Below are 144,179 nucleotides of genomic sequence, written 5' to 3' on the forward strand. Positions count from 1 at the left end.
GGATCATTTGTCTGCACCTCCCAGGGCATTTGAACTGATTCCAGAGGCCGACCCAAAACAACGCCGCTGGAGGAGAGGGAGCCTGGGCGGTCTTCTAGTGAGGCTTCGGATGCACGCACACCACCCACCGCTCCTGAGTATATTACTCACTAATGTCCAGTCCCTAGTTAACAAAGTCGACGAAATCTAGGCAAGAGTTACTTTCCAAAGAGATATCCGGAATGGTAACATACTCTGATTCACGGAAACATGGCTAGCTAGAGACATGCTGTCGGAGTCCATACAGTCAACAGGATTTTCAGTGCATCGCGCCGACAGGAATAAACATCTCTCCGGTAAGAAGAAGGGTGGGTGTGTATGTTTCATGATTAATGACTCATGGTGTAATTGTAACAACATACAGGAACTCAAGTATTTTTGTTCACCTGACCTAGAATTCCTCACAATCAAATGCAGACCGTATTATCTTCCAAGAGAACTTTCCTCGGTTATCATCACAGCCGTTTATATCCCTCCACAGGTGGATACCAAGATGGCCATCAAGGAACTTCACTGGACTTTATGCAAACTGGAAACCATATATCCTAAGGCTGCATTTATTGTTGCTGGGGATTTTAACAAAGCTAATTTGAGAACAAAGCTACCTAAATTCTATCAGCATATCAAGTGCTGTACATGAGCGATTAACAAGCTCGACCATTGCTACTCTAACCTCCGCAATGCATACAAACAATGCATACAAGCCCAAATCTCATCACGGCTCCATCTTGTTGGACCCCGTGCTTAGGTCTATCCAACGCTGGTCTGACCAATCGGATTCCACGCTTCAAGATTGCTTCGATCACGTGGACTGGGATATGTTTCGGGTAACTTCAGATATGAACATTGACATATACGCTGACTCTGTGAGCGAGTTCATAAGGAAGTGTATAGGCGATGTTGTACCCGCTGTGACTATTAAAACCTTCCCTTACCAGAAACCGTGGATTGATGGTAGTATTCGCGCAAAGCTGAAAGCGCGTACCACTGCATTTAATCATGGCAAGGCGACTGGAAATATGACCGAATACAAACAGTTTAGTTATTCCCTCCGTAAGGCAATCAAACAAGCAAAGTGTCAGTATAGAGACAAAGTAGAGTCGCAATTCAACGGCTCAAACACGAGAAGTATGTGGCAGGGTCTACTTACAATCACGGATTACAAAAAGGAAAACCAGCCCTGTTGCAGACATCGACATCTTGCTTCCAGACAAATTTTTAAAGTTCTTTGCGTGCTTTGAGGACAATACAGTGCCACCGACACGGCCCGCTACCAAAGACTGTTTGCTCTCCTTCTCCGTTGCCGAAGTGAGTAAAACATTTAAACGTGTTTACCCTCGCAAGGCTGCCAGCCCAGTTGGCATCCCTAGCCGCGTCCTCAGAGCATGGGCAGTATTTTCGTTTTTGGCTAAAAAACGTACCCATTTGAAACGGCCTATTTCTCAGCCCCAGAAACTAGAATATGCATATAATTGTCAGATTAGGATAGAAAACACTCTAAAGTTTCCAAAACTGTAACAATATTGTCTGTGAGTATAACAGAACTGATATTGCAGGTGAAAACCTGAGGAAAATCCAATCAGGAAGTGCCTCTTATTTTGAAAGCTATCCTCCATTTAAAGGTATATCAACCAGATTCCTTTTTCTATGACTTCCCTAAGGTGTCAACAGTCTTTAGACATAGTTTCAGGCTTTTATTTAGAAAAATGAGCGTGAAAGATCACATTGCGTAAGTGGATAGGTGGGGGCTCTCAGAGTGAGTTTTGCGCTACAGAGTAAAGCGGCCATTGTTTCTCCCGGTGTTAAAAACCTACACACCCGGTTGATATATTATCAAATATATATTTTAAAAACAACCTGAGGATTGATTATAAAAAACGTTTGACATGTTTTTGTGGACATTATGGATATTATTTGGAATATACATCTGCGTTGTCGTGGATTTCTGAACATAACGCGACAAACAAACGGAGGTATTTTGGGTATAAAAATAATCTTTATGGAACAAAAGGAACATTTGTTGTGTAACTGGGAGTCTCGTGATTGAAAAGATCTGAAGATCATCAAAGGTAAACGATTAATTTGATTGCTTTTCTGATTTTCGTGACCTAGCTACTTAATGCTTAGTGTACATAATGTTTTGTTATGCTATCGGTAAACTTACAAAACGCTTGGATTGCTTTCACTGTAAAGCATAATTTCAAAATCTGAGAAGACAGGTGGATTAACAAAAGGCTAAGCTGTGTTTTGCAATATTGCACTTGTGATTTCATGAATATGAATATTTTTTTAGTAATGTTATTTGACTGTGGCGCTATGCTATTCAGCGGTTATCCCGCTAGCGGGATGGGTAGCATCAAGAAGTTAATGCAACCGCTGTGTCAGATTTTTTAAAAACTTCACGGAAAAAGCAAACCATGCAATAATCTGAGTACGGTGCTCAGATAACAAATCAAGCAAGATATCCGCCATGTTGGAGTCAACAGAAGTCAGAAATAGCGTTATAAATATGAACTTACCTTTGATGATCTTCATCAGAATGCACTCCCAGTAATCCCAGTTCCAAAATAAATGTTTCATTTGTTCAATAATGTCCATAATTTATGACCAAATACCTCCTTTTGTTAGCGTGTTTGGTAACACGGGCGCGCGGGCAGGTCCAGGCAAAAGTTCAGAAGAAAAGTCATATTACAGTTCGTAGAAACATGTCAAATGATGTATAGAATCAATCTTTAGGATGTTTTTAACATAAATCTTCAATAATGTTCCAACCGGAGAATTCCTTTGTCTGTAGAATTGCAATGGAACGCAAGCTAACTCTCACGTGAACGCGCGTGACCAGCTCTTGGCACTCTGACAGACCACTGACTCATTCAGCTCCCATTCCCCCCTCCTTTACAGTAGACGCGTGGAAGCCTTGGGAAGTGCAATTTAACCCCATAGACACTGTATATTCATACCTCAGATTTCCCACTTCCTGGTTGGATTTTTCTCAGGTTTTCGCCTGCCATATGAGTTCTGTTATACTCACAGACATCATTCAAACAGTTTTAGAAACTTCAGAGTGTTATCTATCCAAATCTACTAATGATATGCATATATTCGCAACTGGGACTGAGTAGCAGGCACGCTTTTCATCCAAACGTGAAAATGCTGTCCCCTATTCCAAACAGGTTAATAATGTTTACATATCTTGCATTACCCATCTCATATGTATATACTGTATTCTATACTATTCTACTGTGTCTTAGGCTGTGCCGCTCTGAAATTGCTTGTCCATATATTCATATATTCTTAATTCCATTCCTTTACTTAGATTTGTGTGTAAAAGGTATATGTGAAATTGTTAGATATTGCCTGTTAGATACAGTGGCTTGCGAAAGTATTCCCTTGGCATTTTTCCAAACTAAAATAGATTTTTGGGGTTTGTATAATTTTCTTTACACAACATGCCTACCACCTTGAAAATGCAAAATGTTTTTTTGTGTGTGAAATAAACAAGAAATAAGACAACAACAAAAAATTGAAAACTTGAGCATGCAGAACTATTCACCCCCCCCAAGACAATACTTTGTAGAGCCACCTTTGCAACAATTACAGCTGCAAGTCTCTTGGGGTATGTCTCTATAAGCTTGGCACATCTAGCCACTGGGATTTTTGCTCATTCTTCAAGGCAAAACTGCTCCTTGAAGATGGATGGGTTCTCCTGGTGTACAGCAATCTTTAGGTCAAACCACAGATTCTCAATTGGATTGAGGTCTGGGCTTTGTCTAGGCCATTCCAAGACATTTAAATGTTTCCCCTTAAAACTCGTCTAGTGTTGCTTTAGCAGAATGCTTAGGGTCATTGTCCTGCTGGAAGGTGAACCTCTGTCCCAGTCTCAAATCTTAGGAAGACTGAAACAGATTTCCCTCAAAATGTTCCCTGTATTTAGCTCCATCCATCATTCCTTAAATTCTGACCCGTTTCCCAGTCCCTGCCAATGAAAAACATCCCTACAGCATGATGCTGCCACCACCATGCTTCACTGTGGGGATGGTGTTCTCAAGGGTGATGTGAGGTGTTGGGTTTGCGCCAGACATAACGTTTCCTTGATGGCCATAAAGCTCAATTTTAGTCTTATATGACCAGAGTACTTCTTCCATATGTTTTTTGCTGTTTGGTGTTTGCTTTTTCTTTCTTTTTTCTTTAAGCAATGGCTTGCTTTCTGGCCACTCTTCCATAAAGCCCAGGTCTGTGGAGTTTACGGCTTGAAGTGGTCCTATGGACAGATACTCCAATCTCCGATTCAGGGTTATCTTTGGTCTCTTTGTTGCCTCTCTGATTAAGCTTTGGTGGGTGGCCAACTCTTGGCAGGTTTGTTGTGGTGCCATATTATTTCAATTTTTTTGAATAATGGATTTAATGGTGCTCCGTGAGATGTTCAAAGTTTCTGATATTTTTTCATAACCCAACCCTGATCTGTACTTCTCCACTTTGTCCCTGACCTGTTTGAAGAGCTCCTTGGTCTTCATGGTGCCCCTTGCTTGGTGGTGTTGCAGACTCTGGGGCTTTTCAAAACAGGTGTATATATACTGAGATCGTGTGACAGATCATGTGACACTTAGATTGCACACAGGTGGACTTCATTGAACTAATTATGTGACTTCTGAAGGTAATTGGTTGCACCAGATCTTATTTAGGGGCTTCATAGTAAAGGGGTTGAATACATATGCATGCACCACTTTCGTTTTTTATATATATATATATATAATCTTTTGAAACAATGCATTTTTTTCATTTCACTTCACCAATTTGGACTATTTTGAGTACGTTCATTACATGAAAACCAAATATAAATATATTTAAATTACAGGTTGACATGCAACAAAATAGGAAAAATGCCAAGGGGGATGAATACTTTTGCAAGGCACTGTATTACTGCACTACACCCACAATAACATCTACTAAGCATGTGTATGTGACCAATAACATTTAATTTGATTTGATCCTGGTACACCAGGTTTCTCCCTTCCCATATAGACTGATACCATTCAATTCAATAATAAAAGAATGACAATACAAATAAAAGTGCCAGATCTCTCTCCAGAGAGATTTATCTATGGGCTAAAAAACATAAATAAAAATGTTTGATGAAATGGAATTGTTTTACATGCAGTACCGTCACTTAGAAATGTCCTTGTTTTTGAAAGAAATGCACATTTCCTGTCCATTGAAATCAAATCAAAATCAAATCAAATCAAATGTATTTATATAGCCCTTCGTACATCAGCTGATATCTCAAAGTGCTGTACAGAAACCCAGCCTAAAACCCCAAACAGCAAGCAATGCAGATGTTGAAGCACGTTGGCTAGGAAAACCTCCCTAGAAAGGCCAAAACCTAGGAAGAAACCTAGAGAGGAACCAGGCTATGAGGGGTGGCCAGTCCTCTTCTGGCTGTGCCGGGTGGAGATTATTACAGAACATGGCCAAGATGTTCAAATGTTCATAAATGACCAGCATGGTCAAATAATAGGTCTGGGACAGGTAGCACGTCCGGTGAACAGGTCAGGATTCCATAGCCGCAGGCAGAACAGTTGAAACTTGAGCAGCAGCACGGCCAGGTGGACTGGGGACAGCAAGGAGCCATCATGCCAGGTAGTCCTGAGGCATGGTCCTAGGGCTCAGGTCCTCCGAGAGAGAGAAAGAAAGAGAGAATTAGAAAGAGCATACTTAAATTCACACAGGACACCGGACAAGACAGGAGAAGTACTCCAGATATAACAAACTGACCCTAGCCCCCCGACACAAACTACTGCAGCATAAATACTGGAGGCTGAGGCATGATGATACCCCCGGACCCAACCCACTTTGCCAAAGCACAGCCCCCACACCACTAGAGGGATATCTTCAACCACCAACTTACCATCCTGAGACAAGGCCGAGTATAGTCCACAAAGATCTCCGCCACGGCACAACCCAGTGAAATAACATCAAGTTGATCAGAAATACAGTGTAGATAGACATTGTTAATGTTGTAAATACATTATTTAGGGGAGTGATCAGGGCCCAGGGCAGCACCTGACTTGGCTGGTGTAGCGTCAGCCCTCCTCCTGGGGCAGGCATCCTAGCAACACCTAATGTGGAGGCAATTATATTATTACAGCTCCAGATGGCAGTTACACAGCCAGATAGCTATTCTGTGATAAGCTTACAAGACTCTGGTGTGCTACACTCACTTTCTCTGCCCTATTCAAATCTCTCTCTTAGCTTGATTAAAGTTTTTCTCTGTCTGAGCTCAATTTCTCTCTCTCTCTCTTTCTCTCGCTCGGATTCAAAGTTGCTTTCTTTCTCTCCTTCTACATTCGTCTCTCGCTTTCTTGTTTACCCTTCACTCAGTCTCTCTCGCTCACACTCTCTCTCTCTCTCATTCATCGTAAACATGAATGCCAAATGATCTTCTTTCATTTCTCTACCCTAATGATCGCATACAACCTGTAAGCCTGAACATAAACACCAGTGGGACTAGCAACTTGTGGCAAAGTTAAATTTATTATATTTTGTCACAGCACATTTATAAGTCACAGAGAAGAATGCTGAGCAGTTGTTTGATTGAGAGTTACATGGTGTGGTGTGGTGTTAGAGAGCAGTGTTTCTCAACCTTTTATGTGATCTCTGAGATTACGGCTGTTATTAAAGGCAATGTTACCGATTAAGTGAAGATCGCATCAAGGTAAACGCTGCAGATGTCGTCTCAATATAAATGACCTTTAAATGTAAAGTGAGCTAACACGGATCTAGCAAATCTAGGCCTAACACTAGCAATTGAGAACTGATTCAATCGTTGTTAGCTAACCATCTGAGGGACTGGTTAGAAACAGTAACAGTCCACATACTAGGGGTGTATCAATGTTCTATATCAATGGGAGAAACACTGGTATAGAGTGAACACCTTCCCTTTTCATGTAACAGAGACCACATTGGGGATGCTCTCAATAGTGCATCTTCATACGATTCATTTCAATAAATACTATACAAAAAATGTATCTAAGACCGAGATAAAAAACATGACATATGCTGAAAAAAGTACATACCCTTTACAATTAGCTATAAAAACGGAACAATTTACAAAGATGTTGGTACACTGCACTGTGTATTACATACAGTATATATTTCATTATGAGTTTGTATATACATGTATATTATTTACTTATGCTTTTAAATAAAGTGCCTTTCTTAAAAAAAAACATGTTTACAAAAATGATACCTTATCTTTTCAAAAGAAAATATTCCTGATAAAAAAAGGTTTGCAACGTAAACTTTAAAATGTAAGGCCAAGACGAGACAGCTCCAAAAAGACTAAAGTATTTTTTCCATGACAAAAACAACAAAGAATGTTTCGAATTGAGAAACAGCATTGAAGTTGGCCAATGATAAATAGCACAATGAAACACATTGCCAACTGCAGTGTACTAGGAACATTTCTCCCATAAACCCATGAACTTTAAAACAGATGGTTTTGCATCATCATCACCCCATTGGTTTGGAAGAAAAGTAAACACAATCATTGTATAATCGTTGCACTTTATTCCCTTCTCACAAGCTCTATCACCTTAACATTTCCCTTTGCTAAATAGGTAAAAGGTCCAACAATGAGACAGAATCTGTAAGGTACATGGAAAAGAGTCAAGCAATTCATACTGTGCTGAGTGGATTTAACAGTTGCCATTGAAAAATAGTCTGTTTCATACTGTACAGAAACACTGTACAGAGAAAGAGAGAGGGCAAGAGGGAGAGGTGGCCCTGGCTTGCTTTCAAAATAAAAGAACTTTGAGAATCAGGCCAATGTCAATACTTTCTAAGAAACAGTTCTGATAGCCAGCCTTCATTCCATCCCTCTCTCTTTTCCTCTTCTCTCTCCTTCTCTCCCTTTTCCTCTGTAGCCATACTTTACTCAGCACTCCTACAGAACACACATACACAGATATCTATCTACTACAGCGGAGGCTCCTCCTCAGAGGAGGGGAGGACCATCCTTCTCAGTCATTTCATGGAAAAGAGTGAAAAGTTCTAAAGGTTATCCTTTTAAGATGATACTATACTAAATATATTCACATGTCACCAAATAACTGATTAAAACACACTGTTTTGCAATGAAGGTCTACAGTAGCCTCAACAGCACTCTCTGGGGTAGCACCATGGTGTAGCCGGTGGACAGCTATTTTCCGTCCTCCTCTGGGTACATTGACTTCAATACAAAACCTAGAACAATGGATTAGAGTGATCTTTAAGAAATCATTCACTGCCTTTTTTTTGTTGAGTGCAAAAATTAAGGAGAAGCAGCAAAGAGAGCGAGAGCTAGCTCTATTTCTTATTTTTCATTTTCTTTTTACTTTCATTTACTTAGCTAGCTAATTCAGTTAGCTAATTTAGCCTGCTCAAACACCCGGCACAAACAGAAGCATGCTATTTATGTTAGCTATCTGGCTAAGTCAAGGTAAGCGGTTTAATTAATTTATTGCCACGAGGCCCGCCGGTGTAACTGCTAAACTGCTTGATGTACACTGTACTGCGTGATTGTAGAGGGTTTACTAACACGTTAGTTCTAGCAGCTATGTTGACTATGACGTTAGCTAATATGATGACAACGATGTAGGCTGTGTGTAGTGGTTAGCGATTATGGTATGAAGGTTTGGCTTGGAAAGTTTAATTTTGCATGGCCACAGACAGCTGTTGTGCACTGAAAGGGAAAAGGTGAGGGGAGGATAGCACGTAGATGCGAGAAGGAATTATACAATGAGCAAAGTGATGATTCTGTTTGTATGTGGCTGCTATGAAAGTGAACTGTGTGTGCGGGGGATCAGGGGTGTATTCATTCCGACGATTCTGTTGAAAAACGTTTCTTAAACGGAAATAAACGGAACGAAACGGGGATAAACCTACCTGAATTTGTCCAATAGAAATTCTCGTTTGCAGCTGTTTGGACTAATGATTACACCCTAGATTAGCTATATTCAGGCAAGAGTGTGCAAGGCGGTATTGAATGTGTCACTGTCTGTCACCTTGATTACTCCAATTTGTCTCTCGATCTGTTAGAAACTTTCATTCATAGACTAGGTTGTAGCAACCTCATGATAGATATATGGAAAATTCAAGTATCATGTAGCCTAAACCTATTCATGTTACATTGAATGGAATATGAATGACAGTCATCCAATATGCTTTAATAGAAATAAGTCTATGCGCATAAAAAAAAGGTCCTCCCTAATCTTAAATGGCACCAACCGCCACTGATCTACTGAATATAGACTAGGCCCCTCTAGCCCTTTAGAAATACACACACCGTGACTAGATAGCATTAGAAACACAATCATTCAGAACCTAGAGGTCCTCTGAAAAACATACACGCTTGCATGTGCATACACACCCCACAGAGTACATTCCTAGGACAGAGAGATATGCTGTGAGGGTCAGTGGAGGCTGCTGAGGGGAGGACAGCTCATAATAATGGCTGGAATGGAGTGTAATGGCTGGAATAGAGTGAATGGAATGGTATCAAACACATGAAAACCATTATTACTACGAGTAGTCCTCCCCTCAGCAGCCTCCACTGGGTGTAGTGGGTGTAGTGTAGTGTAATGTGATGGTGAAACCTGAGGCAGCAGCAGGCAGGCTAGAGAGCCATGCAGCAGTGTGAGTCTGAGCTGTTAATGCCATGAGGATTCAGGGGGTTTTCACAGCTGGGCCCCAATGGAAGATGAACCAAGTGTAGTGTGAAGGTATCCATTACTCCATGCCAAACACAGTCAGAATGGACTCAATTAAAGAGGGACTTCGTCCCAAGTAGTACCCTATTCCCTTTATAACGCACTACTTTTGACCAGGGCCCTGCCCATAGGGTTCTGGTCCAATACAGTGCACTATATAGGCATTAGGCTGCCATTTGGGACAAATTCCCTCTTTAATTGAGTCCATTCTGACTGTGTCTGGCATGAAGTAATGGATATCTTCCAGGGACTGTGGATGGTTAACTGGTCATATCCCAACGTACACTCCTCATATGAATCACTGCATTACTTTGTCTGTGTTCACTTGGCTGTGTGTTTGGTAGTGATATGAAGCAACAATGTGATGGTCAAGGCAGTTTGAGTCCATAGGAACACATCACATTCAATGACAAGGCTTTGGATACTATGTGATTAAAATCTTCAAAATCCATGTAAAACATCACAGCACAATTGAAAAATATATGGCACATGGAAACCAAACGAGGGTGGTCTGCGGTGATAGGTGGGATGGGCTGAGAGTGGCTGAGGGGTGGGATTAAAGAGCTCATGTTCGGTAATGTATTATTGTCATGTGATTGCTATATATAAAAGTACCATGTATGTAAAATCTATATGTGCAATGTATGTATATGTGCAATGTATGTACAGCAGAAATGCTGTAAAAAACAAAAAATATATTTGTGTCCTCCGAAGGGGGGGTTAAGGTGGAAAAAAGGGTGAAAAATGGCAAGGCTTTGATCAGAGAATGTGGACAAATGTTACCAGCACCGTGTCTCAACAGCTGAAGGAGAACGCATGTCATACTGCTGTTTCATCTGAGAGAATTTGATGGAAAAAAACGTTGTTCATACCAGAGGCTGTAACGCTCTTCTCATATTATGTTCGTCAGTGTGTCTGAGTCCAACTACTACAGCCCTCTGTGTTCTTATTGTGATTGGCATCTTGATGAATTGGGATCTCTGTGAAGTTTCTAAACGCTATTCGCTTAACTGGCTTCGATATGGCAGAGTGCAGGATGTTGAGGGAATTACTGGAGGGCTGCCTGACTCTGTGTGTGTGTGTGTCTGTGTTTGTCTTTAGTGACGGCCCGATGACAACCTACAGAGAATTCCCCTATGCCAACTTGAGTCAGCTATGAATGGGCATGGATGAGGGCGAGGGAGAGAGAGAGGGAGGGAAGGAGAAAAGGAGCAAGCAAGCTACCGGCTCCCACAGTCTCACGTCAAAATTAGACTTTCATCCATGTTTCTTAAACGTCAAATTTAGAAGTTGTTCCAAATGTCAAATTTCAAAGTGTTTAAGGTTAAGCTTAGGCATTAACTCCAAATTCTTAGGTTAGGCAGTAACTCTGAATGGTTAAGGTAAGTTTGAAGGTTTGGGATACCCTTCAAAACAAAAATACTTTCCATTGCTGGCTCTGAACTTGCAAACTTGCAACACCCAATCCCTGTCCACAACACAACACAACACAACACCATAGCAAAACCAAAAACCTACTTTGGTAACAGTGCTCACTATTGCTCCTAGTGGCCGGTTTACACATAATTTCCCGACATCGTCAGATGTGGATGGACATCGAACATGGACTTGTATCACGGGTGACCTGGCTGCAATATTAGAGTATAAAAAAAGGGAAGCAGAGGATAAGGCCTGTGTGGCTCAGTTGGTAGAGCATGGCTCTTGCAATGCCAGGGTTGTGGATTCATTTCCTACGGGGGACCAGTATGAAAAAGTATAACGATTGGATGCACTCACTACTGTAAGTTGCTCTGGATAAGAGCATCTGCTAAAAAAAATAAGAGAGAGTAACCGAGTGTGTAACACCAAAGGTTGTGTGTTGTTTCTGCTGTTGTCATTGCAGTGTGGAGCGGGAGACCTGTCCATCAACACTATTCTTTCAGGACGTGTTCAGCCTCAACATCTCTCAATGGCACTCAGTCTGATAACCAGGGTTAGGATTAAGACCTTAAAACAACACCAGGCATCAAGACAGGGTGGAGGGGGAGAGGCAGCAGGTCTTGGACACCAGTGAAGGGGAGAGCTCTTCAAAGGGTTCCACTGTTTACAGAGATGTCTCTCCACTTCCCCTCTGCTCAACTCCCACTCCTCTCTGGAGAAAGGACCTCCATGCATCAACTGAGCCCAGACACCCCTCCCCTCAGCCCTCTCCTGCACCTACCTCCAGCCTCACTCCATCTTCCCCCTCACCCCTGGAGAGTCCAAGTGTCTCTCTCCTTTCAAGGCCCCCTACCAAGGGTTTTCCTCTCTCCCTCTCCACCGGCAAATCTATGACTGTCTCTCCGGGTGTCTCGGATTGCGAGGAATGCAACACCGTGACTTGTTAACAGGCGATAAAAGGAAAACATCTCAATACGATTCAATTATGGATCAGATTAAACGATGGAGCAATCCTTAGGAGGAAAACAAGCAGTATGTCTGTCGATGAGAGAGAGAGAAAGAGAGAGAGAGCGACAGAGAGACCTTCAACAATGTATTTTCTATGTTTCCCCCAGGATTAGCTAACCATGACCCAATGCAACTTTATCTGACGGAGCATTACGGCTAAATGGCTCAGGAGGATGAGTATCTGGTCCTCTGATACTGGATATGACTGGATGAATAACACAATAGAGTTCTAGGGGTCAACATCTCCAAAGAAATGTGTGGCTTGACTTGAAATAAGAAAGTAAGAAAAGCACAATGCATCTTGGGCCTGTGCTTGATCAGTCTGTTTTTTTTCTTCCGACTGGAGTGGGGCCAGGAGAGAGAGAGAGCGTTTGGGAGAGAAATAGAGAGAGATTGAGAGAGAGAGAGAGAGAGAGAGAGAGAGAGAGAGAGAGAGAGAGAGAGAGAGAGAAGGGAGAGAGAGGTAGATAGAAAGAAGACAGAGATTGTGAGAGAGAGCTTCAAGTCTAAGACAAACAACAACTAACATTCTGTGTTGAATTCATCCCCATTTTAGCAGCTTGACAGGAATTCCTTTCATGAGACATCAGAGTATTTGAGTAAATACAATACAGGCCCAATATGAGTCCAATAAATACACTATCCATGTTCCTCCATGTTCCCTTAGGGGTTCTGGAACAGCTCATGGCAACCCCTGAGCCATCCCATCCCCCTGTACCCATCCCCCCCATCCATTTTCTCAATAGCAGCAGCACATGTGAGTCTATGGGGTGGTGGGTTGAGGGGTGTCAGAGAGAACTAGGACAATCTCATTGCAGTCTCTCCCTCTTTAAAATTTCCCAACGTTTACAAACCAGTGTTTTTTTCTTCTTGTTTTTTGAGTGTAGCCCAAAAAAAAAACGCTCTCCAAAATTCGGACTTTCACAAGCAATAAATTACCAGTTAGAAAATAGTTGTTTTTTCTCTTCCCGTAACACCACAGTAAGTCAGCCACAGGAAAGCATATTCCAATTGGCAGGTGGATTCTGATGAGTCATCCAATGAGGAAACGCTTGATGGTGATGATGTCATAACAACGCGCCATTAAGACGTGACGATCATAGAGTTTTCCCACGCACACCAGATAAGAGTATTCAACTTAAAAATAAATTAAAAAAATTGAAAAAATATTATTCAACTTGACTCAATTTTGGATGGGTCAAGCCTGACTAGAAAACTGTAGGTGTTCACTAAACTCTGTACCACAATGTGACCAAACATTGAATAAGGGGGAGGGGATGTCCAGGTCTCCTTTCACCCAAAGCAACTGATAGTTGACACAATATATTCAGTATGTGGCCCATGCCCAAATCCAAAAGAGCCATTTGAACCACGTGTGTCTCTCCCCAATCAGGATCTCAGTACTCCCCCTCTCCTCCCTCAGTACTCACGGGCCTCCTCTAGCTCAGCCTGGTACACGTCCTCTGTGGGGTTGTGGGCACACTGCAGCCCGTTGTTGGGCGGCCTCACAGAGTGGAAGCGGCTCCAGTCCCCTTTACACAGGATCCAGGGCAGCACATCCACTTTGTAATGCAGCTCGGGTGAGAACTCCGTACTGATGAGGTTTGGCGCGCCCGCCCCTTTCCCCCGTGTGATCAGCTTCATGTGGTCACCGTAGCAACAGTGCTGCGCGGCCAGCGTGGTGCTGTCGAAGGAGAGCATGGAGCGTGTGCAGAAGCGGGCGGAGGGCTTGTAGATGTCCAGCCGTTCTTTGGGGCCGGAGGCGTCACGCCAGCGGTAGGTCTTACGCAGAGTCTTGTCGAAGATGTTGACGGCGCTGTAGACGGCCTCGGACGGGTAGGAGCAGGGGCAGCTGGGTAGTTCGGTCAGCACCTGGTGGAGGTACTTCTGGAGAAAGTCGTTCTTACAGCTCAGCCACTTCTCACAGCTGTCCACGTCTGGGGAGGAGAGAAATGATACATGAGTCAACAGATGATGAATAATCTATCAATCAATATCACAACAGTCAATAGGCCATCGACAAGGATCAATCAAGGATCAGCAGAACTCAATTAACTATCAATAAGCACAGAAACATACACTGTAAGCACCTGCTACTGTAAGTGATGCACACATATAGAGTTGAATCGTAGCTTGAGGCACACACACAAAGCGTGAACTTTCGCACAAATCACCCATTGACATCTATGCATGATTTGTGTGAAAAATCACATTTTCAATGCGTATATAAATGAAAAATGGATTCGGACCATATTTAGTACATTTTCCACAACATAGAATATATACAGTATATATACCTATGAAATACTACAATGCATACTAATCACGGAAATCAACCGCTCTCTTTCAACAGCTCAGGTTTTGGCCTTAATAAAAAGATAACTTTCGGGAAGGATTATAAGGAAGACAGCATTGGTAACTCTGAGGAAACCAGAGAGACTTTCCAAGCATAAAGGAGTGATTTCAGCGCGTTAAAACCCATTACTTTGAACCGGGGGGCTGCAAAGCTCTCAAAGACCACGGAGAGCGAACGAGAATGAGTTCAAAAACAAAGCCATAGTCGGTGCTAGAGAATAAAATGTTGAAGGCTGCGGTCAAATTGGAACCTATTCATTATAAACATTTATGTTCCGTAGTGGATTGGGGAAAGAGCAAAAAAAAAAAACTTATGACACTTTATCTTGTTATGTTTTTGTTGAATATTCTTTGTTATTTTTGCCCAGAGTGAAAAGAGCTATCCCTTTCACTGGCCTGTGCCAGACGTAGGGAGAGCAATAAAAGACAAACGAAAAAGCCATTCAAACATTTCTTGGAGGAACAGTTGGGTTTTTCATGGGCTTTGTAACAATCTCGGTGGAGGGAGGGAGAATTCTGACTACCCCAACTGGACTCCTGCAGTCTCTCTATGATTGGAGCCCCAGTAGAACAGTTTAAACCTCCCTAAACGGAACAGACCATTAAGGCCCCCCAAATACTAGAATGGACCGTTGGCTACACACACACACACACACACACACACACACACACACACACACACACACACACACACACACACACACACACACACACACACACACACACACACACACACACACACACACACAAACACACAAACAAACTTGTCATATACACATTTCAACAAACATACTTGTGTCAAGGGAGTCAGTGCCATTTGTTGTCTCCAGAGGTATCAGCTCAGTCACTGCTAACAGGTCATCTACAGAGAGAGGGGACACAGACACTGGTTAAGAAACCTGCTGAATGGATAGCCTCATACTGTAGGCAAAGGAAAAAAATGGTTTCTGAGTAGCTGTTGATATGACTAGGGGGACTGTCTATGCCCAACACACACACACGCGCACGCACTCACACCCACACACACCTTCCTGGGTAGCAGTACGAGCCTTCATTGAGCGTTTTAAAACAGACATGGAGCTGTGTACACACCAGGACTCTGCAGGGGGGCAACAGAACAGGCAGCGCACTACTAAACACACTAACAGGGATCAACATCACGTTTGTCCAAGTCCAAACTGTACGGATATAAATAGCCCTGTTCTAGAAGCATCAGGCAGACATATTAGGAAAAGCCTAATGGTACGATCGCTGTAGAATTGATCACTAATATGTGAAAGGCGGGATACGTTTTAGCCTGTTGCTTTAACACGTCTAAAGTGCTTTGAAATCAGTGATCATGAAGGAAAGGCGGCACATAGAGGATGCTATTTGGAACTAATGGGACCCAACCAGAGACAGGCAAGGTCTGATGACATCACACAGCCACGAAACATGGCCATTGTTGATGACATTACATAAGTGTCTCTCTCACCTGGGCATCTGTCCAGGTCACAGGTCCGGGACTCGGTCGCCGTGCACGCGTAACCACATGAACGGATACGTTTCTGGTTGCCATGGCCACAGGTGACACTGCATGGTGACCAGGCGCTCCACTCCTCCTCCTCGTACTCTGAGATGGAGGGATGAGAAAGAGGGAGACGGAGAGATGAGAAAGGGGGAGAAAAGGGATGGTAAAAAAAACAAAGGGTTATACTAGAGGAGTGCGGTATGTCTTTGAAGTGAGCCAAGTGAATTCCTGACCCAGCTGGTGAGAGCGTTATGCAATAAAGCAGCAACGACCAAACATGTTTGGAGCTACAGTAGAGTGTTCATCTGTCAGCTCTAACATGCATACATAAACCTTCTTCAATGTGCTGGTTGTGGCAGGAACAACTGAGTATCTTAGCATCTCAGGAACAACATAGAACAAAGTAGACACCAGGAACAACCGTGTCTTGGAGCGGACCAAAAGACCACACTTCAAAAAGCTAAGGAGGCTTCAGAAAGGAGTGAGAGTCTTTTTCATGAGGCTGTAGCTGGTGGCTGTCATTAACTTCATTGGGGTCGTAGCTGGTGGCTGTCATTAACTTCACTAGGGCTGTAGCTAGTGGCTGCCATTGACTTCACTAGGCATGTAGCTAGTGGCTGTCGTTAAGTTCATTAGGGTCGTAGCTGGTGGCTGTCATTAACTTCACTAGGGCTGTAGCTAGTGGCTGCCATTGACTTCACTAGGCCTGTAGCTAGTGGCTGTCATTAACTTCACTAGGGCTGTAGCTAGTGGCTGTCGTTAACTTCACTAGGGCTGTAGCTAGTGGCTGCCATTAACTTCACCAGGGCTGTAGCTAGTGGCTGTCGTTAACTTCACTAGGGCTGTAGCTAGTGGCTGCCGTTAACTTCACTAGGGCTGTAGCTAGTGGCTGTCGTTAAGTTCATTAGGGTCGTAGCTGGTGGCTGTCATTAACTTCACTAGGGCTGTAGCTAGTGGCTGCCATTGACTTCACTAGGCCTGTAGCTAGTGGCTGTCATTAACTTCACTAGGGCTGTAGCTAGTGGCTGTCGTTAACTTCACTAGGGCTGTAGCTAGTGGCTGCCATTAACTTCACCAGGGCTGTAGCTAGTGGCTGTCGTTAACTTCACTAGGGCTGTAGCTAGTGGCTGCCGTTAACTTCACTAGGGCTGTAGCTAGTGGCTGTCGTTAACTTCACTAGGGCTATAGCTAGTGGCTGCCATTATCTTCACTAGGGCTGTAGCTAGTGGCTGCCATTAACTTCACTAGGGCTGTAGCTAGTGGCTGTCGTTAACTTCACTAGGGCTGTAGCTAGTGGCTGCCATTGACTTCACTAGTGGTGTAGCTAGTGGCTGTCGTTAACGTCATTAGGGTCGTAGCTGGTGGCTGTCATTAACTTCATTAGGGCTGTAGCTAGTGGCTGTCATTAACTTCACTAGTGGTGTAGCTAGTGGCTGTCATTATCTTCACTAGTGGTGTAGCTAGTGGCTGCCATTAACTTCACTAGGGCTGTAGCTAGTGGCTGTCATTATCTTCACTAGTGGTGTAGCTAGTGGTTGTCATTAACTTCACTAGGGCTGTAGCTAGTGGCTGTCATTAACTTCACTAGTGGTGTAGCTAATTGTTGTCATTAACTTCACTAGTGGTGTAGCTAGTGGTTGTCATTAACTTCACTTGTGGTGTAGCTAGTGGCTGCCATTAACTTCCCTTGTGGTATAGCTAGTGGCTGCCATTAACTTCACTTGTGGTGTAGCTAGTGGCTGCCATTAACTTCCCTTGTGGTGTAGCTAGTGGCTGCTATTAACTTCACTAGGGCTGTAGCTACTGGCTGTCATTAACTTCCCTTGTGGTGTAGCTAGTGGCTGCCATTAACTTCACTAGGGCTGTAGCTACTGGCTGTCATTGACTTCAGTAGTGGTGTAGCTTGTGGCTGCCATTAACTTCACTAGGGTTGTGGTATGGTGGTCTAGAACAGAGTTTCTCTATCCTGGTCCTGGGGACACAAAGGGGTGCACATTTTAGTTTTTGCCTTAGCATTAACACACCTGATTCTAATCAAAGGCTTGATAATGAGTTGCTTATTTGAATCAGGTGTATTAATGCTAGGGGGAAAAACTAGGGTCCCTAGGACCAGGATTGACAAACACTAATCCAGTACCTGCTTTAGCTCGTTCCACAGTATGATGTCTATAACAGAGAAAAACGTACCTGCTATAGACATACTTTTTTTCAATCTTTACTAATGACCTGCCACTGGCTCTGAGTAAAGCCTGTGTGTCTATGTATGCTGAGGACTCAATCGCCAAAAATAAAACAGACACTGTACCTCCTATATTCTGATCTACTGTAGAACCTGTCAAGCACAAGTGAATATCCTTAACAGACACAGGCACCAACCTGCTATATTCTGATCTAAGACCTGTCAGGTAAAATGAATCTCCTTAAAAGAGACAGATACTAACCTGCTGTAAACTGATCTGGAATCTGTTTCTCTCTGTCTCAGTGAGACTTCATCCATCCCACCACCAGAGACGCTTAACTGCTCCCTCAGTTTCCACACAGAAGTTAATGACGCGTGAATTAATATTGCATATTTTTCAGGAAAGTATAATCTCGCTAATGATCAGGATATGGGGCCAGTTGGCAGGCTAGGGTGTGTGTGTGTGTGTGTGTGTGTGTGTGTGTGTGTGTGTGTGTGTGTGAGCATGTCTATGTACCAGTGCGTGAGTATGCGCGTGTGGATGGTTGTGTATCCGCAAGTGTGTGTGCTTGCCTGCTCATGCATGTGCCATTGTGTATGTGTATGTGTGTGTGTGTTTCTCTTGGTTGTAATAAATATGTCAATGGCAAATTCAGCAGCATACAGCGGAGTGAACAAAGCCAAGACAAACAGTGCCCCAGGACAGCTAGCCCTGTACTAGGCTAGCTAATAGGTTTTCTGTTTCTCTAATGAACAATCAGTTCTTTCCCCCATGTTAAAAAGATTACAGACTCAGTGGAGGGATGGAGGAAGAGAGGAAGAAAGAAAAGATGGAGAGACGTAGGAAAGAGAGCGACAAAAAAGTGAGGGAGAGTAATGGAAAAGATGAAGAAATAGAGAGGGAGAGGGTGAAAATTGAAGAGAAAGGGCAAGTGGAAGAAGATGGACATGGGGACACATGCTAGGTAGGACAAAGGGAGAGGTCATGCAAAATGAGAGCCAGCAAGGAACATACTCATCGAAGTGATCAAGGGATGGAGGCGAGGGAGAAGAAAAGGAGATTAGTTCATCTAGCGTCCTGCTGCCTCTCCGGCAGTTAATATGTTTTTGGCTAGTTGCCGTTGGTTGCTAGTTTGGGGCTAATTGTGAGCTCTGGGCCTGGTGTTGAATGAGATGGAGCCTTCTCCTGTTGGCAGACTACAGTGTGTGTGTGTGTGTGTGTGTGTGTGTGTGTGTGTGTGTGTGTGTGTGTGTGTGTGTGTGTGTGTGTGTGTCTGTCTGTGTGTGTGTGTGTGTGTGTGTGTGTGTGTCTTGAAGGAGCATTCTCATGTTGGCTGGCCAAGTCAAACAACACAGAGGTGTGGGTGACATGCTGCACTCCTCCACTCACTAACACTAATCCTGGAATGCTCTGTAGTCTCTGTAGCCACACACACACACACACACCCACACACCCACCCACCCACCCACACACACACACACACACACACACACACACTGTCTCTCTTCCCGTCTTGTTCTTCCCTCCTCTGTTTCCTTCTCCCTCTTCCTCCTTGTCATCCCTCTCTCCATGTCTCTTTCTCTTAATAAACCCCACCTCCAACTCTCCCTTTCTTGCTCTCTTTCTTTTATGCATCCTCTGCTCAACACACAAGATGGATTTGTATACTAAGGGTGTGACAAAACTGAGCACATAACATTATACATTATGGGTTCCTTAAATGTACAGTGCCAAATATAAACAAATAAGGTCTCCCAATGATAATGAACATGCATTTGGAGGATAGAAATGATTAAATATTATAGCACTAAACCCATCAGTAAAGGGTTCAGTCATACAAAAGTCATACTTAAATCTCTAGCAAATTAATAACAATGTCTCACCCCATGTTCAAGAATGCCCTTTTTTCCCATAATTGAGATTATAATAAATAATCTCCCAAATATTGCTATTTTTAAAACAAGCCATAGGTTGGTTGCAATTTATATTTAATCCACCAGAAAAAAAACCCAGAACAAATAATACAACTAATATTGTGGTTAAACTCAAATATACTAATAGATAAAAAAAATTAAAAAAGATATATAAAATGTAAAAAAATAAAAAGGATAATCTTTGTAAATTATATCATAAATAGGACTGGTGGAGTTATGTCACACATGCAGCTAACAAAAATATATGGAAACGCAAAATTACAACCATCTAACTCCAGCATTATCGCAAAAATGGAAGAGGAAAACGGAAGGGGGAAAAAGTAGGGAATTTGTCTGCATTAAAGACAATAATTGGTTAAAGAAAATTGTGATAAATAAGTATACCAGTTTAATTTAAGGACCAAAAAATGACAGCTGTGCCATATAGATTGCAAAATAGTTGGGAAGAGATACCGATTTCAAAGTACTGATTCCATCGCACATGGTTTACGAACTGATACGAAAAACAACATCCGATTCAAAACAGAATTATTCAATCTAAATTATTACACAAAATTCTTGCAACCAATAGAATATTATATATATGGGGGATACAACCATCCCAGCTCTGCAGATTTAGCTGCGAAGAGACAAAAACATTAGATCATTTATTTTGGTACTGTCCATATGTAGCTTGTTTTTGGTCGCAGGTCCAGGAATGGCTGAATAATTGCAACATTTACCTGGAGCTAACTCTGCAGATAGCACTACTGGGTGACCTAAAAAGTCATAAACTGTGTTCGAATACTCGCACCAACCGCACTAACCATACACTAATTGGTCATGGTATGGATAAAGTTAGTATGCCAAAAGTTCCCGGATGTTTGTACTAAATTTGCCAAAATATGAAGTATTCGAACACAGCTATAGTCAATCGATGAATAAAATAATAATACTTTTATCAAAAATCTGTAGAAATGATGAGAATAGAAAGGTTCAAAACTTTTATGAAACATCACAGCCCAGTTGAAAAATACAGTATATGGCAAATAGAATAGAATAGAATAGAATCCAATATGGATGGTGTTAAGAGATAGACGGGAGGGGTTGAATGGAGCTGAAGGGTGGGACTATTAATAATAACTAATAACAACAAGATAACTAATGTAAAATATAATGTGTCCGTAAAACGTATATAGGGTCAGAACTTTTGTGAAAGAAACAGATGTGAGAGGTCGAGGTTAGAGGAAGGACAGGAGAATTATATATATATATTTTTTAACTATTGTAAAATAGACTGTGCCCGTAAAATGTATATAGTATGTATAAGCCGGAAGTTGTTGTATGTATAAGCCTTAGAGTTGATGTTCAGTAGTTTTTCTCCAATTAGGGGAGGGGTGGAAGGGTTAGAAAGTAAAAATGGAAAAACATTTACTTCATTACATTCATAAAGAAAATGAAATACTTTTAACTCCATCAATTTTTCTTGACACCCAAAAGTACTTGTTACATTTTGAATGCTAAGCAGGACTTGTTACATTTTGAATGCTAAGCAGGACTTGTTACATTTTGAATGCTAAGCAGGACTTGTTACATTTTGAATGCTAAGCAGGACTTGTTACATTTTGAATGCTAAGCAGGACTTGTTACATTTTGAATGCTAAGCAGGACTTGTTACATTTTGAATGCTAAGCAGGACTTGTTACATTTTGAATGCTAAGCAGGACTTGTTACATTTTGAATGCTAAGCAGGACTTGTTACATTTTGAATGCTAAGCAGGACAGAAAAATGAGCAAATTCACACACTTATCAAGAGAACATCCCTGGTTATTCCTACTGCCTCTGATGTGACTTACTCACTAAACACATGCTTCGTTTGTAAATGATGTCTGAGTGTTGGAGCGTGCCCCTGGCTGTCCGTAAATTAAAATAAACAAGAAAATTATGCTGTCTGGTTTGCTTAATATAAGGAATTTAAAATGATTTACACTTGTACTTTTACTTTTGATCCTTAAGTATATTTTAGCAATTACATTTACTTTTGATACTGAAGTATATTTCAAACCAAATACTTTTAGACTTTTACTCTAGTAGTATTTTACTGGGTAACTTTCACTTTTAGTCATTTTCTATTAAAGTATCTTGACTTTTACTCAAGTATGAGAATTGGGTACTTTTTCCACCACTGGCACTAAGTACTGTGTACGCATTTAGATGGCCATTTCATGACTTGCACAACATAAAGTAATTTAGGAGTCAGTTTGATGTGCAGCACTGAGTATCCAAATGTAACTGCTTATTAGCATAAGCAGAGCCCACATGAAGATGGTGGAAGTGGGTGTGATCTAACAGATCTAGAAGTGTGTGTGTGTGTTGACATCATTGCAGTGGTAAGACTGTAATCACTTGCTAAGGGCTAGTTGGAAGACCTGACCACACAACAATACCACAAGCACTCTCAAAGCATGCTGGGTTAACAGAGCGAGAGAGGAATATAATGTTTTTTTTGGGGGAGGAGGATACACATCAAATCAAATTGAATTGGTCACATGCGCCAAATACAAAAGGTATATATATAATTCACCTTACAGTGAAATACTTACTTACAAGCCCATAACCAACAATGCAGTTATAAGAAAAAACATGTTAAGTAAAAAAATAAATACAGGGGGTACAGGTACAGAGTCAATGTGCGGGGGCACCGGTTAGTTGAGGTATTTGATGTAATATGTGCATGTAGGTAGAGTTAAAGTGACTATGCATAGATAATAAACAGAGAATAGCAGCAGCGTAAAAGAGGGGGGGGCAACGGAAATAGTCTGGGTAGCCATTTGATTAGCTGTTCAGAAGTCTTTTGGACCTAGATTTGACGCTCTGGTACCGCTTGATGTGCGGTAGCAGAGAGAACAGTCTATGAGTAGGGTGGCTGGATTCTTTGACAATGGTTAGGGCCTTCCTCTGACACCGCCTGGTATACATGGCAGGGAGCTTGGCCCCGGTGATGTACTGGGCCGTACACACCACCCTCTGTAGTGCCTTGCAGTGGGAGGCCGAGCAGTTGCCATACCAGGCAGTGATGCAGCTGTAGAACCTTTTGAACATCTGAGGACCCATGCCGAATCTTTTCAGTCTCCTGAGGGGAAATAGGCTTTGTCGTGCACTCCTCATGACTGTCTTGGTGTGTTTGGACCATGATAGTTTTTTGGTGATGTGGACACCAAGGAATTGAACATCTCAACCTGCTCCACTACAGCCCCTGGTAAATGTCCTGGTAATCCATCTGGCCCTGCAGCCTTGTGAATGTTGACCTATTTAAAGGTCTTACTCACATTGGCTATGGAGAGTGTGATCACACAGTCGTCCGGAAAAGCTGATTCTCTTGTGCATGTTTCAGTGTTACTTGCATCGAAGCGAGCATAGAAGTAATTTAGCTCTGGTAGGCTACAAGGCCCAATCAGCACGCGGCTGTGCTTTCCTTAGTAGTCTGTAATAGTTTGCAAGCCCTGCCACATCCGATGAGTGTTGGAGCTGGTGTAGTACGATTTGATCTTGGTCATGTATTGATGCGTTGACTGTTTGATGTTTCGTTGGAGGGAATAGCGGGATTTCTTATAAGCTTCCGGGTTAGAGTCCCGCTCCTTGAAAGCAGCAGCTCTACCCTTTAGCTCAGTGGGGATGTTGCCTGTAATCCTTCTGGTTGGGGTATGTACATACAGTCACTGTGGGGACGACGTCATTGATGCACTTATTGATGAAGCCAGTGACTGATGTACTCAATACCATCGGTGGTGTACTCAATGCCATTGGAGGAATCCCTACAAGGCCCTCTGTGCTAGCAAAACAGTCCTGTAGCTTAAATTCTGACCACTTTTTATCGTCCGAGTCACCGGTACTTCCTACTTTAGTTTTTGCTTGTAAGCAAGAATCAGGAGTATAGAATTATGGTCATATTTGTGTGTGGAGTAAAGGTGGTCTAGAGTTTTTTGGGTTGCACATTTAACATGCCTGTAGAAATGCACATTTAACATGCTGCTAAATTTCCCTGCATTAAAGTCCCACTAGGAGTGCCGCCTCTGGATGAGCATTTTCCATACTCTAAAAACCTCTAGACTTCCTTAGATATCGTTCACCAGCTGTTGTTTACAAATATACATAGACCGTCACCCCTTGTTTTACCAGAGGCTGCTGTTCTATCCTGCTGATACAGTGTATAACCCGCCAGCTGTATGTTATTCATGTCGCCGTTCAACCACGACTTAGTGAAACATAAGATATTACAGTTTTTAATGTCCTGTTGGCAGGATATACGTGCTTGTTGTTAGTCTATTTTATTATCTAATAATTGTACGTTGGCTAATAGGACCGATGGTAAAGGCAAATTACCCACTCACCACCAGATCCTTACAAGGCACCCTGACCTTCGTCCTCGAAATCTCTGTCTCTTTCTCCTGCGAAAGATGGGGATGAGGGCCTTGTCGGGTGTCTGGAGCAAATCCCTCTCGCCCGACTCGTTAATGAAATTCAATACGAGGTGAGTAATCGCTGTCCTGATTTCTAGAAGCTCTTTTCGGTCATAAGAGACGGCCTCAGAAACATTAGGTACACAATCATTTAGAAATAACTCGACAAAACACACACAATAGCACAATTGATTAGGAGACTGTAAAACGGCAGCCATTCTCTCCTGTGCCATTGTCTAATCTCAGTGATTTTGGGGAAGGAAAGAGTAAATTAAGCTTGGCATTAAAAAGAGGGCCCCAATTGCCCCTCAACAAAACAGACATGGAATCACTGGTCACTTTAATAATGTTTACATACTGCTTTACTTATTTCATATGTACTGTATTCTAGTGTATTTTAGTCAATGCCATTCTGACATTGTTCATTGTAATATTTATTTATTTATTAATTCCATTCTTTTACTTTTAGATGAATGTGTATTGTTGTGAATTGTTAGATACTACTACACTGTTGGAGCTCGGAACACAAGAATTTCACTACACCCGCAATAACATCTGCTAAATATGTGTATGTGAACAATAAAATTGGATTTGATTTGACAACTCCTGCCCCCCCTCCTCCACCCCCGTAAATGCCTGTGCACACTCTCTTCAGTCTAAATGATCACAAATAAATATGAGTTGTTTGGCCAGGGGGTTGTGAGGAGACACCATGCCACCATTACCCTGAGACTCAGCCCAGCAGAGGTTCAAATGACTGCTCTATCCCAAGAACCAGTGTCAACTTCAAAGGACACACACTTCAAAGGACACACACAATGGACTGACGGTCGAGTGCTCGCTCTCTCAGTTCCTCCCTGAGCCTGCCCTCATGCTCTCTTTCTTTCTCCCCCTTTCAATTTGATCTCTCCAGCCCACTAGTTTTATCTTTCCCCCTGTTATTATCTGACCTGTACTCTACCATATCTTTAATCATGTCTTTAAATATTTTTTTGTGTGATATTTTCTGGTTTTATCGTTTTTTTCTTAGGGTACATTACTATACATTTCAAATTAGAAGTTTATAAAACCTGTACCCTTAGGCTACCACTCAAAATAACATTAAGAAATACATAGAGTTGAATAATAAATAACAGAAAACCAAAAAGATGTGGGCCTCCACCCCCACCCCCAACCTCCCATCCCATGTCCCCCCCCCCCCCCCCCCCTATGCGAATAGTAATAGTAATAATCTATCAGAGCTCTTTTGGCAGAGCGCTACAGACAAAGCATAGCCGTAGCACTGTGGGCTGACTGGTCTCACTTAGAGGTGACTGCCTACTGATCAGGTTAACAGCATTAGAGAGCTGTTAGCTAGTCTGGTGGCTAACTGCTACTGTCAGAGAGCGAGAGAGAACACTAAAACAACCAACCAAAAACCCGGAACACAGAGCCAGAGCCAAGAACTGAAGCTCTTTCCAGAGGGCTTAATGAATGAGCTTGAGGGTTGACAAGGAGAGTTCAAGGTTCAGACAGATTATAACTACCAGAGGCGAATTAAGGTCTTCCTGAAAATGTTCCTACCTTCTTCATTGAATACAGCCCTGTGACTTCACTACTGTAATCATTCTATTTTGGCCATTTTATTTCAGTATGAGCCACATATTAAAATAGTTAGATACAGTTATCCCTGGAAGGGAATGGAGAGGATAAGGAAAGACTATACAGAGTAGCAGACATCAAGTCTGTAAGAGCATGTCTTGGGCAGTTTTCACTATAAAGATCAACCTTCTTGGATGTCTTATAATGGGACATAATGACCATCAAAAGCAGCATTTCTAAAGAGGCTAACCTACAGGCCTTACAGTATACAATATCAAGTTTACAGTAAGTTATCTCTAAATCTTTTAAGTTCTTGGAATGTAAAGCTGAATCTCTAGGATGTCAACAAACACCTCTAATTGTCTCCCCAGTAGACAGTAGGCCTAAACATCCAACAATGCAAGCATCTTTTATGCCATGAACATGACTTTATCGAAGGTGAACACAGTACACCGAAACAGGCCAAGTCCTGTTCCTCCCTCTTCCTGGCTGGCTGTTTACAACTGATAGGCATCATAGTTGAGGGAGGGAGGGTTTGGAAGAGAGCCTCAGGGAGGGAGGGTTTGAAAGAGAGCCTCAAGGAGGGAGGGAGGGAGGGAGGGAGGGAGGGAGGGAGGGAGGGAGGGAGGGAGGGAGGGAGGGAGTTGACATGTTTATGTAGCGGACCTTGAGCGAACAGCCTCGAATCATAAATCATGTTGGAGGAACAGAGGGTAAGGCGGGGGGAGAAAAGGAGAGACAGTGGGGGACGGAGACAGTGGGGGACGGAGGCCCGTAGTATTGCTGTCTCTGAGCCTCGTGGAGGAAACTGTCAGGACAAAAACATCTCAGACAGCTCGCCACATACATGCCCTGACCACTGACCCCCGAACCATACACAAACACCAGCCCTCTCTCAGATCTGTGATCAGATCAGGGACACCAAACAAACATGAGGAACCCTCTTCTACAATAGAAAGGTACAGTAACAATACACAAGCCATACATTCTCTTAGAAACCTTATCTAATCATTGTCGAAGAAACTGAAGGGCCAAAACTTCTGCTTCCTGTGGGGCGTTTTAAAAAGGTGTCTTTTTAAGAGGATGTTATTTGCAGTGCATCGTCCAGGCAGGTGGTGGTGTTACACAATGGTACACATTGGATGTTCCGCAAATTGGAACACACACGGAGGGGTAGGAGTCCAAATCAATGTCAAATGGAGCTCGGAGGGCACTTCTCGGATGCATACTCTGTTTGTATAAATTTTGAAGCATACATTGATGCAAGCCGCAATAGAAAGTATGCACAGAATTATGATGCAACCATGTAAAAAATGATGCAACATTTATTGAAATCAATGGCCATTGTTTAAGCTGAAGTGAGAGAAAATAAACTCTGGCTTCAGAATGACATGTTTCCCATTCACATCTCATACGTATTTGATCTTGATACCTTAATAAATAGATTCTATGTTCATTTTGGCATGTTTACCTCCCTATAATACCCACTGTAGTGTGTGCAGATGCAAGCCCATATGGGTCCTTGGAGTTCGAGTGCTTGTCAAATGTAATGTTTTATGCGTTTTCCATACTCTCATCCTCAAAAGAACATACTCAAGGGAACGTCCTCGTAGAATGCATGAGAGCGTGGAGCACGGTAGTATGCATATTGAGAAACACCCATTGTAACTTGATTCTGCTGAATTGTTCCTTCTTTATCTATCATTTTGTGATAATTACAAGAACAAAAACATTTAATCATAAAAAACATACCGTAGTTCTCCTTGGAGTCCCATCCCTTGTTGCTGCTCCAGCGGCTGCCCCAGCCACCCCCCACCCCCACGCCTGTCCCCACCCCAGTCCCCCCAGTCCCACTAAGCACAGGTTCCTGCTCCTCAGGGTTGTAGTTATAGTCCTCTGTGGGCTGCTCCTGTTCCTCTAGGCTGGCCCTGCTGCCAGGCCCGCTCTCAGCCTGGTCTGGGTACTCCCAGAACAGAGGCCAGAACAGCTTCTTGTGGCCCAGCCACTCCTCCGATGACAGGGACCAGTCGTTGCGGCCCCCCTCCCCCCCCTCCTTGGCCAGGTCCATCTCCATCTCTGTCTGTGGGTCCTCCACCACCTCGATGGTCACCTGGAGGAGAGGGGGGAGGCGAGAGAGAACGAGAGACAGAGAGAGACATACAGAGAGAGAGAGAGAGAGAGAGAGAGAGAGGGAGAGAGAGAGAGAGAGAGAGAGAGAGAGCGAGAGAGCGAGCAAATACACTATGAAAGAGATCTTTTAGGTTTCAAATTAAATACTTTTTTTATTGCCTTGAACAACATGCCAATGCCAAACACACATGGTTTCTGCACCCTTCTCAACATGTGTGTACTAATTAAATACTAATTCAAGTGATAATAAGAGTAGCAAAATGTTTTCCAGGTCTCTAGTCCTCCTTTCATGTATAGAATATTGCATTCTGTGTAATCACAACTGAATAATGTGAAACCTTTATAAAAGTTAACCTTTCTACAACTGGGAATTGAGGGTGTGATTTCACACTTCATAATTATCCTCAGCAAATTGCAACAAAATCATAGAGTAAATTTCCTCTGGACCGAAGCTGTTGCCAAGAGTAACATTCAACACAATTGCTTGTGTAATCTTATGGAGTCTTACAGGCTGCATCCTAAATGGCACACTATTCCCTATATAGTGCACAACTTTTGACCAGGACTGATAATAATGCACTATATAGGGAGTAGGGTGCCATTTGGGTCACAGCCAGGGTGTCACAGACTCTGGTGCGATTGATGGCTAGCAATTATTGAACACACAGTACTTTCCCAGATGATAGTAAAACAGCCATGACTGTAGAGTAATACTGATAACACATACACTGGCCACAAAACTGCTTCTGTAACTGTAGTCACAGCAATCGAAGGCAGGCTAGTAACGGTAGGAAGAGAATGCAACAGAGGTTAAAGAAACTATGGGGATAGGGGAAAAACCCTTCCAGTACTGTATGTGATATGTACTTCCTGGTGAAAATATGACTAGGACCAGGTGTTTTTCCTGACATGACCTCACCGGGAAAAACTCTGGGTCCTAGTTATACCAGCAATAACAACTAGAGACCAGAGGTACTTCCCTGTAGCTCAGTTGGAAGAGCATGGCGCTTGCAACACCAGGGTTGTGGGTTTGATTCCCGCAGGGGACCCGTATGAAATGTATCCCCTCACTACTGTAAGTCGCTCTGGATAAGAGCGTCTGCTGAAATATAAATGTTTCCATAGTCAGGCTACGTGTTCAGGGAAAACTCCTTGCTCAACCACTGTCCATTACCATTCTATATACTAACATTACTGCTTCTACTGTAAACAACCTAACATTTACAGCATCAGGCTCAGCCCCAGACGTGCAACATTGGAAAGAAAAATAAACAACCCCCTTCCACCCCCGTCAAACAACATGGTCTGTTCTGTCCCAGCCCTGTTGTCTTGGTGCCAGTCTGATGTCCTATCTGAACCCACTAGATTCTTGGGATGAACCAACCAGGGTACTGAGGGTGTGTAGGTAGGTTTGTAGACAGTGTGTCCAGGCATGTGTGATGAAGGGAGAAGGTAAGGAAGGTGGTTGGGGTAGTATGTGATGAAGGGAGGTAGAGAACAGAGTGGAAGAGTGAAAAGGGATGACGGGAGAGATACTTAGAGTGGGGTTGTAAAGGGAGGTGTATATAGAGAAGCGAGGTGAAGTAGGGGAGGGATGGAAGGAGTGAGGTGTGGAAGGAGTGAGGTGTGGGATAAGGGTGTGTGGTGGTGGAGAGGGAGGGATAGCTAGAGATGGAGGGAGCAAGATAGAGGGATAGGGGATAGACTGATAGACTGCCACGAGCCTGCAGGTCCAGACAAAGGCATGGTTGTTTATGCTTCTGCTAGTAGTTACCATCTGATGGCTGCTACAAGTGTTTATAAAGACAACCCACTGGCTAAAGACACAGATTAGGTTGGTGAGTCATGGCTACTAGTCTTATGCCTGTCAGACCCTTACCACCATCTCATTCTCTCTCTGTCTCTCTCTGTGTCTCTCTGTCTCTACCTCACTCTCTGCTGACAATCATTGTCAGTAGACCAACAAGTCAAGGAAGATTCATATATCAAAATATGACAATGCTTGATTTAAAAACCAATAAGCGAAGTAGTAGGACATGACACACTGTGGCGTCATTACAAGCCTGCATGATTCCAAGGGGCAAAGAGAGGACATAATAGCCAGCTCACTGTATGGCTCTTGCTAGTTGTCAGCGGGGTGAAGTTGGACTGTAGTGTACTGTACTGTATAAGACCTCTGCACATTGAAGCTGAGCTCTATTTCCTTCTCCCTGTCTGAGCGGTAAGTGGAGGAAGTGTATTAGGCCTAACTATGACCCATTATAGGCTGTGACTCATACATAACCATGGATCTGAAGGACAGGCACTTCCAGTATTAATGCCCCAGACAAACCATAGGGAACTAAGCCACTCCAGTAAAATATTTCCTGTGTATTGTCAATCAGGAGATTGTACTATGCAGATTGTTGGTAATTTGTCAACGATGATAGCAAGAGGGATGAGTGTTTGTGCGCATGTGTATTGGAAGACTATTTGGAAAAATATTTTAAACACCATTATTTATATATCGGACGCATTTGGTTCTATTCAAATCTACTCTATTGTTGTATTCTATTCCCCATAGTGTGCCAGTACAGTTTGGTACGGTTCACTCAGTTCGTCACGCTATGACCCTCCACAGTCAAAACCAATGAATTCCAGCCGACGTGATAACAAGGTAAAAAGCCCACTAAAGCAACCAAGGATATTAGCGGCTGGCTCCCAAAGAAAGACTTATAAAACCAAATAGCTTTGTCTGGTTCCTATAGACTAAAGGATGGCCCAATCCCACTTGGATCAAGAACACATTTTCCTTGTTATAATAACGAGGCTCTTTCAATTTCTGGATACCTGGGCTTCTCTTGTGTCAGTTTTTCCCCAAAGTCTAACTTAATTTCCTTTCAAATCCACTTGCACACATAAACCCTCTGCAATAACACTAAAAATAAAATGAACGTTTTTTTCTTCATACTTCTGTATAAAAAAGCACTTTTGAGATAATCAAGATCTGCTGCGCTTGGAGAGCATGTTAAAAAGTGCTTGTTAAAATAATAAAATAATGCGGTGACCTCTCACCCCTTAGATTTGGCTGTTTTCTCTGCTCTCTCCCTAAACCCCATGCAGATGTTTGAGCATCATGGCAGACTTGAAGCACCCCACTGTAAAGGTCTCGCATGGAGAAATTTAAGAGGCCGCTCCGACTCAAAACAGCTGTGAAGAAAGATGGGAGGGGGAGTCAGTGTATGTGTGTGCGTGTGTGTGTGTGTGCGCGCGTGTGTGTGTGTGTGTGTGTGCATGCGTGTGTGTGTACATGCGTGTGTGTACATGCGTGTGTGTACATGCGTGTGTGTGCATTCACGTGTGTGTTGGGGTGATACAATAAGCTTTAGAGCAAACGCCCCACCTCCCTTCTTATTCTGGAGTCCCTGCAGCCTCTTACAATAATAGCAAGAAAGAAATTCAAGGGATAAATGATCAACTAAATGAAATGCAAGGAAAACAGAGAGTCTTGTAAACTCTACTGTTGGCCAGTGGTTCACAGTGTGTTTGGAACAGTAGCAGCGATCAGATTTGAAACACCACTAGAGGAATACAGTCTCTAAACCTATTAAATACTGCCTTTTACCCAGGCCTAACTAGGGAACTTTAATTTTGTGCAAATCCTCATAGACATCAATGCATGATGAGTGTCACGTTCTGACCATCGTTCGTATGTGTTTTCCTTGTTTTAGTGTTGGTCAGGATGTGAGCTGGGTGGGCATTCTATGTTGTGTGTCTGGTTTGTCTATTTCTATGTTTGGCCTGATATGGTTCTCAATTAGAGGCAGGGGTTAGTCATTGTCTCTGATTGGGAACCATATTTAGGTAGCCTGTTTTGTGTTGGGTTTTGTGGGTGATTGTTCCTGTCTCTGTGTTTGTACCAGATAGGACTGTTTAGGTTTTCACTTTTCTTGTTTTGTTTAGTCTGTTCATGTATAGTCGTCTTTATTAAAAACATGAATAACCACGCATTTTGGTCCGCCTCTCTTTCACCAGAAGAAAACCGTTACAGAATCACCCACCACAACAGGACCAAGCGGTGTGGTGACGAGCAAAAGCAGCAGCAGGAGAGGCAACAGAGGCAGCAGCAGCAGGAGCAGCAGCAGTGGGAGAGGCTGCACTACTTGGAGAAATGGACTTGGGAGGAGATTCTAGACGGGAGAGGACCCTGGGCAGAGCCAGGGGAATATTGCCGCCCCAAAGCCGAGCTGGAGGCAGCAAAAGCAGAGAGGCGGCATTATGAGGAGCTAGCACGGCAGAGCGGATGGAAGCCCGAGAGTCAGCCCCAAAAATGTCTTGGGGGGGGGGGGGGGGGCACAGGGGGAGTGTGGCAGAGTCAGGAGTCAGACCTGAGCCAACTCCCCCCGTTTATCGTAAGGAGGAAACCAGAACCAGAGCCGGTGTTGGAGGTGAGCGAAGCAGAGACGGTGAAGAGGTTAATGGGGAGATTGGAGGAGAGAGATATGAGGGAGTTGCTGTGTTGGTGCATGAGACACGGAATTCGCCCGACGGAGCGTGTCCGGGATTTGATGACACCTGGGTCAGCTCTACATACATGTCCTGAGGTGCGTGCTAGTTGCCTGGTGAAGACTGTGCCAGCCTCACGCACCAGGCCTCCTGTGCATCTCCCTAGCCTTGCACGTCCTGTGCCATCTCAGCACTACAGTGCTCCTAGCAGTGCTAACCGTGGCGAGCGCGGTGCTGGTCAGGCACCGTGTTATGCGGTGGTTCGCACGGTGTCCCCAGTACGCGTGCTTAGTCCGGTGCGCTACATCCCAGCTTCCCACATCTGCCGGGCTAGGGTGAAGATCCAGCCAGGGCGGTTAGTGCCAGCCCTGCTCTCAAGATCTCCAGTACGCCTTCACGGTCCGGTCCATCCAGTGCCACCTCCACACACCAGCCCTCCGGTGGCAGCTCCCCGCACCAGGCTTCCTGTGCGTGTCCTCGGCCCAGTACCACCAGTGCCAGCACCACGCATCAGGCCTACAGTTCGTCCCGCCTGTCCAGCGCTCCCGAAGCCTTCCTCCTCTCCAGCGCAGCCAGAGTCTCCCGCCTGTTCGGCGCTGCCAGAGCTCCCGCCCCTCAGTCCAGAGGCGCAAGAGCCCCTCATTCCAGAGGCGCCAGAGCTCCTTAGTCCAGCGCTGCCAGAGCCTTCCTCTCCAGCGTTGCCGGAGCTTCCCGTCTGCCCAGCGCCATCTGAGCCACCCGTCTGCCCACCGCCGCCAGTCTGCCAGGATCTGCCAGGATCCTGCCAGATCCGCCAGGATCTGCCAGTCAGCCAGGATCAGTTAGATCCGCCAGTCTGCCAGGATCCGCCAGTCTGCCAGGATCTGCCAAGATCTGCCAGTCTGCCAGGATCCGCCAGTCTGCCAGGATCCGCCAGGATCTGCCAGTCAGCCAGGATCTGCCGGAACCACCAGCCAGCCAGGATCTGGTAGATCCATCAACCTGCCTGAGCTTCCCCTCAGTCCCGAGCTTCCCCTCAGTCCCGAGCGTCCCCTCAGTCCCGAGCGTCCCCTCAGTCCCGAGCGTCCCCTCAGTCCCGAGCGTCCCCTCAGTCCCGAGCTACCTCAGTCCGGAGCTGCCCCTCAGTCCAGTGGGGCCCGTTGTTAGGTTTCCTAGGCCAAGGTTAGCGGCGAGGGTCGCCACTCAAGGGACGCTAAGGAGGTGGACTAAGACCATTATGGAGTGGGGTCCATGTCCAGCGCCAGAGCCGCCACCGCGGACAGATGCCCACCCAGACCCTCCCCTATAGGTTTAGGTTGTGCGTTCGGAGTCCGCACCTTGGGATTCTGTCATGTTCTTTCCATCGTTCGAATGTGTTTTCCTTGTTTTAGTGTTGGTCAGGACGTGAGCTGGGTGGGCATTTTATGTTGTGTGTCTGGTTTGTCTATTTCTATGTTTGGCCTGATATGGTTCTCAATCAGAGGCAGGTGTTAGTCATTGTCTCTGATTGGGAACCATATTTAGGTAGCCTGTTTTGTGTTGGGTTTTGTGGGTGATTGTTCCTGTCTCTGTGTTTGCACCAGATTGGACTGTTTAGGTTTTCACTTTTCTTGTTTTGTTTAGTCTGTTCATGTATAGTCGTCTTTATTAAAAACATGAATAACCACCACGCTGCATTTTGGTCCGCCTCTCTTTCACCAGAAAACCCTTACACTGAGTTCTGTGCATGGGTGTCTAGTCAGGATTCAGCCCACTTTAAAGAAATTAACTTCCTTGCCCCGCTCAGTAAATGTTTCCTTAACTTACTCGGTCACGAAGAACATGAGTTATTAAGTGTTTTTCATGCCGGATCAAAACATGGTACACTCTTAGAAAAAAAAGGTGCTATCTAGAACCTAAAAGGGTTCTTCGGCTGTCCCCATAGGAGAACCCTCTGAAGAACCCTTTTGAGTTACATGTATAACCCTTTCCAGAGAGGGTTCTACATTGAACCCAAAAGAGTTATAACTAACTGGAACCCCCCGAAAATTCTACCTGGAACCAAAAAGGGTTCTCCTATGGGGACTGCCAAAGAACCCTTTGGGAACCCTTTTTTTCTAAGAGTGTACCATCCCTTGGATACAATAATTTGATGAGCTACGTTCTGCTAGTTGCCTCCAGGGCAGGCACAGTTTGATACTATCAACACTTTTCCAACCATCCATTGTTACCCATCAGCTAACATTTACTGAAAGCACTCAATCCAGCAATCTGGTACCTCAGTCGTTTTCTGTTAATCTTAAGTCATTATGCTTCTAAATTACTCTAACACGCAGCCCCGTGAGAATTAGCTGTCAACCAGGCTTTGGCATGGCTCACACGTTATATAGACTGGATTGCAAAACCAGGTGCAAAAGTTTGTCGCTGAATAAATTGGCTGTCAACAATAATGATGCATATATGCAGCACTGTGTGTGTGTGTTAGGCTTACGGTAATCCTGTACATAGTATCATTAAAAACATCCTGAAATCTTTGCTGTGACAGTTGTCCTTCCCTACGCCAGAGCGATAGGGTACTATAAAGCTTTGGGGTCATTGAGACAACGGTTAGTAACATTATTACAATAAGCTTCCTTCCAATTGATCATGAATATAAAGATAGACTTCATTCCAATGCTCTTCAATAGCTTCCTTTTATTAAATTCTTCACTCTACACTAACAGTAGATCCGATAACACTACTGGTAGATCTGAAAGGAACGTTGGATGGATGTAAGCAATACTGGAAACTCTACTAAGCCCATACAACCATAACATGTGTGATATATTCTAATGTACTAAACAGAAGAGCTCCAGAGATACACTCTATATACAAAAGTATGTGGACACCCCTTCAACATAGTGGATTCAGCTATTCAGCCACACCCATTGTTGACGAATTGAGTGTATAAAATTGAGCACACAGTCATGCAATCTCCATAGACAAACATTGGCAGTAGAATGGCCTTACTGAAGAGCTCAGTGACTCAATGTGGCACCGTCATAGGATGCAACCTTTCCAAGAAGTCAGTTCGTAGAAATTCTGCCCTGCTAGAGTTGCCCCGGTCAACTGTAAGTGCTGCTATTGTGATATGGAATCATCTAGGTGAACCAACGGCTCAGCCACGATGTGGTAGGCCACACAAGCTCACAGAACAGGACCGCCGAGGGCTGAAGCACGTAGCGCGTAGAAAAATCATCTGTCCTCGGTTGCAACACTCACTACCGAGTTCCAAACTGCCTCTGAAAGCAACATCAGCACAATAACTGTTCGTTGGGAGCTTCATGAAAAGGGTTTCCATGGCCGAGCAGCCGCACACAAGCCTAAGATCACCATGCGCAATGCGAAGCGTTGGCTGGAGTGTTATAAAGCTTTCCGCCATTGGACTCCGGAGCAGTTTGGTGGAGGAGGAATAATTGTCTGGGGATGTATTTCATGGTTTAGGCTAGGCCCCTTAGCATGCAATGACATTCTAGACGATTCTATGCCTCCAACTTTTTGGCAACAGTTTGGGGAAGGCCCTTTCCGCTTTCAGCATGACAATGCCCCTGTGCACAAAGCAAGGTCCATACTGAAATGATTTGTCGAGATCGGTGTGGAAGAACTTGACTGGCCTGCTCAGAGCCCTGAACTCAACCCCATCAAACACCTTTGGGATGAATTGGAACGCCGAATGTGAGTCAGGCCTAATCGCCCAACATCAGTGCCCAACCTCACTAATGCTCTTGTGGCTGAATGGAAGCAAGTCCCCGCAGCAATGTTCCAACATTTAGTGGAAGGCCATCCCAGAAGAGTGGAGGCCGTTATAGCAGCAAAGGGGGGGACCATCTTCATATTAATGCCCATGATTTTAAAAATAGATGTTTGATGGGCAGGTGTCCACATACATTTGGTCATGTAGTGTACTATATAATACATAGTGTAATATTTCATTATGTGTCCTCCCCTACCTGTACGTGAGGGTTGTGTAAACCTGCCTATTCATTAGGGTTGTGAAAACCTACCTGTATATTAGGGTTGTGAGATCCCAGGTCTACGTTGGCCAGCTCAGGGAAGTTCCTGAGGTCCAGGATGAAGGGTTCTGGGTCCTCCTCTGGTTCTGGTTTGGGCAGAACCCCCTGGGACCAGCCACGGCGTCGGGGTCTCTGAGAGGATGGGTTGGATGATGCCAGGCTCTGGAGCTGGTTCTGCTGCTGGAGGTCCTCCAGAGTCTCACCCACATCGCCACCCGGGCTAGCCTGAGATATCACCAAAAGAAAAAAGAGATCAATTATTTCATTTTTTCATGCATCACCTCATACAGGTTGATAGTAGATGACAGATAATCCATCCATTGAGATGATCCCTGAGAGTAGGTATCTCTTTAACAAGTCCTGATGCAGGCCCATGCACCAGCTTTGTCCTATTGTTGCAACACTATATTTTGGATCAGAACATTTTCTCAGAATGTTTTTAAAATGTTGTGTAATGTTCAGAGACAATAATCTTATAAATGTTGATACAAGATGACATTTCTGTGGCATTACAGAACATTCCACACGTAGTTAGATAAGACTGAATGAACATGCTGAAGACTGACTGAATGAAGATAACAACAAATGAGCTAATTCAATTTCACATCATCATGACCTAACCGGAGGTGTATACTATGAAGTAAGCTAGATCTACTCAGGCTTTTCTAAAGACAGCCAGCTTCAGTTAGCTTCACATTCCAGCTCAGGCTTCATCCATACTACGATGGTCATGGCTCACATCAACAGCATCCTCCCGGATACCCTAGACTCACTCCAATTCACATACCACCCCAACTGACGCAATCTCAATCGCACTCCACACTGCCCTTTCCCACCTAGACAAAAGGAACACCTATGTGAGAATGCTGTTCATTGACTACAGCTCAGCGTTCAACACCATAGTGCCCACGAAGCTCATCATTAAGCTAAGGACCCTGGGACTAAATACCTCCCTCTGCAACTGGATCCTGGACTTCCTGACGGGCCACCCCCAGGTGGTAAGGGTAGGCAATAACTTGCTGATCCTCAACACTGGGGCCCCTCAGGGGTGTGTACTTAGTCCCATCCTGTACTCCCTGTTCACTCACGACTGCATGGCCAAACACGACTCCAACACCATCATTAAGTTTGCTGATGATACAAGTGGTATGCCTGATCACCGATAACGATGAGACAGCCTATAGGGAGGAGGTCAGAGAACTGGCAGTGGTGCCAGGACAACAACCTCTCCCTCAATGTGAGGAGCTGATCGTGGACTACAGAAAAAGGTGGGCCGAACATTGACAGGCTGTAGTGGAGCGGGCCGAGAGTTTTAAGATCCTTGGTGTCCACATCACCAACGAACTATCATGGTCAAAACCCACCAAGACAGTCGTGAAGAGGGCACGACAAAACATTTTCCCCCATAGACTGTTTTCTCTGCAACCGCACAGCAGGCGGTACTGGAGCACCAAGTCTAGGACCAAAAGGCTCCTTAGCAGCTTCTACCCCCAAGTCATAAGACTGCTGAACAATTAATCAAATGTCCACCGGACATTGACCCCTCCCACCACCATTTGTTTTGTACACTGCTGCTACTCGCTGTTTATTATCTATGCTATAATCACGTCACCATTACCTACATGTACAAATTACCTCAACTAGCCTGTACCCTCACACACTGACTTGTATGTAGCCTCGTTATTGTTATTTTATTGTGTTACTTTTTATAATTTTTACTTTAGTTTATTTGGTAAATATTTTCTTGAACTGCAATGTTGGTTAGGGGCTTGTAAGTAAGCATTTCACGGTAAGGTCTACACTTGTTGTATTCGGCGCATGTGACAAATAAAGTTTGATTTGATTTGATATCACTTGTCCACCTGGCAGTAATTCTAGGAGGCTTGTAACTGCGGGTGCATGTTGCACATGGCTAGTCGAACGCTGAACTCTTTATTGAAACAATGCTGAAACATCAATCCATGGGCGAGTCAGTGCCCCATTTTCATTTATGTCCAAATCAAAATGAAAAAAAGTTATCTTGCCATTTCAGCAGGCTATTGTGTCAAATACGCTTTTACAAGTGCTGTCTTCATGTTATTACTTATCCTTAATGTCGTCTTTGTTGTGCTTTGGTGTGCTTATCAATGCACAAGCACCTTTTTTCCCACTTCTTTCGATAAAATAATTGTATTAAGTCATTGTATACACAAGTTTTACTTTATGTGAAGTTTTAAATGCATTCTGTCATTGCTAAATGTGTAATGTGGTAGGTATTTTAACATGACTATTTTTAACACACAAAAAAACATTTGATTAATAAAATATTTAATCAGTCGTCCTCAAATGAAGGGGAAGGATGACACAATCTTTATGAGGGAGGAAATCTGATTTCATTGTTCCTCAACTCCCAGCTCAGACAGTTCATTCAGGATAAATGGAGTTAGCCTTGCGTTAGCCTGCCTGGGAGCAGATTAGTTCTGAAGGATTCATTCCCATAGAGATTAAACTGGCTAAAAGGTGAGTCACTTTCATGGTACCGGTTATCCCGAGTTGAACTCAAAGTTGACCAAAGTTACCTCTGTAAATGCTCAAACCTGATTCCTAGTATAGGGCTCTGAGACAAAGCAAAACACAACACTTAACAGTATGGATGTTTCTGCACCACGCACTTTAATAACCACAATGGGCTCCCGAGTGGCGCAGTGGTCTAAGGCACTGCATTTCAGTGCTAGAGGTGTCACTACAGACCCTGGTTCACTTCCAGGCTGTATCACAACCGGCCATGATTGGGAGTCCCATTGGACGATGCACAATTGTCCCAGTGTAAGAATGTGTTCTTAACTGACTTGCCGAGTTAAATAAATCAAATGGAAATAAGTATCTGACTTTATTGTGCTGTCATGTTTCAAATGTATGTACTGTTTATACAGTATGTATTATTCTTTATCAATCAGTCAATCAAAGTACATACAACACAACTCAAGTCAAAGCTGTTTTACTCCACAAGGTATGTAGGTATCTTCTTTACAGAGAAGAGATTTAGTCAGTCTGTCAGTCTACATCACAGCTGGTTGGCGTTAGCAGTAATACCATTTACAGGGATAGAGGTTTGGAGTGAAGCCTGGGATGGTACAAGCAGGTAGAATATCACACACACATACACACAAACACATTCACACACGCACGGACGTGTACACGCACACACACACACAAATCTCCATCATCTGGTTCACTTTAGTATGTAGTCCGTGAGTCTGGGCCGAGAGAGAGGCCTCTTGAGTCAACAACATCAAACCCAGCTGAGTCACTTGACACTGACTGTGCTTTGTCCGTCTGTCTAACCCATCTCTGTCTGTCTGTCTGTCTGTCTAACCCATCACTGTCTTTCTTCATGGTAGGATATCACACTGTACTGTTCTTATGGATATACAATGGGTATCAGAAATATTCACCCCACTTGGATTTCTTCACATTTTGTTACATTACAAGGGTTTTGAAATAGATTTAATTAATTGTGTTTTTTTTGTGTCATTGATCTACACAAAATAAAAATCAACGCATTTTTACAAATTAAAAACAATTATAGTACATTTTAAAAATAAATAAATAAAATATAGTTAAGTAATATAGCATAAGTATTCATCCCCTTTGATTAGGCAATCTTTAATAAGTTCAGGAGTGAAATGTGTCTTAACAAATCAAATAATAATTTACATGCACTCTGTGTGAAATAATAGTTTTTTTTGAATGAGTACCCCTTCCTCTGTCCCCAATTCATATAGCATCTGTAAAGTCCCCCAGTCAAGCATTGAATTTCAAGCACAGATTCAATTACAAAGACCTGGAAGCTTTTCGAAAGCCTCATAAAAAGGGCAGAGATTGATAGATGGGCAACAATAACAAATCAGACATTGAATATCTATTTGAGCATGGTCAAGTTAATATTATGTTAATATTATGCTGCGGATGACGTATTAAACCACCCAGACACATCAAAGATACAGTTTGATGATACATTCCAATCCTGAACTGGAATGAAACAGGACTGGAATGAAACTGCTCAGAGATGTCACCCCGAGGATATAGGGGATTTTAAAACAGCTACGGAGTTCAATGGCTGTGATGGGAGGAAACTGAGGATGGATCGACAAACATTGTAATGACCTAAGTGAGAGAGTGAAAAGAAGAATACAAATATACCAAAACATGCATCCTGTATGCAACAAGGCACTAAAGTAATACTGCAAAAAAAGCATGGCAAAGGTATACAATTTTTGCCCTCAATTACAAAGCCTTGTGTTCCAACACGTCACTGAGTAGTGGTGGCCGCATCTGTCACTGCTTGAAAATCTATGGCAAAGGCTTGCAAAGTTCTTAGAGACTTACCCAAGAAGAGGCACAACTGTCATCGCTGCCAAATGTGTTCCTAACATGTATTGACTCCGGGTTAATCAAATCAAATCTTATTTGCTTACTTACAAGCCTTAACCAACAACACAGTCTTAAGTAAAATAAGTGTTAAGAAAAAATAAGAAATAAAAGTTACAAATAATGAAATGGCAGCAATAAAATAACAGTAGTGAGGCTATACACAGGGGGTCCCGGTACAGGGTCAATGTGCGTGGACACAGGTTAGTAATTGAGGTAATATGTACATGTAGGTAGAGTTGAAGTGACTATGCCTAGATAATTAACAGAGAGTAGCAGCAGAATAAAAGGGGGGACAAGGCAAATAGTCTGGGTAGCCATTTGATTAGATGTTCAGGAGTCTTATGGCTTGGGGGTAGAAGCTGTTAAGAAGCCTTTTGGACCTAGATTTGGTGCTCCGGTACTGCTTGATGTGCGGTAGCAGATAGAACAGTCTATGACTAGGGTGGCTGGAGTCTTTGACAATATTTAGGGCCTTCCTCTGAAAGCTTGGCCCCAGTGATGTACTGGGCCGTACGCACTACCCTCTGAAGTGCCTTGCGGTCGGATGCCGAGCAGTTGCCATACCAGGCAGTGATGCAACATGCTCTCGATGGTGCAGCCGTAGAACCTTTTGAGGATCTGAGGACCCATGCCAAATCTTTTCAGTCTCTTGAGGGGGAATAGTCCACAATCATCTCCTTTGTTTTGATCGTTGAGGGAGAGGTTGTTATCCTGGCACCACACGGCCAGGTCTCTGACCTAATCCCTATAGGCTGTCTCATCGTTGTCGGTGATCAGGCCTACCACTGTTGTGTAATCGGCAAACATAATGATAGTGTTGGAGTCTAACTATCATTCCATGCAGTCATGAGTGAACAGGGGCTGAAGGAGCTGAGCACGCACCCCTGAGGGGCCCCTGTGTTGAGGATCAGTGTGGCGGATGTGGCGGATGTGTTGTTACCTACCCTTACTACCTGGAGGCGGCCCGTCAGGAAGTCCAGGATCCAGTTGCAGAGGGAGGTGTTTAGTCCCAGGGTCCTTAGCTTAGTGATGAGCGTTGAGGGCACTACAATGTTGAACACTGAGCTGTAGTCAATGAATAGCATTCTCACATAGGTGTTCCTTTTGTCTAGATGGGAAAGGGCAGTGTGGAGTGCTGTAAAGATTGCAACATCTGTGGATCTGTTTGGGCGGTGCGCAAATTGGAGTGGGTCTAGGATTTCTGGGATAATGGTGTTGATGTGAGCCATGAGCAGCCTTTCAAAGCACTTCATGGCTACAGATGTGAGTGCTACGGTCTGTAGTCATTTAGGCAGGTTATCTTAGTGTTCTTGTGCACAGGGTCTATTGTGGTCTGCTTGAAACATGTTGGTATTACAGACTCAGACAGGGAGAGGTTGAAAATGTCAGTGAAGACACTTGCCAGTTGGTCAGCGCACGCTCGGGAGTACACGTCTTGGTAATCCATCTGGCTCTGTGGCCTTGTGAATGTTGACCTGTTTAAAGGTCTTACTCACATTGACTACGGAGAGCGTGATTACATAGTCATCCGGAAAAGCTGATTCTCTCATGCATGTTTCAGTGTTACTTGCCTCGATGCGAGCATAGAAGTAATTTAGCTAATCTGGTAGACTTGTGTCACTGGGCAGCTCGCGGTTGTGTAGTCTGTAATAGTCCTTAGTAGTCTGTAACAGTTTGCAAGCTGTGCCACATCCGACGAGCGTCAGAATGGGTGTAGAATGATCTTAGTCCTGTATTGATGCTTTGCCTGTTTGATGGTTCGTCTGAGGGCATAGCGGGATCCCACTCCTTGAAAGCGGCAGCCTACCCTTTAACTCATGTTGGATGTGGATGTTGCCTGTAATCCACGGCTACTGGTTGGGGTATGTACGTACAGTCACTGTGGGGACGACGTCATCAATGCACTTATTGATGAAGCCAGTGACTGATGTGGTGTACTCCTCAATCCCATCAGAGGAATCCCGGAACATACTCCAGTCTGTGCTAGCAAAACAGTCCTGTAGCTTAGCATCTGCTTCATCTGACCACTTTTTTATTGACCGAGTCACTGGTGCTTCCTGCTTTAGTTTTTGCCTGTAAGCAGGAATCAGGCGGATAGAATTATGATAAAATTTGACAAATGGAGGGTGAGTGAGAGCTTTGTATGCCACTCTGTGTGTGGAGTAGAGGTGGTCTAGAGCTTGTTTCCCTCTAGTTGCACATTTAACATGCTGGTAGAAATTAGGTAAAGTGGATTTAAGTTTCCCTGCATTAAAGTCCCAGGCCACTAGGAGCGACGCCTCTGGATGAGCGTCTTCCTGTTTGCCTATGGCCGTATACAGCTCATTGAGTGCAGTCTTACTGCCAGCATCGGTTTGTGTTGGTAAATAGACAGCTACAAAGAATATAGATGAAACTCTCTTGGTAAATAGTGTGGTCTTCAGTTTATCATGAGAAACTCTACCTCAGGCGAGAAAAACCTCAAAACTTCCTTAGATATCGTGCACCAACTGTTGTTTACAAACACACAGACCACCACCCCTTGTCTTACCAGAGGCTGCTGTTCTATCCTGCCGCTACAGTGTATAACCTACCAGCTGTATGTCATTCATGTCGTCGCTCAGCCAAAACTCGGTGAAACATAAGATATTACAAGCTTATATCAAGGTATATTCGTTGCTGTTTTAAAAAATAAACATTTTTTTGGCTCAGAGCTGTGCTCAGCTCTGTGTTCTGCCTATGATCAAAGCCTTCTATCCACTGATCATGTGTATCCTGTCTTGACTCACATCTCTGGCTGTGTCTAACACACGCAAAACAGATGTCCTCTCCCCAATCCCCTCCACAAACCACCCATACATGCATTCCACTTCAAACCTTCAGCTAGATTTCAGCATGACCAAAAACCAGAGTTCTGCAGCAGAGAAGGCCATTCATGGAACAGGTTCAGGTTGGGGCTTTACTTTAGCTGAGGTTGGGTGTTAAAACAAATGTATCCCAGTAGTCATAACAGAGGAGCCTGCCTTTGAATGAGTCAAGAATGGAGTTGGATACCAGGAACGCAACGTTCTGTGCCAGGAAGAATAACTATTAGTGGTGCATGAGTGGGTCTAGATTCACCAGGCACACGATACAATGAAAGGAAAGTTATTCCAGTCTTAACAACTTCCATCCAGATACATGACACAGAGAGAGGGAGAGAATGAGGGAAAGGGGGGTTGGAGAAGACAAGATGAAAAAAGAGAAGATCTTTTTTTACAGATCCATACATTAAACCTCATTACCAAGAGGCTATGCTACACTGTAGTCTATCCCCAGTACTCCTTTCTCTCTTGATAACATCATGACAGGTCGCATAAGCTACGTTTACACAGGCAGCCCTTATTGGCAAAAAATCTGATCTGATTGGTCAAAAGGCCAATTAGTGGCAACAAGATAAATTGGGTTGCCTGTGTAATCGCAGCCATAATGTATGACTGACTGATGGTCCCCTTCATAACTTCCGCCACTCTCTTTGGACCATTCACCTATCCCAGGTTGGAAGGAAACAGAAGAGCTAAGTTAGAGCCAAAACAAAATTATCCTGCTCAACTGCACACGACAGAGCCATTGGGATGTGACTCTTCTAGCCCTCCTCCATATAAACATTAACATCACCAAAGCAACCTGTTCCACGGATAATAAAAAATATATATATTTCTCTCTGAGTGAAGGAGTGTAAATTGGGGAAAGGAGTTGGGAGAACAGAGCACAGGGTATTGATAGGGCTCTCTGAATTCATTGCTTTAACACACAAACACAGACACACATAGTAAAGAGAGCGAGAGAGAGAGAGAGAGGGAGCTCGACCAGAGAATTCTTGGAGATCCACAAGAGGCATGGAGAGTTGGCCAGGAGAAACATCCCCTGGAAACCAACGAAGGCAATCACCAGAACAGAGACACACTCTGGGGTAGGGAGGCCAGTGTGTGTGTGTGTGTGTGTGTGTGTGTGTGTGTGTGTGTGTGTGTGTGTGTGTGTGTGTGTGGGTGTGTGTGTGTGTGGGTGGGTGGGTGTGCGTATCTATGGCTGGACGCCTGCCCGGAATCTGGCAGAAACTCTGAGAAATCTCTCATTGTCGGACTTATTTGTTCTTCTTCTCTGGCACCACGTCGGCGTGTAACTATCTGATTTGGTTGGCATTCCCCGATAGTATCACTAGCATAGCCAAACGTGTTTTATCCTATCTCTTCAATAAAGCAGTCTTTGTGCATTCTCATTGCAGACACTCACTGTAGCTATGGGTAGCTCTGGAAAGATGGCTAACAAAGGCAGCCAGAGTCCAAAAATAACACCTTGAATTACCAAACAAACCCACAGCGGCCCAACAATAACATGTAGTGAAGCATGATACTTTACCAAACCACCGCTAGGGCTCTGCTGACCTAACGGTGTTCTAGAGAGACATGGTACCAAACCACCGCTAGTGCTCTGCTGACCTAACGGTGTTCTAGAGAGACACGGTACCAAACCACCGCTAGTGCTCTGCTGACCTAACGGTGTTCTAGAGAGACACGGTACCAAACCACCGCTAGTGCTCTGCTGACCTAACGGTGTTCTAGAGAGATACGGTACCAAACCACCGCTAGTGCTCTGCTGACCTAACAGTGTTCTAGAGAGATACGGTACCAAACCACCGCTAGTGCTCTGCTGACCTAACGGTGTTCTAGAGAGATATGGTACCAAACCACCGCTAGTGCTCTGCTGACCTAACAGTGTTCTAGAGAGACACGGTACCAAACCACCGCTAGTGCTCTGCTGACCTAACGGTGTTCTAGAGAGATATGGTACCAAACCACCGCTAGTGCTCTGCTGACCTAACAGTGTTCTAGAGAGATATGGTACCAAACAGGCACTAATTGGAGTTCCATGACTGGAGAATGTACAGTGCCCTAAGGAACTAGAGTTGACTGTTAGACTGTAAGTCTTGCTGTTATGCTTCATATGAATCTTTCAGATCTATGTATGTGTATTCATGGAATATGGGTGTGTGTGTGTGCGTGCGTGCGTGTCACACACTGTGTGTTCTTTAGCTCACCACACACTAACGCAGTTCAGTTGAAGCGTTAGTTTACGTTTCTTCTTCATTAAAACCTGAAGCTGAGATTGCAGTGTGTACCAACCAGCATACGCAACCAGGTTGTAGTTTCATACCTGGATTATGGTATACAGTTTCAGCTTAACCTCAATTAGGGCGTCGGACAATTGAGAACTTTCCACTCCACACTGTCACCCCCTGTCACCATATAGAACAGCAACTTGAACTTCTGTACGGGATAAAGAATTTGGCACTCTCCGTGAATGTGGCATGGGCATCAGCTCCCCTCTAAGAGGGGGAACTAGCCGATCATTCCAGGATTATTTGGTTTAACAATTACCAGAGCCTCTCAACCCAATTCTACCCCTCATCCCTGTTGCTCAGCCTCCACACACACATGCACATGAAAGCATACACGCACACACACACACACACACACACACACACACACACACACACACACACACACACACACACACACACACACACACACACACACACACACACACACACACACACACGCACGCGCCCACACAGACATATATACTGAGTATAAAAAACATTAAGAACACCTGCTCTTTCCATGACATAGACTGACCAGGTGAATCCAGGTGAATGAACAGGTTAAATAAATATTTTTAAGCCTTGAGACCACTGAGACATGGATTTTGTATGTGTGCCATTCAGGAGGTGAATGGGCAAGACAAAATATTTAAGTGCCTTTGAACGTGGTATGGTAGTAGGTGCCAGGCGCACCGATTTGTGTGAAGAACTGCTGGATTTTTCACGCTCAACAGTTTCCTGTGTCTATGACGAATGGTCCACCACCCAAAGGACATCCTGCCAACTTGTGACTACTGTACGAAGCATTGGTCCACATTGGCCAGCATTCCTTTGGAACACTTTCGACACCTTGTAGAAATGTCCATGCCCCAACAAATAGAAGCTGTTCTGAAGGCAAAAGGGGGTGATACTTGATATTAGGAACATGTTCCTAATATTTGGCATACTCAGTGTACATGTACACATGCATGCTCACACATACACACATAAGAGAGTCACATCCAATACTGTTGCATACATTCCAGGCCAGAGTTAGGATAAGTAAGTAGTTGTTTGTGTGTAAAACAGGTGGTTCATGTTGCGTCCCTCAAACATTTAGCCTCGCCGGCTCCCTCTGAGCAATGTCAACCCAACTGCTCGCTCACTTTAATAAAAATATCCCAGATACCCCAGCATGTCACAGAGAGAGATGGAGGGGGGAGAGAATGCAAAATCAGGATAGGGAGAGATTGTGTGAGAGAGGAAGTGAGCGTGAGAAAGCGAGTGAGAAAGAGCATGTTTTCACACTCCGCACAATTCCACCCTGCCATTGTTGCTTTCTAAACTGGCGCTGTGCTACTTTTCGCCAGATTGTCAAATTCTCCAGAACATTCTTTCACCTTCCAGGCAGTAAGCAAGGTATGTTCTGGCCCCCTGCCGGGCCAACGGTGAGAGAGACTTCCGCTGTATCTAGTGATCTATAGGCATCTTCTGTGAGGCTCAGTACATGGATGCCTGCATGGGGGAGTTCCACAGTTATACTGTTATAGAGCTTGGCCATCTAATCAAAAGTCTTCATCTTCCACAAGAAAACAGTGGAGACATAAAATCAGTTTTATAAGAGAAACAGGACCTTTGTGCAAAGGCGCTGCTTCCATAATCAGGAGGTGCTGGTTGTCGTGAGATCATCTAGAGATGGTTTCCTGGACCCAGATCGCACCTATTCCTGTACTAAGAATCATGTTCAATGGAGAATGTTCATTGAAAGTGCTTTTTAGTCTAGGGCTCAGGACTGGGACCCAGGAAACTGCATGGCCCCTTGTGACTGAGCCATTAACCAAAACTCTTGAGTTAACAGACAAAGAGACAGATAGAATGAAGTCAGTGCTAGGGTGAATGATATGGGGTTTCTGTGTTCTGGTAACACCCAATAAAATCCAGAGGTAGAAATATAAGAGGACCAATGAAATCAGATTCCCTCCCTCTCGCAACAATTGCATCATCATCCACTTCATTTGACGAAAACGACTGATTCAATATTTTATTAAGCAAATATTTGTGCGTGTTCAAAATTAGAGCAATATCCACCGTCGTAGTATGAATAAAGCATGAGCTGCAACGGAAAGCCACAGTAACTGAAGCTGGCTAGCTTTAGAAAACCCTCAGTAGATCTAGCGTCAATCGTAATGTCCCCCTCTGGTATTTACATCTCTCTAACTTAAGTCAAACCACATACACCACAGCTCAGCTAAGCTTCATACAGCAGATCTCCACCATGTTATTCATGTGTTATGAGGAATGGTGTATCAGAAAAAGAGAGGAGACGAAGGAAACTCAAAGCACCTGTGTGGATAGCGAAAGAGAGGGTAAAGAGGGTAAGTCCTTAAGAAACACCAATTACTTACATGGTCATTTATCATTTATTCACACGTAATTACTAAATCAATACCTTCAAGTCCTCCTCTTGTGTTGAAATTCTCTCCCGTTGTTTCTGTGTACTTTACCTTTAGTTAGCGTGTATGTTCGTAGTAACAGGGCTGTAAAATGAAGTGGTCTCTGTTTCAGCATTAAACAACGTAGGGCGGCAGGGTAGCCTAGTGGTTAGAGCATTGGACTAGTAACCGGAAGTTCAAACCCCCGAGCTGACAAGGTACAAATCTGTCGTTCTGCCCCTGAACAGGCAGTTAACCCACTGTTCCCAGGCCGTCATTGAAAATAAGAATGTGTTCTTAACTGACTTGCCTGGTTAAATAAAGGTAAAATAAAAAATAAAAAAAAGGTACCACTGCATTGGACGACTCCAACCAATAAGAATGTGTTCTTAACTGACTTGCCTGGTTAAATAAAGGTTAAAAAAAATGAGGCCATTGCTAATACCATATACACTGAGTAAACAAAACATGAAGAACACCTACTCTTTCCATGACATAGACTGACCAGGTGAATCCAGGTGAAAGATATGATCCCATATTGTTAAATCCACTTCAATCAGTGTAGATGAACAGGAGGAGGCAGGTTAAATAATACTTTTCTGAGACATGGATTGTGTATGCGTGCCATTCAGAGGGTGAATATTTGTATTTATTTTGTATTTATTTAACCTTTATTTAAATAGGCAGGTCAGTAAGGAACAAATTCTTATTTAGAATGACAGCCTACCCCGGCCAAAACGGACAACATTGGGCCAATTGTGCACTACCCTATGGAACTCTCAATCACGGCCGGATGTGATGCAGCCTGGATGGGCAAGACAACAGATTGAAGTGCCTTTAAACAGGAGGGACCCTGGGCATCTTTCTTTTGGTGTTTTTCAGAGTCAGTAAAAAGGCCTCTGCAGTGTCCTAAATTTTCATATTTGTGACCATAACTGCCTACCGTCTGTATGATGTTAGTGTCTTAACGACCTTTCCACAGGTGCATGTTCATTCATTGTTTATGGTTTATTGAACAAGCATGGAAAACAGTGTTTAAACCCTTTACAATTAAGATCTGTGAAGGGTCCTGAAAAAGGGACGTTTCTTTTTTTGCTGAGTTTACATACACAAGGATATAATAGTTTTTTGATTTTAATATTCGTTTTTTATTTCTATTCATTTTTAGATTTGAAAATAAATTTAGTTTCAGTTAGGTGTCAGATTTAATTTAGTTTCAGTTGGCAAAAACATTTCTATTTAATTTTTATATTATTTAGTTTTAGTTTTACTGTTAGGGACAGAAAGGATAGTACCCTATGCATGGGGGGGCAAGGAGCCATTTACAGTTGAAGTTTTTACAGTTTACACACACCTTAGTCAAATACATTTAAACTCAGTTTTTAACCACTTCTGACATTTAATCCTAGTAAAAATTCCCTGTATTAGGTCAGTTAGGATCACCACTTTATTTTAAGAATGTGAAATGTCAGAATAATAGTAGAGAATGATTTATTTCAGATTTTATTTTGTTCATCACATTCCCAGTGGGTCAGAAGTTTACATACACTCGATTAGTATTTGGTAGCTTTTCCTTTCATTTGTTTAATTTGGGTCAAACATTTGGGTGAAATTTGGGTGAGTTGGGTGAATTTTGGCCTATTCCTCCTGACAGAGCTGGTGTAACTGAGTCAGATTTGTAGGCCTCCTTGAGCGCACATGCTTTTTCAGTTCTGCCCACAAATTGTCTATAGGATTGAGGTCAGGGCTTTGTGATGGCAACTCCAATACCTTGACTTTGTTGTCCTTAAGCCATTTTGCCACAACTTTGGAAGTATGCTTGTGGTCATTGTCCATTTGGAAGACCCATTTTGCGACCAAGCTTTAACTTCCTGGCTGATGTCTTGAGATGTTGCTTCAATATATCCACATAATTTTCCTTTCTCATGATGCCATCTATTTTGTGAAGTGCACCAGTCTGTCCTGCAGCAAAGCACCCCCACAACATGATGCTGCCCCCCCAGTGCCTCACGGTTGGGGTGGTGTTCTTCGGCTTGCAAGCTTCCCCCTTTTTCCTCCAAACATAATGATGGTCATTATGGCCAAACAGTTCTATTTTTGTTTCATCAGACCAGAGGACATTGCTCCAAAAAATATGATCTTTGTCCCCATGTGCATTTGCAAACCGTAGTCTGGCTTTTTTATGGCGGTTTTGGAGCAGTGGCTTCTTCCTTGCTGAGCGGCCTTTCAGGTCATGTCGATATAGGACTTGTTTTACTGTGGATATAGATACTTTTGTACCCGTTTCCTCCAGCATCTTCACAAGGTCCTTTGCTGTTGTTCTGGGATTGATTTGCACTTTTTGCACCAAAGTATGTTCATCTCTAGGAGACAGAACGCCTCTCTTTCCTGAGCGATATGACGGCTGCGTGGTCCCATGGTGTTAATACTTGCGTACTATTGTTTGTACAGATGAACGTGGTACCTTCAGGCATTTGGAAATTGCTCTCATGGATGAACCAGACTTGTAGAGGTCTACAATTTATTTTCTGAGGTCTTGGCTGATTTCTTTTGATTTTCCCATGATGTCAAGCAAAGGGGCGGCAGTGTAGCCTAGTGGTTAGAGCATTGGACTAGTAACCAAAAGGTTCAAATCCCCGAGCTGACAAGGTACAAAATCTGTCGTTCTGCCCTTGAACAGGCAGTTAACCCACTGTTCCTAGGCCGTCATTGAAAATAAGAATTTGTTCTTAACTGACTTGCCTAGTAAAATAAAGGTAAAAAAAAAAAAGGGGCACTGAGTTTGAAGGTAGGCCTTGAAATACATCCACAGGCACACCTCCAATTGACTCAAATTATGTCAATTAGCCTATCAGAAGCTTCTAAAGCCATGACATACTTTTCTGGAATTTCCAAGCTGTTTAAAGGCACAGTCAACTAAGTGTATGTAAACTTCCGACTTCAACTGTATGTGTTGAAAGCCTATAGTTCGTTTTTTTTTTTGGGGGGGGGGGGGGGGGGGGATTTTTATATATGACCCTAAGCATGATGGGATGCTAATTGCTTAATTAATTCCTAAACCACACCTGTGTGAAAGCACCTGCTTTCAATACATTTTGTATCCCTCATTTATTCAAGTGTTTCCTTTATTTTGGCAGTAATCTGTATGTAGTAGTAACAGGGCTGTAAAATTAAGTGGTGTCTGTTTCCAGGTAAATACAATGTAGTACCAGCACGTTGGATGACTCCGTTCCATGAAGACAACAGCAAATCTGTCCGTGATCCTACCCTGTTCATGGTACCACCTCCACACTTACGGGGTAGATATGAGTTAAGAGGACTGTAAAATGAAGCTGTTGCTAATACCATGTAAATACCAGATACGGTCAAGTTTACTCCAGTACAATATAACAAAGTGATCCAGTTTGTCAGTGTTTTTTTTATACAACTGAGACAAGCACACAAAAGTTTGTTTAATGAATATCAACCAAACAAACCTAGCTAGCTAGCTAAGTAGCAACACATATGTGTATTCACAACCATATCAAAGACCTAGCATAACAACAAAAGTGAAATGCATAAAAAAATATATGTTTTTTTAAATGTCTATGTGAATATGTGTAAATCATTTTTACATTAGCTACTGTACATACAAAAATATTTTGTATCTACATGACATGAATATATATCATATACAAATATGATTAAACAGAATGACTGCATATATCCCTATCATGAGTTAACATAGATGACTTGCAGAAATTGCTAGCTATCTGACCATTTCACTTACCAGAAAAAGTGCCACGAATAAACTGTAACTATGCGTAAATGTAACTTTCCACAAGCATGTTATCAATTAAAGGGCATGTAGCAGCTATTTCTCAATGCCAAAAACGTGTATAATTGTAACTTAGAGCACCCCAAGAAAACATTCCCAAATTACAAACTCTTAAATACATTTTTATAATACTCTAATATTGTTCTAAATTGGGTTTGTTTGGTTTCCATGCTCACTCTTCATATACTTGTGGGTAAAAAACAACAACAACAACAACAACAAAAAGCGTGGGTCAGTGGTATGGAGCTAGCTAGCAATTGTATTTTTATTCATCAAGAAGATTTGTGTGGTAGCAGGGGGTAGCAACACTTGCTATGGAAATGTGAGTATGCCTCATGTAAATGCAACACTGTGTAAAGTGGGATACAGTTGTGAGAAGGAGGTCGGTGAATTGGGCATCTACTCGAAAATTTCGTCCTTGAGAACTTCCATGTCTATCAACAATAGAAGGAGGGCCCCAGCAAAATGTTGCTTTTCAAAATGGATGCTGTCCTTACCAACAATGTGGCCTATAAAGTATCACAAACAGCCAGCAGCACCAGCAGAGACAAAGCATTATCAGGACTTTACCGGGAAAGTGAAAGAGCTAACTTGCTACCTCTATGCTAACCTCAGCTAGCTCAGTATTTTAGCTCACATCTTCCATCTAAATAACACTGATTAATGCTAAAGTAGCCAAATTAACATGTCAACTGCCAACTGTTGCTAGCTAACTGCTGGTACTGTCATACTATAGATAGTACAAATCTATGGGAAAAGAGTAGTTTGGTCACAATGGAGGTCAATGTTTCTGTATAGAGCCTGTGGCTGGGACCCCAACTGTGTGTATGTCTATGTGTGTGGATAGCGAGCTAAACCGAAATGCAAAGCTTTGGCCATGTATTAGATCGTGGATCTGGTGGCATTTCAGAGAAAGGAGACAGATTTTCTTTAGAGGGGTGGATTTTGTTCAATTGGAACGCTTATTTCTAGAGCTTCCCGCATAAGTTGTGTTTTGGGAGCCGCTGGCTGTCTCGTTGGATGGTGTCTAGCATTGGGGGAGTTTTCTATAGAGTCTGCCTGCAGGCTAAATTGAAATGTGACACTTTGGTCATGGATCTGATTGCAGATCTGGGGTCATTGAGAAGTCCTGGAGACACGCTTTCTATGGAGGGGTGGTTGTGGATTTTGTTAAATGGGAAAGTAATCAATGTCACAGTTGCTTCTTGTTAAAGAGGCATCAGCTAACGTTAGCTTGCTATAGCTAGCTATCCTCTTCCTCTGTTTCTGAATAAATTTGTGTCTGTTTCTTTCTAGCAGGCAAAATAAGTGAGCTAGATATGTCGATAACATATCCAAGTTTGTCACTGGTATGGGGTAGTAAATATCCTAAAGCTAGCCAGTTAGACAGTGGCCATAGTGGAGTTTGGAGTGTGACTGTTTGAGGTTGTGGACAGGTGTCTTTTATACTGATAACAAGTTCAAACAGGTGCCATTAATACAGGTAACGAGTGGAGGACAGAGGAGCCTCTTAAAGAAGAAGGTATAGGTCTGTGAGAGCCAGAAATCTTGCTTGTTTGTAGGTGACCAAATACTTATTTTCCACCATAATTTGCAAATAAATTCATTAAAAATCCTACAATGTGATTTTCTGGAATTTCTTTTCTCATTTTGTCTGCCATAGTTGAATGTATGAAAATTACTCTCTCATCTTTTTAAGTGGGAGAACTTGCACAATTGGTGGCTGACTAAATACTTTTTTGCCCCACTGTACTTTAGTCTGAGACTGCCATCATCAAAGATTGTGGATATACTGACAAGTTACATGTCTCTCTGCCCTAACAATGGGAGTCGTTGTCCACAGAGCGGAACAGCGGGAAGTCTAGCTCCCTGCTATCCTTTCTTTGGATTGGTGTATAAATTGTTGTAATCCTTTTTTGAATATTCGATGAGTGTTGTTGATGTCAACTCTGGAGAGAGATGCTATGCTAATAGCTTCATACCATGGATATGCATAAACTCTTTGCACATTTTTTTCTATCTAGAACTAACTAACTGAAATGGTTCTTCGCCTGTCCCCATACGAGAACCCTTTTTGCTTCCAGGTAGAACACGTTTGGCTTCCATTTAGAACCCTTTCTACAGAGGGTTATACATGGAACACAAAAGGATTTACCTGTAATCAAAAAGGCTTCCCCTATGGGGACAGCTGAAGAACCCTTAGCTATCCCGAGGTAACTCCAATATGAAGCGGGGGGGGGGGTTTCGCAAAGTTGCTGGGATGTCACTCAGTACACTCGTAACAACTTAAGCATACGGGACTTCTATTAGATCAAATAAACCTTGTGTAGCAAATAAGGTATACGTTTTTTTGTTGACCAAACGACACTCTCTCATTGGAGTCCACACAAAAACTCCTTGCTTGCTGGGTGAAACAACGAAAAAGCGCTACCTGCTGGAGGGAGACAGATTTTCTGCCAAGTTGGGCCTCCCTTTTCTTCTTCCTCTCTGCCATCATGGAACTTGTGTGTGATGATGAGGAGCGTTGTACAAAACAAAGTCTTCAGCCATTGGATCGCCTCGAACCAATCAGAGTATCAAAGCCAAGAAGACATTTTCAAACCGCCGATGTGTTGGGCTCTGGCAACAATCAGATGGCTCCGAATGTGTTTACGGGAGGTACTCATTGCAGAGAAGAAACTAACGTCTGTGGGTGTGGTGTAGCAATTGGACGGAGCTAGCCCCTGCTGAGTCCCCAACAACCAGACATTCCGGTTTTCAGGGGAAATTGAAAAATAGCCTGTGACACGACTTCCAATTCTGGACACTAAGAAGGAGACACTCCATCTTAACTCCTCCTCTACATTTACTGGCTTGGTTGAATGGTGTAGAAGAGAACCTCCCCCTACAGTTTTTCTTCTTCTCATCAAGACTAGTATATAGGGGATCTAGTTTCAGGCATTTCTTTTACACCTGCTACGTTAGGTTACAACGGAGCAAGGAGTCTGGGTAGCCAGGCAAATAGACAGTGGCAAGTTTGAATATTGTGGGTGAGATTGAAAAGTAGCTACTAGTAACATTGAGTCACTTCCAGGTCACATATTTGAAAATAAAAGTGCCTCGTGTCATAGTAGAAAAGTGTCAAAAAATATATACTGTAGTTTTTCCCAATGTAGTTATAATGTTGCATCCTATAACATGCACTATGCAAAACTGCAAAAAATACTGAATTAATATCATACACAGCGTTTTACGGCATGCCGTCCCTGGACACAGGTTGCTGAAGTGACACTTCACATCACGTTCCTTCAAATAATGTATATAAACCCTGAATTTCGGATACTATGTATTGGCCAATGAGATGCTTTGAAGCCACCGGTCGCCTATTGGCACTCCCCGGATGAAGCAGTCCTAGTTTCAAGGACAATTCTTTTTTCTGTTGTAGTGAGGAAAATAGCATTAGAACTCATGGAAAATGTTTTAATATCATTTCATTTTTATGTTTAGCTCACATAATATAATTTAAAAGTATGTAATAAGGTTTACGTAATAGAATAAACACGTCAATAACAAATATAGCCATTCATAAATGCATTTCTATAGCTTCCAAAATATTTTGGGGGTACGGTGGGGGGGGGTGCCAAGATGGAGGCGTGGTGGCTTCAAAACACTGCCCCCTATAAGTCATCAAGTGTAAATATAAATAATTGATTCCTTACTGCGCTTTGGAAAGATTTGTCTGTGGGTAATATTGTGAAAATGCAGTTAAAGACTTGCTTTCGCAAGCAGTGTTTAATGTTGAAATTACATTTTTTGTATGTTTATTCTACATTCTACATTCTATTCTATATTACATTGTGTGTTAGAATGCTAGCTCCCGCTTGGGAAGTAATTTAGCTACATGTTGTACAGAATCTATGTATCTCTTTTGAGTGTTAAGATATTGTTTTCTTACGAGGCAATATGCTTGTGAGAACATTGCAAAGATGCTTAGTTTGTGTATACTCTGTTTACAGTTATTTTGTGCCACTTCTAGCTAATCCTGCAAGTCAATTTGCTTGGGCTAGCAATATTCTCTGTTAGCTTGTGGTTAGAATGTATGCAGTCATTCTTTTTTTTTGGGGGGGGGGGGGTAAGATTTATTTTATATTTTATACAAAACATACACATACAAATGTTTTATTTTATTGAACTTCTTATTCATAATGACGGCCTAACCCGGACGATGCTGGGCCAACTGTGCGCCGCCCTATGGGACTCTCAATCACGGCCGGATGTGATTCAGCCTGGATTCAAACCAAGGACTGTAGTGTCACCTCTTGCAATGCCTTAGACCGCTGTGCTACTCGGGTGCCTGAATGGGGCTCTCCAGTGGTGCAAATGACAACATCATACAAACAACAACTACATCACACCTACCCGAAACGACTAGCACACACCCCCATATCCAGCACCCACATCACTTTCCGCCACATGGCCTGAAACTGCAACATTTAGTTTCTCTCTGTAGCCCACTAAATATTTCAAAAATAAACCTTTAGATTTTTCCATTGTATTATTTGATTGTTTTATTTCCACTTTTTTAGTATACGTTTTTTCGAGATAGGGTATCTCACTACACCCCAATATGCCATGTCTTGAAATACACAGACAGGCGGAATAAAGTATGTTTACATTGTAATACTTCTGACAGCCAACTTTCTAGTTCCGCCCACAACTTCTGGACTTTAGCGTTCTCTATTGAGTCATTATTAGTTTTGCACTCTAGACATGAGTCTAGAGTGGCGGCAGGGTAGCCTAGTGGTTAGAGCGTTGGACTAGTCGTTGCAAGTTCAAACCCCTGAGCTGACAAGGTACAAATCTGTCGTTCTGCCCCTGAACAGGCAGTTAAACCACTGTTCCTAGGCCGTCATTGAAAATAAGAATTTGTTCTTAACTGACTTGCCTAGTTAAATAAAGGTACAATTTTAATAAAAATGACTCTGCCATTGTGCTGTATAATTTGTGAATTTTGTCTCTTGTATAATAAATTCTGTATGCAGTGATTATATTCAATCATATTTGTATGCTTTATATTCATGTCATGTACTGTAGATACAACTTGTATGTAGCTAATGTTAAAATTATTTTCACATTCACATAGAAATGTATGCAATTACTTTTGTTGTTAAGCTAGCTAGCAATTTGATATGATTGTGAAAACAAATGTGTTTCTACTTAGGTTTGTTTGGTTGATTTTCATTAAATTAACTTTGCTCTGAATTGCTTGCTTGTCTATATTGTGAAAAATCACTTTGTTATATCGTACTGGAGTAAACTTGAAAGTATATTGTATTAACGTGGAATTAGCAACAGCGTCATTTTACAGCCCTCTTACCTCGTATCTATGCTGTAAGTGTGAAGGTGGTACTTGTAAGATCACGGACAGATTTGCTTTTGTCTTCATGGAATGGAGTCATCCAATGTGGTGGTACTGCACAAATAACTACATTGTATCTATGTGGTAATAGACACCACTTCATTTTACAGCCCTCTTACATCCTACAGTACCGAATCTGTAAGTCTGAAGTTGGTGGTACCATGTAACAACAGGTTAAGATCAGACAGATTTGCTGTTGTTCAGGTCATGGATGGGATGGGATGGAGTCGTCCAATGTAATTGTAGCTCACAAGTAACTCTATTGTATATATGTGGAAACAGACACCACTTAATTTTACCTACCCAGTAAGTATGAAGGTGGTACCTTGTAAGAACAGGGTAAGATCACGGGCAGATTTGTTGTATTCGTGTGATGGAGTCGACAGACAGACAGACTGATAGAGGGAGAGTTCTCCATTAATATTTTATCAGAAAGGGTATAAGCCTGAGGCTACATTTGCTTAATAACCCTTTGAGACTTCTGATATCTGACCCTTTACCTCTGACCTGAACCCTGGAAAATGATGACTAGTAACTGGGTCATTACTGTATTATAGCCATGTGAAAGGGCAATGTCTTCATCTTTATTAAGATTTAAATACAGCCCATCATGATAAGCTGTAGAAAGTCTATGCAGTATAGCATACATACACACTGACAGACATGAACTGCCAGATGCTCCAATGATACCTGAGGGGGATATTTGAGGTGTTATCAGGTATGAGTGTCATCACAACTGGAAAAGGACCATTTCCTCTCCAGCCAAAGAGGGCTCTCTACTCCTCTCAGCCTAAGGACTGCCTGTTGTACATTATTTAATGTTTTTTTAGATTGTCTACACATGTTAAGGGGATTAAGGGGAGACAATCAAACGTTTCACATGATCTGGTGCCTATTGCCCTCCCCAGCTTTGGACCACGGCCATTGTTGCTCACTGTCTCTGGCCCATTGAGCTTTCAGAATAAAGAGTTTAACCAAATAGATTAATTTCATGATGCCAATTCCTAAACAATAATGTTGTAATTTCGGACAACATACATGTTACGTTCAGCCAGGTGTTAAATGTAACATTACGCATCAATTCATAAATGCGCTCTGTCAAGTTTCAGCAGAGTGAAACATATTTCCCAATCATATGACATTGAGTGAAAATTAGCAAATGGCCTATCCCCCTAACTGTGAGTAGAAAATAAAAGTTAGTAGGCTTTTACCTCCGTGGTCGCAGTGCTTCTGTCCTGAGGGACTGCACTTTTGTGACTGTTGGTGGGGAAGCTCTTTATTGACACCTGAGTCATCGTCAAGAAGACTACCCACAGCAGGTTAACCTTCCTGTGCATCTTTTGCATGTCTTTTCCAAGTTGGGACAACAGCTGTTGGTTTCGTCGGTGTTTGCTGGTGTTGCGATGCTGTGGTCGGTGTGGAAAGCAACAGCAGATATTTAGAAGCCGCTCGGCGTGCTGGACACGTTTTCAGAACCCTCGCCTCTGATCCATAGCCTAAATATAATCACTATAAATCCGAAATCAATATGTAAGACTTTCCGATATACGATTCTTAATCCAATGTTGTTTGAACGTGAACTCAGCTTTCAGAGCTGGAGCTGAATTTTGAACCAATTTGATGCGTCTCATCTGTGCTCTTTGCTCCCCAAATGCGCCATTAGGTAACTTCCAACGTTGACGCTCAAAGGTTACTTAAAATATTTTGCACTGTGATCATTAATTCCCGTTGGCTCTTCTCCCGCCAATATCCAGTCTTAGTTAGTCTTGTAACAAAACCGTTCAGAACTAGATCAGGCTATCGGCTGGTAACTATGTTGCCTACCTATCCTCCCTTGACTTTACACTGTCCAGACGCTTCGTCTCCTTACTTGCTCGCTTTCCGTACACGCTTCTTCGGTCCTGCTATTACACCCTTATAGTATACTCCTTTGAAATAAATGGATTTGAGTTTATCCCGAATTTTAATAAGTAACTTTCTCTAACCTTAAATGCTGCTAACTCAAATATGCTCGCATGCGCTCTGCTGTGCCTGTTGTAAGGAACCTCTTCTATGACTGCTTGAGAATAATCGTTTGTCATCTACATTCGTCGCTGCTTCTCTCTCTCTGTCACCATCTGTTCAGGTCCAGTCACCTTCGCAGACACCACTCGTAGTATAGTGGCCTCATTGGCTGAGGGCTCGATCCGCATCTCCCCTTTACGGGTGACGTTCCGAGGGAGGGTCTTAGGAAAGAGCGCACAATAAAAGAGCGAAATCATGGAATGAATGAGAGACCGAAATGAATGAAGGTTTGTGAAGGGGGTGATTTTAAATATGAGCAAAATGAAAGGATAACTTTATGAAAGAGAGGAAGCATAAGGCCGAAGATGGTGGCTAAACAGAGAATTCTCCCTTTTGAATAAATCTGAAGTTTAGACACTCCCCGTTGGATTAGAGGGGCGTGTGGTTTAATAATGCAAATTAATATGGAGTAATTCATTTTCTTTGTTCGGGGATGAGCTTAATTAAATGACTTTCCCCACAGAGTTCCCATTTATCTCGCTATCATCTTGTCCATGTGTCAGAATTCCCCGTTTTGACTCCAAAGGTTGCAGAAGCCAGGGACTAGAGTGTTGGGTTTTCTCCCAGACTGAAGACACATATGAAGTGAAGCTGATAACGGGGGTGACCTTGTGAACTAAAGAGGGAGAACTGATTAACTTCTCTCCACAGAGGGAATCAGAGATAGCGAAAGACACAAGACAAAGACATGGCATGATTTCCATCGATTTCCAGTATGAGTTTATTCGGTGATAAACATGTTGAATTAAAACCACACCTGATTTTATGTTAGCCCTCAGACCGAACTCTCCCTTTGATAACCGATGAACCAGCTCTGAATTATGACACACGAGAAGGGTAACATTATCTGGAAATCTCCCACTTCTTCAGGAGTATACTGTGTGTGACCGAGAGCGAGCATGAGAGTGAGTTAGTGAGAGATTCTGCGTGTTATCTAGGACTTCCGTCAGGCTGTCTTGCTAAGAAAAAGGTGGTGTTTTAAGAGAGCAAGTGATGAAGGAGCTGTTGTTCAGCTCAAGGTATAAGATGTGCTGGAAACAGAGAGACAGTATTCAAAGTGATCCTGTTAACAGCTCTCAACACCTATTACAAATTTGATCTTAGCTCGTTTCTTTTCTGCACCACTCTGTTCAATTCCATACAGTGCATTCAGAAAGTATTCACAAACCTGACCTACACACAAACCCCAATAATGTCAAAGTGGAATTGTTTTATTTATTTTACAAATTTAATACAAAATAATAAGCTGAAATGTCTTAAGTATTCAAACTCTTTGTTATGGCAAGCCTAAATAAGTTCAGGAGTAAAAATTTACTTAAGTCACATAAGTCACATGGACTCACTCTGTGTGCCATAATAGTGTTTAACATGACTCTCTCATCTCTGTACCCCACACATACAATTATCTGGAAGGTCCCTCAGTCGAGCAGGGATTTTCCAGGGACGCTTTCCAATGCCTCACAAAGAGGGCACCTATTGGTAAATGGATAAAAATAAAAAAGCAGACATTTAATATCCCTTTGAGCATGAAGTTATTAACTACACTTTCGATGGTGCATCAATAAACCCAGTTACTACAAAGAAACAGGTGTCCTTCCTAGCTCAGTTGCCGGAGAGGAAGGAAACCGCTCAGGGTCTTCATGAGGCCAAAGGTGACTTTAAAACAGTTACAGGAGAAAACTGAGGATGGATCAACAACATTGTAGTTATTCCACAATACTAACCTAATTGACAGAGCGAAAAGAAACCTGTACATAATAAAAAATATTCCAAAACATGCATTCTGTTTGCAACAAGGCACTAAAGTAATACTGCTAAGAAAGTAGCAAAGAAATTAACTTTATGTCCTGAATACAAAGTGTTGAATTTTGGGCCAAACCAATACAACACATTACTGAGCACCACTATCCATATTTTCAAGCATAGTGGTGGCTGCATCATGTTATGGGTATGCTTGTAATTGTTGAGGACTGGGGAGTTTTTCCAGGATAAAAATAAATGTAATGGATCTAAGCACAGGCAATATCCTAGAGGAAAACCTGGTTCCACCAGACACTGGGAGATGAATTCACCTTTCAAAAGGACAATAACCTAAAACACAAGGCCGAATCTACACAGGAGTTGCTTACCAAGAAGACAGTGAATGTTCCGGAGAGGCCGAGACAGTTTTGAAATCTACTTGAAAATCTATGTCAAGACCTGAAAATGGTTGTCTAGCAATGATCAACAACCAATTGACAATGAAGAATTTTGAGAATAATAATGGAAAAACGTTGCACAATCCAGGTGTCAGAATCTCTTTTAATTAATTTTATTTAACTAGGCAAGTCAATTAAGAACAAATTCTTATGTACAATGACGGCCTACCTCGGCCAAACCCTCACCCGGACGACGCTGTGTAACGGCGTTCTTCGTTTGTTGAGAGAGAGTCGGACTGAAATGCAGCGTGGTGGTTACTCATGATCTTTAATGAAGAAAACGTCGATACATGAAATAACTTATAAATACAAAAACAACAAACGGAACGTGAAACCTAAATACAGCCTATCTGGTGAAACTACACAGAGACAGGAACAATCACCCACGAAATACCAAGCGAAACTCAGGCTACCTAAATACGGTTCCCCATCAGAGACAACAAGAAACACCTGACTCTGATCGAGAACCGCCTCAGGCAGCCCAAACCTAACTAGACACAGCCCTAATCATAGCAATCCCAATCCTATAAAACCCCAATGCGAAACACAACACGTAAACCCATGTCACACCCTGGCCTGACCAAAATATATAACGAAAACACAAAACACTAAGACCAAGGCGTGACACGCTGGGCCAATTGTGTGCCGCCCAATAGGACTCCCAATCACGGCCAGTTGTGATAAAGCCTGAAATCGAACCAGGGTCTGTAATGACACCTCTAGCACTGAGATCCAGTGCCTTAGAGCGCTGCGCCACTCGGGAGCCTCAGCTCTTAGAGACTAACCCAGAAAGACTCACAGCTGTAATCAATGCCAAAGGCGCTTTTAAAAAGTATTGGCTCAGGGGTGTGAATACTTGTTTTTCATTTTCAATAAATTTGTACAAATTTCAAAAATATGTTTCCACTTTGTCATAATGGTGTATTGGTTGTAGCTGGGTGAGAGAAACAAATCTATTTAATCCAATTTGAATTCAGGCTGTAACACAAGAAAATTAGGTATAAGTCAAGGGTTATGAATACTTTCTGAAGGCACTGTAGCTAAAGCAAAATTAAAAGGAACGCGTGAAGAAAATTTGTCATCTGGCCTCATTCACAAACCGACTCAAGAGTGCTGATCTAGGATCTTTTTGCATTTTAAATCATAATGAATAAGAGGTGGGGTCTGGTCCACGATCAGCACTTCTACTCTGAGACGCTTTCGTAATACAGGCCCTGATGTGTAAATAGTCAATAACATTTGATTTGTAATAAAAACACAAAAACGTTGTTACATTATTTTAATGTCCATAACATGAGTGAAACAGGTACAAATAGGTCATCCACTGATATGTAGCAAACACTGCATTTTTCTTTGATCCAAAAAAATTACAGCTATTATTATGCACTATTTGTAGCACATCCAAGTTATGTTAGAACACATACATGTATTTTTTTTTTTAAAGCAGTTGAATGGCCACTCACACCCTGTATCTCACCCAAGAGACAGGTCATCCACAGATGAGGCATAAGGACAGTGTTTAAATCTTAAGAAGTTTGACGTTAAGACTTTGACACCTCATCAGTATCATGTTGTATTTCTCTTTGTGCAAACAAGAAAAATAGAAATATACAAAATACATTTTTACACACATCCAGTGCAGATTTATTTCTAACTTTTTGCCTTTGAGGAAACAAAAAAAATAGCTAGCTGAATGAGTCAAATCATTTGTCATTGTGAGAGTTCTTTGTACAGTAATAAAAATGAATGAAAATCTATTTAGTTCTCTATATTCAATATTTTCAATGATCTTAAATGTCTCTCCTCCAGCTCTTTGCAGGTCACTTATATTAATAAACTCTCAAAGAAATATATATATATATTTTTTTACACAAACAGAACATGTCCTTGTCTTCAAAGAGATATCAATTTCATACAATAAAATCAGTAATTCTGGAATGAGTTCAGGTTGTATTTAAAAACAAAGCCACAGGAAGGAGTGTTGTATGTAGGTAGTGTGTACAGTTGAGCACCTTGTTTCATGGTGTACTAGCAGCGTCAGTGACTACGTCATACTGTGCATGCAGCGCTAAGGTGTGCCAAACGATAAAATACACATCAGTAGTGATTGCACTGAGGGCATGTGATCAGTCAGAGAGGTGTAAAGGTATGTGCATGCAGGACATGGCTTCAGAGCTGCCAGTGATCAAATGTTACATTTTTTCCAAATTGAGAAGAAAAAAAAAACATGGAAACAATGAATAAATAAATCTGTATATTAAACAACTCTCTCTGTCACACACATTTGGTTAAGACTATGTCTGTCTTGACTAAGTCTGCTGCCCCCCCCCCCCCCCCCCCCCATCTGATAGATCCATTTCCCTGGATACCAGACTTTTTCTACTGGAGTGGGTGGAGTTTTCCCCCAAACCACCGATACTGGGTCATATAGTTGTTCATCACCCTAATGATAACGTTAGGATCGGGATAGAATAATCTGATCCTAGATCTGTGGTTAGGAGCTACAGCTGAAACAGCCTGGAACCAAGGGCTAGTGGATACGAGCGAGGAGGAGTGATGTGCTCATAGCTCATCTGAAAGTAAAGGCCTTGGTACAACGTCTCTCACTCTGACCTGTTATGAGATATAGTCATCTGTAAATAAAAATCATAAATACTTTGGAAAGAGAACATAGTTAGAGATTCAAGTAAGACACGGTTCCTGGCTGCAAGTTAGCAAAGTTTAGCTCCAGGAGTCGGTTACACCAAACATGCATCTCAAAGCACTCCTAAACTGTACTTCATAGCAATACCATCACTGAGTAGAGTAGGATAACATAGCACAGTGTCAAGGGGCAAAGGTCAGTTACACATTTCAACCCCAATGGGTAAGGATAGGTTTTGTGGAGGGTAAGCTGGTTCTAGATCTGTACCTAAGGGAATCTTCTAACAGAAACTCAGTGTGTTTTATGACCTTTAGAAATCAGTTTTTGTTTATTTGTTTTGATTATTCTTGTTGTTGTTTTTCTTCAACTCCCCATCTCTCCTCCAAAATGTTGAAATACTTCCGAAAGCTTCGTAAGCTACATTTAGGTTGGTCTTTCCAAATCACATCGTTTCTCCCAAACACACACAGTCAGAGATGACATGACATAGGCATGACATAAAGCAGCTACAAGCACACATAAGCTGTCCTCAGTCTACTAATCCTTCAGAAACAAAATGCCACAAATTAAGATGCAGACCCAACATTTCATTATTTAAGACAAAACAGAGGTAAGAAATAATCGTTTGAAAAAATAAAATGTTTTCCAAATTTGTTTCTTCTTCTTCTTCGCCATGATGCAGTGAGTTTGCTGGTAAAATAAGGCAGGCGTGTGAAAGTTAAAACCTTGTGTTAGATGAATAAAGTGGTTCTGTGACATCAAGGCGAGCACATTTTGGTTCTGGGTGTGGAAGACTGCCAGTCCAATCTGGTCCGATCCGGTCTAGACCACTGTGGTCCAGTTCAGTCTTGTATCTGGTCGTAGATGCTATGGTTGACGACTCAGTCCAGAGAGGGCAGTCTCTCGTGTCTGGAGTACTTGACCTGCAGCAGGTCTCCTACCTCACTGATCACACTCAGGGCCTAACCATAGAGACACACACACCATAAATGTTACATTATCACACAGATCTGAAGACACACATACACGCACGTCAATGATCACTCTAACGCGAACACACAACACACTAATGATCACACACACATCATGCCTGCAGAGACAAACATTTCTGATCACACTCAGAGCCTGACAAAAAACAAACACACACCGTCTTGCTTTACATGTATACCGATAGAAGACACACTTACGCCAAAACTCACGTCTACGTCTAACACAGGCTGACTACAGCTGTCTGAAGCTACCATTTGATGTTAGTCAGTTGAGAGTGATGCAAGCCCTCCCAGATCACTAACACATGGTACAGTAGGATCTATGATGGGGGAAGACTGGGACTTGAGAGAGCAGAGCTAGCATGGGGATCTCTCACACAACTCACTCATCTACAACATGACTATCACATCAAGACCCATAATTGCAGAATCTCACTATTGGCCAGGCACTAAAGAGGCACAGTGATGTAAGAGAAGAAGAGAGGGAAGAGGTGATACACAAATCAATGTGACACCAAATAATGGCTAGCAGACAGCAGATACAGTTGAAGTCAGAGGTTTACATACACTTAGGTTGGAGTCATTAACTAACAACTCCATAAATATCTTGTTGACAAACTATAGTTTTGGCAAGTCGGTTAGGACATCTACTTTGTACATGACAGATTGTCAGATTATTTCACTTATTCACTGTATCACAATTCCAGTGGGTCAGAAGTTTACATACACTTAGTTGACTGAGATTATAAAAAGCTTCCAGAAAATTATGTAATGGCTTTAGAAGCTTCTGATAGGCTAATTGACATAATTAGAGTCAATTGGAGGTGTACCTGTGGATGTATTTCAAGGCCTAACTTCAAACTCAGTGCCTCTTTTGCTTGACATCATGGGAAAATCAAAAGAAATCAGGCAAGACCTCAGAAAAATGACCTCCACAAGTCTGGTCCATCCTTGGGAGCAATTTCCAAATGCCGGAAGGTTCCACCTTCATCTGTACAAACAATAGTACGCAAGTATAAACACCATGGGATCACGCAGCCGTCATACTGCTCAGGAAGGAGACGCATTCTGTCTCTTAGAGGTGAACGTACTTTGATGCGAAAAGTGCAAATCAATCCCAGAACAACAGAAAAGGACCTTGTGAAGATGCTGGAGGAAACGGGTACAAAAGTATCTATATCCACAGTAAAACGAGTCCTATATCGACATAACCCGAAAGGCCGAACAGCAAGGCAGAAGCCACTGCTCCAAAACTGCCATAAAAATCCACACTACAGTTTGCAATTGCACATGGGGACAAAGATGGTACTTTTTGGAGAAATGAAAATATAACTGTTTGGCCATAATAACCATCGTAATGTTTGGAGGAAAAAGGGGGATGCTTGCAAACCAAAGAACAGCATCCCAACCGTGAAGCAAGGGAGTGGCAACATCATGTTGCAGTTTTGCTGCAGGAGGGACTGGTGCACTTCACAAAAAAGATGGCTTCATGAGAAAGGAAAATTATGTGGACATATTGATGCAACATCTCAAGACATCAGTCAGGAAGTTAAAGCTTGGTCGCAAATGGGTCTTCCAAATGGACAATGACCCCAAGCATACTTCCAAAGTTGTGGCAAAATGGCTTAAGGTCAACAAAGTCAAGGTACTGGAGTGGCCATCACAAAGTTCTGACCTCAATCCTATAGAAAATGTGTGGGCAGAACTGAAAAAGCGTGTGCGAGCAAGGAGGCCTACAAACCTGACTCAGTTACACCAGCTCTGTCAGGATTACCCAACTTATTGTGGGAAGCTTGTGGAAGGCTACCCGAAATGTTTGACCCAAGTTAAAGAATTGAAAGGAAATGCTACCAAATACTAATTGAGTGTATGTAAACTTCTGACCCACTGGGAAATAAAAGCTGAAATAAATAATTCTCTCTACTACTATTGGCTATGTATGCAAACTTCCGACTTCAACTGTAGATATATGAAAGAGAGAGAAAGGGCCAGAGCAAGAGGGGAAGAGAGAGAGAGAGTGTGAGAGAAAAACAGACAAGGAAAGCACTGCTTTATGTGAAAAAAGGGGTGATGGAAAATGTATGGGAGAGAAGGAGTGCGTGAGATAGGAAGAAAGTAGAAAGAAAGACAGATTCATTGGAGCTGCTGTGGATGGCAAGAGCGTATCAGAGAGCATTATGGGCAAGTGGAAGCCCTTACTCCATCACTCCCTCCACCAGGGTTGGAGTCTATATGAATTGAAAGAAGTAAATTCAGGAGATAAACTGATATTCCAATTCAACAAAACACTTTTTTTCCTGTGAATTCTCAATAAAAAAAGCTTTTTTTTTTCCTTCTCCATTTTTTTAATTTTAAATTCAAATCACTTCCTGAGGTAAATCCCACTCTAGTCAACTTTTTATCTCTCCCAAAACCACTGACTGAGCTTTATATAAGCACGAGTCTAGTTACAACTATGATGAAATACAAAACGTAAATAAGAACTTGAGGAAGAAAATGTAAAAATGTGTGACTCAATTAGGGCTGGGCGATATGGCCAAAATACTATATCACGGTATTTTACATTCTTTAGGAATGTAAAAGTTGTAAAAAATTAAAATTGTAAAGTACAGATACCAAAGAAAACGACTTAAGTAGTACTTGAAAGTATTTTTACTTAAGTACTTTACACCACTGCTCAATTGAGAATTTCCACACTGCCACGTAGGACTGCATGATGTGGGCAAATAATCTAGGACTTATTTTTAACGAAATGTTGCAATTGCGATTTGATTTGCGAATTAAAGCAAAACTGTTGGAATCATGGAAATAGAATGACTATTCTAATTCCATAGTTAGAATATAATAGTGGGCACTTTGAATACAGTGTTGTTTGAGATGACAATGAATTAAAATGCCAGGGAGAAGTTATTGTGACAGGGTAGGAACTAGTGTTAATAAGTGTTTCCAAGGGGACCATATAAGCGTTGGCTACATTGCATGTTTTCCCTTAGCTACTTCATGTAGCTAACATATTCTTGCTTTGCATATTCCTCTTTGATTTAGAAGATACTGTTGCACAAACAACATGCTGATTTAAGTCTACACCATCACTGTATCAGGCTGTATTAGCTAGCTATGTTTGCTCTTAAGCAGTACATTTTAGCATTAGCAGCTAACAATTAGCATCTCACAAGATTTAGGGCAACTTGCTAAGAAAAGACAAACTAGCTGTTTGCTGATGTGAGAAACACAAATGAATAGTGTCATTAAAGAACGCTAGTGGATTTATAATAAGAAGCAAAGTGAAAACAGCATTGTTGTTGTCAACATTGTTGCATGTGCTGCATTGACCAAGCAGACTGAACGCAAGTGTCTCATGGTTGAGGAACATCAATTGTGCTCCTTGAGTTACAGAGGGCGTGGCTCGTTTTGTGTGGAAAGTGGCACGGAGAGAAAGAGCGGAGAGAGATGACTCAAGTAGCGAAGTAAACTATAAAAAATTGACATTACACATGGCGTATCGCATTTAACAAACCAAACATTCAAATACGGGTACAGAGAAGGTTAAGTAAAAACCTAAACCGGTCCCTGCATCAATACCGGTATATCATAAAATACGGTATACCGCCCAGCCCTAGACTCAATGTGAAAACAGATAACGTCACATCAAAGGGCGGTTTGGGTTCTAGGGGGAGGAGAGGGAGGAGAGAGGGGGTACAGGCCTTTGTGAAAGAGAGAAGTAGTTAAAAGAGGATAAAAAAAGAGGTGGAGGCAGAGGGAGTGTGCTTTTCAGTTAAATGGGGAGTCCTGGGGGAGAGAGAGATTAAGAGAGGCTGTTAGATCTAATGCCAGCAATGAGGGGAGGGGAGGTCACACTTACATACACCCACCACTAAGGGGGATGGGGGGGTAACCTACCAAGGTAAGTTTTATTTTCTCTATCCACCCCATTTTTTCAATTTTCAAAACTGTACCCAAGTTTGGGAAACGCTGCACTAGGAAGTGGAAGCTATAGAATGGAAGAAAGAACGGAAGGACACAGGACCATAAGTGTACGCTCTTTATGTCTTTGGTGTGAAAAAGGTAGCCATTTTGTGCCAAGCATGGGGGGATAGTTACCGTGTCGAGCATGTCTTTGGTGTGAGCGGCAGAGATACAGAATCGTGCTCTGGACTCAATGATGGGTGTGGCTGGAAAGCCCACCACCACCACCCCGATGTTCCTCTTCAGCATCTCTCTACCAAACGCCCTGAGAGAAAGAGAGAGCGAGAGAGAAAGCAAGAGAGGGCATCGAACAACAACTTTAGAGGAGTAGTTTGTGAGTAGGTGCCCAACCAAATATGTATTTAAAGTTTTGAGCCTAATTTGAAAAACAAAACTGCATTCGAGCCACCTGGTTTACTATAAAGTTGAGGAATGGGGCTGGGGAAAGGCAACCTCTCATATTCATAGATTAAACTGTGGATGCCAGGGCTAACTCACCCTATCTTGGCCGGCATGTAGAGCATCATGGGAACTACGGGCGAGTCGCTGTTTCCGTAGATGATAAAGCCCATCTCTGTCAGTCTCCTACGGAAATACAAAGTGTTCTCTGCCAACTGCTGCACGCGATCACGACCTGGACACACACACACACACACACACACACACACACACACACACACACACACACACACACACACATACACACGGGTGAATTTTGAAGGATTTAAAAATGAGTAGCTTAAAGCCTGAACATACTCAATGTTGGTTAAAACTCTTTCTAAGATGACACAGTAACACTCTACAGTGGTTTGTCCTCTGTCCAGACAGACAGCTGATGTTAACCCCATCTGTCTCTCTGTTACCATCTGGCTGTAGCCTTTATCAGACTGGTAGAGCTCAAGGCAGACCCTCATGCCCCAGGCACATACTGCAGATCTCTATCTATTCCTACACAGCATTGGGGATGCAGGTTGTCTGTCTTTCTGTCTACGCAAGCCTATGTGTGTGTATGTGGAAGGGTCTGTGTGTGCTTCAAGGGCTGAAAGCATTACGAGCCAATTGATTACAACTTGTACATACACAGCCTTCGAAAGGAGGTCAACACACTTTCTCACCAAGCTCCTCGAGGTAATATTGAGGGAGAGCAGACTTCCGCCTCTTCCTTTATTGGCTATGAGGCGGACAGAACCGTTTCGGAGGGCCAGCTTGCATTTCTGCACGCCTCGGTTCTCACTTGTCAAATATTCTGCGCATGCTAAGGACTCGGGCCCAGGAATTTCCCCTTCCCTGACGATTCCCCCCTGCTAGTCGCCCCTCCGCCACCGTTGGCCAGATGCGCTAAGTGACGCCTTCAAGTCACTTTGGCACATTCCTGCCTGGGGTGCCAGGCTGAACAAAACACATCATCCCCAATTGAGAGCTACACAGAGAGTGACACACACACACGTCAGGATTGGTTTATGGAATGCTGACGTTTTTGATGAAACGGGGGGGAGCAGCAATCACTTGAGCGAGAGGAGAAGAGGGAAAGCGACAAGTGTGGGAACGTGACAGGGGATCATTGGACTCGACGTGTGTATAACATATATGAAAGTTGACTTGATTGGCTGATTATTAAATATATAATAACATTAGGGCCCCCCCCCCCCCCCAGAAACATATGTTAACATTGCCAAATCAAGTGACTCACTGGTTGATGGCACACTGTGGTATTTCACCCAATAGATATGGGAGTTTATTCAAATTGGGTTTGTTTTTGAATTCTTTGTGGATCTGTGTAATCCGAGGGAAATCTGTCTCTCTAATTTGGTCATACATTTGGCAAGAGGTTAAGAAGTGCAGCTCAGTTTCCACCTCATTTTGTGGGCAGTGTGCACATAGCCTGTCTTCTCTTGAGAGCCAGGTCTGCCTACGGTGGCCTTTATCAATAGCAAGGCTATGCTCACTGAGTCTGTACATAGTCAAAGCTTTCCATAAGTTTGGGTCAGTCACAGTGGTCAGGTATTCTGCCACTGTGTACTCTCTGTTTAGGGCCAAATAGCATTCTAGTTTGCTGTTTTTTTGTTAATTCTTTCCAATGTGTCAAGTAATAATATTTTTGTTTTCTCATGATTTGTTTGGGTCTAATTGTGCTGCTGTCCTGAGTCTCTGTGGGGTCTATTTGTGATCAGAGCCCCAGGACCAGCTTGCTTAGGGGACTCTTATCCAGGTTCATCTCTCTGTAGGTGATGGCTTTGTTAGGGAAGGTTTGGGAATTGCTTCCATTTAGGTGGTTGTAGAATTGAATGGCTCTTTTGTGGATTTTGATCATTAGCAGGTATCAGCCTAATTCTACTCTGCATGCATTATTTGGTGTTTACGTTGTACACTGAGGATATTTTTGCAGAATTCTGCAAGCAGTCTCTTAATTTGGTGTTTGTCCCATTTTGTGAATTCTTGGTTGGTGAGACCTCACAACCATAAAAGGGCAATGGGTTCTATAACTGATTCAAGTATTTTTAGCCAGATCCTAATTGGTATATCAAATGTTATGTTCCTTTGAATGGCATAGAAGGCCCTTCTTGCCTTGTCTCTCAGCTCGTTCACAGCTTTGTGGAAGTTACCTGTGGCTCTGATGTTTAGGCCGAGGTATATATAGTTTGTGTGCGTGCTCTAGGGCAGGGTGTTTTTGGAATACCATTATTTCTTGTCTTACTGAGATTTACTGTCAGGGCCCAGGTCTGACAGCATACGTGCAGAAGATCTAGGTGCTGCTGTAGGCCCTTGGTTGGTGACAGAAGCACCCGATCATCAGCAAACAGTAGACATTTGACTTCAGATTCTAGTAGGGTGAGGCTGGGTGCTGCAGACTGTTTTAGTGCCCTCGCCAATTCCTTGATATATATGTTGAAGGGTGGTGCTTAAGCTGCAGCCTCGTCTCACCCCATGGCCCTGCGGAAAGAAATGTTTTTTTGCCCATTTTAACCACACACTTGTTGTTTGTGTACATGTATTTTATAATATCGTACCCCCCCCCCCCCCAACACCACTTTCAATCAATTTGTATAGCAGACCCTAATGTCAAATTGAGTCAAAAGCATGAGAAGACTTTTCCTTTGTATTGTTTGTTTGTCAATTAGGGTGTGCAGGGTGAATACGTTGTCTGTCGTTACAGTATTTTGGTAAAAAGCCAATTTGACATTTGCTCAGTACATTGTTTTCAGTGAGGAAATGAACGAGCCTGCTGTTAATGATAATGCAGAGGATTTTTCCAAGGTTGCTGTTGATGCATATCCCAAGGTAGTTATTGGGGTCAAATTTGTCTCCACGTTTGTGGATTGGGGTGATCAGTCCTTGGTTCCAAATATTTGGGAAGATGCCAGAGTGAAGGATGATGTTAAAGAGTTTAAGTATAGCCAATTGGAATTTGTGGTCTGTTTATTTTATCATTTCATTGAGGATACCATCAACACCACAGGCCTTTTTGGGTTGGAGGGTTTGTATATTGTCCTGTAGTTCATTCAATGTAATTGGAGTATCCAGTGGGTTCTGGTAGTCTTTAATAGATTATTCTAAGATTTGCATTTAATCATGTACATTTTTTGGATGTTTGTTTGGAGAAGTGGGTTAACCATACATCTCAGTTTTGGATAGATAACTCTGCACACAACCCTCCTGAAAACATATTCCCACCCTTTCGACTCCATCCCCCTCTCTCTCCCTCTCCTCCGGCTGCTCACACACACTGTGGGAAAGTATATACCCAACGGCGCAGGACTGACAGCACAGTATTATCATGGTCAGTCAGCCCATGCATGCCAGAGATGACTTGCACACTGGACAGAGAGAATCACTTAGGGCTGTCCCAAATCGATAATGACCTTGATGAAAACAAATGGCAGCAGGCTGCTTGGTCTGGTTCTGAGTCACTATCCTCTCATCTTCCAAATGGAGCTGTGTGTTGTGTTCAACTGATACGGGACACTTGGCACTGCCCACCAATACACAAGACTACTGCCACTGCTGAGGCAGAGAGTATAGAGGGAGGGGAGAGAGAGAAATAAAGCGAGAGAAAGGAGTGGAGGGAGAAGGAGGAGAGTGGGAGAGAGAGGGGGGGCGAGAGGGAGGAGGAGAGGGAGAGAGAATGGGAGAAAAATAACAATTTCTCTCTTACTCACGTTCACCCTCACACAAGCACATACTCGTTGCCATGTTCTCCAGCCATTTCCCTAATGATCCCAGCCTTTCCCCTCCAGAGCTGTGATCAGCTACATAAACTGTGAGGAGAACAAATGTATTAAGACCCAGAGCAGGGCTGGCCATCTGAAAGCAATAAGGCCTTACAGGGGGAGCAGTGTGTGTGTGTGTGGAGTGGTCGCTGACTTCAAGCTCTTCAGTCAGAGTGTTCTCTCTCCAGGGGGATGGGGTGTAGGGCTCTCCAAAGAAAATCTTTCTAGGGTACCCTTTCAACAGCTAGTTTCACAACACACACACACGTACGCAGTGGCACGGGCACATACACACTTAACTCCTTCCAGACACGGGGCAAAGGGATCTGGAGTGAAAGATGGGGAGGGGGGGGGAGATGAAGGAAGGGGGGTGGAGGGGCGAAAGAGCTTCCAGATGTAGGGGCTGTTTCCCTTTCAGATGAAAGTTCCTCCTCACTTCCTTCTCATCTGAGAATTGGGGGAGGAGGAGGGATAAGTACAAAACACCCACAGCGCTTTGGAAGTTTCTACACCAGCTTCAGTTCAAGGGCTTCTGACAAGCAGAGATGGTCAGAACACACACACGTAAGCATTTCGATGGACGATGTATACCATGTGTATCCTGTACTCCTGTACATACAACTAATAAAACTTAACACACACATCTCTGAGTAGCAGTAGAATAAGAAGCTGGGATGAAAGCTCTATATGGCAATGTCCATGCAAAATCGGGTTTTCACTCACACACACACGAAACTTACACACAGCCATGGAAAGATCAACAGCTTTAGAAGACTCTAGATCCTGTATCTAAACCATAAAAAGTAAAAGACAAATGCAAGGTAGAGACAGAACGAGGCAAGGAGAGCGAGTTTATCACTTCTAAACTCAAGACCGTTCAGAGACCAAACTTCTCCAATCTAATGTCTTTTGTCCTGAAGAGACAATGGGACGTCTGACATCACTAACTTTGGACCCCGCCTTTCTCAGGAGTCAGGGGAAGTCAACACCCCCACTCTGAAATGGATGGGCTGGAGTTGGTATGGCCCATCTCAATGTCAACCAGATATCATGCAAAACCTGTTTCTAGCCCGGATCCATCCAGTCTTAATCCACTCAATCATCCAACTGGATTCAGATGGAATCTGGAAGACAGATTTTGAATCAAAACAAATGAATTGAACAAAAGATTCTGTAAATAGGAGACACGCTTGTTGGCCATGTTCAGTCCTTGGTAGAGCAGTGGCACAATGTTCATCAAGGCACGGAATTGTTGGCCTTGTCCAGAAATACATGCCTCCCTGACATGTACCCAACTGAAGATGGGGGGTGGGCACACACTAGAGTACCATTTCCCTTCTATCCGTCGCACTTCCTGCACCTCCGTCCCATTTCCTGTCTGCTGTGGCAGTCACTCCAGATGAGACCCACATGCTCCCAGGCGTGACGGGAGACCTCCCAACTTCCCAAACTCACCGGGAAAACCGTAATATCAGGGAATGGGAGTTTTCCCTGAGTGGAAACAGGGATTGTTCCAAAGACTTTCTCCTGGGCTCCAGAGATAATATTTATCCCTTCAACATGTTTTTAGGATTACGGTTTACTAATCATCCTGTGACAACGGCTTTGTAAACCACTTCGAAGAATAATAACACATTAACTCAACCACGTCTTGCCTTTTCACTTCAAATCTTATTCACCTGTGGAGCTAACTTGGATCCATCACAGCAGCTTTGCACAAGTATAGTATTGTCTGTAGAAGTTGAATACATTATTATAATTAGTCTATCTGGGTGTGAGGCTTGCTGGCTAGTGCTTTGCAGTGATGGCTCCACCTCTGCTTCTTGTAATGATGAGGGTCTAGTAACACAGATGCATGTCTCTCTTTCAGTAACATCATATCCACTTGTTTTGTAGGTCACAGTAGCTTCACATGGCTATTTAACCTTTATTTAGGCAGCGAGTCCCATTGAGACAACTGTCTCTTTTGCAAGAGAGCCCTGCGTGACCAGCAGAAATTACACATTAAAAAGTTAGACAACTAATGCTTCAATCAAGGCAGGAGCACGGACAATACAAAAACACTATTATAAAAGTGGTTTCGTTGGTGAACAGGTCCTACAACAATATGAACTACCCGAAAGGCACAGATGCGTCCAACTGTAGGGTATTCTGAAGGTTCGACAAATACATAGCTTTTGGAACAATAAGAAACACATGTTGTTGATTTTTTTCTGTTTCAAACTATTCTGCTACACCATGTCCTAATGAACACTGCCCTGGTCTGTGGTCCTGATAAGGCCTGGGCTATCCGTGAAGAATGACTGGGTTTGGCCCATAGTTCTGAGAGGGTGTTTTTACACCACATTTAAAGGCCACTTTACAGGCCTGTAACTCCAGGGGTTATAGCTCTACTGTACTACTGCCTGGCTAGGCACGCTGTATAAATTACACTGGATGAATAGAACCAAATCACACCATATGTGTGTGTGTGTGTTTAAAAAGGCCCCGTTCCCACATAGTGTAGGATTAATTATCTGTGGTGCACAGAGGAGAGAGACGTGTTGAAGGTCTTTTGATGGTTTTCCCATGAACTTCCTCTCAGTGTTTTATCTGTGGACACTGGAAGGTTGAGTGAGAACCAAGCATGGATGGTTTTAACATCACCTCTAAAAAGCCAAGATGCAGTCTGAAAAACAACACAGAGCACGAGAACAGAGGAGAACGTTGAGGCTGACACACGGGTGGTGAGACTACGTGGTCATCTGTGACATCCATTCATATGCCCTGTGAACGAACATTGCCACATCCTAACTTGAGATACATGTGAGACTAATTGTCACGCAAATCCTACACTTATCAAAGCATGATCATTTCTGTGAAAAGTCAAGTTACACGCACACCTCCCTATTTCAGATTCTGCTCTAAGAGTGCATCTGTGGTGACATCAAGGGGGAGGAGGCAAACGTCCCCCCTCTAGCCCATTGAAGGACCACCCTGATGGGAGTTTAGAGGGTGTCGGTCCCCCTGGGGAACCACAGGATATCCGGCCACCTATATACGACCTCCAACTGAAAAAATGTACATTGTGCATACCGCACGCACACACAGACCTTTATATAAATGCACACACTCATGCAGGCATGCACACACACACATTGACCCCTCCCCCAATTTGATTGCTTTTCCAGTCATGACCCAGTTCACACACACAGCGATCATTAAAAATGCCAATTAGCACGCCACTATGCTAAACACTGTGGCCACAACATCACAATTTTGCAACATACACTGATGTCAATGACAGATTCAAGGTATGGGTCAGTTCAGTGGTCAATCAAAGGGAAAGGCGGGGAGGAGAGCAAGGTATGGACAGCTCAGCTGTCACTCAAAGGGAGAGATGGGGAGGATGGCCAGGTACGGACAGCTTAGCTCTGACACACAGGGAAAGGCAGGGAAGAAGGCCAAGTTTGGTCATATCTTCTGTCAATCAAAGTGAGAGGTGAGGAAAAGAGCCAGGTATGCCAATGTGTCCTTCAACAGTTGTTTGACATCTTTGTAGCAGCGCTCTATATACAGTGAATGAAGGGTGGAAAAAAGGAGGAGAAAGGATCTAGGATCAGTAGTCGACCTCCTGAGGCTGCAGTAATGGTAGGATTGCCTGCAGGAACAATGTATTTGTCTGGCAGGAGTATATATGTATCAGATAAGATGTGGTGAGATGTGGACAACCTTGAGCAAGGCTATGTTACAGAAACAGTCACTGAACGTACGCTCGAATGTGCATGCGCACACACACACACACACACAATGGTTTCCGTCAATAAAATAAATCCCACTGCAAAAGTTAATTGATGGAAATACCAGTCGATGGAAATACATTTGACCGTAATGTTTATCGGTCGATTGGAACATTTGCATAATTGAAATGAAATTGGCCTGGTTGTATTTTTGTTAGTCGTCATGCATCTTATTTATCTAACAACTACACGTGCAGAGCATACAGACTATTTGAGTGGGATTTCACCTGCTGCTCCTCAGCTGGTTGCAGCTGGAGTAAAACATGTGCTTTAACTTCTTGGTGACGGGGCAGTATTTTCACATCCGGATGAAATGCCCAAATTCAACTGCCTGCTACTCATCCCCAGAAGATAAATTATGCATATTATTAGATTTGGATAGAAAACACTCTGAAGTTTCTAAAACTGTTTGAATCATGTCTGAGTATAACAGAACTTATTTAGAGGACAAACCATTCAGATTTCTTTTTTAGGTCACGCTCTTTTCAATGAATTTTCATTGGGATTCCAGATTTCTAAGGGACCTTCTTGCAGTTCCTATCCCTTCCACTGGATGCCAACAGTCTTTAGAAATTGGTTGAGGTTATTCCTTTGTGTAATGAAGAAGTAGCCCTGTTCAGAACGAGGGTCACTTGTAGTCTACTGTTAGATAGAGGTGTGACCAGGAAGCTAGCTACAGTTTGTTTTCCTCCTGTATTGAATACAGATCATCCAGTCTTCAATTTTATCGGTTATTTACGTTAAAAAAAACTAAAGTTGTATTACAAAAGTAGTTTGAAATGTTTTGGCAAAGTTTACAGGTAACTTTTATTTTGTAGTCACATTGCGCAAGTTGGAACCGGTATTTTTCTGGATCAAACGCGCCAAATAAATGGAAATTTAGGATATATATAGACGGAATTAACCGAACAAAAGGACCATTTGTGATGTTTATGGGACACATGCCAACAAAAGAAGCTCGTCAAAGGTAAGGCATGAATTATCTTTTTTATTTCTGCGTTTTGTGTCTCGCCTGCAGGGTTGAAATATTTTCTCTTTGTTACGGAGGTGCTATCCTCAGATAATAGCATCGTTTGTTTTAGTCAAAAAGCCTTTTTGAAATCTGACATGTTGGCTGGATTCACAACAAGTGTAGCTTTAATTTGCTATCTTGCATGTGTGATTTAATGAAAGTTAGATTTTTATAGTAATTTATTTGAATTTGGCGCTCTGCATTTTCCCTGGTTAAGAAGACCATTCATTCACTGAGCAACGATTCTAAATGCAATCGCGTGTTACAAACTGTTTTGGTGAACGACAAAAAATAGCCACTATTTTTATTTCTCAACTGGTAATTGAAGCACGCCACTCATTCACCATTCAAGTGCAGGCAACAGGCTATCAGCGCGTCACCCACCACTTTACATCGTGAGCTGCAGGCAGTATGCATTTTGAAAATATACTTAATTGTTTGAAACCTGTATGTTTTACCTCATATCATGAGGTATGCCTCACCTTGGTTCAAAGTAGCCTATAGGCAAAATCTGACCATGGAAACGTGGAGACAATTACTTTAAAGACTTCATCGGCTGCGGGTAAGTTCAAAGTTTGGGCAAGCTTACAATTTATCTTACCATTTCTACTGTTTTGGGTGCCATTTATGATTTTCATATGTGCAACAGTTTACTGTGAGAAACTATAGTTTTAATATATTATCATTCACAATGGATGTAAAAAAAAAAAAAAAAAAAAAAAGTTCAACATTGCTGAGCAGCAGGTACTTACTTCTATGTGTGCTCAGGCTCACTCCTTCAGCATTATCAGGACAGAGAAACCAGACCCATGCTCAATGTTCACATGGAGCACTCCAAACAAAAGACAATGAACAAATTTACAAAACTTCATAGATGGTTACTCTGCAAATGACGTTTCCACTCTGAGAATGAGAACGGTAAATGACTGTAATTAATACATGCATTCAAATAAATTAAATGTAACCAAATGACAGGGGTTAACGGTACATTTACTACTGGTGACATACGTAATGGGGAATTGATTAAAAAAATAATAATCAAAGGGCAAACAATTCACACAAGGAAACAATGAATGCGCAAGAATTGGCAGGAGACAGCTGAGCCATTCTGGAGAGATACTCGTCTACAGTGCATTCGGAAAGTATTCAGACCACTTGACTTTCTCCACATTTTGTTACGTTTCAGCCTTATTCTAAAATGGATTGAGTCTTTGTTTAGACATTTTTGCAAATGTATAAACAATTTTAAAAAATCAGAAATACCTTATTTACATAACTATTCAGACTCTTTGCTATGAGACTTGAAATTGACCACAGGTGCATCCTGTTTCCATTGATCATCCTTGAGATGTTTCTACAACTTGGAGTCCACCTGTAGTAAATTCAATTGATTGAACATGATTTGGAAAAGGCACACGCCTGTCTATATAAGGTCCCACAGTTGCAGTGCAGTGTCAGAGCAAAAACCAAGCCATGAGGTTGAAGGAATTGTCCGTAGAGTTCCGAGACAGGATTGTGTCGAGGCACAGATCTGAGGAAGGGTACCAAAACATTTCTGCAGCATTGAAGGTTCCCAACAACATAGTGGCCTCCATTCTTAAATGGAAAAAGTTTGGAACAACCAAGACTCTTCCTAGAGCTGGCCGCCCAGCCAAACTGAGTAATTGAGGGAGAAGGGCCTTGGTCAGGGTGGTGACCAAGAACCGGATGGTCACTCTGACAGAGCTCCAGAGATCCTCTGTGGAGATGGGAGAACCATCCAGAAAGCCAACTGTCTCTGAAGCACTCTGCCAATCAGGCCTTTATGGTAGAGTGGCCAGACAAAGACACTCTTCAGTAAAAAGACTCATGACAGCCCTCTTGGAGTTTGCCAAAAGGCACCTAAAGACTCTCAGACCATGAGAAATAAGTTTCTCTGGTCTGATGAAACCAAGATTGAACTCTTTGGCCTGAATGCCAAACGTCAAGTCTAGAGGAAACCTGGCACTATCCCCACTGTGGGGATATTATTCAGCAGCAGGGACTGTGAGACTAGTCAGGATCGAGGGAAACAGACCAAAGTACATAGAGATCCTTGATGAAAACCTGCTCTAGAGCACTCAGGACCTCAAGACTGAGGCAAAGGTTCACCTTCCAACAAGACAACGACCCTAAGCACACAGCCAAGACAACGCAGGAGTGGCTTCGGGACAAGTCTCTGTATGTCCTTGAGTTGCCCAGCCGGAGCCCGGACTTGAACCCAATCGAATATCTCTGGAGAGACCTGAAAATACCTCCCCATCCAACCTGACAGAGCTTGAGGATCTGCAGAGAAGAATGGGAGAAACTCCTCAATTACAAGTGTGCCAAGCTTGTAGCATCATACCAAATAAGACCTGATCTGTAATGTCAATGGTGCTTCAACAAAGTACTGAGTAAAGGGTCTGAATACATTTGCTTAAGTTTTATTTCTGATTTTATTTTTAATACATTTGCAAAAATGTCTAAAAACCTATTATTGATTTGGCATTATGGGGTATTGTGTGTATATTTTAGAATAACATAACAAAATGTGGAAAAAGTCAAGGGGTTTGAATACTTTCCGAAAGCATTGCATACCTTTGCGAAACACCCCTCCCCTTCTTCATTTCTCAACATTTGAAATTATACTCAAGACACATGATCTTCAGACATATTTTAGATGCTTTTCACTGACTGCTTGTGATTTGAAACAATCCACAGAATTTTCTTAAATAAGAAAATGATCCTTGAGTCCTCTGTGGCTAAGACATGCTTTCTGGGGACTTATTTTGAATGATATCATTTATTTTTGTATAAACAGGAGTAATTATAGAAATATATCCAAATGTTTCCATCTGTCACATAGGGAACCGTTATCAGGTGCTCTGTTTAGAATGGCGTTTTCCCAGGTGCTCTGTTTAGAATGGCGCTTTCCCAGGTGCTCTGTTTAGAATGTATTTTTTCCGCAAATTGCCTCTCTGCAAATGTTTGAAAATTATGTTTTATTGGCTTCTTCATTACATGAGTTGCCGGTTCTGTTCAGGTGTATTACCATAATCTAAATGTGATATTTTTTAGTCATTCTGAGCACCGTGGACGCCCTAATGGGTTATGCACCCAATACATATGGGTCCACTACATATCTCAAATGGACGGTAAATTTAAAATCTTCCCGTCATGTTGTCCGGCTCCACATTTTCCTAGCGGAAACCCGGACACACACACACACACACACACACACACACACACACACACACACACACACACACTTCACCTGGGGCAGACAGTGCAAGAGCAACTGTTTGTTGTCGTTGTCCTCCCGTGATTAAGTGGCATGTGTCTGTATGAAAGTGTGCGTAAATGCCCTTGTTCTTGCAAGTGTACAAAAGTGTGTGTGTGAGAGAGTTGGTTGAGAGGGCCTCACCAAAGGGCCTATCAGTGTGGCCTGCTGGGTAATTGTTGCCATATTGGAGAGGTTGGTTGGGGTTCTGGGTTAGATATTGTACCTGGAAAGACTCTGTGCATCTGTGGAAGCCATCACTCTTATTTAATGAGTGGTGAAAAACAGAAGAGGGCAGAAACTAAAAACCTCCCACATGACATTCTTTCCCTCCATCAAAAGCATGAAAGTGAAACAATTGTGATGATTCAAGGTTAGGGTTGACCATACTGAATGTATTGTACAGAGAGTGGAAAAAGTATGTGATGACTTGTTTTTTCCACAATATGTTTAAATTAAAATTATGCAACACTAAGCAGGGACAGTGACAGGAATAAAGTAAGCGAGTGAGTGTGTGGGTGGGTGTGTGTCTGTAGCCATGGTCAGTACTGCAGAGGGGTATATACTACAAAGCCAGATGCCTTTGATAAGCAACCAGAAATAACTATAGATTTTCTGGAATATTAAAAAAAGCTAAACTTAGATTGTGGAATCAAATCGGACCAAGCCATTTTCAAGCTTACCCTTAAAAATAAATTATTGTACACACACACACAACCAGTCAAAAGTTTGGACACCTACACATTCAAGTGTTTTCTTTATTTGTACTATTTATACATTGTAGTATAATAGTGTAGACATCAAAACTATGAAATAACACATATGGAATCATGTGTGTTAATCAAAATAAATGTTATATTTGAGATTTTCAAAGTAGCCACACTTGGACTTGATTACAGCTTTGCATACTCTTGGCATTCTCTCAACCAGCTTCACCTTGAATGCTTTACCAACAGTCTCGAAGGAGTTCCCACATATGCTGAGCACTTGTTGGCTGCTTTTCCTTCAATCTGCGGTCCAACTCATCCCAAACCATCTCAATTGGGTTGAGGTTGGGTGATTGTGGAGGCCAGGTCATCTGATGCAGCACTCCCTCACTCTTCTTCTTGGTCAAATAGCCCTTACACAGCCAGGAGGTGTGTTGGGTCATTGTCCTGTTGAAAAACAAAAGCCCAAACCAGATGGGATGGCGTATCTCTGCAGAGTGCTGTGGTAGCCATGTGGGTTAAGTGTGGCTTGAATTTTAAGTAAATCATTGACAGTGTCACCAGCAAAGCACCTCAACACCATCACAGCTCCTCCTCCATGCTTCATGGTGGGAACCACACATACAGAGATCATCCGTTCACCTACTTTGCGTCTCACAAAGACACAGCGGTTGAAACCAAAAACCTCTAATTTGGACTCATCAGACCAAAGGACAGATTTCCACCAGTCTAATATCCATTGCTCGTGTTTCTTGGCCCAAGCAAGTCTCTTGTGTCCTTCAGTAGTGGTTTCTTTGCAGCAATTCAATCATGAAGGCCAGATTCACAATTATTTGGGATGCAATCTGAGGTGCAGTTCATTGCCGATTTCTGAGGCTGGTAACTCTAATGAACTTATCCTCTGCAGCATAGATAACTCTGGGCCTTCCTTTCCTGTGGCGGTCCTCATGAGAGCTTGATGGTTTTTGCGACTGCACTTGAAGAATATTTAAAAGTTCTTGAAAATTTCCGGATTGACTGACCTTCATGTCTTAAAGTAATGATTGGCTGTCATTTCTCTTTGCTTATGTGAGCTGTTCTTGCCATAACATGGATGTTTACCAAATAGGGCTATCGTCGATATATAAACCCCACCTTGTCACAACACAGCTGATTGGCTCAAAAGCATTAAGGAGGAAAGAAATTCCACAAATTCACTTTAAACAAGGCACAGCCGTTAATTGAAATGCAGAGTTCATTTACTAACTCTATTTTATCAATGTACCAAATCGGGCTTCAGGAAGAAGTATAGCACAATTACAGCAGCCATGAAGGTTTTAAATGATATCACTGAAGCCATTGACAAAAAACAGCACTGTGACTAACTTTTGATTGATCTCTCTAAAGCTTTTGATACAGTTGATCATGCTATACTAAAGGCAGAGATTGTCGAGTGTAGGTCTTTCGGAGCATGCAGTTGCATGGTTTGCTAACTATCTGTCTGATAGAACTCAGTGCACTCAATTTGATGGGCTTATGTCTGTTAAATTGTCTGTCTTGAATGGTGTGCCCCAAGGCTCTGAACTTGGTCCTCTCTTATTCACTATTTATATAAATGACTTCATTTTTATGCTGATGATACTGTTATTTACTGTTGTGCCTCGTCTCTTACAAAAGCTTTCCAGAACATGCAAACTGCTTTTTATACTGTTCAACATACCTTGTGTCAAAAGGATAAGCTTCTTATCCTCAATACTGACAAAACTAAACTAATGGTGTTTTCTAATGCAAGAAATAAAACCTTTCACCTATTACTACCTGTCAGGGCAAGGAGATTACAACCTCAATCTCATATAAATATCTTGGAATTTTAGTTGATGACAGCCTTTTAAAGGCTTATTTAAATTGCATATTCAACAACTTGAAGCTGAAAATTTTATTTTATTTTAGGAATAAGGCCTGTTTTTCTTTTGAAGCCAGAAGGAGGCTAGTGTCAGCTACATTATGCCTTTTCTAGACGATGGGGATATTTTATATATGAATGCTTCCGCTCAGTGTTTGAGATCAATTGACAACCTTTACCATGGCACACTGAGATTTATTTTAAACAGCAAAACCCTTATGCACCACTGCACTTTGTATACCGGCCTTCTCTAGTCACTCGTAGGCTCAGTCACTGGTATACTTTTATTTACAAAGCCATTTTGGGTTTACTACCTTTTTATTTGGGCATTTTTATTGTTCAGAAATGTGGTGGGTACTCTCTTCGTTCGCTGGACTTTATCCTGCTAACTGTTCCAAATGTCCGAACTGAATTTGGTAAAAGGGCTTTTATGTCATCTGCGCCATCGTCTTGGAACACCTTACAAAATACTTTTAAACTGGAAGAACTTGTCCCGATTGGTGTTTTTAAATCACTGCGGAAGGATTTTGAGGCTGATTCCCTGACCTGTCAATGTTTTTAATTTGCTGTTTTATACTCGTGAATTCAATGGTTTTTACTAGATTACTTGTAGTTTTTCATGTTGTCTGTCTGTAATTTTTTTGTAATGACTTGGTGCTGCTTATCTTGCCAGGGCGCTCTTGAAAAAGTTATTTTAATCTCAATGAGCCCTTCCTGGTTAAATAAAAGGTTAAATAAAATAAATAAAAATAATTCCAGGTGACTACCTCATGAAGCTGGTTGAGAAAATGCCAAGAGTGTGCAAAGCTGTCATCAAGGCAAAGGGTGGCTACTTTGAAAAATCTCAAATATATTTTGATTTGTTTAACACTTTTTTGGTAACAAAATTATTCCATGTGTCATTTCATAGTGTTGATGTCTTCACTATTATTCTACAATGTAGAAAATGGTTTAAAAAAATATATTTAAAAAAACTGGAATTAGTAGGTGTGTCCAAACTTTTGGCTGGTACTGTATTAGAGGTCGACCGATTATGATTTTTCAACGCCGATACCGATTATTGGGAGGACCAAAAAAGCAGATACCGATTAAAATCGGCCGTTTTTTTTATTTGTAATTATGACAATTACAACAATACTGAAGTAACACTTATTTTAACATGTTCAATTTGGTTTAAATAATGCAAAAACAAAGTGTTGGAGAAGAAAGTAATATGTGCCATATAGAAATGTGTGCCATGTAATAAAGTTAACGTTTAAGTTCCTTGCTCAGAACATGAGAACATATGAAAGTTGGTGGTTCCTTTTAACATGAGACTTTAATATTTTAAGGTAAGAGGTTTTAGGTTGTAGTTAATATAGTATTTATAGGACTATTTCTCTCTATACCATTTGTATTTCATATACCTTTGACTATTGGATGTTCTTATAGGCACTATAGTATTGCCAGTGTAACAGTATAGCTTCCGTCCCCCTACTCGCCCCTACCTGGGCTCGAAACAGGAACACATGGACAACAGCCACACTCAAAGCATCGTTACCCATCGCTCCACAAAAGTCCAGCCCTTGCAGCGCGAGGGGAATAACTACTCCAAATCTAAAAGCGAGTGACATTTGAAACAGTATTAGCGCACACTCAGCTAACTAGCTAGACATTTCACATTGGTTACACAGGCCATTAGGCTGATAGGCTTGAAGTCATAAACAGCGCTATGCTTGCGAAGTGCTGCTGGCAAAAAGTTCTGTTTGAATGAATGATTACGGGCCTGCTGCTGCTCGGTCAGGCTGCTCTATCAAATCAGACTTAATTATAACATAATAACACACAGAAATACGAGCCTTTGGTCATTAATATGATCGAATCCGGAAACTATCATTTCGAAAACAAAACGTTTATTATTTCAGTGAAATACGGAACCGGTCGGTATTTTTTTAATATTCTTGTTACATTGCACAACCTTCAATGTATGTCATAATTACGTAAAATTCTGGCAAATTAGTTCGCAATGAGCCAGGCAGCCCAAACTGTTGCATATACCCTGACTCTGCGTGCAATGAATGCAAGAGAAATGACACAATTTCACCTGGTTAATATTGCCTGCTAAACTGGATTAGTAGTTATAACTAGTGATTGTGATTGATTGTTTTTTTTATAAGATAAGTTTAATGCTAGCAAGCAATTTACCTTGGCTTCTACTGCGTTCGCGTAACAGGCAGGCTCCTCGTGGAGTGCAATGGTTAGAGCGTTGGACAAGTTAACTGTGCGGTAGCAAGATCGGAACCCCTGAGCTGACAAGGTGAAAATCTGTCGTTCTGCCCCTGCACAAGGCAGTAAACCCACAGTTTAGGCAGTCATTGAAAATAAGAATGTGTTCTTAACTGACTTGCCTAGTTAAATAAAAGGAATAAAACATTTTTTTTTTTATAATTAACAATCAGAAATCGGCACCCAAAAATACAGATTTCCGATTGTTATGAAAACTTGAAATCGGCCCTAATTAAAATCTGCCATTCCAATTAAAATCGGTCGACCTCTATACTGTATATCCAAATATTTATGCTAGTTAGCTGGCTAACTCCTTAATCCTGCTTTGCGGTATACCCCTTAAGTAGCTGGACTAACCTAAATCAACATCTCTATTCAACTTTCAGCTTTGAAAAACATTTCTCAAACTCTTTTGGAATATATATATATATATATTGCTCAAAATATATGTATGTATGTATGTATGTATGTATGTATGTATGTATGTATGTATGTATGTATGTATGTATGTATGTATATATATATGTATATATATATATATATATATATATATATACACACACACACACACACATATACACACACACACACACATACATAGCTCAAACAAATAAAGGGAACACTAAAATAACACATCCTAGATCTGAATGAATTAAATACTCTTTTCTTTACATAGTTGAATGTGCTGACAACCAAATCACACAAAAATCATCAATGAAAATGTAATTTATCAACACATCTGGATTAGGAGTCACACTCAAAATTAAAGTGGAAAACCACACTACAGGCTGATCCAACTTTGATGTAATGTCCTTAAAACAAGTCAAAATGAGGCTCAGTAGTGTGTGTGACCTCCACGTGCCTGTATGACCTCCCTACAACGCCTGGGCATGCTCCTGATGAGGTGGCGGATGGTTTCCTGAGGGATCTCCTCCCAGACCTGGACTAAAGCATCCGCCAACTCCTGGACAGTCTGTTGGTGGATGGAGCGAGACATGATGTCCCAGATGTGCTCAATTGGTTTCAGGTCTTGGGAGCGGGAGGGCCAGTCCATAGCATTAATGCCTTCCTCTTGCAGGAACTGCTGACACACTCCAGCCACATGAGGTCTAGCCATGTCTTGCATTAGGAGGAACCCAGGGCCAACCGCACCAGCATATGGTCTCACAAGGGGTCTGAGGATCTCATCGGCTAGACCGGCCTCCTCCACGTCTCCTGATGTATTGGCCTGTCTCCTGGTAGCGCCTCCATGCTCTGGACACTACGCTGACAGACACAGCAAACCTTGCCACAGCTCGCATTGATGTGCCATTCTGGATGAGCTGCACTACCGGAGCCTACCGTGTGGGTTGTAAGACTCCATCTCATGCTACCACTAGAGTGAAAGCACCGCCAGCATTCAAAAGTGACCAAAACATCAGCCAGGAAGCATAGGAACTGAAGTGTCTGTGGTCACCACCTGCAGAACCACTCCTTTATTGGGGGTGTCTTGCTAATTGCCTATGATTTCCACCTGTTGTCTATTCCATTTGCACAACAGCATATGAAATGTATTGTCAATCAGTGTTGCTTCCTAAGTGGACAGTTGGATTTCACAGAAGTGTGATTGACTTGGAGTTATATTGTGTTGTTTAAGTGTTCCCTTTATTTTTTTGAGCAGTATATACATATACACATATATACCACACACAATTCGATCGGGTTAAAGTCTGGGCCACTCAAGGACATTCAGAGACTTGTCCCAAAACCACTCCTGCTTGGCTGTGTGCTTAAGGTCGTTGTCCTGTTGGAAGGTGAACCTTCGCCCCAGTCTGAGTGCTCTGTACTTTGTTCTGTTCATGTTTCCCTCTATCCTGACTAGTCTACCAGTCCCTGCCGTTGAAAACCACAGCAACATGCTGCCACCACCATGCTTCACCATAGGGATGGTGCCAGATTTCCTCCAGACATGACGCTTGGCATTCACGCCATATCATTCAATCTTGGTTTTATCAGACCAGAAAATCTTGTTTCTCATGGTCTGAGGCCTTTAGGTGTTTTTTGACAAACTCCAAGCGGGCTGTCATGTGCCTTTTACTGAGGAGTGGCTTCTGGTTGTTTTTCTGGAAGGTTCTTGGTCACCTCCCTGACCAAAGCCCTTCTCCCCCGATTGCTCAGTTTGGACGGGCAGCCAGCTCTAGGAAGGGTCTTGGTGGTTCCAAACTTCTTCCAATAAGAATGACGGAGGCCACTGTGTTCTTGGGGACCTTCAATGCTGTATTATGTACCCTTCCGCAGATCTGTGCCTCGACACAATCCTGTCTCGGAGCTCTACGGACAATTCTTTTAACCTCATGGCTTGGTGTTTGCTCTGACATGCAGTGTCAACTGTGGGACCTTATATAGACAGGTGTGTGCCTTTCCAAATCACATCCAATCAATTGAATTTACCACAGGTGGACTCCAATCAAGATGTGGAAACATCAAGGATGATCAATAGAAATAGGATGGCCCTGAGCTACATTTCTAGTCTCATAGCAAAGGGTCTGAATACTTCATTTTGTTTTATAAGTTTGCAAACATTTCTAAAAACCTGTTTTCGTCATTAGGGGGTAGTGTGTGTAGATTTTTTTATTGAATCCATTTTAGAATAAAACTACCTTAACAAAATGTGGAAAAAGTAAAGGGGTCTGAATACTTTCTGAATGCACAGTACCTAGGTAAGAATGCTGTTCATCTACAGCTCAGGCTTCAATACCATAGTGCCCTCCAAGCTCATCACAAAGCTCAAGGCATGGAACTGGACCCTTCCCTTTGCAACTGGCACCTGGACTTCCTGAAGGGCCAACCCCAAGTGGTGAAGGCAGGCAACAACAACTCCGCCATGCTGATCCTCAACATGGGGGCCCCAGAGGAGGTGCGTGCTCAGCCCCCTCCCCCCTGTTCACCGATGACTGTGTGGCCACTCACGCTTCCAACTCTATAAGCAAGTTTGCTGACGACAACAGTTGAAGCCTGAGTACCAACAACGATGAGACAGCCTACAGGGAGGAGGTGAGAGCCCTGGCGGAGCACACCATCCTCCACCGACAGGGCCGTAGTGGAGAGGGTCAAAAGCTTCAAGTTCCTTGGCGTGCACATCACTGACAACCTGAAATGGTCCCTTCACACAGGCAGCATGGTGAAGAATGCACAACAACCTCAAGGAGGTTGAAGAAATTCGGTGTGGCCCCAATTTCTCCAGATGCGCTATTGAGAGCATCCTGTCGGGCTGTATCACCGCCTGATATGGCAATTGCACCGTCTGCAACCACAGGGCTTTCCAGACCGTGGTGCAGTCAGTCCAACGCATCATCGGTGGCACACTGCCTGCCCTCTAGGACATCTACAGCACCCTGTGCCACAGGAAGTCCAAGGAAATCATTAAGAACCTCAGCCACCGGAGCCCCAGCCTGTTCACCCCGCTAACATTTAGAAGGTGGAGACAATACAGTTGCATAAAAGCTGGGACCGAGAGACTGAGAAAGAGTTTATCTCCAGGCCATTATCAAACAGTCACCACTATCCAGCCTCTGCCCAGTACCCTGCCGTGAACCTTAGTCACTGTTCTAGCAGGCTACCACCAGGTACACTACCCTGCACCAAAGAGACTGCTGCCCTATGTAGTCATTGAACACTAGTTACTTCAATAATGTTTACATACCGTTTCACCCACTTTATACGTATATACTGTAATCTAGACTAGTTATGGCTCATCCTATATAACTACTGCTGTAAACACCCTTTCCTATTCATTTACTGTCCATACTGTCTATACACTGCATTATATTTATATACATTAGGGGTGTGACGTTTAAACAAAATTGGGATCGACAAAGTTCAGAAAGAAATCCCTAACTGAAAAACAGTGCAATTATCACTAAAATACCACTAACAGGCCCCAATCATCATCATCAAGCGTAAAATAAACTTTAAACAAATGCCTAATGCAACCATGCTGAACGTTAGTAGATCTGCATCTTTCAAATTATTTGCCCCGCACGTCATCCTCGTTAACAGTAAAAAAATATTTAAAAAAAAATAAATATATATATATATATATATATATATATATATATATATATATATATATATATATATATATATATATATATATATTACTGTAGCTCAATTCTAATTTTATATATATACATACAAATGGCAGCGAGTGAGACAGGGTAGAGACAGCAGTGAAGTCCTGTATGGCAATACTTAGAGAAGTTAAATGAGGAGGTTGTGAAATGCAAACTCTGCGAGGTGGAATTGAGCTACAGTGGCAGCACAGGTGCAATGCTGAAAAGGGAGGCACCGTGAGACCCAACCCGTTCCTGGCAGCAGTGCGATAAGGGACGGGGTGAGAAAATCACAGCGCTGATTACAGAAATGATTGCAGTTGATTTGCAGCCATTGTCAATGGTATAAGATGTCAGCTTCAATGTTGCCCTATTGGCATGTCTAGAACCAGATGCCATGTCAAAAAACTGATGGAGAAATTGTGCAATGATTACTCTGCAAGTAGGTCTACAAAAGCGCCAGCTCTCGAACAACAAGAACCTGATATTTATATATTTCTAAATTCCATTCTTTTACTTTTTAGATTTGTGTATTGTTGTGCATTGTTAGATATTACTGCACTGTTGGAGCTAGGAACACATGCATTTCACTACACCCGCAATAACTTCTGCTAATTATGTGTATGTGACCAATAAAATTTGAACAGATTGTTGGACGTCAATGAACACACTGTCATACATCACTGCAATGACCCATCACATTAATGAGAAGTGGGACATGAAGTCCCAGGAACTACTGACAATTAAGAACATGGAGGAGGCACAGAGCAGAGAAACTAAAATGGCACTAACAACCATCATTGCTCTATATACATACATACATACATACATACATACATACATACACTTGAAGTCGGAAGTTTACATATACCTTAGCCACATACATTTAAACTCAGTTTTTCACAATTCCTGACATTTAATCAAGTAAAAATTCCCTGTCTTAGGTCAGTTAGGATCACCACTTTATTTTAAGAACGCGATATGTTAGAATAACAGTAGAGAGAATTATTGTTTTCAGCTTTTATTTATTTCATCACATTCCCAGTGAGTCAGAAATACTAAATTAGTATTTGGTAGCATTGCCTAAAACTGTTTAACTTGGGTCAAACGTTTTGGGTAGCCTTCCACAAGCTTCCCACAATAAGTTGGGTAAGTTTTGGCACATTCCTCCTGACAGAGATGTAACGGAGTCAGATTTGTAGGCCTTGATCACACACACTTCTTCAGTTCTGCCCACAAATGTTCTATAGGATTGAGGTCAGGGCTTTGTGATGGCCACTCCAATACCTTGACTTTGTTGTCCTTAAGCCATTTTGCCACAACTTTGGAAGTATGCTTGGGGTCAATGTCCATTTGGAAGACCCATTTGTGACCAAGCTTTAACTTCCTGATTGATGTTGCTTCAAAATATCCACATAATTTTCCATCCCCACGATGCTATCTATTTTGTGAAGTGCACCAGTCCCTCCTGCAGCAAAGCACCCCCACAACATGATGCTGCCACCCCCATGCTTCACGGTTGGGATGGTGTTCTTCAGCTTGCAAGCCTCCCCCCTTTTCCTCCAAACATAAAGATGGTCATTATGGTCAAACAGTTACATTTTTGTTTCATCAGACCAGAGGACATTTCTCCAAAAAGTACGATCTTCATCCCCATGTACAGTTGCAAACCGTATTCTGGCTTTTTTATGGCGGTTTTGAAACAGAGGCTTCTTCCTTGCTGAGCGGCCTTTCAGGTTATATCGATATAGGACTCGATTTACTGTGGATATAGACACTTTTGTACCCGTTTCCTCCAGCATCTTCAGAAGGTCTTTTGCAGTTGTTCTGGGATTGATTTGCACTTTTCGCACCAAAGTACGTTCATCTCTAGGAGACAGAACGCGTCTCCTTCCTGAGTGGTATGACGGCTGCGTAGTCCCATGGTGTTTATACTTGCGTACTATTGTTTGTACAGATGAAGGTGGTACCTTCAGGCGTTTGGAAGTTGCTCGCTCCCAAGGATGAACCAGACTTGTGGAGGTCGACAATTTCTTTCTGAGGTCTTGGCTGATTTCTTTTGATTTTCCCATGATGTCAAGCAAAGATGCACTGAGTCTGAAGTTAGGCCTTGAAATACATCCACAGGTACACCTCAAATGGACTCAAATCATGTCAATTAGCCTATCAGAAGCTTCTAAAGCCATGACATCATTTTCTGGAATTTTCCAAGTTGTTTAAAGGCACAGTCAACTTAGTGTATATAAACTTCTGACCCACTGGAATTGTGAAATAATCTGTCTGTACAGATATAATATGTCTGTACAACTGTTGGAAAAATTATGTCCTAACCGACTTGCCAAAACTATAGTTTGTGAACAAGAAATTTGCGGAGTGGTTGAAAAAAAATTGTTTTAATGACTCCAATCTAAGTGTATGTAAACTTCCGACTTCAACTGATATACATATATATATTTTAACACATATCTGACTCAGTTACACCAGCTCTGTCAGGAGGAATTGGCCAAATTCACCCAACTTATTGCGGGAAGGTGGTGGAAGGCTACCCAAAACGTTTGACACACACACACACACATATATTCCGGTCCCTGACATATTCCGGTCCCTGACATCATTCTGATATTTACTCATTTCCTTTTTACTATTGATATTTTCTGGATTGTGTGTGTATTTTTAAATATATTATTGCTTGGTATTACTGCACTGTTGGAGCTAGAAACACAAGCCTTTCGCTGCACCTGCGATAACCTGCAAATGTGTACACGACCAATACACTTGATTTGATGGTACTGTAGTTAAAACCTGATAAAGAGCCTACGATATAGTCAGTGTTTACCCAAGCTTGGGTATAGCAAGTACAGTACGTTTCCACCAATATAGAACACTGATTACCTCACACACAGTCAGTAAATCAGAACCCTACTCTGTGTCTGTCCAGAAACTAAGTTTGTCTGTTGAGAGCATTCTGCCATGCTCGTCTTAAACAAGCTTCTGCCCCCCCCTTGTGGTGAAGCATGGTATGGGTCAACAGAAAACACATCCTCTAATTCCTTTTACAGCTCAGTGCAATGTCTTCAAAATGGCATTTCATTGCATCAGTGTGTGTGGGGGAAATAGCAGCTTTTCACTCTATCCACTGCGTTTCTACGTGTCGGACTCACCAAGTGTCGTCCCGTCCTCCCCCATAATGCACTTCATAGAAGCGATGATCTGCTCCACGACAGGAGGTGACATGGACGCGGCGTACACCGCACTGTGAGAGTGGGAGCGCAGGTACTCCAACAACTCCTAGAATAGAACAGAATAGAATGTTATTGTCAATTCTGAGGTTAGTATATTTGCAACACTAAAAGTATACATTTCTGATTTAACACTTGGCATAAAAGTAGATATCTACATTGTGCGCAGTTGCTCTTCACCCTCCTCTCTCAAATGTTGCTATGTTGTTAATATGTCATGTTTTTATATTGATATGGTACATTTACAGGATCTGAAACGTTTATTTGTAACGTGATTGAAACGTTTAGTAACAGTAAAGGACTTTGTGCGATTCTAAACGTGTGCGACTCAAGCTATACTTTTCCTTGTGCGCATGCACGGGCAATAACACGAGTGGCACAAAATGGAACATAACATTGCAGAAAAAGTTCAGAATGAGACAATTTCATGTGTACAACATCAAAAGACCTGCATCACTATCCTGAGAGCTTTGCCGTTTTGAAAAGCACGTATTTGGGTGTTTTTGGAGCCGTTGGTTCATGTTTTATCTGTGCCCCTGGAACTGCTGAATGAGCATGAGGAAGTCTATCGCTCGCGGGGTATGCTTTTCAAATCCAGGTGAAATCGCAACAAAAGTGTCAGGACACTTCTATAACATGCCATTTACATACATTTTTTTTTTTTTTTAAGTGAACTTGTCCATTACAACAACGTTATCCTCCTCACCTTCCTGCCTCCGATGTAGCCCCCAGCGGCGCCAAAGCTCTTGGTGAACGTCCCCATCATGACGTCCACGTCTCGGGGGTCCAGACCAAAGTAGTCGACCACACCTCGGCCCCCTGGCCCCAGAGCCCCAATACTGTGGGCCTCGTCCAGGTACAGATAGGCCCTGTAGCGCTTCTTCAGAGCTATGACTTCAGGTAGACGTACTATACTGCCTTCCATACTGGGGACAGATGGAGAGGGGTAGGAAGGTGGGTGGGTGGGGGTGACAAGAGGGACAAAAGATGGAGGAAGTATCCCATCTTCACTTCAGGGGACATTTTCAGCCATCACATCACATAGTGTACATTTGACTAATGAGAGAGAGAGCACCAGTGTTGGGAGTTCCTGTCGATTCCTTCTTTACAGTATAAAGTGTAAACAGCATGTGGCCTGAGGTGGTCTAGCGGTCTAAGCTGCTGCCTCTGAAGTATATGTACAATGTTCTGCTGCCAGCAGGCCTTCTTGAACATGTGAACTTTCATGTGCCTTAATAACAAACTCGTATGTGATCTGTAAACATTTTTAATTACGAGCCTAGTTCAGCCTAGGAGACAGCACTTAGCTAGGGAGAGAGACAGGATCCTTCCTGGACTGCCATGATTGGCTGAGATAATGGTGGGGCTGTACATGCCGAGAGATGAGTGCTGATTGGTGTGTCATGTCACAGGCTTCCATCTATCACAGAATGGGGGCTTCACTTCACATAGATCATCTTTGCTACTGCAGATATTTGGAAAGATATAGCTATGTGTAGCAGCAAAAGTGTTGCCACAGCTCTCAACAACATTGCTGCCCTGAATTTATCTGTTGCTAGCAGCAAAGCACAGAGGGGGAGGACAATGCCATGCTGACTCGCATGAATACTTTTTGCCTTGCAAAAGTATTCATCCCCCTTGGTGATTTTCCTATTTTGTTGCATTACAACCTGTATTTTAAATTGATTTTTATTTGGATTTCATGTAATGGTCATACACAAAATAGTCCAAGTTGGTGAATTGAAAATAAATAACTTGTTTCAAAAATGGTAAAAAATCAAAACGAAAAAGTGGTGCGTGCACATGTATTCACCCCCTTTGTTATGGAGCCCCTAAATAAGATCTGGTGCAACCAATTTACCTTCAGAAGTCACATAATTAGTTAGATAGCACACAGGTGGACTTTATTTAAGTGTCGCATGATCTCAGTGTATATATACACACCTGTTCTGAAAGGCCCCAGAGTTTGCAACACCACTAAGCAAGCGGCACCACCAAGCAAGTGGCACCACCAAGCAAGTGGCACCACCAAGCAAGTGGCACCATGAAGACCAAGGAGCTCTCCAAACAGGTCAGGGACAAAGTTGTAGAGAATACAGATCAGGGTTGGGTTATAAAAAAATATCTGAAACTTTAAACATCCCACAGAACACCATTAAATCCATTATTAAAAAATGGAAAGAATAATGGCACCATAACAAACCTGGCAAGAGAGGGCCGCCCACCAAAACTCACGGACCAGGCAAGGAGGGAATTAATCAGAGAGGCAACAAAGAGACCAAAGACAACCCCGAATGAGCTGCAAAGCTCCACAGTGGAGATTGGAGTATCTGTCCATATGACCACTTTAAGCCGTACACTCCACAGAGCTGGCCTTTACTGAAGAGTGGCCAGAAAAAAAACATTGCTTCAAGAAAAAAATAAGAAAACACATTTGGTGTTTGCTAAAAGGCATGTGGGAAACCCCCCAAGCATATGGAAGAAGGTACTCTGGTCAGATGAGACCAAAATTGAGCTTTTGTCCATCAACGAAAACGCTATGTCTGGCACAAACCTAATACCTCTCATCACTCAGAGAATACCATCCCCACAGGGAAGCATGGTGGTGGCAGCATCATGCTGTGGGGATGTTTTTCCATCAGCAGGGACTGGCGATGGATGGCGCTAAATACAGGGAAAGTCTTGAGGGAAACCTGTTTCAGTCTTCCTAAGATTTGAGACTGGGACAGAGGTTCACCTTCCAGCAGGACAATAACCCTAAGCATACTGCTAAAGCAACACTCGAGTGGTTTAAGGGGAAACATTTCAATGTCTTGGAATGGCCTAGTCAAAGCCCAGACCTCAATCCAATTGAGAATCTGTGGTGTACACCAGTGGAACCAATACAACTTGAAGGAGCTGGAGAAGATTTGCCTTGAAGAATGGGCAAAAATCCCAGTGGCTAGATGTGCCAAGCTTATAGACATACCCCAAGAGACTTGCAGCTGTAATTGCTGCAAAAGTGGCTCAACAAAGTATTGACTTTGGGGGGTGAATAGTTACGCACAAGTTCGTTTTTTGGTCCGTTTCGTAGTCTTATTTCTAGTTTGTTTCACAATAAAAAATATTTTGCATCTTCAAAATGTTAGACATGTTGTGTAAATCAAATGATACAAACCCCCTCAAAATCTATTTTAATTCCAGGTTGTAAGGCAATAAAATAGGGAAAATGTCAAGGGGGGGTGAATACTTTCGCAAGCCACTGTACATCAGAATATTTAAAGGAGATGGGTGGGACTAAAGCTTAAGAGGGTGTGAAAGATGCTGAATAGTCATAAACCAATAACAGCTCTTTGGCAAGTGTGAAAATCTCAGCAAAATCTTTCAAGTTTATCAACTTTCAAAGCAGTATAGCTTTCCATGTTTATCCAACTACAGTGTATGATAAACCATTTTGAAGCTCTGAGTCTATACTTTTATAAAAATGTAAACAGATTGACTTAAGCTCACATAGAGCTGTACCGTCAGAAATGAAGTTGGAATAGCATGTAAAAGACTACCTGTATATACCCTCCACCAGTATGAGGATCTTCTTCCACGGCCTGTGTGTTCTGGGCTGGCCGTGGACTATGGCGTCTCTCAACATCTTCTCCAGACTTTGCATGTCTGACAAGACACACCAGGAGCACAGAGTTACACAGTTTCCACAGCAGAACAATCACCATGAACATCTGTCAGGAGACAATGGCCAGCCCTAGCCTTTTGGGGGGCCTGAGTGAGATTTGTCTGGTTGTCTGATTGCATATGAAATGAAAGGCAGGGATTTTCTGCAATTGTACCCATTTTGCCATGGGATGGAGATAAATCTTTGCAGTTCTAAAGCTAAAACAATGGGGGCCCCCTGAAGGTCAGGGACACTAGGCACCTGCCCTGCATATCCAGTCGGTATTCGGCCATGATTACTACAAGTTTATATAGCAGGCTAGACTAATTTACCAATCTAAAAATGATTAGCTGACATACTAATTGAGTCAGTGACTGACATAAGTGAAAAACTGCTGATGTACTGCCAAACTTCTACACACACACACACACACACACACCACTGCTGGGACTAAAAGGTTTAGAACCTCATGGACTAGCTGTAGAGCCTTAGGGTGGTGATCTGTACACTGTAGAAACAGGGGGGGGGGGCAGAGATAAAGGACAGACCCATTGTAGTATGTGGGACAGATATAAGGGATGTATAAGCCCCACCATTTTGGTTGAACATGAAAAATGTATGGAGGGGATAAAGATAAGGGACGAACCCGATATTGCTGTGGGGACAGCGATAGAGGACGGACACGGTTTTGCAGTGGGGACAGCGATAGGGGACGGACTTACTGTTGTGTTTGAAGACACGGATGGTGGACCCAGACAGCCTGGCTCCCAGGACCAGAGAGGCATGGTTCAGCTCATCACTTAGGATTAGACAGCCCTACACAGAGAGAGAGACAGGAGAGCTTGTCTACTAACACTATTTCTATGCTTGATCAATAAGTAGTAAACCCTAACCTCACCATCTCGCGTTTCGCAATCCTCACAAGGAAGAAAGAGAAAAGAAACCTCACACTGCATCCGCTCTCACAGCAACACAACAGAGTTGACCTCTGGCTGCCCTGGCAATGACCTTTGTCCTGACAGAAAGTGGAGCTGTGATGTGCTCCTGGCGGCAGGAAACACTTCCCGTTGATAATATGTTGTGTTATCGAGACTCTCCCGTGGCGTGCATACGCACCACCCAGGTCTGGAGGTCACCTGCTGGCGCCATGATGACACACACAACCTCCCAGAATGTTGTTGTTATGGAGATATGGAACGGGCTGTGCTCTGAACATTATGACAACACCACGCTGGTATTAAATATACTAACATGGATTCTCCCCCTATTTCAATACAAACACACCCTCTTCCTCTCAAACTCTTAACACACACACCTTTGGCAGCTGTGATCCTGAAAATGATGATGTTCCAAGGTGTGGTGCAGGCAGTACTGAGAGGGCAACACAACAGAGACCGACAGAGCACACAGTGCCACGGCGAGAGGGAAAGAAAAGTAGAGAGGCAATGAGTGAGCGCCAGGGAAAGTGTAATGAACAGAGAGCGTGTGAAACTAACTGAATGAGAGAAGGAAGAAAGATGTCTCTAGAGGAGAGCGAGAGACAGAGAGAGGCATCTCTGTTCGTAGTAACTTAGGAAAAGTTTTTGGTAGAATAATGAATGCCAGAATTCAGGCCTTCCTAAGTGAACACAAATCAAATCAGATGTATTTATATAGCTCTTCGTACATCAGCTGATATCTCAAAGTGCTGTACAGAAACCCAACCTAAAACCCCAAACAGCAAGCAATGCAGGTATAGCACGGTGGCTAGGAAAAACTCCATAGAAAGGCCCAAACCTAGGAAGAAACCTAGAGAGGAACCAGGGGTGGCCAGTCCTCTTCTGGCTGACACACAATTCTTTAGTCAGGACAGAGGGGTAAGACAAGATCGCAATATTAGTCCAACTTTACTCATTATTTATATAAATTAACTGGCTACCATATTAAAACAATCTACATCACCCTAGAAGACAAAGAAATAAAGTGTATTTTATATGCCGATGGCTTATAGTAATCTTGTCACCAGCAGAACAGAGGCTACAACAAAGTCCATCCTTGCTAGAACAGTATTGTAAGGACTGGGCACTATCCATAAAAAAAAAACAAAGTAATCTGCTCTCAGAAAAAGTCCAGATCCCAGGAAAGACAATACCATTTCATCCTAGGATAAATAACCCTTAAATACACCACCAACTAAACTAACCTTGGTCTGACTAGAAGTTTATCAGGGCGGTTTGGCATGGCCATAAAGTATGCTAAATATATTTCGCAATTAGAAAGACCCTGTATTTATTTAACCCACCAATTTACAATATTTATCATGGGATAAAAGCCCCACTGAAATTTTACACTTGGAATGTAAAAAATATATATTCTAGGTGTGCACAGAAATGCCCCAAACCTAGCCTGTAGGGCAGAACTTGGGAGACAACACCATGACAAAAATCAAAGAACTCAAACAAAGGAAGACATTAACAATGTACAGACTCAGTGACCATAGCCTGGCAATAGAGACAGGATGCCATAGAAAAACATGGAAGGTCAGTTGAAGAAAGACTATGTAAGCACTGTGGGTCGCTTCCGACTCCACTGCTCTAAATATGACTCAAGAGATATTGATCTCCTGAAATTGTAAGGAAATGTTGCAGGATTTCTTGAACTGCCCATTGAGGAGAAAATCTGAAATGTTGTTAGAACACGTTGAGACAGTATAATAATATAAGAGAGACAATAGCTACTGCCATGTCATACACATGAGCCCTTGTAGATTACATTTCTCAACTGTTGCTGTTTATTTTCTTTTTTGTGTGTGTATTATTTTCCATGTATAATTGTTTCGGTTGATATATATTATTATTGTTGCGCAAAAATATTGTTAACCTATGTAATACTTCACATACATTACTTTGGCAACAGTGGCAACCAGCCATTCATGCCAATAGAGCATTTATTGAATTAAGAGAGAGACACAGAGAGAGAGAGAGCAAGAGCGAGCAAGAGAGAGACAGATGCAAAGACAGTGAACCAGAGGCCAGAGGCTAGAACATAGAAACAGACTGAAAACCCCTGATGTTTCGGTAGCATGTCCTACTACCTTGCCAGTAAGGGCAGGGATGTTCATCGAATTGGTAGCGAAGCCCATCCCGAAAGCCATGGCCGACTCCACGCCCAGGAATTTAGCAACCAGCTCCTCCATCTCCTCATGTCTGTCTAAGTTACCTAAGGGAATTTAGGAGATACATCAAAACTCCCATAGACACATACCTACCTACTGATAAGATTCAGAAGAATAACTGTGTGTTATTCATTAGAAAACAGTTGTATGATACAGATGGCTTTAGGGCTAAGTCAGAGCCTCTGCGTTCATCTACCAGCCAAAACTGAGTTATAAAGTCTGAGGGTGTGGCGACTAAATTAGTTTTTATAAACAAATGGATATGCGTTTACTTTATAGCAATAAATTAATATGAACAAAAATCAAATCTGATATAGTTCGTCTCAGAGCCTGAGGAGTAATCCTACCACTCACTACTGGGACATTCCACCTCAAAAAGCACAAGAAAGAGGATTGACATCCACCATCTCAGATTGTTCTGAATTGTTTCTGTAGTTGTCAACAGATACAATTAGCATTCCTGAAATATTATTTTGTTTAAACATAATTTGATCTCTATGAAATGAAGTTAATTGATTAAACCCACATTTGCCCTTTTCATTTATAAGATTCAGATCATATTCAATAAATGCAGTACTCAACATCCGATTTGGACCAAACATCTTCCTACCAATAAGTAAGACATGAAGAATCCCCCCAAAAGTGTCTAAAGCCACCCAAGGACACCCCAAGCCAATCCCAACAAACAGTATAAGTGCTCTGTTTGACAAGTAGTATGAAGCTGTGGCTTGGAGAATTGCTTCTCCATACTATGTCAGGGAATTTACTAGTGAATTTTGTAATGGAAGTCGCTTGCAATATTTACCATAAAGTAGTAAGAAAGTAACATGTTTTAATCACTAGATGCTGCTGTTCTTGCTATAATGCCACAGTTTTATCCATTTTGCTGGTGTTTATTAAGTAGGTCATAACATTTCGTTTGCAATTTTGGGTTCTAACCAATAGATTTGGCTCATTATAGAAATAAATTGTGTGGTAATCCTCACAAATCAAGCAAGTCCTCCATGAAAGCAATTCAGTTTATCCTTCTCTTAGCAACCTAATGCTTCAACTAGAGGTCGACCGATTAATCGGAATGGCCAATTAATTAGGGCCGATGTCAAGTTTTCATAACAATCGGTAATCAGCATTTTAGGACACCGATTGTGGCCGATTTTTTATTTATTATATATAATTTTTTTACCTTTATTTAACTAGGCAAGTCAGTTAAGAACACATTCTTATTTTCAATGACGGCCTAGGAACAGTGGGTTAACTGTCTTGTTCAAGGGCAGAACAACAGATTTTTTCTTTGTCAGCTCGGGGATTCGAACCACCTGCCTTACATTGCACTCCACGAGGAGCATGTGTGGCAAGCTGACTACCTGTTACGCGAGTGCAGTAAGAAGCCAAGGTAATTTGCTAGCTAGCATTAATCTTATTTTAAAAAATCTATCTTAACATAATCACTAGTTAACTACACATGGTTGATGATATTACTAGTTTATCTAGCGTGTCCTGCGTTGCATATAATCGATGCGGTGCCTGTTAATTTCTCATCGAATCACAGCCTACTTCTCCAAACGGGTGGTGATTTAACAAGCGCATTTGCGAAAAAAGCACCGTTGTTGCACCAATGTGTACCTAACCATAAACATCAATGCCATTCTTTAAAATCAATACACAAGTATATATTTTTAAACCTGCATATTTAGTTAATATTGCCTGCTAACATGACTATATTTTAACTAGGGAAATTGTGTCACTTCTCTTGCATTCCGTGCAAGCAGTGAGGGTATATGCAGCAGTTTGGGCCACCTGGCTCGTTGCCGAGCCTGTGTGAAGACCATTTATTCCGAACAAAGAATGTAATTAATTTGCCAGAATTGTACATAATTATGACATAACATTGAAGGTTGTACAATGTAACAGCAATATTTAGACTTAGGGATGCCACCCGTTAGATAAAATACGGAACGGTTCCGTATTTCACTGAAAGAATAAACGTTTTGTTTTCGAAATGATAGCTTCCGGATTTGACCATATTAATGACCAAAGGCTCGTATTACTGTGTGTTATTATGTTATAATTAAGTCTGATTTGATATTTGATAGAGCAGTCTGACTGAGCGGTGGTTGGCAGCCGCAGGCTCGTAAGCATTCATTCAAACAGCACTTTTGTGAAATGGTTAGCGGGGTGCGCGCTAATAGCGTTTCAATCGGTGACGTAACTCGCTCTGAGACCTTGAAGTAGTTGTTCCCCTTGCTCTGCAAGGGCCACAGCTTTTGTGGAGCGATGGGTAACGATGCTTCGAGGGTGGCTGTTGTCGATGTGTTCCTGGTTCGAGCCCAGGTAGGGGCGAGGAGAGGGACGGAAGCTATACTGTTACACTGGCAATACTAAAGTGCCTATAAGAACATCCAATAGTCAAAGGTATATGAAATACAAATGGTATAGAGAGAAATAGTCCTATAATTCCTATAATAACTACAACCTAAAACTTCTTACCTGGGAATATTGAAGTCTCGTGTTAAAAGGAACCACCAGCTTTCATATGTTCTGAGAAAGGAACTTAAACGTTAGCTTTTTTAAATGGCACATATTGCACTTTTACTTTCTTCTCCAACACTTTGTTTTTGCATCATTTAAACCAAATTGAACATGTTTCATTATTTACTTGAGGCTAAATAGATTTTATTGATGCATTATATTAAAGTTAAAATAAGTGTTCATTCAGTATTGTTGTAATTGTCATTATTACAAATAAGAAAATAAAAATGTTAAAAATATCGGTCTAGGCTTTTTTTGGTGCTCCAATAAATCGGTATTGAAAAATCATAATCGGTCGACCTCCACCTTCAACCCAACTATCTTTGAATTGTCCAACACGTGGCCGCTCTCTGAGAGGACTATCTCTACGCAATTCTTATATTAAAGACTTTTCCTACAAGCCTAAAACTTTGATGGATAAATGGGCTAGGTAAATCAAATGTGGCAACATTTAAAAAATTTAAAAAATATATTTTTTTAATGTATGTCAGTCTTATGTTTTTTAATAAAATGATCAGGAAATGGCTCTATATGTATTGTGATTAGTAACATTAAATATTAAGATAACCCAGTACCAATTAGCTTAATTTCTCAGAGAAAAAAAATAAATGTCAATTAAATAATGTTACAGGAATGCCAATCCTTGTTTCTAACTACATAAACCATTTCTGAACAATCTGATGGTGGGTGGCATGGCTTGCTGAAATGACATGGAAGGACTCTACTGTGAAACACAAATAACTTGAGGGTGTGAAAGTGAGATAAAAATGCTTACATTGGATTAATTTGTAAACACTCAACTTTTACAGAAAAATGAGGATTGTGAAAATCAGTGCTCTTTCACTGCTCTTTGTGTCTTGTTTGGGTCAACATATTGGCCATGTTGGACAGTGATATGAATTAAACTGTGGAGAGTGTATTTATGCGGTGTGTGTGTGCATGTATGTGTTACCGGGCCATACCCATCTCCTGCCTGGTGCTGGCCACGCCCACCCCGTACTTCATGGTGACCTCAGCGGACGCATCAGCACAGTAACCCGTGTTCTCAGCAAAGCCCAGGTAGTTATAGGAACCCATGTTTATTACACCTTCAACCACTTTGCCTGTGTAGCTGTGTGTGAGAGAGAGAGAGAGAGAGAGAGAGAGAGAAAACAGAAAGAGAGAAACAGAGAGAGAGAGAGAGAGAGAGAGAGAGAAAACAGAAAGAGAGAAACAGAGAGAGAGAGAAAGAGGGGGGAACCCAAGAGACAGAGAGAGAAACAGATAAGGCCCATTACTCTGTATAGCTGGGACTAAAAGGAGTGCCAAATGTATTTAACCTTTACTCTGTTCAGCTAAGCAAGTCAACACACATAGTTGACCTTCAACAGTCTCTTGACTGCATGTTTATCAGCCAGACACTATGACATGATGCTAATCACACACACAGCACCAAATCAGAATATAACCGTTTAGTTGACAGTTCCAATCCAATAAATCATGACAAGAGGCCTCAGGTTTTGCGGTTAGTCTAGAAGAACATCTCCTTGTTCTCTCTTCCTCCTCTCCCTCCTGCCCATCTAAGGCTTTTAATACATCCTTCACTATAAGGAACGACCGCTTTTCTGACCTTTGCTGTAGATTAGTGTTGCTATCTTAGTACAACACAGACAGGCTCTTTCAGGGCCTGTAAATACACTGCAGAGTGACTTCCCCTCTGGAACCAGGGCTGGGGGTGAGACTAAGGCGTGGAAGTGGGCAGTGTGAGTAAGGCAGGCTTTTGTTCCAAACAGCTCTACCACACCTGATACCACTCAAGTTAACACTTTATGGGACACCCTGTTTATAACACATTCCTTACAATGTCACACGTCCTAATCGTAGTGCAAACTGAAAGCCATGATTAGTTGATTATTTAGGCCTAATCTGGTGTATTTTTACTGGGCTGGAACAAAACCCTATTCACCAGGCATGGTGGTGCCCTATCTAACCACTGATCTCAGACCAGATGACCCTAACCTGATTCCTAATGCTAAACATTAGACGGCTAATGTTCTCATCTGGCCCTGGATCAGTGGTTAGGACCTTATTTTAGCAACTTTATAGGGCTCTGGTCAAAAGTAGTGCACTATGTAGGGAATAGGGTGCAATTTGGGACATATCCAGTGACTGTAAGTAGCCTTGGCTTGTGCGAGCCCGTTTCTGTAGCGTGAGGCAGCTTGGTGTACAAGTACACCCCCTGGACAGGACACTAGTCTATTGCAGGGCCTTACCCCCAATCTATTTTCTTAAAATGTTGAGTGCCAAGCCAAGTTCCATTTGTACAGTATGGCATGACTCGAACAGGGATCGAACTCCCTACCTTCCAATCTCAGAGCCGGACACTAATCACAAGGCTAGAGTTGGTTTGTCTTGTTTTTTCCCCCTGTAATTATGACACTCACTCAAAGGTCCAGTTGTAGTCAGGTGACACACGTTCCACTAGGTCCACCTTGGCCCCTGGGACACTGCAGATGGGTCGGTTCCAGCTGTCACGGATGCGCATGTATAAGTTCCTGGTGTAAAAGTTCTCAAAGTCCTGGTAAAGTGGGACAAAGTCCTGGAGACGGAACATATGGGAGAGGGAGAGGGGGGACAGGATGAGGAAAAATAAAATATTATTCCCATTTCCTAGTATAGACCACACACATACCGCTCTCTGTTAAGTGACCTGTTACGTCCCACTCCGACATCACGCCAGCCATATTCTGTGTACTATGGCACATTCATCCATATTACACTAAGCATATAGGCTGAGCTCACAGTCAAAGTATAGTCAAACATGTACTGTTCTAATTAGTCTTAATCTCTCCCTATACGCAGAGGTAAACTTAAAGTTTGCACATGACTGAAAAAGCCCCACAGACATTCAGCTTATTTCCTTGAAAGCGTTTTCACTTTCTTCAAACTCAGTGTCTGAGGCAACAAGAGTAGGATATCCTTCAGGCGATAAAGTTAGCTCCTTTCCTCCTCCAGAGGTAACCGAGTGCCAAAACAATGTCCTGAAACTGTTCTTTTACGTGCGGTGAGTGAGTGAAGGTCTGTGTCGTACAATAGGACATAACAACCTCCTTCTCACACTCCTACTTCCTGTTTACTAGTGTATGTCACAATGATTGACTGTTGCGTTACGCCCGAAGTGGTTTTAATTGGTAAAAAAAAAGCTTTCCTTCCTTTTTCACAAACATTCCATCTGAGATCTGAAGAGTTGTTTGATATCCTCCCCAAAATTGGACTTCAGTGCCAAAATAAATGGGTGCATGTGTTACAGTGAATGCTTCCAAGTGTAAAATTTCAATGTCGAAGGTAACCTCCTTTTCTTACCTCAAAAGTAAATAAGTTGAACATAATAACACAAAATGTCACTTTTGAAATATGAAAACATCTGACAACTTCATTCATTCATTTTGAATCCCCTTAACAAATAATGGTGTTGATGAACAAGATGTTATTGTCATTTCCATTAATATCATTTATCAAACAAACAGAGGACAAAGCCAGGTGAGGTGGTCATAATCGTACCCTCTGCTCCTCCCTCTCGCGGGCAACGTGACACCTCTCGATCTTCCAGTCCCGGAGGAAGTCTCGGAGGTATCCGAAGATGGTGAGGATGCCGTAGCCCATGTAGGTGAGGACCGCCACCAGCATGGGCGTTTCCTCAAAAGACTCGATGAAGGGACGACTGTACAGGCCCAGGCCGCTGCTGCCATTACACGCGGTGTGCTGCACCTGGGGGTGGGGGGGCAAGGTGATTTACATTGACATTTTAGTCATTTAGCACGGTGTTATCCAGAGCCACTTACAGTTAAGTGCATTCATATTATGACAACTGGGTAAGACCGCCACATATCACAGTCAGTAGCTAGGTTTCCATCCAATTGTCGACAGATTTTCAGGCAAATATTTAAAAATCTGCACAAAAACAATATGCGCATTTTACCACCAGATGTGTTTCCATCAAATTGACTTGTTGCGGCTCAAAGGCTGTGCGTGGTGACGTAATGCACATAAAAATAACAGTTGTGTTTAAAGTCTCATGTACCAAATTCAAATGTAAGTTAAATGAGTTTCCAATCGCATTTTCAACTCTACTAATGGTTTTGTCATAAGAAAAATGTTGCGGCATATAGCGAATGTGCCCACTCTGGGCTTGGCACGTGTGCTCTAACCAACAGCTCGCAGATAATGTGCAGGACAGGTAGCCGACTACATGATGAGATTATTATGGACATAAGAGCAAGAACAGTTTTTTTTGACAAACAGCAGCCAAACTTCCATCCTCATGTAACCAGAATAAGACCCTCTATGTATTGGAAGGGAGTATCAAGCTCATCACCTTGCACTTTCACCACCCTGTGACATTCATCATAATGTATTTAATTTGTAGCCTAATAAACCTGAGAAGTCGTAGGCGGGAGGACCACACAACATACCATCACGTGACTCCAAGTTTACGTCGATATGATGCTTATTATATATCAATATTTGCATAATAGTGTTTCCACTGCCATTTCTCACATCCTTAATTTTACAAACACAAAAAGATCCCACATTGTCTAGCATATTTTGTTTTGTCGACATTTGGAAAGTTTACCAACAATTTGGCTATTTCCATCAGGCCTGTCGTGATATTCTTTAGCATGCGTGTACTTTACTCACATAAAAAGGTTCGATGGAAAGCTGGTTATAGTAACCGGGTTCACTCAATAAAGTAGGCTAGTTATCAGCACAGTCAGTGCTAGTAGTAAAAGGCAAGTGTTAGTGTTATTCTGGGTTTTTGGGTGATGGTGAGATGAAGTGGTTGGGATGGAGGAAATGTCAATTCAGTTAAATTACCTTTACTCATCCCTAAGGGGTAATGTCAACAACAACAAAAAACATACTGTAAAGGGTCTTTCCTTTTGATTCCAATCACTTTTTGTCCATACCCCTGTTGACTTTAACAAAACGTCCATACATATTTGCAAAGAGTTTGGTTTGCTTTTTGATATCGTCCAGGCCCATTCACTGTAAATGACATGAGTTTAATGATCTGGAAATGTGAAAGTCTCACAAGTGCGGGTAATACACGTATTTCAAAGCACTTGGATCATAGTAATAACAAGCTGTTGCACGTTTTGTATAAAAACATAGAAGGCATGGCTTACATATCTCTCCTAAGGTCTCACATACACGGGACATACACTTTTCAAAGCACTTGCCACCATCTGATGTCTTTAACGCATGCAAAAATTTAAATTAATACTTGTCTGGCAGCTGGCACCGAGGTGTCTCTATAACCTAATTCCTGGTCATTCATATGACCATTTCTGTGTGTTCCCATCATCACCGAACAGAATTTTAGTTCAGTAAGTGGTGACTAGTCTATGTGGTCAGTGAATATTATTACAGTGTTACCACTGTGGGGAAGAGGAAGTGAGATATTCAAAATAGGCGACAGAAGGATACTATGGGCTAGCTATGTTTTTACACTGACCATATGTAAAGCACTGTTGCTCTGGCTATCAGATTTGTGAGTCAAATAAAGGGAGGGGCTGCTCCATGACTGAGGGTGTTGTTTCTGAGCACTCTCCAAGCAGATACGACACTCCTAACCAACTCACATGAATCAAACATCTTGCCAATGAAATAAATCAAAACAACGAAATGCTGCCACTAATCTACGCCTGGATTATTAAAACAAGTAGGCATGCATTCGGCATTCCCAGGGCCAACCGTAGGTCAAATGTATGCATGCATGACGGACGCTTTTATCGCTTTGGATAAGAGCATCTGCTAAACGGCTTATGATTATTAGGGCTGTATTCTGCTACGCTCCTCTTTTTAATAAACAATCTACAGTTGAAGTCGGGAAGTTTACATACACTTAGGTTGGTGTCATTAAAACCCGTTTTTCAACCACTGTTAACAAACTATAGCATTGGCAAGTCGGTTAGGTCATCTACTTTTGTGCATGACACAAGTCATTTTTCCAACAACTGTTTACAGACAGATTATTTCACTGTATCACAATTCCAGTGGGTCAGAAGTTTACATACATTAAGTTGGCTGTGCCTTTAAACAGCTTGGAAAATTCCAGAAAATTATGTTATGGCTTTAGAAGCTTCTGATAGTCTAATTGACAGCATTTGAGTCAATTGGAGGTGTACCTGTGGATGTATTTCAAGGCCTAACTTCAAACTCAGTGCCTCTTTGCTTGACATCATGGGAAAACCAAAAGAAATCAGGCAAGACCTCAGAAAAAAATGGTAGACCTCTACAAGTCTGGTTCATACTTGGGAGCAATTTCCAAACGCCTGAAGGTACCACCTCCATCTGTACGAACAATAGTACGCAAGTATAAACACCATGGAACCACGCAGCCGTCATACCGCTCAGGAAGGAGACGTGTTCTGTCTCCTAGAGATGAACATATGTTGGTGCGAAAAGTGCAAATCAATCCCAGAACAACAGCAAAGGACCTTGTGAAGATGCTGGAGGAAACAGGTACAAAAGTATCTATATCCAGAGTAAAAAGAGTCCTATATTGACATAACCTGAAAGGCCGTTCTGCTCCAAAACCACCATAAAAAAGCCAGACTACGGTTTGCAACTGCACATGGGGATGAAGATCATACTTTTTGGAGAAATGTCCTCTGGTCTGATGAAACAAAAATAGAACTGTTTGGCCATAATGATCATCTTCATGTTTGGATGAAAAAGGGGGTGGCTTGCAAGCCAAAGAACACCATCCCAACCGTGAAGCACGGGGGTGGCAGCATCATGTTGTGGGAGTTGCTGCAGGAGGGACTGGTGCACTTCACAAAATAGATGGCATCATGAGGGTGGAAAATTCTGTGGATAAATTGAAGCAACATCTCAAGACTTCAGTCAGGAAGTTAAAGCTTGGTCGCAAATAGGTCTTCCAAATGGACATTGACCCCAAGCATACTTCCAAAGTTGTGGCAAAACGGCCTAAAGACAACAAAGTCAAGGTATTGGAGTGGCCATCATAAAGCCCTGACCTCGGTCCTATAGAAAATTTGTGGGCAGAACTGAAAAAGCGTGTGCGAGCAAGGAGGCCTACAAACCTGACTCAGTTACACCAACTCTGTCAGGAGGAATGGGCCAAAATGCACCCAACTTATTGTGGGAAGCTTGTGGAAGGCTATCCAAAATATTTGACCCAAGTTAAACAATTGAAAGGCAATGCTACCAAATACTAATTGAGTGCATGTAAACTTCTGACCCACTGGGAATATGATGAAAGGAATAAACGCTGAAATAATTAATTCTCTACCATTATTCTGACATTTCACATTCTTAAAATAAAGTGGTGATCCTAACTGATTTAAGCCAGGGAATTTTTACTAGGATTAAATGTCAGGAATTGTAAAAAAAAAAAACTGAGTTTAAATGTATTTGGCTAAGGTGAATGTAAACTTCCGACTTCAACTGTATGTGATTGACATACAACAGTCAACTTTTCCATCCAAAGATGAGGGCCAGTCTCCCGGACACAAATTGCTAGTTTAAGCCAAGTCCTGAACTAAAAGCCATTTCAAATGAGATTCTCCATTAAGCATACTTTTTAATTCAGGGCTAGGCTTAAACTGTGTCAGGGAAACCGGACGTTAAAGACAGCACTACTTTTAGGCTATTACCTCTTGTCTTATTACCTCTTGTCCTCTTGTTATTTCATCTCATGAAACATGTTGCATATATATTTTTGTTCAGTGTATATCTGTTTGAAATTGCTGCGGTCAATTTGTAGTGTACAACTTATAAATATCTGTTATGGACCCCAACCATTAATGTAATTAGGGACAGCTGGCATAGCCTATACAGTAAATCAAATAAAAGTTTATTGGTATGATAGGTTAATATGTGAGAGACATTTTTACACACACTGCAATACTGAGGTTTGAAACACATACAGGAGTGGCCTTTGAGTCTTTCCATTGAAAAATCAAGCCCCACACTGCTTTGCAACCACATGTGACTAGTCATGCTTCTCTCTCCCATACCTCAGAGGCTAGCAACAGTGACATGCACATGCACTACAACCGGCTGGCCATGCCTTCCTCCTGGCTACTCCAACCGCGGACAACAGCTCCACCCCCCCCGCAGCTACTCGTCTGGACCCTCTATTTCTGAAACTGTCCGCCGCCATTGTCGCAACCCTTATTACCAGCCTGTTCAACCTCTCCTTCGTATCATCTGAGATCCCCAAGGATTGGAAAGCTGCCGTGGTCATCCCCCTCTTCAAAGGGGGAGACACCCTGGAGCCAAACTGTTACAGACCTATATCCATCCTGCCCTGCCTATCTAAGGTCTTCGAAAGCCAAGTCAACAAACATATCACTGACCATCTTGAATCCCACCGTACCTTCTCCGCTGTGCAATCTGGTTTCCGAGCCGGTCACGGGTGCACCTCAGCCACGCTCAAGGTAGTAAACGATATCATAACCGCTATCGATAAAAGACAGTACTGTGCAGCCGTCTTCATCAACCTTGCCAAGGCTTTCGACTCTGTCAATCACCATATTCTTATCGGCAGACTCAGTAGCCTCGGTTTTTCTAATGACTGCCTTGCCTGGTTCACCAACTACTTTGCAGACAGAGTTCAGTGTGTCAAATCGGAGGGCATGCTGTCCGGTCCTCTGGCAGTCTCTATGGGGGTGCCACAGGGTTCAATTCTCGGGCCGACTCTTTTCTCTGTATATATCAATGATGTTGCTCTTGCTGTGGGCGATTCCCTGATCCACCTCTATGCAGACGACACCATTCTGTATACTTCTGGCCCTTCCTTGGACACTGTGCTATCTAACCTCCAAACGAGCTACAATGCCATACAACACTCCTTCCGTGGCCTCCAACTGCTCTTAAACGCTAGTAAAACCAAATGCATGCTTTTCAACCGTTCGCTGCCTGCACCCGCACCCCCGACTAGCATCACCACCCTGGATGGTTCCGACCTAGAATATGTGGACATCTATAAGTACCTAGGTGTCTGGCTAGACTGCAAACTCTCCTTCCAGACTCATATCAAACATCTCCAATCCAAAATCAAATCTAGAGTCGGCTTTCTATTTCGCAACAAAGCCTCCTTCACTCACGCCGCCAAACTTACCCTAGTAAAACTGACTATCTTACCGATCCTCGACTTCGGTGATGTCATCTACAAAATAGCTTCCAATTCTCTACTCAGCAAACTGGATACAGTTTATCACAGTGCCATCCGTTTTGTTACTAAAGCACCTTATACCACCCACCACTGCGACCTGTATGCTCTAGTCGGCTGACCCTCCCTACATGTTCGTCGCCAGACCCACTGGCTCCAGGTCATCTACAAGTCTATGCTAGGTAAAGCTCCGCCTTATCTCAGTTCACTGGTCACGATGGCAACACCCACCCGTAGCACGTGCTCCAGCAGGTGTATCTCACTGATCATCCCTAAAGCCAACACCTCATTTGGCCGCCTTTCGTTCCAGTTCTCTGCTGCCTGTGACTGGAACGAATTGCAAAAATTGCTGAAGTTGGAGACTTTTATCTCCCTTACCAACTTTAAACATCTGCTATCTGAGCAGCTAACCGATCGCTGCAGCTGTACATAGTCCATCGGTAAATAGCCCACCCAATTTACCTACCTCATCCCCATACTGTTTTTATTTTATTTACTTTTCTGCTCTTTTGCACACCAGTGTCTCTACCTGCACATGTTCACCTGATCATTTATCACTCCAGTGTTAATCTGCTAAATTGTAATTAATCACTCCTATGGCCTATTTATTGCCTACCTCCTCATGCCTTTTGCACACAATGTATATAGATTTTTTTCTTCTACTATGTTATTGACTTGTTTATTGTTTGTTTACTCTATGTGTAACTCTGAGTTGTTGTCTGTTCACACTGCTATGCTTTATCTTGGCCAGGTCGCAGTTGCAAATGAGAACTTGTTCTAAACTAGCCTACCTGGTTAAATAAAGGTGAAATTTTAAAAAATTAAATCAGCTTGGAGTCAATTACCAGACCATGCATTCCCGTCCCTCCCACTCTCCGCCTTACGCCTGGGAAAAGGAGCTAGTGTAGCTACAACAAGTAGGCCTAGGTTAAATCCTTTATTCATTTCCTTGTATCTAAGATCTGTTTGTGATGTCTTGGCAATGCCTTATTGAATTGTCATACCCTAGTTGGCAAGACATCAGTATCAGGGCCCCAGTGTTTGACTTCCAATGCAATGATGTAACTGGAATGATGAGATCGATGTTCTTCTTTTATGTTTAGGTTTGATTATTTCCACTGCCACACTGTGTTCGATCTTGTCTAGCCATCTTGTCTCAAGAGGACCACAATGGAAATAAGTCCCAGATTTTATTATGTGTTATCCTCGATGATTTTATTCATGTGCATGTATGGCTTTTAAGTTTTATGTGTGCTTGTTTTTTTAAGTGGTCTAATTAATAAACTAAACTAAAAATGCTCTACCTAGAAGATCACACAGTCGGTTGAGCATGGCGCTTGTAACGCCAAAGGTCGTGAGTTTGATTCCCGCTGGAGCCAATGTATGCACGCATGACTAAATCGCTTTGGATAAAAGTGTCTATATAGGGCAAGACATTGATATAGCCAACTTGATAGAATTGTCTCTGAGAATTTTAATTTAGAGCCATCTTAAAGATATGTTGTTGACTCATGAAAGAGATGTTATCGAATTTGCAATACACTAGGCTAATTAAAATTAAGTCTGGATCAAGGGGTGGAAAATTAATGAACAGCGCCCTGTTCCTCTGCGTTCCCTCTATAGAGATGGGGAGTTAGGGAGTCGGGGAGTACAGGCTAGGGAGTTGGGGAGTACAGGTATAGGGTTGTGACCAGGGACTAAAACTTACTTTTTTGTATACCAGACACTGTGGCAGGTAGAATCTTTTTATTTATTTTTTATTTTAACATCTACCAGCCACTCAGATCTTTTCCCAGCCAAATGTTTTCCCCGCCATAATGTCACACACAAAAACAGATGAGCACGTTCAGTAATGTAAAAAAAAAATAATGTATTACTAGTAAGACTTAAATGTAATATTCCGTGACAAACATTTTTCAGCTACCCCTTTAAGGTTATCTTGGTAACGGGGCCACTCAGGTCTTCACATATGCCTGTGAGAATTTCACTAGAAGGAATCCAGCTTTTGACTAATTAATGATTTGACATTTCATATCAGGTTAGGAGAATTTACGCAGTAGGTTAGGAGAATTAATTTAAGGTTAGGAAAGGGGTTAAGGTTGATTTAACAATAATTTTGTCAAAATATTTTTTACATAATTACATCAAAAAAACAAACGGATGACCGTGCTTTGTAATGTTTCTAAAAGAAGTAATGTGGTATATTGCTCAATTTCATTTCATTTTTTGTGACCTGAGTCTTTTAAATCTACACTGAAAAAAATAATAAAGTGCAACCTGTCAAGTGTTGGTCCCATGTTTCATGAGCTGAAATAAAAGATACCAGAAATGTTCCATATGCTTATATCTCAAAGATTTTTGCCACAAATGTTTACATCCCTGTTAGTGTGCATTTCTCCTTTGCCAAGATAATCCATCCATCTATCAGGTGTGGCATATCAAGAAGCTGATTAAACAGCATGATCATTACGCGGGTGCACCTTGTGCTGGGGAAAATAAAAAGGCCACTAAAATGTGCAGTTGTGTCACAACACGATGCCACAGATGTCTCAAGTTGAGGGAGCGAGCAATTGACATGCTGACTGCAGGAACGTCATTCGCTGCATGAGACAAATGGTGGTCCCAACAGATACTGAAGGCTTTTCTGATCCACACCCCTACCTTTGTTTTTATTAAGGTATCTGTGACTAACAGATGCATATCTGTATTCCCAGTCATGTGAAATCCATAGATTAGGGCCTAATGAATGTATTTCAATTGACTGATTTCCTAATATGAACTGTATCTCAGTCAAATCATTGAAATTATTGCATTTATATTTTTGTTTAGTATAGTGGATTTGGTATTCAGACCCTTTGACTTTTTCCACATTTTGTTACGTCACAGCCTTATTCTAAAATGGAATAAATGCATGTTTTCCCTCATCAATCTACACACAATACCCCATAATGAAAAAGGGAAAACAGGTTTAGACATTTTTGCAAACCTATTAAAAATAAAAAACAGAAGTACATAACTATTCAGACCCTTTGCTATGAGACTCGAACTTGAGCCCAGGTGCATCCTGTTTCCATTGACCATCCTTGAGATGTTTCTACAACTTGATTGGAATCCACCTGTGGTAAATTCAATTGATTGGACATGATTTGGGAAGGCACACACCTGTCTATAAAAGCCCACACAGTTGACAGTGCATGTCAGAGCAAAAATCTAGCCATGAGACCAAAGGAATTGTACATAGAGCTCCGAGACAGGATTGGGTCGAGGCACAGATTTGGGGAAGGGCACCAAAACCATGATTGAATTCTTTGGCCTGAATGCCAACATCACGTCTAGAGGAAACCTGGCACCATTTGCAAACATTTCTAAAAACCTGGTTTTGCTTTATCATTATGGGGTATAGTGTGTAGATTGATGAGGTACATTTTTAGAATGGTGTAACGTAACAAAATGTGAAAAAAGTCAAGGGGTTTGAATACTTTCTGAAGGCACTGTACACTCCTGTCCCCTAGTAACCGGCTGGTATATAAAACATCCGCCATGTAGGCTGTAGGGGCATGCCGCCCCAAAAAACAAACTGGGAAAATATGCGTACTGTCTTAATAAAACACAACTTTCAACAAACCATGCTAGAGTGGATAATGCTACTTCCTGTCGTTGTGCATCGCGTTCAGCCAGGGGTAAGCAACAGACTGCTGCAACCTGATTGGCTGAATGTGGTGTGCAACATCTGGAAGTTGTCAGAAAATCCAAAACTAGTGGTGGAAAACATTATTTTATTAAGATAGTATGCATATTTTCCCTGTTTTTTTTCAGATGCCTTTGGAGCCTGAATGGAGGATGTACCGGGAGACAGAGTGTATTACCGTCTGTATAATGCAGGACACCAATGACAAATGACGTGAGGAATAGCAGCACCATCAGGCGGCAGCAGGGCTACACCCAGTTAAGATTATACTCAACATCTTCTAGAGAGAACACTGATGACGTCATACCCCAAAGGCCAGCAGATGGCAATATTGAGTCGTTTCATCTTACCATCCAAAGGGAATGTATTTTTATTTTTATTTATATTTTACCTTTATTTAACCAGGCAAGTCAGTTAAGAACAAATTCTTATTTTCAATGACGGCCTAGGAACAGTGGGTTAACTGCCTGTTCAAGGGCAGAACGACAGATTTTGTACCTTGTCAGCTCGGGGATTTGAACTTGCAACCTTTCGGTTACTAGTCCAATGCTCTAACCACTAGGCTACACTGCCGCCCCTGCAGCTTGCTATACACTCGTATCCCCCGTGGACCAAATGTACATAAAACATTCTCCATTAAGGCTGCAAAGGCGTCAATTTCCTACTTAATTCAATTTTATGATGAGAAGGTGTGAAAAAAAACAGGGAAAATATGCATACTTTCTTTATGAAACACCATTTTCCACCACCATGCTAGAGCAGTTAATGCTCATCCCGAAATTAGCGCATCACATTCAGCCAATCAGGTTTCAGCATTCTTTTATTTAGAAACTTTCAGTTCAGGGCTGCGGACAAATGCGAAGTAGACAGCCCTCACCCCTCAACCCATCTCACCCCTCAACCCATAAAGGGGTTAAGTACCTTGCTTAAAGCCATAGACAGATTTTTCAGATGGCTAGCTAGCTTTATAGTTTGGTTATTTATTCCAATACATTTTGAATTCCCAAAAATACGTTTATGTAGTGTAGCTAGCTAGTTCCGTTTTATAGATTCATCACAATGAGTCTGAGCCACATTGAGCATCATATTCCCATTATATAATTTTGTTCACACACATTAGGTTGTTTTTCAATGTTACTTTCAGTTTTCTGCAACAGTCTGCTGCTAGGAAGACATTTGAAGTAAGAATTTTTTCCAGCACAGACAAGCAAGTGCCTAAGTTGCTATGGTAATGAGCCATCCCTTAAAGGGGCAGCTGAACATTTGTCTCACCTAATGATTGTGCTTGATTGAGCATGGATCCATCCTAAAATATTTTATTAATGAACTTTTAGTAATTTCTTATCATTAAAACACTCAAATTTGTATTCTCTTAGATGTATTTGTGTGTTACATTTCTTCTTAGGAGCAAATCATGAACTGCTTGTAAAAAATGTCAAAATAAAGTATTGAACTATAATACTAAATAAGCCATACTCAGCCTTCGTTGATTCAGTTCTATACCTGTTCATCTCTTTTTACTATTGTATCTAAATGATTTATTTTAACAAACATTGGTTGAAAGACAGGTCATAAAAATGAAATTATGCAATATACCCCATTACTTCTTACAAGTAATACATTTTTTGTTTTAGAAAAACAGAAAGCATTCTCATTCTTTGAGTGTGTGTGTAATTATGGCAACATTTTTATTTTATTTTGGCTGGTAAAATATCTGAGTGGCTGGTAGATTTAAAAAATATATTTTTAAATCGTTGATGGTGGACCAAAAAGTGAATTAGTTACGCAACATCCAGGACTAGTATTAATTACTCTAGCATGGTGGTGGAAAATGGCAGAATGTGATACGCTAATTTCGGGACTAGCATTAACTTCTTTAGCATGGTGGTGGAAAATGGTGTTTCATAAAGAAAGTATGCATATTTTTGGGCTTTCTCACCATTAAATGGAGTTAAGGAGGAAATCAATGATTTTGCAGCCTGAATGGAAAGTGTTATGTACGAACCGGTTCACAGCGGAAGCGAGTGTATAGCTGTGATTCCCTTTGGACGGTAAATGAAACAACTGAATTGCGCCATCTGCTGGCCTTTGGGCTAATGGCATCAGTGATTAATTAAATTATTGTTGACATTGTAGCTAGCTAACTAGTTGTTTGTAAAATATAAAAGGCTAGGTGGAAAAGCAGCAAGCTGGCTACACTGCAGATATAATTAGCTAACACTGGGATGTAACGTTACCAATGAAGGCTGATGGGAGGAGCTATAGGAGGACGGGCTCATTGCAATGGCTGGATTGGAATGAATGGAACGATATCAAACACATCACACACATGGAGACCCCATGTTTGATTCCATTAATTCCATTCCAGCATTAGAATGAGCCCGTCCTCCTATAGCGCCTCCCAACAGCCTCCACTGAACGTTACATAATGCTAACGTTCCATTATTACAAATCTACTTTGATGAATAGCTAACGTTAGTTAATAAACCAACTAAAATAGTTGGCAACAACTGTCATATGTCCAACTTACTGAGCTAGTAGACTCAGTAACGTTGGCTTCAGCTTGCGGGCAGTTGTTTAGCTAATTCAAATAGGTGTCAGTAACGTTAAAGCTAACAAAATCGTTTAGCTACATTTCAAAACACATCAAGCTAAATACACATAACGTTAGCTAGCTACATTGCTAACAATACTGATTTTCAGCTTGGTGTTCTCGGTTATTCAGATAAGCCTCACCACTTCCACACCATCCATCCATTCTCCATCCATACAGTGCGCTTGGGCCTCACCTTGTCCTCGGGATAGCAGTACATCGGCTGCTGATGATGGTAATGGTGATGGTTTTTTATGAAACCGTTTCTGCCCGGTTTAACGCCGTTCTTCACTCGGTGACAAACTTGTCCATTGGCCGGCTTGTTCGCGGAGCTTTCGGTCATCCTTGCCTATGATTGTGGAGGCTACAGTAACTTGCATGTATCTGGCTAGCACAGAATGGGGAACTCGTTTTAGGTGCCTGTCCGGGTTGTGCGCTCGCAAACCCACCCAAAAATCCACAACGAGGACACAAGGGGTGTGTTCAGTAAGACAGCACGATGTTCAACCTTTAATTCAACATAACGGCTATAACTGTAACTTGCTGAACGAGTTTTGCGATTTCAAATGGTATCCCCCGTATTGATCAGGCCACACCCACCAAAGAGTAGCAGACGTACCTCAAATGATGTTGAAGGACGGTACGCACCGTTTTGGGGAAACGTCTTGTTCAGTATTAAACCATCACGCAACGTAGCAATCGTTGAGATGAACTGAATGCAACCCCTGAAATTCCAGCCGCTGCAATACCGGAAATAAACGCCCCTAGCAACCAGCGTCAGCCTATGGTATTGCGGCATTCAAGAATGGGTGCGGTTTACGAGCCATCAGATAAGAAAAGGGAGTGGTCCTCTGTAGTGGAAATGAACTGTAGTAGCCTCTACTGTTTGGGCTCTCTGACATGTGACATAGGTCTCACCTGTTCCCACGGTGTGCTAAATTACGTGTTACCCGAAATTTGAAATTGACCAAGAGCTTGAAATCAGATATTCTTGTAAAATTCTGAGTGGTTGCCTTGCAAATTGATTACACACTAAACATAATTGTTAACATAGTTGGTGTCAATAGTTAGGTTTCCATCCAATTGGCGACAGATTATCGTGCAAATATTCTTCAAGCCGCATAAAAACAATATGCGCATTTTCCCACCAGAGATATGTTTCCATCAAATTTACTTGTTGCGGATAAAAAATTGTGCGTGATGACTTAGTGTGCATAACTGACATTTGCTGTTAAATTCTGATGTACCTAATAAAAATACAAGTTAAATGGGTTTCCATTTCATTTTCAACTCTTCTGATGGTTTTGTCACGACAAATGTTGCGTTATATAGCGAAATTGCCCTCTCTTGGCAGCAGCTAATGGAGATCCCTAACAAATACAAATACTCTGGTCTTGGCAGATGTGCTCTAGCAAACAGCTTGCAGATACAGTGCGGGTAGGCTACCAACATTTTCATTATGGATAAGAGCAAGATTATTTGTATTTGTTAAATGGCAGCCAAGCATCCATCATCTTGTCACCAGAATAAGCCCCTCTATGTATTGGAAAGGAGTATCAAGCTCATCACCTTGCACTTTCACCACCCAGTGACGTTCATCATAATGTATTTAATCTGTAGGCTAATAAACTGCGTGCTCTCCTGAGAAGTCGTAGGCGGGAGGACCACCCAACATACCATCACGACTCCAAGTTTACTTCAATATGATGGTTATTTTATCAATATTTGCGCATAAAGGAGTTACCACAATTTCTCACATGATTAATTTTACAGACACAAAAAGATCCCACCTTGTCTAACACATTTTATTTTGTTCGATATTTGCAAAGTTTACCGACAAATGTGATGTTTTCATCATGCCTGAGCATGACATTTTTTTTATCCAACATGTACTGTACTTGCATAAAAAGGTTGGACCAGGTTTTTATTTGTATTTTTTTAATGCAGGATACAAAAATTCAATTCAAGCTAAACAATGGATATATAGTGTTTTGCAACAAAACAAATTGTGAAAAATATGAATTGAAAATCTGAGGACAGTAATATTTTACAGACACATAAAGGTACCCATAAGCATTATTTTCTGAAGAAAAAACACAAATGTGAAACAAATAAACTCTTCAATTGTATGATCACTTATTTAATGATCATCACAAAATGTTAAGCTACTGTACAGTAAAATTAATACTAACGTCACAAACCTTCGGAGCTTTAACGGCTCACTGTGGCTTTACCTCTGTTCTGATTCCAGATTTTTGGCCTCACTCACTCACTCACTCACTGTGTGTGATAAATTCCAGCTCCAGTAGAACCGTGTGTGTTGTCCCGGGAGGAGGGCAGCTGTGGGAAGTTTATTCTGCACTGGTATTTTGACAGCCACGTCCAGGCCTGCAGACCCTTCATCCACAGCAGCTGTGAGAGCAATGCCAACCGCATTCTCCACTAGGAGGCCTGTGAGGAGTGCTAACCTTGGGGAGGACACAGATACACACACGCACACAACACACACACACGCACGCACACACCACACACACACACACACACACACACTGTAACCTATTGTGCACACACACACACACATATGTCTATACAGGTAACTGCCAAAATAGGATCAAGTTTTCATCCAGCCTTTTATGCACTGTTTCTGCGAGAGCTGTTGGCGAGAGCACATGTGCCAATACCAGAGTAGACACAATCGCTATACAAAACCATCAGTAGAGTTGAAAATGCTATGCAAACCCATTTCTTTGTATTTTTTTTATTCGGTACATGGGCATTTAAACGTAAAAGTAATTTTTATGTGCACTACATCATCACGCACAGCCTTTTATCCAAAACAAGTCAATTGGATGGAAACACTTATCTCGTGGGAAAATGTAGGCCTAGATGCGTACTTTGAATAACATTCATTCTGGCAGAGTGCCATGCATTCCTTAGAGCATTTCATAACCACAGAGCCCCACAGTGGAGGTAACATAATACCCATAAAACCTTGCGGTCAAACAAGGAAATGGTTCAAATAGTTTTTCCACCATTCATTTTTTATAAGTTTTTATAACAATATAAAGCTATCTCGGACAAGGTGACTTTTATCAAGATATTCCTCTCTATTTACTCTCAGATTTGAAAATGCTAATTAGCATCAAAGTAGACATCATGCAAGACTACAAATCCCTGCAAGCTCCTGCACGTCATCTCTAGCTGACGCCTTTGCTAACAGGTTGTAACGCTCTTCGTCGGGCGAAAGAAAGGAGGACCAAAATGCAGCGTGATGATTATCCATTTTAATAGAATACTTTAACAACAAACAAATGAACAAAGACAAAACAGTCCCATACCGTGAACACAAACACTGGAAACAGGAACAATCACCCACACCCCACAATACAAAACAGGCTACCTAAATATGGTTCCCAATCAGAGACAACGATTAACACCTGCCTCTGATTGAGAACCATATCAGGCCAAACACATCGAAACAGACAAACTAGACATACAACATAGAATGCCCACTCATATCACACCCTGACCAAACAAAACATAGAAACAAACAACATAGGTATTGTGATAAATATAAAAGTCACCTTGTCCTCGGCAGATTTCCACAGTTATCAAAACATCATGTGTTTTACACAAAACACAGCCCTTATTAAACATTTTCTAAAACCCCTTACGGGAAAAATGAATGGTGGAAAAACGATTTGAACCATTTCCTTGTTTGACCGCTAGGTTTTATGGGTACTATGACTCATACTGTGGTAGTTTATAAAGAAACAGCATTCTTGAACCTACGTTTTTCCCCATAGATCGAGTTTACTCTTCATTTCCTGTACTTTGGTTGAACTGTCTGCAAGGTATAGGGACAGTATACGTTATCATAACCTAGGCTCAATTAAAGCAATATTCTATTTATTTTGTGATTTCAAACATACCCAGCCATAAGGTGAAGTGATCACTGTATGCCTGATGGTGTCTCTCTAACATCATCTATATGGAGAGGCTTCCTCACGTCTCTCTCTCTCTCTCTCTCTCTCTCTCTCCTCTCTCTCTCTCTCTCTCTCTCTCCTCTCTCTCTCTCTCTCTCTCTCTCTCTCCTACTGTCTCTCTCATACTGTTTCGGAGAGACTGACAATGCCCCATGTTAGAGGATGATAGAATATCACACACACTGACCTCTAATTCCTATTTCACATCATATAGGGTGACCCACGGTCAAACCACTATGCATAGATTTGCCTTTGAAATGTGGTCCCCCCCCCCCCTACACACACACACACACACACACACACGCACACGCACACGCACACGCACACGCACACGCACACGCACACGCACACACACACACACACACACACACACACACACACATACACACACACACACACACACACACACACACACACACACACTCACACACACACACACACACACACACACACACACACACACACACACACACACACACACACACACACACACACACACACACACACACACACTTCCCCCTTAGGCCTGTATTTTTAATGAAATTGTTCTCATTGTCATGGTGAGCTTGCTGGACTGAGGCACATGAGGAGAAAACAACACACTCCTGTTCAGGAAAGATAAGGACCCGTGTTTTACTTTCCATGTGTTAAATGATTGCTGCCATTATTTCTTTCCTATTTGGGCTCTTAATGGTTTATATTCCAGGCCACTGCCCCCTAGAATAGCATATCTATCGCTGCGTTAATGTACTATGCACCATATCTCCTGGCAGGGCAACCACAGCAGATTGTGGTTTATATCTAATATCAAGGCTTACTCTAGGTTAGCTAACGCTATCATGGGTAACAATGTTCTATAGAGCTATAAGTGTGGTGTTTACTTCCTACTTGTGAGCACTGCATTAGAGTGGAGATAGCGCCCCCCACTTCTCCTCCCTTCTCCGTCAAAGACAGGGTAGAACCTTCATCCACACACACACACACACACACACACACACACACACACACACACACACACACACACACACACACACACACACACACACACACACACACACACACACACACACACACACACACATGCGCAGACACAAACATACGTACACACAAACATAGACACACACATGCACGCATGTATACACAGATTTACTCTAGGGGATGCTCTGAAATGGTGGGCAGAACCAAGGTTAACATTTTGATGATGGGGATTACTAGGTTAATATTTGCTTATGCTCAGGGGTCAATTCAAACCCAGATCAAAGATAAGGAAAATGCGCCTTTGGAGCATACCCAGATCTGTGCTATTACTTGACTGCGTCACATGATTCCCATCCCACTTCAGCATCCAGACAGGTTAACGATCTTAAGCCACGCCATTTCAAAAACAATCCCCTTTATCTCCCTTCTTCTTTCTTAGCAAAGCAACTCCGATTTTAATTAAATAAGTGATAATAAAAACACACACAAAAAGAGAAAGAAAAGGAAAGGAAAAAAGGAAAAAAACAGTTGCCCTTATCATTCGCAACGGCAGCTCTAAATCTTCTCCCTTTTTTCCATCCCTCTTCTCCTTCTCGCTCTCCTTTGCAGCATTGACTTTCCTCCACTGATCTGGGCTCTGGTGGTTTATATAACGGTTTGGGCGGAATGTCATTCAAGGAGATTGGTGTCAGCGCCGATAAGGCGGCAAAGTGATCGGAGTCTGAGATCTCGCCACCTCATTATGGAGGCTCTCGCCCGCCATGCGCCTGGAAGAGGCCGATAAGAGGCGAGGAGATGATGGGAATAAAACAGGTTTGGTGAGAGGGGGGAGGGGAGAGAGAGAGAGAGGAGGGAGGGAACCAAATCTGTTTCTCTCTCCTCCCCTGCCTGGATTCCTGTTAGCCGCTGGCAGAGAGAGACGGAGGGAAGGAGAGAGAGGGAGAGAAAAAGAGAGCAATAAAGATATATATATATATATATATATATATATATATATATATATAGAGAGAGAGAGAGATAGATAGAGAAAGAAAGATAGAGGAAGTAACAGAACAATATTCAACGAAGTGAGAGACAGAGCGATGGTAGCCATTTTTTGTCTTACGTTTTTTTCTGCAGTGTCGATGGCTGCTGTGGTACACACACATTACACTGATACATTACACTGAACAGGCGTGTTAATCCTCCCTTGCCCCATGTCTCTTGTCACGTGTGACCAGACACCAGCTACCTGTGGTCAGTCTGAAAGGTTCATCACCCCAGTTAGTGGTCTGGCGGCACTGTAATAGCTCAATAACTCATCCAATGACGCCTCTGCCTCTCCCCACCACCACCACACCTCACAACCCAACACCTACACTGCTGGTTAGTGCTTAAAGTACACCCCAACACTTATGCTGTGAGCGGAGTAGGTGGTACGGGTTAGGGTTTCTTATACCTATGGATTTATTGGCATCTGAAACCATCAACCAAGAACTCTGAGTTGTCCCCCCAGTAGCCTTCATTATCAGATGTCATATTTTTTAGGTTTCCATTACTGCCCACGCGATTGACAGATGTGTGTGAAGAGAGAGAGAGAGAGAGAGAGAGAGAGAGAGAGAGAGAGAGAGAGAGAGAGAGAGAGAGAGAAAGAGAGAGAGAGAGACAGAGAGAGAGTGAGTGAGAGAGAGAGTGAGTGAGAGAGAGAGTGAGTGAGAGAGAGAGAGAAAAGCCCTGTAGTAGTAGATAAACAGTTGGATGTGGTGAGACAGAGTGGGTAGACATGTGAGGGAGAGAGAGAGGGAGAGAGAGAGAAAGAGCATGAAAGAGAGAGACAGAGGGAGGATGAGCATTCCGCACACGCAGCCCTCTCCTTATCTCTCCCCCTGCACCTCCCCTCTCCCCTCCTGCTCTTCTCTGAGGCATTGCACATGGCACCACAAAAGGACTCCTACATTTCAAGGCAGCCAGGCTCAGGAAAACCCATTACACTGCAAGGGGTAACTCTCACCACCCGGAACAGACAGGAGAGAAGAAGAGGGGGAGTGCCCCCAGAAAACAGCCTATCACAGCCCGTAGATGGGGGGTTCGACTCCACAATCCCTAGCTTTTATGTCACAGTAGGAATCATGCAGTTTTCTATGCAATGTTCTTAGCCAAGGGAAAAACAATGGCATCGCTACCAAACAAAAGGGAAAGGGAAAGTTGCACAACTGAATGCATTCATGCACGTGATTGACTATTGACTTATAAACTATCAGCTCTAAAACAATTAGCTCTTTTGGTATAATAATGTGAACATATATATTAAGATTAAAATCACTTTGTTCACACCTCCCGGGTGGCACAGCACCCAGACTGCCGCAACCGGGAGGTCCATGGGGCGACGAACAATTGGCCTAGCATCGTCTGGGTTAGGGAGGGTTTGGCCGATAGTGATATCCTTGTCTCATCGTGCACTAGTGACTCCTGTGGCAGTCTGGGCACAGTGTGCAGTGCACCCAGGTGCACAGTGTTGGTGCTTCCGGGTTGGATGTGCGCTGTGTTAAGAAGCAGTGCGGCTTGGAGGGGTTGTGTTTTGGAGGACGCATGGCTTTCGACCTTCATCTCTCCCGAACCCGAATGGGAGTTGTAGAGATGAGACAAGATAGTAACTACAAACAATTGGATACCATGAAAAGGGGGTAAAATAAAAAAAATACTTTATTCGTCAATTGTACACAAAGTCCAACTGAAATTTGACTTCCGCTTTATCCCAACCCCTCCAAAAGACACCCATACAGGTTGGGTAGGTTGGAGCAGGGGGCTGCCACACTGGGCACCCATGGAGCAGTTATGTGCAGGGTAAAGTGCTTTGCTCAAGGGCACAACGGCAGGAAATGGCATCTTGGATTTGATACCAGCAACTCTCCGGTTTCATCCACATTAAAAAACATCATAGTATATGATATAAATAGTATATGGTATAAATTCTGTAGTGTTCACTGTGGTGTTTTTGCGGTGGTGTTTTTGTTTTAATTATTTTTGACATTTGAGCCAGCTCACTTCCCAACAGATTTTTCCAGTCAGTCCCGGGATTCAAACTGGCAACCAGTCGCCTCTCTAACCGCTAGGCTACCTGCATATCTGTGTAATGTGGAAAGTAACCTATGTGTGTATGAATGTCCGAAGTCCTTATAATGGTTATGCAGTTTCTCAAAAAAAAGTGACTTGTCAAGAGGTGATGGACAAACGCATTAGGGAAAATAAATGGATGACTCTACTTGACGAATAACTCAAAAATAAATCAACGATAAACACTTGATACATGTCCTCATACAGTATTTGTTTTCATAGCGGTCATCCCCAGGTGGGCCATATATGCTACTACTCATTGCTTTTCTCTGGCATCACTCTCAGTCACAAGAATCCACTCACAGATTCCATTCCTCAGAGTATGACAGCCAGAGGCAGCCTAGCCTGTACACAGAGTATTCCTTTGTGTGTGTACTGGTATCACCTTCCAAGACCTAGACGTGACTGGGCCTGCTCTATAATCCTCCTCAGGGCACAACGGCACTACGCTCCCATGTCGTTTAGCCAGATGCACTCGTCCGTCGCTTAATACTATCACTATGAAAAGATGGATGAAGAGCAGTTTTGAAATGTAAATACACTTTCAACCATGTTAAATCTTACTCATAACGTTAAATAACATGTGATCAACACCTCTAAAGATATAGCCATTCTATTCTCTCTAACCTAAAGTATACACGACTACCAGATGCACCTGCTGTTATAGCGCACCACTGCACTGCCGCCTCTGGCCTACAGGTGTCACTATTGCACTGCAACACCTTCCAGGTACCTGGGAGTTGATTACTGTTGATTTAGCATGGATCACAGGCTTCCTTCAGAGCTGGGATTACACCATTTATAACACAACAGCAAGCTGGTCAAGTCACTCACAGTATACACTACACAGATAAAGGCATCCCGGAATAACCAGGGCTTTAGCTGGGCATAACTACTGGCAAACAATTATCGAACAGAAGACGATTTTCATTCGTTTTCCAATGCAGGTGGGATCATCGGATTTGTAGCTATAGATAAAATACCTAACTTTGATCAATTGAAGCCATTTTGCTTAGTGATATGCCTAGTTTGTAGCAGAAGCCTAGTAATAAATGCGTCATTACATATTTTTCCCACCAGTATATGCAGCTAGGCCTAGCTGCGTCACACAGCCAATAACACCTGCTCATGTACACAAAGGTCTCTGTATTGTGATAATGCATGGGAACACAGATGGAGCACAGGGTATTTTTCTCTCCATCTAACCTGCTACCAATTACAGCTGGGCCCTGGAACCATTTCACAGACCCTCTCTGGCCTCTCAGCAGATAGTTACCATGGAAGCCGACGTGATTGAAAGAGAAAAAAATTACAGGCTGCCAAAAGAAGAGAGAGAGACAGAGCGGGAGGGAGGAATGGACAGAGAGAGAAATGGAGAGAGAGAGAGAGAGAGAGAAAGAAACGGACAGAGAGGCACAGTGCCAGCATTCTCCAGCTCTCGCTCACACAAGGAGATTATGTTAAATGTAAACAAAAGTCCTTTCACTCCTCTGTCCCCCTCAGACAAACTCTCTGGGAAAGAAACTCAACTGTCACGGTGAGGAGGTGAGGAGACTAGGAACCAACCTGCCCCTGGTTCTGTTCTACGGGCTAGGAAACAAGATGGACGCCAGTTTCTTTCAGCTTCTACCCTCTGAGTAAAAAGGGAGAAACCGATACAGAGTGGTAACTTTATAGTTTAAACCCAGAAGTTTGTCTTGACCATGTGACCTGACCAGGAAAAACATTATGTCCTAGTAGTTATGGTCTATAACAAGGCCACAATCTATAACTAACAAAACTCCTGACCGGCCTTAAGCTAATACAAGGTGAAGGAAACATTGTTTTCACTCGGAGTTAAAGGCCATTTGTAAGAAACTAAGAAACTGTTACCCACTTTATGACTGACACAAGAGATGACCTAAAAACACACACCGAGACTACCTGTCTGTCAGTCAAGAGCACGGCTGTTAGCCAACGCAGGCAGTTTGAAAAGAGCAGCTAGCAGTGCTCCATCGGTGACCATGGTAACAGGGACAGGACGATTAAAAACAAAGCGGGAGTGAAATGACATAATGGGGTGTAATCAACTCACCCAGAGGCCTTGCCGTTACAATACTCCTCGCCACTTCGCCACTAGCCAATCCCGCCATCACCATAACAACCAACAGCAGCAGCCCAGCTAACAATTCTAGGGAGAGAGAACGTTTTTGTAATGTTAAATGTAATGTTCCCCTAATGTTTGTGACCAGTTTTCTGTTAGTTAGGGGAGCATCTATCTATGTTAGCAAAAACCTTCTGAAAACCTTTTTAGCATGTTTTGGTGTTAGAGTTACCTCAATGTCAAACAGAGCATACCCAGAGCATGCTTAACATGATCTCATAATATACAATATTAATTTTGTAAACACATTTCATGGTACATTGCAAGAACATTCATTTGTCAATTTTTCTGAGGGTTAGGAGACTATTCCATCAACGTCCCACCAGACATACATAGGACATGGTTGCCACGTTCTCAGAACATAAGATATGAATGTCCTAGACACATTTCAAATAAAATAATTATTGGAATTATTTAAGGTGCAAAGTGTGTGCTGCGTCGGCCCTGTATAGAGCCTATTTCCATCTTCTGAGAAGAGACAGAGACTGATAGGTTAAGAAGGCCACCCACTGTAATGTCAACCCACAGTCACACTTCTAGTCGCTGGTCTGTGTGAACAAACTTATTTTCCCCTCTCCTTTTAATACAGTTGACTTGTTTCAGAGCTATACTGCAGCCGGTCTGTCTGCGGCCGCCTGCGGTCTAATTCCTCATGCCAGCTCGCTGGCAGAGTTTTTCCATTCACAGGGAAATTAAATGTCAAGGTCTTACAGGTGAAAAGCAATGGAGAGTTGCGGATGGCCAGGCTAACACGGACTGGTTGCCGCTATCACAGTGTACTTTTGTTTTTAAACAGCAGCACTGTGTCTCCAATTTGCAGGACATGGAAATGTATCTATATCATTTGTATCCATGTGAAGCGGAGTTGACTTTTGCTCACATCCTGTAATAGAAATCAAGTTTATGAGTGTGTGTGTGTGTGCCTGTCTGTCTGTTTGTGTGTGTGCGTGTGTGTGTCTGAATTAGAACTAACCTACAAGAGCACTAACAGTATGTTCAGCCTTGTCCTGTCTGCCTCGCTGTAGAGAGTCTACCCTGATGTTATTGTTCCGACTGGGGAAGAATAACTGAGGCATTCACTAAGACACCAAACAAAAGATTGTCTCCCCTTCTGAGCCCAATCTCAGAGTTCAGTGGTTCTGGGTGGCACTAAGAGCAACTCACACACAAGACAAATATACACACGTTCTGAGAGCTTAGAATACGTGGACAACTACAAATACCTAGGTGTCTGGTTAGACTGTAAACTCTCCTTCCAGACTCACATTAAGCATCTCCAATCCAAAATTAAATCTAGAATCGGCTTCCTATATCGCAACAAAGCATCCTTCACTCATGCTGCCAAACATACCCTCGTAAAACTGACCATCCTACCGATCCTAGACTTCGGTGATGTCATCTATAAAATAGCCTCCAACAATCTACTCAACAAACTGGATGCAGTCTATCACAGTGCCATCCGTTTTGTCACCAAAGCTCCATACACTACCCACCATTGCGACCTGTACGCTCTCGTTGGTTGGCCCTCGCTTCATACTCGTCGCCAAACCCACTGGCTACAGGTTATCTACAAGTCTCTGCTAGGTAAAGCCCCGCCTTATCTCAGCTCACTGGTCACCATAGCAGCACCCACTCGTAGCACGCGCTCCAGCAGGTATATCTCATTGGTCACCCCCAAAGCCAATTCCTCCTTTGGTCGTCTTTCCTTCCAGTTCTCTGCTGCCAATGACTGGAACGAACTGCAAAAATCTCTGAAGCTGGAGACTCACATCTCCCTCACTAGCTTTAAGCACCAGCTGTCAGAGCAGCTCACAGATCACTGCACCTGTACATAGCCCATCTGTAAACAGCCCATCTATCTACCTGTTAAGGGATTTTTTTTAATCAATAATGACTAATTATGTATACATTTCAATCAGGACTGACTAATCAGAAAACTATTATGTTACTGTATAGATGTATGAATTTTCTTTTAACCTTAGTACTGAATATAATGTGTGTAACTATAATTAAGAATTAGAACAATGACTGTCTGTTCCTTGGTAGAAATGAATGAACTTATAGCCAGACTGGCTAGAATGCTTATCTACACAGGCAGTCCTTGGCTTGGGTCGTAAATTATCTTAGTAGGGAGAGACGATGTGGGAAGGCTTAAGAACTATACAGCCATTGTACTGCTGGTTGATGAGACGGGGTAGTACGAAAACGAATGATGTCATTTTCAGTTTATAATCTGTGGGAAACTGTATCATGTTCAGTACTCCCGAGAATAAACGCTGCTGGTTGATTTTTGAGACTGGTCTCTGTCCATTTTATGCAAATTAGAGTCTTACAAATTCTTAGGAATTGACAGAGTGTTTCATTTTAATTGGGTATTAAAACATAGAGGAATATAATTCCTGTAACACTACCTACCTCATCCCCATTCAGTATTTATTTATTTCTCTTGCTCCTTTGCACCCCAGTATCTCTACTTGCACATTCATCTTCTGCACATCTACAATTCCAGTGTTTAATTGCTATATTTGTCATGTACTTCTAGAAGTAGTGGGTGGAGGAGTCAGGCGCAGAGAGCAGGGTAGTTGATATGTGGAATGTTTATTCCCAAAACCAATGTCGGTCAACGCCACACACACGGGCGCAATAAGACCCAGTCCAAAACAACAGGACGAAACGGTTCGAGAACAAAATACTTCCACAGAAATCACACACATCAAATAACAGAAAACAAGCCCACACAAAAGTCGGCGGGCCTCCCGGGCTTAAATAGCCCAAAACTAGCCTACCTACCATGGGTAGAAAAACATGTAACTGCGCTCATAGCACGGCATTTCAAACCTAGAAAGTAAAGGTCAAAAACAGCTTCTGAGTTAATAGTTGCATCAAAGCATCATCTATCAGTGTTAGGAAGTACTCTTATCTTCAATATTATCTCCAACGTTAAATATTTCTCACTTTCACATTTACTTAAAGTCAAAATCGAAAAGGAAACATGATTGCGGGTTACATTTCCCTAAAATATAAACATTTTCTCTGTCTCTCTGGTTTCAACATCTTAAAAAAATAATAATAATCATCTCTGTGAGACAGTAGCTGATGGAGACTTCAGTGGTAGGGGGGTTTGTTTCTAGCTTCATCAAGATGTCAATGCACTGTCAGACCACAGCAGGCCTAAGACCAGTAGGTAGGTAAGTGTGGTAGGCCACAGTTAGTCAGCACGTAGTCTTGTATAGCCATACCTTGAAAACACGTTGTTGTCACACCTTCTTTGGAGGTCTGGAGAATTATGTATTAGCCAAAGCGACTGGAATGATCCGCTGGCTTCCAGCAGCTAAATTTGTAATTCTTGTTACATTTCAAGAACCCTCCCCCACATGCCCATGGAAGGAGTGCTCCATGTTATGTTAAACACTGTTTTCCGACCGGGTAGAACAAATTTTGCCGCCCCTTGCACTAAAACCTTTAACATTTGGGTCACCCACATAGATTTTTTTTTAAAGACAGTAAAATCACATTCCTGCATCGACTCTCTTCTCAAAACCACTCATCTACTCCCCTCCTCCCCCTCTCCTCTCCTCTCCTCTCCTCTCCTCTCCTCTCCTCTCCTCTCCTCTCCTCTCCTCTCCTCTCCTCTCCTCTCCTCTCCTCTCCTCTCCTCTCCTCTCCTCTCCTCTCCTCTCCTCTCCTCTCCTCTCCTCTCCTCTCCTCTCCTCTCCTCTCCTCTCCTCTCCTCTCCTCTCCTCTCCTCTCCTCTCCTCTCCTCTCCAGTCCTCTCCTCTCCTCTCCTCTCCTCTCCTCTCCTCTCCTCTCCTCTCCTCTCCTCTCCTCTCCTCTCCTCTCCTCTCCTCTCCTCTCCTCTCCTCTCCTCTCCTCTCCTCTCCTCTCCTCTCCTCTCCTCTCCTCTCCTCTTCTCTGCCAGCCTTATCTCTGAGGACAGGCTCCACACGGACAGCCTCTGAGACTACAATCCCCCAAATACTGAGACACACAGCAGACTGGGGAGGGAGGGGGCAAAGGAGGGAGGGTGGAAAGGGGGACATGGGGTTTTTGAGGGGACGAGAGGAGAGGGGAGATAGCAAGGAGATGGGGTGGAAGAGTGAGGGATTTAGAGAAGAAGAGGAGGGTCGAGAAGAGAGGATACCGGGAAAGGTGAGAAAGGATGTTAGAAGAGAAGAGAAGACAGATGAGGATGGGGGGACAAGAGAAGAAAGGAGATAGGAATTGAGAGGATGGGGGAACGGGATAGGGGAGATGAGAGGAACAGGAACATAAAAGGGGAGAGGAGAGGATTGAAAGGGAGCAGCCCCATGGTGTGGACAGCACAGATAAACACAGCCAGTCACACGGAGATTACACACGCACATGCACACACAACCACCCACACAAAATCAATGACTTATTTGTGATTAAAAAGAGACAATATGGGAGAGGTGAAAAACGAGAGAGGGAATTTTGGAGGGGAAAGAAACAGAGTTAAAGAAGCCCTCATACAACGATCTAGGATCAGCTTACTCTCCCCTATTCCTAATCTTAACCAGTTGGTGTGAAACACAAAACTGTCCTCAGATCAGCGTCTGTGATAACCTTATCACACCCCGTGGGGTTGAATGACGTTACAGTTTTTGGCCACTGGAGGGAGTATTTACCCCAGCTAGGCAGGTAGAAGAGGCCCATCCATCCATCCATCCATCCATCTCTCTCTCTCTCTCTCTCTCTCTCTCTCTCGCTCTCTCTCTCTCTCTCTCTCGCTCTCTCACTCTTAATCGCTCTGTCCTCCCCCCTCTCGCTCTCTTTTTCTCATCCCCCTACCGCCTCCCCCAGCCTGACACACAACCCAGAACATACAACAATACACAGAAAGGGAGTGAGGGATGTGAGAGGAGGAGGGAGGGAGATGACATGCTTCACCAGTACTGTACCTTCCTGTGACTGAGGTTGAGGGATGGACAGAGAGCGAGAGAGAGAGAGAGAGAGAGAGAGAGAGAGAGAGAGAGGAGAGAGAGAGAGAGAGAGAGAGAGAGAGAGAGAGAGAGAGAGAGAGCGAGAGAGAGAGAGAGTGTGAAAGAGAAAAGAGACTGACGATAGAGAGAGAAAGCAGGGTGAAAGAGAGAAAGTGGCACTAGAGAGGGAAGCAACAGGGCAGAAACTCAGACAGAGCCGGTAGGAAGAGCAGATAAAGTGGCAGCAATAAAATGATATGACTACATATATCATCATGACAGCGTTTAATTTATCTGAAAACGCAGGGCCCTCTCTGGGTCCAGGGATGATAATGTAACTGTGGGGTCGAAGTGTGTGTGTGTGTGTGTGTGCATGCGTGCGCATGTGTGTTTGTGGTGGGGGGTTGAAAGGGTGCGACTGCGTGAGTGGGGGGGGGTGTAAGAACGGTGGAGAGGGGGAGTGAGAGGAATATAAAGGGAGCAGGGGGCACCTTGTTGTTACTATATTTGGCTGAAGCAGACCTGCTTCGGAGCACAAGTTTGTGAGTGTGTGTTATAGCAGTGTGTACATGTGTACATGTGTGCAGGTGAGTGCATGTGAGTGTGTGTCTGTTGTGGAGGTGCATAAGAGTGTGCGTCGTTCAAGGTGCAAGCATCATACATCTCTCAGTCTGGTGTTGCCATACTCCTAAATCTTGATGGAGCAAAATGAGTGGTTTCTGGATACATATATGAACTGACCTGGAAACAGACATCAGTTGACCTTTCCTGACAGGCTCCTGGGATCTCCTGTTTTCTGACTGACATCTGGTCAGACTCACAGCTGGTGAACAAGTATAATACACATTCTGTACTTCTCTACAGCATTAAAGAATTAAGTCAATAATAACTCAATAATAGCAGAAGGAAAGCATACAGTACTGCAATCTTATAATTAAAATCCATAGAATGGTCCTCCCCATAAATTATTGCATAATGGGTGGACTGGCAGCCATTGCGAATATACCCATCAATTTGCCAGTCAAATTGCCAGGGTTAGAGGTTCCAAGCCCTTTTGATTCTATTTCCATGGATTCTATTCTATTCGTGTACTACCTGTTCACCCATGACTGGGTGTTCATGCACGTCTCCAACTCAATCATCAAGTTTCCGATGAGACAGCCTACAGGGAGGAGGCGAGAGCCCTGGCAGAGTGGTGCCAGGAAAAAAACCTCTCCCTCAATGTCAACAAAACAAAGCAGCTGATCACGGCCTACAGGAGACGGCAGGGAGCGCACAACCCCATCCACATCGATGGGGCATCAGTGGACAGGGTCAAAAGCTTCAAGTTCCTATGTGTGCACATCACTGGCAATCTGAAATGGTCCAGACAGTGTGGTGAAGAAGGCACAACAGCGCCTCTAAAACCTCAGGAGGCTGAAGAAATTTGGCTTGGTCCCTAAGACCCTCACAAACTTCTTTACAGATGTACCATTGAGAGCATTCTGTCAGGCTGTATCACCGCCTGGTACAGCAACTGCATCGACCGTAACTGTAGGGTTCTCCAGAGGGTGTTGCGGTCAGCCCAACACAACATCGGGGGAACACTGCCGGCCCTCCAGGACATCTAAAGCACCCGGTGTCACAGGAAGGCCAAAGGGATAATCAAGGACCTCCGCCACCCGAGCTACAGCCTGTTCACCTCGCTACTGTCTAGATGGCGGAAACAGTACAGGTGCTTCAAAGCTGGACCGAGAGACTGATTAACAGCTTCTGTCTCAAAGCCATCAGACTGTTAAACAGTCATCATTAGCCTGTCTCCTCACTGAACCCTGCCATGAACCTTAGACACAGTCACTAGCTGACTACCACCACTCTACCCTGCACCTTATTGACTGCTGCCATATACAGTTGAAGTCGGAAGTTTATATACACTTAGGTTGTAGTCATTAAAATTCGTATTTCAACCACTCCACAAATTTCTTGTTAACAAACTATAGTTTTGGCAAGTCAGTTAGGACATCTACTTTGTGCATGATACAAGTAATTTTTCCAACAATTGTTTACAGACAGATTATTTCACTTATAATTCACTGTATCACAATTCCAGTGGGTCAGAAGTTTACATACACTAAGTTGACTGTGCCTTTAAACAGCTTGGAAAATTCCAGAACATTAAGTCATGGCTTTAGAAGCTTCTGATAGACATTATTTGAGTCAATTGGAGGTGTACCTGTGGATGTATTTCAAGGCCTACCTTCAAACTCAGTGCCTCTTTGCTTGACATCATGGGAAAATCAAAAGAAATCAGGCAAGACCTCAGATAAAAAATTGTAGACCTCCACAAGTCTGGTTCATCCTTGGGAGCAATTTCCAAATGCTTGAAGGTACCACGTTCATCTGTACAAACAATAGTACGCAAGTATAAACACTATGGGACCACGCAGCCGCCATACCGCTCAGGAAGGAGACACGTTCTATCTCCTAGAGATGAATGTACTTTGGTGCAAAAAGTGCAAATCAATCCCAGAACAACAGCAAAGGACCTTGTGAAGATGCTGGAGGAAACGGGTACAAAAGTATCTATATCCACAGTAAAAATTAGTCCTATATCGACATAACCTGAAAGGCCGCTCAGCAAGGAAGAAGCCACTGCTCCAAAACCATCATAAAAAAAGCCAAAAAGACGGTTTGCATCAGCACAGGTGGACAACGATCGTACTTTTTAGAGAAATGTCCTCTAGCCTGATCAAACAAAAATTGAACTGTTTGGAAATAATGACCATCGTTATGTTTGGAGGAAAAAGGGGGAGGCTTGCAAGCCGAAGAACACCATCCCAAACGTGAAGCACGTGGGTAGCAGCATCATCTTGTGGGGGTGCTTTGCTGTAGGAGGGACTGGTGCACTTCACAAAATAGATGGATTCATGAGGGTGGAAAATTGTGGATATATTGAAGCAACATCTCAAGACAGCAGTCAGGAAGTTAAAGCTTGGTCGCAAATGGGTCTTCCAAATGGACAATGACCACAAGTGTACTTCCAAAGTTGTGGCAAAATGGCTTAAGAACAACAAAGTCAAGGTATTGGAGTGGCCATCACAAAGCCCTGACCTTAATTCTATAGAATATTTGTGGGCAGAAGTGAAAAAGTGTGTGTGAGCAAAGAGGCCTACAAAGCTGACTCAGTTACACCAGCTCTGTCAGGAGGAAGTGGGCCAAAATTCACCCAACTTATTGTGGGAAGCTTGTGGAAGGCTACCCGACACGTTCGACCCAAGTTAAACAATTTAAAGGCAATGCTACCAAATACTAATTGAGTGTATGGAAACTTCTGACCCACTGGGAATGTGATGAACAAAGTAAAAGCTGAAATAAATCATTCTCTACTATTATTCTGACATTTCACATTATTAAAATAAAGTGGTGATCCTAACTGACCTAAGACATTTTTACTTGGATAAATGTCAGGAATTGTGAAAAACTGAGTTTAAATGTATTTGGCTAAGGTGTATGTAAACTTCCGACTTCAACTGTATACAGTACATAGAGTCATCACACTGGTCACTTTAATCATGTTTAATAATGTTCACACTTTATTTGTATACAGTTGTCACGCCCTGACCTTAGAGAGCCGTTTTATTTCTCTATTTGGTTAGGTCAGGGTGTGATTTGGGGTGGGCATTCTATGTTGTCTATTTCTTTGTTTTGGCCGAGTATGGTTCCCAATCAGAGGCAGCTGTTTATCGTTGTCTCTGATTGGGAATCATACTTAGGCAGCCTTTTTCCCACCTGTGTTTTGTGGGTAGTTATTTTCTGTTTAGTCTCTGTTATCTGACAGAACTGTTCGCTTTCGTTTTGTTACTTTGTTCAAGTGTTTTTCAATAACAAAAGAAATCATGAACACTTTTCACGCTGCGCTTTGGTCCACTCCTTCCGGCGACAGGCGTTACAAGAGTGCATTCGGAAAGTATTCAAAATCTTTGACTTTTTCCACATTTTGTTACGTTACAGCCTTATGCTTATATTGATTAAATAATTATTTTTCCTCATTAATCTACACACAGTACCCCAAAATGACAAAGCAAAAACATAAATACCTTATTTAAATAAGTATTCAGACCCTTTACTATGAGACTCGAAATTGAGCTCAGATGCATCCTGTTTCCATTAATAATCCTTGAGATGTTTCTACAACATGATTAGAGTCCACCTGTGGTAAATTCATTTGATTGGACATGATTTGGAAAGGAAACACGTGTCTATATAAGGTCCCACAGTTGACAGTACATGTCAGAGCAATAACCAAGCCACGAGGTCAAAGGAATTGTCCGTAGAGCTCCGAGACAAGATTGTATCGAGACACAGATCTGCGGAAGGGTACCAAATAAATTCGGCAGCATTGAAGGTCCCCGAAACCAAGATTGAACTTTTTGGCCTGAATGCCAATCGTCACGTCTGGAGGAAACCTGGCACCATCCTTACAGTGAAGCATAGTGGTGGCAGCATCATGCTGTGTGGATGTTTTTCAGTAGCAGGGACTGTGAGTCTAGTCAGGATAGAGGGAAAGATGAATAGAGCAAAGTATGATGAAAACCTGCTCCAGAGTGCTCAGGAGCTCAGACAGGGCCGAAGGTTCACCTACATACAGGAGAACAACCCTAAGCACACAGCCAAGACAAAGCCCGGAGCGGCATGTCTCTAAATGTCCTTGAGTAGCTCCCCAAATACAGGTGTGCCAAGCTTGTAGCGTCATACCCAAGAAGACTCGAGGCTGTAATCGCTGCCAAAGGTGCTTCAACAAAGTACCGAGTAAAGGGTCTTTATACTTATGTAAATATAATATGTGCTTTGTCATTATGGGGTATTGTGTGTAGATTGATGAGGGGGGAAAAAACGATTTAATACATTTTACCATAAGCCTGTAACATAACAAAATGTGAAAAAAGTCAAGGGGTCTGAATACTTAAATATAAATATATATTCCGGACTCTGGTCTGGAAGCTAATTTCCTACAATTCTGTCCATTTACCATGGGGTTTTGTACTGAGTATTTATAATTGTATTCTCGACATTACTCATTCTAGTATATCTACTACTGTCATTGCATTTTAGTTACATTGTTTATACACGCTGCATATTTATTTTATACTGGATTATTGACATAGCTCACTCTGATATATCTACTGCTCTACCTATCATTGTTAGTACATATTTTACTGTATTGTTAGGAGCTAGTAACAAAAGCATTTCGCTGCACTTGCTATAACATCTGCTCAACTGTGTACGTGACCAATAAACTTTAATTTGACGACAATACAGTGTTCAATGACAGAGAAGGTGCTTCAGCTCCGTGTTATCAACACAATGTGAGTCTATTAGACTGATGGTCAGACTAGGTGCCTCAGCTCTTTTACTCACACAGTCACACTATCTAGTCACACTATCTATGCAGCCACGCCATTATCCGTGACAGCCATATGCATACTTTGATGGAGTGTCACTTCCATTGAATCTACAGGCCAGATGCCAGAGAGATGCCTGATATCGAACCACGAGGCGGAGAGAGGGAATTGAAGGGCTGGAAGAGAGAGAGAGAAAGCGAGAATCTTTCATTCTACAGACATGTAAATCTGAGAGCACGTTCATTAAATCCGATCAATTTCAAATGTGCGTTGTTTATTCAGTTATGGCCGAGAGTGGTGTGTGCACAGTAAGTGAATGGAGTCGATGTCATTTTCAGGGTATCTGCTGATCCCAAGGGTTGGCTGTGTGTTTTTCTAATCCAATTAAGTACTTTGACCGTGACATGCTAACCCATTATCAGATACAGTATGTACAGTACACGTGAAGAGCAGGCCACACAAAGTGGTGCTGTCCTTGTGTTGGTGTCGTGTCTGTTGAGGTATACTGCAGCAACCAATTTGTTCTTTCTTCACAGAATAAGACCTCTGTTAGATTTCTCTCTCTCTCCCCCTCTTTTCAGACTACTACACAAACACATCGATGGTTTGTGTTGTGTTTATTTCTCCAACCAGTATTCACATCACTTTATTCGATGCTCATCAGTAGCTAATCATAACATATGGAGTCCCTCTCGAAGCCCAGGTGTTAGCTACTAATCAGAGACTAATTGACAGTGTATAGTCATCTAAGTACAGACCGATAGCTAGGCCCCATGGGACTGGGTTAGAGCCTTAAACACTTTGCAGCGATGGATGACTTTGACTCCTGTGTGTGAAAAGCCCATAAATAAATGTAATTCGCCCACGAAAAAATCTATTGGGCTATTAGAGGGAGAAAGAAAGACAGTCAATGTTGCATGAAAAAAAGAGAGACAGAAGAAGAAAGAGAGAGAGAGTAAAATGATGAGGAAGAGGCTTTTCAAATGATATTCACTCAACATCTCAAGTTTGAGAGTAGATTTTTTTATTTTTTTACCTTTATTTAACCAGGCAAGTCAGTTAAGAACAAATTCTTATTTTCAATGACAGCCTAGGAACAGTGGGTTAACTGCCTTTTCAGGGGCAGAACGACAGATTTGTACCTTGTCAGCTCAGGGGTTTGAACTTGCAACCTTCCGGTTACTAGTCCAACGCTCTAACCACTAGGCTACCCTGCCACTGGCATTATCAACATTAAGTCCTATCACAACATTTTGGAATTGTCCTTTAGAATTCCATAAATAAAGTACATATATTGAACATGTTGTACAATACATCTAAAAAATATATTTAAAAACTGTTTAACCTCTTAATGACAAAGTGATAGAAAAGTGCTGTAATATCTGTCAATGTCATTGTGTCAAGCCAAAAGTGAGCTAACGTCCCACATTGGACAAGAATGTTTTCTATCCTCCTCTGCAAGTCTCAGCTCTTCCTCAGTTCTGTTGTCGTGTCATATGGGTTAATTGCAGTTCACTCCTCATTCCAATGTTACATTCCCCATACATTGACTAGGAAACACTGTCTTGTCCTATTTTTCTCAGATAAACAATATCATCCCAACCCATTTAATAAAAACAACCACTTCTTTGTTTCCTCTAATTAATGTAGTGAAACTCACAACTCGACTATAGTGAATAACAATCCCTGTTCTATATTAGGAACTGCATGTAGTATAGAAGACCACACAAAAGATCTAGCCATGAAACAAATGATTCTTCCCTCTATAATCTCCCTCTGACCACTATGAGAAACTCATCGTCAAAAGGAGGCAATTAATCCAGTGTTATTCTCCGTTGATGCGTTTCTCAAGGGGCCAAGCATCAGAAAATAAATCACTGTGAAGAACTTCACTGTTTCTTAACTTTAAACACATAGAGAGAAAACAATCTTATAAGGAAGCACTTTTAATAGTTTTTTTGTTGTTGTTGAGGAGAATGATATGTATTGTCTGTCTGTGCTGATGCTATTTTTACTCTCTCTCTCCAGGGTAGGGTACAGAACCATAATGCACTTCACCACATTCAGAGTATAATTTTTCTGTCGCACTCTTCATGGTGCCCCGAAGGAAGGGAGGAGAGCGAAAGCGTGCTGGGCAAAGAGGTTTAAAGCGTCAAAATTTCCAATGAGAGGAAAACTCTCCCCATACTTTCATGCCAGCACTCGATCAACACTTTAACACCCTGAAAATCCCTGGCTATATAGGCCCTAGTAGCAGCCTAAGCAGAGAGATCCTGTAAATAGTCGTTTATTGTTTTCAAACACTTCCTCCAGTGATTTTTGAACTTTCACTATTGAAAAGCGATATACCAAGCATAAATAAACGAAAGTACACACTAAATGGTAAACAAATAAGTTTTGAGGAAAATACTGTTTTTTAGCCAACTATTTCAAGGAGTAGGGCCTTCAAGGAGTTGGTCTGATGGAAATCTGTGATGTATCAGCTTCCCTCTTGCTTGATGAACAATAGAACAGTAAAACAAAAGAGGAATTGCTCAGGTGTTAAATGAGGTGAAAGGAGACTGGAGTTCCACTTTAAGTGGACGTTTTTATATGTAATTTTTTAAAATAAACTATTTTGCTGCCTAATTAAGTACTGATTATATATACTGTATATACATTGAGTATACAAAACATTAAGAACACCTGCTCTTTCCATGACATAGACTGACCAGGTAAATCCTGGTGAAAGCTATGATCCCAATTGTTAAATCAACTTCAATCAGTGTAGATGAAGGGGAGGAGACAGGTTAAAGAAGGATTCACCTTGTAGAGTCCATGCCTGATGAATTGAGGCTGTTCTGAGGGCCAAAGGGGGAGGTGCAACTTAATACTAGGAAGGTGTTCCTACTGTGTGGTATACTCAGTGTATACATATCGATCTATGGCATTACAAGATCTGCAAGCCAGTTGGTTTGCTAAAACAACTGAAAACCTAGCTACTAGCTAGCTATTGTAGAAAACTGTAGCTATTTTAGAAAAAAATAAGAAAAAAATAAGTAAGTGGCAGTTACAGGTTTGGAGGTTGCAGAAGCTTGTTGAAAGTGTGTGTGTGTGTGTGTGTGTTTCTGTTTTGGTCTCTATGCTCAAAACACCTGAGAAAGAGAGGCACCACACAGGCCAAACACATGAGCTCATGGCGAGTGTAGTCACTATGACATGGTAGCAAACCTCCAGGCCAAAGATATGTATTTTAGAGAAGAATGAGATTGGGTTATATGGTAACATACCCATATACACAATTACAGCTGATTAACCCTTAAGAGTGTTAAGAGTGTTGGCCCAGTAACTGAATGGTCGCTGGTTCGAATCCCGAGCCGACTAGGTGAAAATCTGTCAATGTGCCCTTGAGCAAGGCACTTAACCCTCATTTCTCCTGTAAGTCGCTCTGGATAAGACCTTCTGCTAAATGGCTCAAACGTACCACTGTACCTCTGAAAACCGAATGTTTCTGGATTTTACCGACCACGCTAAGGGTGCAACGTCTGACTATTTTATTCCCATCACGTTGTTATACTGTGTGTCTGTTTTTTAAACTGGCAAATAAAATCTATTAAATCTAACAATTCGTCCTTCCGCGATTCCTTGCATTCTATCTCCTTGCTGCCTCCTCAACTGTATTGGATGCGTTTTGAGGAGGCGAGTACTCGAGGTGAAGATGAATTGAGAAATAGCCTTTGTCCTATTAGGATGTGAACAAATACAAGTGTGGAAAATGTCCTACTGATACGCTGAGCAGATCTACCCAGCATCCGCTTTTACAGAGGTCTTCTATTGCCACGGTAACGCAGCTCTTTATGTTGTCAGATGTCAGACCATTTTGTTCCCCTGGAGAGCGTGCGCGCATGTTTGTGGTTGTCACAGCCAATCTGACAGTGGCTTTGATGGGTCTGACTACATTGACCAGATTATAGCGATTACACGCTGCCTCCCCTGGTCTTTGTCTGACAGTTCAGTTAGCTTCTTTAAAAAAATGGATTAGATTGACGTTTTGGGCAAACTGCCATTTGCCAGCAACTGAAAAACAAAAGACAACGTTCACACATACAATGTGTAACAGCTGACCCACCATAATTCAACTATGACATCAAAGTCTGCATACACTGTAAGATGAAGAAGTCACACAATTTCATATAATGGCATTTATTATAACATCTTCTTTTGATCACAAAATAAATAAAGTTATCACGAGAGATAATGATCTCTGTACAGTACATTAGCTCTTGACACACCATTATAAATGTCTTTGTAACGGCCTTTGGTGGTGGAAGAAGGGGAGGACCAAAGCGCAGCGTGGTATGTGTTCATGATGTAAATATTTAATGAATCAAACTGAACAATGAAATACAAAAAACAAAGTGAAAGAACGAAACGACAACGAAACAGTCCTGTCTGGTGAAGAAACACTACAGAAAATAAACACCCACAACTCAAGGGTGAAAACAGGCTACCTAAGTATGGTTCTCAATCAGGGACAACGATTGACAGCTGCCTCTGATTGAGAACCATACC

The 144,179-nt window shown here is 42.4% G+C and overlaps 2 protein-coding genes across 2 annotated transcripts; both read right to left on the minus strand.

The window, feature by feature from the left end:
• Positions 1-6,551: 6,551 nt before the first annotated feature.
• On the minus strand, positions 6,552-60,132 carry LOC109894795 (isthmin-2-like). Its single transcript, XM_031828529.1, has 6 exons — positions 59,207-60,132; positions 36,829-37,062; positions 27,965-28,322; positions 16,042-16,179; positions 15,361-15,429; positions 6,552-14,149 (listed from the first exon to the last, which is right to left on the minus strand). Exons 1-6 carry the CDS (start codon positions 59,339-59,341, stop codon positions 13,632-13,634), a joined length of 1,452 nt encoding a protein of 483 aa, XP_031684389.1. The 5' UTR covers positions 59,342-60,132; the 3' UTR covers positions 6,552-13,631.
• A 3,389-nt stretch (positions 60,133-63,521) lies between these two features.
• On the minus strand, positions 63,522-119,792 carry sptlc2a (serine palmitoyltransferase, long chain base subunit 2a). The gene is made up of 12 exons (XM_020487531.2): positions 119,304-119,792; positions 107,186-107,392; positions 106,069-106,223; positions 104,608-104,756; positions 101,036-101,160; positions 98,685-98,778; positions 97,859-97,964; positions 95,026-95,245; positions 94,242-94,368; positions 70,355-70,490; positions 69,992-70,121; positions 63,522-65,863 (listed from the first exon to the last, which is right to left on the minus strand). The coding sequence occupies exons 1-12, from the start codon at positions 119,448-119,450 to the stop codon at positions 65,783-65,785; spliced, it is 1,677 nt and encodes a 558-aa protein (XP_020343120.1). The 5' UTR covers positions 119,451-119,792; the 3' UTR covers positions 63,522-65,782.
• Between the last annotated feature and the right edge of the window lie 24,387 nt (positions 119,793-144,179).

Source organism: Oncorhynchus kisutch, linkage group LG7, assembly GCF_002021735.2.
Source record: "Oncorhynchus kisutch isolate 150728-3 linkage group LG7, Okis_V2, whole genome shotgun sequence".
Lineage (NCBI taxonomy): Eukaryota > Metazoa > Chordata > Actinopteri > Salmoniformes > Salmonidae > Oncorhynchus > Oncorhynchus kisutch.

Coding starts and splice junctions, on each gene's coding strand:
- LOC109894795 (XM_031828529.1), bottom strand. CDS start 59,341: ATGCAAAAGATGCACAGGAAGGTTAACCTGCTGTGGGTAGTCTTCTTG. Junction 16,180..27,964: donor GGACTCCAAGGAGAACTACG/GTATGTTTTTTA, acceptor CCTCCATCTCAG/AGTACGAGGAGGAGGAGTGG. Junction 14,150..15,360: donor CACTGACTCCCTTGACACAA/GTATGTTTGTTG, acceptor TCTCCTCCCCAG/ACGTGGACAGCTGTGAGAAG.
- sptlc2a (XM_020487531.2), bottom strand. CDS start 119,450: ATGACCGAAAGCTCCGCGAACAAGCCGGCCAATGGACAAGTTTGTCAC. Junction 97,965..98,684: donor CCGTGTCTTCAAACACAACA/GTAAGTCCGTCC, acceptor GTGTCTTGTCAG/ACATGCAAAGTCTGGAGAAG. Junction 70,122..70,354: donor TACATGCCGGCCAAGATAGG/GTGAGTTAGCCC, acceptor TCTTTCTCTCAG/GGCGTTTGGTAGAGAGATGC.